Source organism: Narcine bancroftii, chromosome 14, assembly GCF_036971445.1.
Source record: "Narcine bancroftii isolate sNarBan1 chromosome 14, sNarBan1.hap1, whole genome shotgun sequence".
In the NCBI taxonomy this organism is placed as follows: Eukaryota; Metazoa; Chordata; class Chondrichthyes; order Torpediniformes; family Narcinidae; genus Narcine; species Narcine bancroftii.
The window spans coordinates 68244385-68359384 of record NC_091482.1 but is presented as its reverse complement, the minus strand read 5'-3'; the positions used below and the strand labels follow the sequence as shown (position 1 = coordinate 68359384).

The 115000-nt window shown below is 43.3% G+C and overlaps 1 protein-coding gene across 6 annotated transcripts; it reads right to left on the bottom strand.

Annotated features, from left to right (window-relative positions):
- Positions 1 to 4870: 4870 nt before the first annotated feature.
- Positions 4871 to 109550, bottom strand: LOC138749484 (ammonium transporter Rh type C 1-like). Of its 6 annotated transcripts, XM_069910881.1 has the most exons (12): positions 109427 to 109550; positions 67938 to 68061; positions 40602 to 40794; positions 38193 to 38343; positions 36794 to 36935; positions 33614 to 33780; positions 32448 to 32585; positions 31758 to 31894; positions 30336 to 30460; positions 26529 to 26602; positions 23334 to 23426; positions 18059 to 22198 (listed from the first exon to the last, which is right to left on the bottom strand). In XM_069910881.1, the coding sequence occupies exons 3-11, from the start codon at positions 40772 to 40774 to the stop codon at positions 23343 to 23345; spliced, it is 1191 nt and encodes a 396-aa protein (XP_069766982.1). In that variant the 5' UTR covers positions 40775 to 40794; positions 67938 to 68061; positions 109427 to 109550; the 3' UTR covers positions 18059 to 22198; positions 23334 to 23342. The 6 variants fall into 6 exon arrangements, with proteins under 6 accessions (XP_069766980.1, XP_069766982.1, XP_069766979.1 ...); XM_069910879.1 differs by lacking the exons at positions 18059 to 22198; positions 67938 to 68061; positions 109427 to 109550 and adding exons at positions 4871 to 4999; positions 46467 to 46841; XM_069910878.1 differs by lacking the exons at positions 67938 to 68061; positions 109427 to 109550 and adding an exon at positions 46467 to 46841 and having other exon boundaries at positions 18059 to 18914.
- Between the last annotated feature and the right edge of the window lie 5450 nt (positions 109551 to 115000).

Here is a 115000-nt window from a genome sequence, read left to right as displayed (position 1 = left end):
GTAAGGCAAAAGATTTGTCATCAGGCAGAAATTGCCTGGTGCCCTTTACAGTCAGAGAAAGAGCAGGAAAAGAGAATTCATTCAGAGACACTGAGTGTCCATGGTTTCACCTCCAGCGCTCTCGCAGCCTCTGCAGCCACACAGACTTCAATCTAACCATTGGCAACCTGATCCCTGATCCAAACCTTCAACACGATCAGGAAACTTCAATGCTCAAGGTCCCTCGGAAGCCTCTCCAGCCCTTGGCACCTTCTTGCATCCTGGTTCTGATACCTGTCACCCCTTCATCCAGTCTCGACCCAGTCTGCACCCTGGTGTGAGTTCTTTGACTGGAAATTCCTAGCAGCCCCAATCCTGCATAGGCTCCTTGCATCGAGTCAACAAACTTCCACCACTCTTCTGTCATCACTTATATTCACAAATCGTGCAATGTACACTCAAGATTCATTATGGTTTCCCTCCAAGGTCCTTGATAGTTCCTGCAGGATCTTCCCCATGTCTCCTTCCCCCCGCCACCCCACCCCCCCTCCCTGTCTCATCTTCTTCCCTTTTACCTCTTTCTCCTTTCACAGAGCCAAAATCAATTCTCACCTTTCCTCTTATCTAATTAGCACCTTATGGCTGTTGGTCTGTCCTCCCACTGCTCATTCTTTCCTTCTCTCCAGCCTTTTAATTTAGACACCTGCCTGCTTTTTACTCACACCTTGAAGAAGGGCTCAGGCCTGAAATGTCGGTGATATGTCTTTACCTCCAATAGACGCTGAAAGATCAGCTGAGTTCATGAGGGGAGGGGAAATCTGGAGGGAGGAGGGGATGAGGATTGGGTACCAAAGGGAGGTGGGAGGAGAGGGGCCTGGTATGAGGGGAGGAGATGGGATGGGAGGGGAGAGGGGCCTGGTGGGAGGGGAGAGGGGCCTGGTGGGAGGGGAGGAGAGAACACAACTTGTGCACTGAATGAGGGCAAAGGTGTTGACAAGTTAATTCCTGCATGAAGATCTTAAAATATGGCTTGGTTGTGTTTTTTAAATTTTGAATAATCACAAGCTGGTTTCATTGGTTCAAACTGATGGTTGAGAAGGCTTTGCTGTATAATTATTTAAAGCAAAGAGACCATGGTGACTGCTTATCGGTCCTGATATTTCATCTGATGAAAGGGGTTTTTTCTTTTTATAGGCCCAACTCCTGATAGTTCAGTAGATTTACCTGCACAACAGTTGATCCACACAGATCAGAAAGGAGTATGTACCCTGGGATAAATATGTTTGTGGTAAGTGAATGGAAAAATCTTGCCCACTTGATATCCCCTGCATGAAGGTACAACTTATCCCTGACTCTTTCAGCTTGCCCAATATTATGTTTATAATCTTTACCGGAATTAACAAGTAAATAAAAATCACTCCTCCCAAGCTGAGGTCCGCTGTTTCAGTCGTGACCAATCGATTCATCCCTGATGGAAAGTTTGAACTTCACATCCTAAATAAGGGGTGGCACGGTGTAGCGGTTGGAGCGATCGGGACCAGGTTTCAAATCCCACACTGTCTGTAAGGAGTTTGTATATTCTCCCCACGTCTGCATGGGTTTTCCCCAAGGGCTCCAGTTTCCTCCCACCATCCAAAACATACCAGGGGTGTATGTTAATTGGGGTAAATTGGGCGGCATGGGCTCAAGGGCTGAAATGGCCTGTTACTGTGCTCTGTCTAGATTTAAATTTCTTTACTCAATCATTTATCCTCTCATTGGCAAGTCCTTCACCACAGTTCACGACTTAGCGACATCAATTTTGTCAATCCTCTACAATCCTCTTGCAAATTCTCACCTAGAACTTCTTTTAAATAATTCTGAATAATAATAAAGGGAATAAATTTCCTCTTTCTCATCAGTGAGTAGAATTTTTTTTGATCTCTCTATTTCTTTCTTCCTGTCTTATTCTTGCCAAAAATTCTGTTCAAAGATGTCTCAAAGGCCCAAACTCTTTAATTAATATGAGCAGTTCTCCAAATTTTAATCCTGAAAGATGACAATTATGGAAGCGTATACATTGAATCAGTTGGGGAACACAATTATTTTACCAATTAAAGATGGTGCTTCACAGTCCCCGAGAACCAGTTTTGATCGTAACATTGCAGAGTTTGTATGTTCTATATCTGAGTGGTGTGGTCTCCTCTCCTGTATTAAGGGCAAGTAGATGTAGATTAACCGGTGACTATGTCACCCCTAGTGGAGCCATGAGGCAGGAAAATCAGTTGGGTTGGAGGAGTTGATGAGAAGGCAAGAAGATAAGATGGAATGGTGTATAGAGGGTGAGGTAGATGCAATTTGCTTCATGATGGGCAGTGCGGTTAGCGCAATGCTGTTACAGCGCCAGTGACTGGGATTTGAAACCGGCACTGTCACTAAGGCGCTTGCAGGCTTTTCCCATGTCTGCATGGGTTTCCTCTGGGGGCCCCTCTTTCCTCCCACCCTTCAAAAACATAACGGGGTTGGAGGTCAATTGGGTGCAATTGGGTGGCAAGGGCTCATGGGCCGAAAGGGCCTGTGTGTCTAAATTTTAAAAATATTAAAGTTGAATCATTTTTTATACCTCCCTTCCTGTGCTCTAGTATCATCCAGTAAACTCATATTTATAGAGAATTTTGTACTGCAGCAAAACACCTGAGGTGGCTAAGAGGAGCGTCAAGAAACAATTTAATATGAAGCAGTTGTTAGGGGTAATTATCAAGCAAGAAATAATGAAAGCTCAGTCAAGGAGATAAGTTGTCAGGTGCAATTTAAAGGCAGAAAAGGACAGAGAGAGACAGGCAAGCAGATACAAAGGATGTGCCTGCGGTGTCTGTGCTGACCAAGAATATACAACTTACACCAACCCTGCACTCATCCTGTTTTATTCTCCTCACATTCCCATCAACTTCCCCACCCCAGATTCTAACATCCAGTGATGCATGAGGGCAATTTTCATTGGTCAATGAACCTGCCAACATGTGGATCTTTGGAATGTGGGAGGATTGAAGGCAGGTCTCTGATGATGCGATGCAACAACACGACCTGCTGCTCCACACTTCATGTCAAACACAAGACCTGAGCCAACTCCTTTTGTGTGAGGGTAAAGATGGGACATTTCAATGCCTTTTGACTGTGGAGCACATTGTGATTAACCTCAGTCCCAACTCTATTTTAGCATAGACTTTACAGCAGAGTCATTTGGGCTGACCTTCCTCTCTCACTGCTCAGAGGCACAGTATTAAACTAATATGTAATGTTTCAGTTTTATTGGATAGTTATAACAATTCACTCCATGAACAATTAATTCTCTATAACCTTCCTATTTTGTTGTTAAGATCCCCAAAGTTGCTAACAATATTCTGACCTCTCCAATTCAAGACAATTTAACCATTCAAAAATAACTAAACTTAACAGAGGAAACAGACAGCATTTACTCATTGAATTTCTTGTGCACATAAACCTTGGTAAATTAATAAGGTAGTGATCGTCTCCACAATGGTGCATCTATTGTGTGTTAAGACTTTTAAAGAGGTGTCACTCACTGACAGCTCTTCCTCTGGACACTATTGAACAAATAATTATCCTATATTAAGCAGGACTGTGTAATTCTAATATGGTCTTACCATTTGAACATGTACCCTAGGGATTTTCATTGGATAGTTTACTGCAGGGGGAACTCCTTTACATTCAATCACATCAATGTCTAACAACTCTTCATACTCTTGGAGAGTCACAGTCTATTATTCAACGTCCCTGGAGAATTCTGGCCTACTGACCTCTTTTGACCGAAAGGCAAAAAGCCTCGTGTCCCTACATTAACAAGCATCTGGTGGCTTCAAGATCTCGCAATGAATATTTATTGTGTCTTTTAAAGAGCATCCAGGGAGTGGGGAAGAGGGAGCTCGTGGTGGTGGTGTTGAGGGAGGGGATTGATGGAAGGGAGAGGGGAGGAGGAGGGAAGGTGAGCAAAAGAGGAGTGAATGGGGGGGGGGGCGCGCGGGAGGGGAAGAAACCAGCAAACAGCACATGTGACAAATAGTTTTTTTTTAAAAAGACCTTTATAAGAATTTATAAGGATTAAAACATAACCTGTAATGGATGTCAGGGGTTATGGGGTATTGGGGGAGGGTTGGGGGGTGGGGGGGGTGGAGAGGGTGGTGGTGACACTGGTAAAGTGTACAGATGGCCAGTCATCCTTTTACAGACAACTGGATATGAGTGTGGTTGAGAACTGATGAAATCAAAATCAATGAAGATGGAAACTTCTCATGTTGTAAATTTGAAATAAGAACAGAAAATGAGGGAAATATAACTTTTAGCTCTTTTAGCGAAAACATTTCAGATTACAATTAGAAGTGTAATGTCAAAATTTCCATTATAAGTATTGGTTTCATAAAATGCCACATATATTTGTACATTTTACCTAAAATTAAAAATAGCTGACCTTTCTCATTATTTCCATTTGTTTAAATCATTTTCTTCCATTGAACATTCTTATACATTATCCCCAGATCTTTAGATGGGTTAGAGTCAGAGCATCATAGAGCTGTACAGCACACCCAAGAGGATCTTCAGCCCATCATGTCGATGCTGACCTCTCTCCCAGCTATATAATCCATTAAGACTTTTTCCTTCTAAGCCTTTTCTGTTTAAATGTGTCAAAAAGCTCCTTAAAAGTAGCGACTGTGTCCGATCCCATCATCTCCTCTGACAACGCATTCCAGATATCCCCCATTCCCCGTGTGGAAAAAAATCTTACTCCTCAGAGGTGATTCTCACTTTGAAACTATGACCTTTTGTTTTGGATATGGCTAACACAGGAAATAACTTAAAATGATGCTGCTCATAGTTTTATATACCTCTAATAGGTCACCTTCTCAGCCTCCTCTCCAGAGAATATGTCTCAACTCTCCTCATCATCCGGCTGAATCTCCTCACCCTTCTACAGGAGCTCTATCGAGAGTGTCCTGGCCGGCTGCATCACAGTGCGGTACGGTTGCTGCAGAGAAATGGATCAGAGGTCAGTCCATAGGACCATAAGAGTGGCAGAGGGCATCCCTGGGGTCTCCGTCCCAGCCCATTGATATGATCTATCAGGATCGTTGTCCGAAGAGGGCGCACAAAATCACTGAGGTCCCTTCTACCCCAGACAGAGCGTCTTTCAACTGCTTCCATAGGGAAAGCAATACAGGAGTATTAAAGCTAGCACCACCAGGCTGAGGAACAGCTTCTTCCCACGGGCAGTGAGAATGCTGAATGATCAAAGTAACTGCTCACACTGACCATCTGAGACTCTCATATTTACAAAACAATATCTATTTATTTAATTGAGCGGCACGGACTCGTGGGGTGAAATGGTCTGTTACCGTACTATATGTTTAAATATATATTTGTATATATGAATTCTTGTCCTGCATATGTATTGCGTGTCTGTATGTGTGTTATGTCTGGTTATGTGTCTGAGTGTTTTGCACCGAGGACCGGAGAACGCTATTTCATCGGGTTGTACAGTGCAATCAGATGACAATAGCTAGACTTGACTTGCATTCTCTCCTGTGTAATCACATCGTTCCCTACAGTGTGGTGACTGGAACTGCACTTCCACACTCTCATGGAACACAAGTGTAGCTGACCAATGTTTCATAAAATAGTCTTTATTATTCACACTTCTAACAATACCAATGCATAATGCGGTCCCAGATTCCAGTGAGCTCCTCTGAGAATCTCGTACATTTTGTTAACTTTGTACACATGGTTTATACCAGTGGTTTTCAAAATTTCTCCCCAAGACTCACATCCCACTTTAAGTAATCCCAAGGCCATTGGTGCTCTGTGATTAGTAAGGGATTGCTTAAGGTGGATTGTGAGTGGAAAGGGAAGGTTGAGAATCGTTGCTCCAGACCCAATTATTACTGAAGTATTTTGCTTGAGAAAAATTGTCATTAGCCCATTTCCTTTGGAGTTCTGAAACCCTGCACATAATGAGTCAATTAGGTATGATTAAAACAGTGATTCACAAACTTTTTCTTTCCACCCACATCCCACATAAAGCAATCCCTTACTAACCACAGAGCACCCATGGCCTAAGGATGTCTGAATGTGGAAGGTGAGTTTCAGGGAGCAATTTAAAAACCATTGGTTTCCACCAACAGTCAGCTCAGTTCAATTTTTTTTAGTTAACCTTTATTTTCATATACAGTCATCATGTGAGAAAATACATAAATTACATTCCTGATGTAATTAGTGCATCAATCTGTCTTATTTGAATTTCATTCCGAGAAGCATCACAGGTTTGGGCACCCAATTAACCTCATTCTAACCAATATGCAGTCACCTATATACTTCACCATATGCCCATTGTGACACTCGAGGTGAACTAGGAGAGGGTCAGAGTAAACCTTATTGAATTTATCACTGTGTCATCACCAAATGTGCACTTGTATACAGCCACTATCTCATCTGCATAGATTATGTAAAAAAAAATCAAGCTTTTCTTTGTCTGCTATACCAAGGTACAGCTCTGTATGCTGTTAAACTCAACAATGTGCTGGAGAAACTCAGCAGGTCCCACAGCATGCTATCCAGCGAGTCAACCCATACATTTGTACCGCAAATATAACAACAATGAGTTCATCAAATAAAAATGTAGCTCGCAAAACGTCGCCTTGCTCTGGCCCTATTGGATATTTTTAGCGTGATGCTGGAGATCTCATGCTCTGTTTTGGGACTGTATTATCTCGTCTGCCCTGCTACAGCTAAGATCGCCTGATAAAGCCATGTCAGGAGTATTTAATCTATGCTATCCCTAATGGATGTACTTGATGGAATTGTGCAGACCAAGCTTCACTCTGTCTAAATAGTACTCAGCAGGTCAAACAGTGTCCTTTATACAGCAAAGGTAAAAATACAGAACCGACATTTCGGGCCGATACCTCCATCACAGGTGTGGAAAAATGTCGGTAGGTGTCAAGCAGCTCAAATGTTCCTATATCCCACTGTCATAATTTGCCCAGAAAGGAGCTTTTTTTTATCCTTGTAAAGGTGGGCTTTTCACAACAATCCAGTAACTTTGTTGTTACAATTTCTAATAGAATAACATATTTTTAATAGATATGGTTAAAATAAATCCCAGTATCCAGCATGTATGGGAATTGGTAGATGCTGGATAAGTGAATTTTCCGGTGACTTGAGCCGGCGTGTTGCATGGATTGGCGAACTAACCACGGGAGGGGGGGGGGCGGGGGGGAATATGCCCATTTTAAACTTCCCTGTTTTTTAGCTATTTATTTTCCGCAAATTTCTTTGCCGGTTGTTGAGGCTGCATGTTGCTTAAAATCTGGACAACAGGGGTGGGGAGGTTCCTGTAATTTAATTTAACCTTCGAGTCCGGCTCTCACTATGCAGCTAACTCCAAATGGCCCCTGGACAGGCAAATCTCATGCTTCATTCAGGTTAAGAATTGCTGCCTTGCAGGGGCGGTTAGCGTAACGTTATTACAGCGCCAGCAGCGGGTTCAAATCCGACACTGACTGTAAGGAGTTTATTTGTTCTCCCTAAGACCTGCATGAGATTCCGCTGGGTGCTCCCTTCTAACGCTACAGGGCTGGTAGATTAACCAGATGTAATTGGGCAGCACAGATTTCATGGGCTGGAAGGACCTTCTACCGTGCTGTACTGTTAAAAAAAATTAATATATTTTTGAAAATTGCATTAGTATAAGATTCAAAGTTAAAATTGAGCAATAGTGTTTCCATCCAAGTCTGACCTATTACATCGTTTGATTTCACTTTAAATCGCGCAGCGTTGACCTGTGCGACATCGATAAAAACAGTTTGGTGTAACTGGCCTTCTGGGATTGTGTGAAGGATGGGGTGGCGCTAAAGACTGGGGCCATTGAAACACTGCCCTTCCAGTTTGACAAGTGATGCAAAATAACCAGGAAATGATCATGGATCCCTCCAGAAAATAAAAACATTTAAATTGCAAAAGAGCAGCACGGTTAGCACAGCGGTTAATGCCACGCTGTTACAGCACCAGTGAGGTTCGAATCTCGTGCTGTCGGAAAGGAGGTGGTACGTTTTTCCCTTGTCTGTGTAGGTTTCCTATGGGGGCTCTAGTTTCCTCCCACCCTCCAAAATGTACCAGGGGTTGTAGGTCAGTTCACTCACATCACTGGGGGGGGGGGGGGGGGGGGGTACAAGGGGTGACACCAGAATGACTGTCTATAAAATTTTTGTGCAGACTTTCATCAGAAATTTATTATTCTTTATATAAATATCCCTGTAGTTACAAAAACAAAAATATTTTCCGTAAGCAAAGCTTACATGTATCAATAGACCTACAATTCTAAAACTCGATGCTCATTTACTTTTTGAGCCTTCTAATGCGCTCCGGTCAGATCTTCCATTATTACCCAATTACAACGACGCTTCGAATCACGTGGTTTCATCTGCATGTGCTACAATTTTGCTGGTTGTTTATCTCACTACTATTGCCGTTACATTCAGTGATATACGGGGATTACGATTTACCAGTAACATTAGTACAAAAACCATTATTAAGGATTCTGTCTGGTCTGGTAATGGGACAAGGTCCATGGGAAGGGTTGGGGGGAACACCATGAGTTACCTCACTGGATGACACCAACCTTAGAGATGCCACTGGTCAATTGGGTGTAGTTTCTTGTATCCATGTGCCAGTCTAAGATGACATAGGTGCTCTATGGCTAGTAAGGGATTACTTCAGGTGGTTTTTTGAGTGGAAAGAAAAAGGTCGATTATGCCATCAAATTTCTAAGTTGTTTCCTGCTGTGAATGCAGATAGTGAATCGTCAAGTTGCCCAATCAAATGTGTGTATTTCCATTCTGATACGTGGCCAAGGGATGACAGTTTTGCTTTTTTCAGTGTGCAGTATTTTAAGGTGTTCTGGGCCCAACTTTGCTGCTCTTGGCTCTGCTTGTCCTGCCAGTCTGCGCTGATGTTTTCTTCCCGAATTAGCACATGAATAGAGGAGGTGTCCTTTTCAAAGCAAGGCCCATGTCGGAGTCCCCATCTGAACAGCTCTACTGTCCACTCAAGCAAACAATTTGGCCACCAAATTGACATAATTATAGAGAACAGTGGAAGAAAAGAACCTCCCCTCAGTGGAACAATTTGCTGTGTGAGCTGAGGTAGACCCCTGCCGTGAGATTTGAGGCCTTTATTCAATTCAGCACCACGTAGTCATTAAAACTCTGGTGTACTCTCAATAGCTATAAGCATGAGGACCGAGGCCTCTAATCTGATTATAATTTAGCAAAATCTTCAGAGGGTCTGATGGTTTCACACACCAGAGGTTTGTTTTAACTGCACGGGTATATGATCTAAGTAGTCTGTCTCAATTTAAAGAGCACTGTGACAGGCCATTCACGACGAGTCAGATTCCAGCCCAGCTGCTCTATCCATTAACTGAAGGATTAAGTGGTACAGCCCTCGGTGGTTTTAATACCAGCCTCAAAACTGATGTCTTTCCGTGAGAATCCATTGACCTATTTTCCTGCTTTTTTTTGAAAGCTAAAGATCAGATGGATTAGCCTGAAGGGCAGGGCCCAGGATACTTGAACATCATTTTCCCCTCCCCTCCATTTTCCATCCCCACACTTGCCCCACCCTTCCCCCCAACTCCATGGGAACTTGCTCATTCAGGGTTATCTCAGTCAGTCAATTTCACCTTCTCCTCCCATCCAATTTGTCAGCCTAATCCACACAGCCTGTTGTAGGCCGCTCCTCTTGTTGGCACCACAATGGGCAATGCTCCCCTTCTTTTGTCATTCACAGACGCTGCCGCTCTTTGTCTCAATCCCTGCGGCCACGTTGTATAGGAATGAGCAAGGCAAAAAAGCTAATGAAATATGTGAGGTGTCTCCCACTGGCCTTGTCCCGCCAATAAAAAAGTGGTTTGCGACCTTGTTAAACCAGTGAGAGTCATTTGACCTCTTGACCTTTGACCACAGGGGACACTGCAGGGATCTGCAGCCAAGTAAATGTGAAGTAAAGTGAATGCAGCTTGTCTCGCGACTCTCCCGGACAACCAGAGGTAATTAATTATTGCTGAAAATCCAGGAAGGGTAATAACATTGGACAAAAAAATGTGGAAGAAATGAATCAGATCCTAACACTGAGGGGATTTTAACAGATTTGTAAAAGTTGATATGGGGAGGAAATTGAAGGGCAAATCAAGCAGGCTAAAAGAAACCAAACCCCAACGATTTGTGACTATTTAAATGATCAGGAAGGATATCAGTAAGGTTAAAGTGTGCAGAGGTTTACTAGGATGTTGCCAGGTCTTCAGGAGTTGAGTTACAGGGAAAGATTAAACAGGTTAGACTTCATTCCTTGAAGCGAAGAATGAGGGGAGATTTTATCAAGGTTTACAAAAACATGAGGGGTGTAGACAGAGTAAATGTGAGAAGGCTTTTTAACTTAGATTAGGAAAGATAAATACAAGAGGACATGGCTTTAGGGTGAAAGGAAACATTAGGGGGACTATGGACAGAGTGCAGGTCAATGGGGCGAGTGGAATGATATTTCAGCATGGACTAGAAGGGCCAAATGACCTGTTTTCTGTGCTGTCGTGTTCTATGATCAGTTTACTTAATGCTGTATCAACAGAACATGGAAACACAAAGCAATTTTCTGGAGAACTCAGCGAGTCTAGTAGCATCAATGGGAGAAAGAGAATGGTCAATGTTTCGGCTGGAACCCTTCCTCAAGGCTGGCCAATGGGGACACTGGAAATATGGCTGTATAAATTATCTGATCATACAACACAATCCCATCTTATGTGATTATATCACATTTTCCTATCAACAATTTCCAGTTACAAAGTTCCTTAATCTCAAGTTGCTTCAAACAAAAGCCACTGTCATTGAGCTGTTTACATCGTCAAGATTTTTTCTCTTTGGCTTGGCTTCGCGGACGAAGATTTATGGAGGGGTCCGCGAAGTTTACTGTCATCTGATTGTACAAGTGCAACCCGACGGAACAGCCTTCTCCGGTCCTCAGTGCAAAACGCACAGACACACAACCAGACAGCACACATACAGACAAACAATACATATACAGGACAAGTATTCATACAAACAAATAAATAAATGCATATTGTTTTGTAAATATGGTTAGTGGGAGCAGTTCCTTTGGCACATTCCTCAGCCTGGTGGTGCAGGCTCTAATACTCCTGTATCTCTTCCCCAATGGGAGAACCTGAAAGATGCTGTGCATGGGGTGGAAGGGATCCTCAATGATTTTGCGCTCCCTCTTCAAGCAATGATCCTAGTGGATCACGTGGATGAGCGGTGGTTGGGGGGGGGGCGGGTGGGAAGTGATCTATCGGCACTTTAGAACAAGTGATCAAAAGCTTGGTGAATGAAGTAGATTTTGAGGAGTCATGGTTCAGGGAACCAAGTTTAAACATCAGAGCCGTGGCAGCTGAAGGCTTGGCTAACGATGGAGACAGAAGTGCATCAGGTATCATCAGATTGACTGAATTGGAGGAAAGCCGAATATTAGAACAAAGAACAAAGCCCTTCAGCCCTGATATTGTTCTGATCTATAAACCTACTCAACAACCTAAACCTTCCCTACCTCACACCCATGACCCTTTATTTTTCTTGCATCCATGTGCCAGTTTAAGAGTTTTAAATGTCTGTTTTGTACTAGCCTCCATCACCACCTCTGGCAATGTATTGCAAACACCACTACTCTGTAAAAAACTTAACTCTTATATCTCTCTTAAACTTTCCTCCCCTCACCTTAAAAAGATGTTCTCTGGTATTTGCTCCTGTTGTGCCGGGAGAAAAGCATTGGCTGGGCACCCAGGCTCTGCCTGTTATAACCTTGTACATCTCTGTTAATCAATTCTCATCCTTCTTCGCTGTTAACCTTGCTGATAGATCTCTCGACACATTTCCACCCAGTGAAAGCAGTTTTTCCTAAGATCATCCTGAAATCAAGGAAGAATCTCCAGCTTATGTTCTGCAAACTTTCATCCTGAACCCCACGCTTTTTTCTCATTTCCACTGATGTAATTTAATGCAGACTTGATCATCTCCCTTTCCTCTTGTCTCCTTACATTGAAAGTCTCCACCTCCTCAAAATCCTGGTCTATGTTTCAATGTCATTTGTCTTCTCATGACTTCCTGCTCCTTCTATCCATCTGACACTCCTCTTTCTTCCACCCGTCATCATCCTGATTTCCAAATATCTCCCTGGCTTCCAGTTGTTTTTAAATGGAGAGAGATTGGGAAATGCTAATGGTCAATGGGATCTGGGTGTCCTTGCAAACAAATCAATGAAACCAAATAGTGATCAAAGAGAAGTAAGACACAAAAGTCTGTGGACACCGTGGTTGAAGTAAAAACACAATGCTGGACAAACTCAGCATAAACTGTGGGGCCTGCTGAGTTTCTCCAGCATTGTGTTTTTACAGTGAACAAAGAGAAGCTGGAGGAACTTAGTAGGTCAGGCAGCATCTGTGAAGGAAATGGTCAGTCAACACTTTGGGTTGGAACCCTGTATCGAGATTCACATTAAACCTTTACAACACTGGTTGATGAAAGGAAGATGCTACCCTTAATGTGGAGTCAAAATCTAAAAGTCACAATTACCAAACAAAGAGGACTGAAGGAAATGTCAGTGAATCTTTGGAATGCACAACCCTTTAAGCCTTGGTCATTAATTGCATCCAACAGTGATTGATATTAAAATATTCTGGGCATATGGCAAGAAAATGGTACTTGAGGTAACAGGCCAACCATGGTCTTTTTGAATGGGAAGCTGTCTCAAGGCTGAATGGTCAATCCCAGCTCCTATTTCACAGAAGATTGGAGGTCAATCAACAGGACCATAAGTGTGGCAGAGAGGATCACTGGAATCTCTCCCCACCCCCCCCCCCCCCCAACCATCAACGTGATCTACTGGGATCGTTGTCTGAAGAGGGCGCACAAAATCATTGAGGACCCCTTCCTCCCTGCACACATCTTTCAGCTGCTCCTGTTGGGGAAGAGATACAGGAGGATCAGAGCCAGCACCACCAGGCTGAGGAACAGCTTCTTCCCATGGGCAGTGAGAATGGTGAACATCCAAAGGAACTGTCCAAAGGACTCTCATGTTCATGAAAAATATTTATTTATTGGTATATCTGAATACTTGTATTGCTTCTGTATGTCTTATGTCTGGTTGTGTGTCTGTGTGTTTTGCACCGAGGACTGGAGAACACTGCTTTATCGGGTTGTACTTGTGTAATCAGTTGACAATAAACTTGACTTGAAATGAGGTCAGGAACAAGGCAGCAAGAGAATCAATAGTGATGTTAGTAGAAGTTTCTTCACACAATGCCCTCACCATAACTGCATATGTCCTATTTTTGTCATTTTTTTCAGAAATGTAGCACCTCGCACTTGTCTACATTAAATTCCATCTGTCATCTTTCAGTCCACTCTTCTAAACCAAATCCTCTGTAATCCAAGAAAATATTCCTCTCAATCCACCACTCCCTCTATTTTCGTATCATACACATATTTGCTTTCCCAGTTAACCACACCCTCCTCTAAATCATTAATATAAATGATAAACAACAAGGGACCCAGCACTGATCCATGAGGCACCCCGCTTGTCACAGGCTTTCAACCTGACATACAGTTGACCACCATGACTCTCTGCTGTCTATCTCCCAGCCATCTTTGAACCCATGTCACATTCTCTCTACTAATCCCTAGTAACTGAACCTTCCTTATTAACCTTCCATGCGGAACCTTATCAAAAGCCTTACTAAAATCCAAATAGATCACTTCCACTGCTCTACCTTCATCCACTTTTTTTGTCACCTCAAAAACTCAACAAGGTTCATCAAAATGCTGAGTGCCCCAATCAATCCTTGCCTATCCAGATATGCGTATATACTATCTCGAAGAATACCTTCCATAATGTAAGAAGTCAAGTTTATTGTCATCTGATTATACAAGTACAACCCAACGAAATAGGGTTCCCTGGTCCTCGTTGCAAAACACTCAAACATACAACTAGACATAACACACATGCATATACAGGATAAAATAAATAAATATATTGTTTGGTGCATATGAAAGTCTCGGAGGGTCAGTGTGAGCCGTTCCTCTGGTTGTTCAGCATTCTCCCTGCCCGTGGGAAGAAGCTGTTCCTCAGCCTGGTGGTGCTGGCTCTCATTCTTGTATCTCTTCCCCAACAAGAGCAGCTGAAAATGCTGTGAGTGGGGTGGAAGGGGTCCTCAATGATTTTGCACGTCCTCTTCAGACAACGATCCTGGTAGATCGTGTCAATAGGTGGGGATGGGGTGGTGGAGGGGGAGGGGGTGATTCTCTCTGCCACTCTTAAGAGTTCTGTTGATTGACCTCCGATTCATTTCTCTGAAGCACACATACAACAGCACCACCAGAGTGACAATTTCTCTTTAAAATCTGTCAACGTCCTTAACATTGTAAGGACTTTTATCGGAATTCCTCACAACCTCCTCCATTCCAAGAACACCCAAACTTCTACCTATCCACATAACTGAAGTTCTTCACCCAGTCCTTTCCTCATTCTGACCCACTTTAATAACAAATTCTTTCCTACTTAATGCCTCCTTTGGATTAGAAATGACAACACCTTAGGAGTGGTAGTGGAATTTTAACATTAACTCGAAATGAAATAAAGAAAAAAAATGAAAGTTACAATGAAATAGAATTTTTATAAAATCATTTCTCGGAAAGAAACTTCTTCAGGAATATCCTTACAGCATATAGAACCCAAAAATCTTTGAAAAGTTGTAACAAAGTAATTTTAATTCAGAAGTAAATTATTCTAAGTGGTAAAATCTAAACACCATCCCATTAATGTAACCTTTTTTACTTTGGAGTCACAGGGAACAACTTCAGTTTGAGATTATTTATCACAAACTTGTTAATGAAGGAAGGAAAAAAAGAACAATTAGTCCATTGCAGATTCTGCCTCCACCCTGGATGCCTCCACCCTGGACACCCCCCCCCCCCCACTTCCTCCCCACCACCTTGGCTAAGCAGATCCCTGCAACATTCTGGGTAAACTGACTTTAACTTAGCTGGGGATAAGTAATTGGAAGCTCTCAACAGCATGGCTAAGATGTTCGCAATCATCTGCCAGGGCTCCCAAAGCCCCACAGATGGCTCCTGCTGGAAAATCTACCACAGTAAAGAGGGGTAAAACCCACATACACCCATGTACACACACACACACATCGAAGAGACTGGGCGCAGACTGGGAGATCACTTTGTTGAGCACCTTGGCTCTGTCCACTGCAATAGTGTGGATCTCCCAGTGGCCACCCATTTCATTTACCCACCCCATTCCCTTGCTGACATGTCTGCCCATGCACTGTTTTAAAAAGACCACCCATAACTTAGAGGTTCAACACCTCATCTTCCATTTGGGAAACCAGATGGCATTAACATCGAATTTTCCAGTCTTCTTTAAACTCCACTCCCCCTTTTTCCGTCGGCGTTTCCCCAGCTCTCTTCCCCCCTTTTCCCTTCGACTCCTTTTACAGATCTAAATTCAATCCTCACCTCTTTTTATCATATCCAATTACCATCTTTTGTCCCTTTGGTCTGGACTCCTTCTCCTTCTATTTTTCCCCCTTTGTTTCTCCAGTCTTTATCTAGATACCTTCCTGGTTTTTTTTTTTGCTTATACCTTGAAGAAGGGCTCAGGCCTGTTATGCCAGCAATGTTACCTTTACCTCCTACGGACACTGTGAGACCGGCTGAGTTCCTCCAGTTTTTCTGTGTGTTCTTACTAAACTCACAGCATCTTCAGATTTTTGTGTGCAATCTTCCCAACCTATCAATGAGCAGCTCAAGATGCCATGGAAGCTTATCTTCAGCACATCTTCGCCTGACTTAAAAGCCTCTCTAATTTGCTACAAAACAGTCTGCATTGTGGTGGTCCACCACCGGCCTACTGCAGTGGGCAACCTCTGTACCTTCAGGAGTGTAAGGGGACAGGACAACACCTGGCCGGCTGCCAATCAGTTGGCCTGAAGGGATCAAGCCCCACCCAGTCGGGTGTCAATCACCCTCTGGGATATAAGCCTGCGCCAGCCTCCCGAGGCCTCACTCCGAGTTGCTGCAGCTACAGCCAGCCTGGCTCTGTGTGGATTAAAACCTGTTGTATATATTAAAAAAGCTGCTGAACAATAAAACGCCTGGAGAGGATGGATTCCCAATAGAATTCTATAAAACAGTTAAAGAGTTATTAATTCCTCCTGTCCTGGAAATAATGAACCAGATAGAAGAAACACAAAACTTGCCAGATTCATGTAAGACAGCAATAATTACAGTAATACCAATGACGGGGAAGGATCCATTAACACCAGCATCATAAAGACCAATATCCCTACTTAATTCAGATTATAAAATAGCAAAATTATTAGCAAACAGATTGGCCGACTGTGTACCAAAAATTAAACAAGATCAAACTGGATTTATTTTAAAAAAAGACGAACAGCAGATAATGTCTGTAAATTTATTAATCTAATTCATGCACTTCAAGGAAATAAGAAGCCAACAGTGACTGTAGCTTTAGACGCAGAAAAAGCCTTTAACAGGGTAGAATGGAATTATTTATTCAAAGTATTACAGAGGTTCAGTCTACCAGAAAAATATATTAATTGCATTAAAGCATTATATAATGGACCATTGGCGAAGGTAACAGTAAATGGATATGTATTGAACCAATTTAAATTAAGTAGGTCAACTAGGCAGGGATGTCCATTATCCCCCTCACTGTTCGCTTTAGCAATAGAACCATTGGCAGAACTGATAAGAACAGAAAATAAAATAAAAGGGATAAAAATAAAGGAGAAGGAGTATAATATCAATTTATTTGCAGATGACATCAAAGTATACTTCTTCTTTTGGCTTGGCTTCGCGGACGAAGATTTATGGAGGGGGTAAAATGTCCACGTCAGCTGCAGGCTCGTTTGTGGCTGACAAGTCCGATGCGGGACAGGCAGACACGGTTGCAGCGGTTGCAGGGGAAAATTGGTGGGTTGGGGTTGGGTTTTTCCTCCTTTGCCTTTTGTCAATGAGGTGGGCTCTGCGGTCTTCTTCAAAGGAGGTTGCTGCCCGCCGAACTGTGAGGCGCCAAGATGCACGGTTTGAGGCGATATCAGCCCACTGGCGGTGATCAATTACTTAATTAATTACTTAATAGAACCAGAAATATCAATAAAAGAACTACATAAGAAATTGAAGGAATATGGAGAAACATCGGGGTACAAGATCAACGCAAATAAAAGTGAAGTGATGCCAATGAGTAATGCAGATTATACAGAATTTAAAAATGAATCACCATTTAAATGGCAAACACAAGCAATCTGATACCTAGGTATTAGATTAGATAATAATTTAAGACACTTGTACGAATTAAATTATCAGCCACTAATAAAAAAATTGCAGGAAGACTTAGAACATTGGAAAGAATTACCACTAACGTCGATAGGGAGGATAAATTGCATTAAATGAATGTCTTCCCAAGAATACAATACTTATTTCAATTGTTACCAATTCCTTTAATATAGAAATTCTTTAATGAACTAAAGAGAATAATAAGGAAATTTTTATGGAAAGGGGGGGAAACCGAGGATAGCGTTAGATAAATTAACAGGGAGGTACAACCAAGGTGGTTTGCAGTTACCAAACTTTAAAAATTATTATAGAGCAGCACAATTAAGGTATTTATCAGATTTTTATCAGACAAGGGAAAAACCAGATTGGACTAAGATAGAGCTAGATAAAATAGGGGAGAAGGTACCGGAACATATACTTTATAAGTGGGATGAAAAGCTGATACAATATAAAAGCTCACCAGTATTGCATCATTTACTCAAAGAAGATTCACTTAGAAAGGAAAAAATAAATGACCAAATACCAAAATGATTATTGACGCAAAATCAGCTAATTCCTTTTACAATAGATAACCTTTCCTTTAGAGAATGGGAGAGAAAAGGAATTAAAAGAATAGAGAATTGTTTTTTGGGAAATAATTTATTAACATTAGAACAAATGAAGTACAAATATGGAATAACTCTTGGTACAATGTTTGCATACCATCAACTGAAAGCCTACTTAAAGGATAAATTGGGAAACAGACTGAGATTACCAGAAGGAAGCAGCTTTGAATAAGTGATTACAGACACAATGATAATTAAAAGATTTAAAACGAACATGTACATCAAGCTGCAAGAGAAGGAAAATGATGAAATAAGCTATAAACCTAAACAAAAGTGGGATAAAGATTTAAACATAAAGATAAAAAATGAAACATGGGAAAAGTTATGTTCTGGAACTATGAAGAATATAATAAACACAAGGTTACGCAAGATACAGTATAATTGGTTACACAGGTTATACATCACGCCCCAAAAGTTTTAAAAAAAATAGGATCCAACAGTATCAGACAGATGTTTTCGCTGTAAGAAGGAAACGGGAACAACAGTACATGCAATTTGGGCATGTGAGAAAGTGAAAAAGTTTTGGGAAGATCTAAACCAGGTATTAAATAAAATCACAAAAAGCAACATACCAAAAAATCCAGAGATCTTTCTTCTAAGTAATATAAGAAGTAAGGAATTAGGCCTCAAACTGGATGAAGCACAAAAAAAGATTTATTATGATAGCCTTAGCAGTAGCAAAAAAATATATAATGTCAACTTGGAAATCAGAAGAGAGCCTGAGAGTACAGCAATGGTACATAGAAATGAATAAATGTATTCCATTGGAAAAAATAACATATAATTTAAAAAATAAAGTCACATTATTTGAACAAATTTGGGAACCGTACATGGAACATAACAGAGAGGGCTCGCCTTGGACCTCCAACCCCTAAAATGATAAGAAGACAAAATGACTTGTGTGTAAAAGTAGATGACACATTTTTCTTGTTTATTTTTCATTGTGTGATGACATTGTTTAATGGTTTTATTGTATTGTATATGTTGAATGTTTATTGGTTTTGGAGGGGGGTGGAAAGAGGGGAGGGAAGGTAGGGGGGAAAAAAGGGGAGAAAATGCCACTGTGTATATTTAAGAGGGAAATGTTTGTATATATTTTGATTTATATGGTTCAGTGTGAAAATAAAAGTTTTTAAAAAAGCCTGTTGTACAGTCTTTACCTTTGTGTGTGTCTGATTCTGGCTAACAGCACACAAGCATCCAATACAGTGAGACAAAGAGACGAGACATTGGCAGGAAGAGACATTGCAGGGTCCCTGCAAGCCTGGAACTTTTCTACGTAACAGTAACACAAGCCGAAGGGTGACCTGTTGGGCTCAGGAACTTTTGCATTAAAACTTGGTGTAAATTTCCTCAGTAATTTTCCCAGCACCCTCTGCAGTTGACTTTTCAACTTAGCAGTGTTTCAATTCCCTCCAAAATGCTGGTGAATGTTTAGGCAGTTCCTGGGTTTAATTTGAAGAATAATTTGCAGTTATTGGGCTTTTTTGTTTTGAAAGTGCATTTTCCAGGTTTGAAGATACCAATTTTCTCTTCTACTATAGGCAGTAGTTACCATAGAGGTTAGCACACTGTATAGCGCCAGTACCGGGGTTCAAAGCCAGTGTTGTCCGTACGTTATCCCCATGTCTGTGGAGGTTTTCCCTGGATGTTCCAGTTTCCTCCCACCCTCCAAAAACATACAGAGGGTTGTAAGTTAATGCGGTTTTTGGTCAAAGTGGGCTTGCGGACAGAAAGGGCCTGATACCATGCTATATGTCTACGTTTAAACAAAAAAATTAAAGTACTTTTAGCAGTTAAAAGAATCTGTAGTGTCATCTACAAATACTGCTTCCAATTCTTTTTAAGTGTATTGTTCAGTCAAATGGTACCCTTAAAAACTCTTTCATGAACATCTGCCAACTCTTTAAAAAAAAAAGCAAAATCAGTTTTTTTACTACAGATTTTTAGTTAACTTTAATGCTTTTTAGTACCCTCTTGTAATCGGAGTTGGTTGAAAAAATTAGAGGACACTCAACCCCTCAATGAAGCCATCTCTCAGAGCGGGATTCTGACCTCCAGTGTTTGAGGTTGTGAATGAGTCGGATTGACCAGGGATTCTCCAACAGCCCTTGATGGGTTGTGTCGCTCGCTGGCCTGGGACGAAGTCGAAGAATTGAGGGCAGTTTCTGACATGAGGTGGATTTGGGAGCGGAGATACCCCATTCACATCGAATAGGGGGTGGCAGAACCCTTTTCTTGAATAAATGCTGGAATGGGATTGATGGGCTTAACCTTGGAGCAGGGATGGATGATCGGCACATTGAATGGTCTCCGTCAATGTCACAACATAATAGTAAACATTTGATTAAGCCTGTTTCATTTTCTATTGCATGTTATCAATATAATGAACAAAATAAAAACTGGCCTAATTTGTCAATTGAAATCAAATCTGATTGTTAAAAAAAACATGATTTTGTTGAGCTGTTGTTTCAAAGTCTCAGGTTTACTTGCCGAATACTGCCAGCAAAGATCTATACTTATTAACAAATTGGATGTTAGGAGAAAAAAAATGCAAGGAAATAGACCTTACCCTACAAGGTCTGCGGATTCTGTGACCATTACACAGAAGTGCTGGAGAAACTCAGCAGGTCACACAGTGCTCTTTATGGACAACACACATCACCAACGTTCCAGGCCTGAGCCTTTTGTCAAGGTTATTTATTACCTAACAGGTGTCTACTTTTGATCAGGATTTTCAGGACTTGTTGCAGTCATTGGTGAGGGAAGGGAGCAGAGGTGAGAGGCTGTTTATTTTGCACACATTCAAGGTGGCTTCCAAGTACCCAAATATAAGTGGGTCAGTGAGTTAATTGACTACTGTACACTTCCTCCAGTGTGGTAAAATCTGGGAGGAGTTAATGAGATCAGGGAGTAATGTGTGGTTGGTGGATGGTCAGCATAGACTCACTGGATTGAAGGACTTTACATGTTGTGGGATTCCACCATTAACAGAATATAATCAAAGTGAAAAGCTGAATGTTTGGTGAACTTTAGATGTGTTAAATCTTATAGTCCTTAACAAGGCTGAGAAAATAAAACTTAGTATTCAAAAAACAACCCCTTGAAGTGTTTATGTGTAACAAAGGATATTGATGGAGTGACTGGACACATCCTCATAATATTGAAGTGAGTTCTAGAAATGCAAGTTGAAACTGACGTCGTACTCTACACCAGGCCGCCTGGGGACCACAGCAAATTTAAGTAAAAGCCTTGATTTCTTTTCACCTCACGTAACATAAACGTTTTTGTACGTAGTCAATAGGTGAGATGTGCGGAAGAAACCAAAACTCGACTGATTCACAGGGAAAGGGCCACAAACCTTGAGCAGAGACCTGGGGGGATAAAGATTGGGAACGGCTGCTCTGATCACGATCCAAACCCAGTTGGTTGGTTTTATTCAGGGTCGTCTACCCAACCCATTTCCTTGCACATGTAGTCCTCAGGAGCCTGAACCAGGATTGATCACTGATCTCGGACTTCTTCCTTTCTGTCCCCCACCTCAATGACCCCACCCCTCCCTAACACTGAAACATGCCACAGGTGACTTGAATGTGGAACAGGAGTCAGACAGGATCACCATTGAGCATCCCAGTCCTCAATGAGGCATTGGGGGGATGAGTTGGTCCCCGTGTCAAACTGGCCAGGTGTATTTTTACAACTTCTGACTGCAAGACATACCGGGCATTCCTGGAGGTGCTGAAAGATGCTTTATAAGCCCATAACACTCGCGTGCCTTTTGTGTCAACATTCGGCCGTCGGGAGCTTGAGATGCAGAGAGCAAGGGGAGAAAGTGAGGACTTGGAAGGGCAAAAGCGGCAGGAGACCTGCTGGTGGCAGTGAGGGTCCCACACAGGAACGGGGCAGTCACTAAAAAAAGCAAACCACTCAAAACAGCCCTTAAGTAAAAGGCAGTATTCTAGTAACTGAGTGCGAAGAGATGGAGAGGATCCTGTCCCCGATGGAGAAGGGACTCATTCCAGCCCCATGAGCCTTAAAAATTGGTTCAGGTCAAGGGGGAGTTCACAGAAGGTGCTTATTTCACTTGTGCAGGAGTGTTGGACAAGGTGGCCTCTTGCCAAAGGCTTGGTCACGTTCATCACAACTCCCAGTCATCTGCAAAGATTTTAAAAAATGGAATAACTTTGTGAGCATCATGGTCCTCAATTGATGACCCTCTTGTTTCACCCGATTGCTATCTTTTCTTCACAGAAGTTCAAGTGTCCTGCTCTTCATTGCTCCCCCTTGGTGTCGTGTGCTCGCCTGTGCCCCCATGTGGCCAGCTAGTGGAGCTGCAACAGCTTTACCAACCACAGAAAACACCACAGGAAGACAGGCTTGCCATTGTTTGAGGGTCCAACATTGATATTATTAATCATTATTATTATTTTTCATAAGTCATCTCGTTCAATCAAGATGCTAGTTAAATAAATTAATGAGTTTAAAATTCCATCTGTTTCACTGGAGGATCGACGACCCCCAGAATTTCCACCTAATCTCTAGGTGTTGAGCTATAATCACTGCATAAAACTGCACTGTCAGGCACTTCCCGCTGACCAGTGGAGTGATGCTGTCACAATATTTTAAAAGCAAAATACCAGTAAAGGTGTAAACTTTATTAGCATATTGCAAAATAAACCACCACCGTCAGCTCCTTCAACAGGCTGTTTAAAGTTTGTGCAGAGCCGACAGGAGTCAGACCGGGCGGATGGACCCTGCGGGGGAGCCCTGAGACTTCACTGAACCTCAGCTGTTGCAAATGGCGACTGGGGTACATTGCTGTTTTTGTTCACTGTGCTGTTATTTTAAGGAATGTCAGACAGGTTTATAATTGTTATTTTTGTTTATTTGTTTTCAGTAGAATTCGTTGTCTCCCACCGATGCTGGCCGTTCTATTGAGTTTCTCCAGCAGATTCGAGTTTCTTGTTTCTTTTCTCTCTGTCAACCAGGAGGGCAGCAAGTCCTGGGTCACACTGCCAGCAAAGCAGTTTATCAAGTTTGAAGACAATCAGATTGGTGCATTCCACATTGGACTAAAAAGAATGGAAAATGGCCTCTCCTTACTGGACAAGTTGGGTTTAGGGCACTTTTAAAAAAAATGATTTCCAATAATGATTTCAGATTCTGAAACTGCTCAAGTTGGATTTTTATGTTCTGGATTATCTGTTAAAATTTACAGCCAATCGCATGACCATCCGACCCTCAGTCGTGCACCTGCAATGCTTCACCACAAAAGCCAGGGCTCACTCACCTGGTGTCATTACTGACTGTCGCCATTATTGTTGGGTTTCAAGGGTGGGGCTGTAGCATGGACACTGTACAGCACGTCCCCTTCTTGTGGCACCTGCAGGTCAAGGAAGCAACACAGATGTTACTGGTCTCTCAATCACTTTCGAGACTGCAAACTCAATGAATAACAACCAGCTCCAATAAATGTCAGACCCCTCAGACTGTAGCAGGAAATAAAATGTCCATGGAATGTCCTTGTCCAGGGAGCCAGAAAACACTTGTTGGCCTGAAGGGTCTTCCTTTATTCAAGGGTTTCCTATTTTCCCCCATAATAGACTCTATACACAATAAATACCCCTGGTATCCAATACCTACAGGGATTGGTACATTGATGGGAATATATAGACGTGACACTAAGGATGTGAAGAGACTTTGAATTATTTTTTGGTTAATACAGTAAAATCCCTGTTGTCCAGCAGCGACCTTAAGGACTGGCAAAAAAATGCAGAAAATAATGAGGTAAAAAAATACAGAAATTTAAAATTGGCTGTGAGTTCGCCAATCTGTGGAATAGACTATCTCAAGCAACCGTAAAATTCACTTATCTGGCATCTACCAATTCCGTACAGGTTCCGTAAATCAGGCCTCTTGTCCCATTGCTGCTGTGACAAGGACCCTACATCCTTCTCCACACGCTCTCAGTGGATCTGCACTCTTCAAAGGAATTCTATATTATTGAATGGGTTTAGTTGCAGTGATGGTAGCTTCATTACACCATTCATTGGGGTCCCCTCATGGGAGGAGTTATTCACATTTGGAAAAGCATGGTTGGCCTAGTGGTTAGTGCAATGCTGATATAGCACCAGTGACCAGCCAGGGTTCATATCCGATGCCGTCTGTAAGGAGCTTGAACTGCGTGGGTTTCCTCCAGGGGCTCCAGTTTCCTCCCACTGTTCAAAACGGACTGCGGGGTGTAGGTCAATTGGGTGTAATTGGGCAGCGCGGACTTGTGGCCAGTTACCATGCTGTATGCCTAAATTCAAATTTACATTTATTTGGCATAGTCACCATGGCTTTGTGTGGGCGGAGAGGTCATGTCTTAGGGACATGACTGAGTTTTTTGAGGAGGTAATGAAAATGATAGTTAAAGGCAGGGCTGTGGGTCTGGTGGACTTCAGTAAAACATTCAACAAGCTCCCCAGAGATTAACACACATGGGATCCATGGAGATTTGGAAAATTGAATTCAAAATGAGCTTAGCCATGGACATCACAAGGTTGCGGTGGAAGAGTATATCTCTGACCGGAGGCCTGTGGCTATTCGTGCTCTGTGGGGATCACTGCTGGGAGCACTGTTGTGTGTGAATATATAAATGGGGAAAATGTAGCTGGGCTGATTAGTAAGTCTTCATGTGACATAAAAGGTGGTGGAAGGTGAGGATCATGAAGTTGTCACAGAATAGAGATCGGTTGGAGATGTGGACAGAGAAATGGGACTTTAATCCAGGTGAGGTGTTTCACTCTGAAAGATGAGGGAAGTTTTCAGCAAAAGGCAGGAGCATTGATGTACAGATGGAACTTGGGGTACACTTCCATACATCCTGAAAGTTGCCACACTGGTAGCTATGACAGGAAAGAAGGCAGGATGGATAGAGATTCAACTGTAGAGTTACAAGGAGAGGTTTTCTCTGGAATGATGTCAAAGCCAAGAGTACTTACCTTTAAGGTGAGAGAGGGAAAGTTACCAGGCAGGTTTTAGTTTTAAAAATGCTAGAGGAACTCAACCGGTCTCGTGGCGTCCATAGGATGTAAAAATATATTACCGACGTTTCTTCAAACAAACAACAGGAAGGCACTGAATAAAGATTGAAGAATGGGAGGGGGGGGGGGGGGAATCCAGATCAACAGCCAAAAGGTGTTAATTGGATCTGATCAGAGGAAAGGTGAGAAATGACCTGCCTGTGGACTGTGCTCCTTCCCTACCCCCCACCATTTTATTCTGATGCCTGCCCACATTTTGCCTGTGCCTTGATAAAGGGCTAATGTGTCTTTATCTTTGCTACATAAAGGACATGGTTTGACCTGCTGAGTTTCTCCAGCTTTGTGTTTTTACTTCAACCATGGTGTCTGCAGACTTTATCCCAAGGTAAATTGAAATGGGTAGCCATTGGCCTCTGGGAGATCCACACTATTGTGGCAGTCAGAACTAAGGTGCTCAACAAAGCGTTTTTTGTTTTACCCAGAAAGTACAGAAAGTGCTCAAAATCACTGAGGACCCTGCATGCAGCATCTTTCAGCTGCTCCCATCAGGGAAGAGATACAGGAGGATCAGAGCCAGCCCCACCAGGTTAAAGGAACTGCTCACACTAACAATTAAGACTCTCATTTGTACAGAACAATATTTATTTATTCATTTTTATAGATAAAGTACTTATCCTGCATATGTATTATTTGTCTGTATGTGTTCTATCTGGTTGTATGTCTGCAAGCTTATGCACCGTTTCGTTAGGTTGTATTTCTACAATCAGGTGACAATAAACTTGACTTGTCTTGGTATGAATAGATATTCCAATAAATTGGCAAGGCTCAAGCTAACGTGTCACTTTGAATTGTTTGGTATTTGGAGTAACAGCATCTCAGGGTGAAGGAAAACATGTTGGTAGCAGGAATCTCAGCTATTTCGTATCCTGAGAAAGTGGAACCAAGGTAGAAGTAATCACTTATGTTGCCACCAAGGCAGGTCCACCAGAAAAAAAACTGACACCCAAAGATAATCATCTGGTGGTGCTTATCAACAAAAGGATTCATTGCCTTATTCTGCTTAGTTACTGAACTAAGATGAGGACCCACACTCCTTGTAGTGAAGATGTCAATATCAATTTGTTAACTCTTACATATACAGTAAAACCTTGGTATCCGGAATTCAAGCAACTAGCAAACAATTCACGGAAAATAAATAGATAAAAATATACGGAAGTTTAAAATTGGTGCACCTCGCTGTTAGTTCACCAATCAAGCCACCAGAAAATACACTTATCTGGCATCTGCAAATTCCCATAGGTACCAGATACCAGGGGTTTTACGGTATATATCCAAGAGTGAATTCTCCTGTGTGTTCTGAATGTGCGTCCAGTTTTGACCGCATGGAAATTGCCCCTCGGCAGCTCAACAAGAGGCAGCTCTTGGAGTCTGCTGCTTTATTCAGCTTCTTGACTTACCTCCCAGTAAACCTCGTCGTCGTAGCAGTTTTCATCAGATGGGTCTCCCCAGATGGGCAATTTCAGAATAAAACCTTTGAAAAGAAGCGGGTACATTTTAAAGTGATATCACCTTATAGGAAGCAAGACTGTTGATTGAGTAAAAGGACCCAAAGAGGGTCTTTCTGAATATTACATTTTCACCAGAATATTCTGGGTGAAATTATTACCAGGCTTCCAACTGGGCAGCATGGTACCACAACGCTGTAAGAGCACCAGCGACATGGATTCAAATCCGACGCTGTCTATGTGGAGTTTGTACATTCGCCCCGTGTCGGCGAAGGTTTCCTCTGGGTGCTCTGGTTTTCTCCCACCCTTCAAAATGTACCGGTTGTTGTAGGTCAATGGGGTCTAATTGGGGGGCATGGGCTCATGGGCCGAAAGGGCCTTTTACTGTGGCTGAATGTATGAATTTAATTTTTTTAAAATCTCAAGGATCTCAGAGCGTTCTGGAAATGAATTAAAGCAACTGCACCATCTCCCCACTGCACATACTCACTGCTAACCAGCCAAGAGATCAGGGTTGTCGTGAACATGTTCTGGGGAGAACCCAGAATATTTTTTCTTGTTACACAGAAGAAATGGCTGAAACTTGTGCACAGAAAGTAAACAAAAGCAGCAGGCAGTAATGGAAAAGCTTTCAAATACTTTTTCCAATGCTTTCCCACATTTCTGACAGCTTCTCTCAAACAAAAGTTATTTTAAATTGTCATTTTAACACACCATTCCCCGTGTTATGAGGTGTTTGTTGCAGTGAACTGTAATAACACACTAATACCACCAGATGGCAGCCAATGCCCAGTATATTTAACCTGGGCAAGAAAGAGCTCTGAAAGCCTCGACAGCACACATGTCAAACTCTTATAATTATAACTCAAATAATTATATTTGGCCCGCAAGATCATTTCAAAAATGTATTAGAGGTGGCCCGCCCTGCAGCGAGAGCCGATGCTGTTTTTTGGTAATGTCACCCCCACCATCCTCCCCCTTCATTGCACATCTTTCCCCATTGTAACACGAGAAATTGTAACACGAGAAGTCTGTCGATGTCATCAGCCGGCAAGCCAGTTGGAAGGCTCCCCGCACAACCAGTCACTTCTCCCACCTGTCGAGCGGTGCGGCGGATGGGCGAGCGCCTGTGATTTCCTGTCGGCGCGACGGACATGGCAGGCTGCGCACGGCCCCCGGGCAGCGCGAGCCCCGCTCGACTGGCACCGGATGGCCCTTCCACAGCGCGAGCGCACTTCTCCCGGTCGCCACGGCCTTCAGCGCTTGCACCCGCGCGGACCCCAGGGACGGCTGGTTCGGCCCTGCACGTGAAGAGAGAGATGGTGGCTGTCCGCAAAGACTGATCGGCAGTGCACTGGGCCTGAGTGGGTGGGTAAGCAGGGGTGGGCAGAGGGTGTAGGTGAGGAGTAATGGGCAGGGGAAGTTATGGTGGTGCGAGGGGCAGTTAGAGGGAGGGATGAGTAGAAGGAGGGGTGGATAGGGAAGAGGTAAAAGGGGAGGGGCAGGGCGAGTAGGGGAGGGGTGATTAGAGGGTGAGAGATGGGTAGAGGGAGGAACAGGTTGAGGGGAGAGAGAGTAGAGGGGCGTGTATAGGATGGGGTGGGTAGAGGCAGAGCGAGTGGAGTGAGGGGTGAGTAGAGGTTGGGTAAAGGACTGGTCAGGTAGAGGGATGGTGGGTCGAGGGTGAATAGAGGCCTAGGAGTGAGCAGGAAATGCTGAGTCCTGATTCAGGCCAAAATGGACACAGCCTGTGAATGCTGACTACATCTCCACAGGGACCAAATAGGTTTCCCTCAGGTCAAGCAAAGGGTGAACTTGAGCTACCTACTCCTGACCTGTAACATTATCCTCCTAAAGTTATATCCTAAAGTTTAACATTACATATGTTGAAAGAAGAGAAAACATGCAGACGTTGTTGAAAGTTTTCAATAACTATTTAGTTCGGCCCTCGACTTAGTCCAAGTTTTTAATTTTGGCCCTCCGTGAATTTGAGTTTGACACCCCTGCTCTACAGACCTCCAAGGCTTTGTCCAACCTTTCTCAACAGGGTCTCTGCGGCTCCAATGGGGGCCACAGCACATTTAAGTAAAAGCCTTGTTTTCTTTTGACCTCTCGTAATATGCATTTTTCTTTATGTTTAGTTATTTAGTCTGAAGGAGAGAAGCATAGAAAAAAACAAAAAATTGCCTGCTTCACAGGGAAGGGGGCTCATAAACTTTATGGGCCTGGGGGGACCCATGAGTCCTGGTGGGGAGGGAGCAGGGGAGGGGGTGGTAATCAAAAACAAGTTTGAGAATAGGTGATTCAGACCACAAGTGGACCAGAGGTGGAGAGGGTGAGCAAATTTAAATTCTTGGGAGTCACTATCTCGGAGGATCTCTCCTGGACCCTAATGGCGTCGTGAAGAAAGCATGTCCACTTCCTCAGGCATTAGCGGAGATTTGGTGCATCATCGGAAACCTTGGCAAATGTAGAGGGCTGTGTTGTGAAAAGTGCGCTGACCAGCTGCCATCACGGCCTGGTCTGGGGACATCAATATCCCCAAGTGCAAAGCCTTGCAAAAGTTAGTGGACACAGCCCAGGACACGACAGGCAAAACCCTCCCCTCCATCAAGAATATCTACAGGGAACGCTGCTATCGAGAGCAGCAGCGACCACCACCCAGCACATGCTCTGTTCTCGCTGCTGCCATCAGGAAAGAGGTGTCGGTGCCACTAGACTCGCACCCCCAGGGTCAGGAACAGCTGCTCCCCCTCCACCATCAGACTCCTCAACAACAAACTCAATCAGTGATCTATTCAAATGCACTTACCTTTTGCATTTTATTGATTTTTCTTTCCTCTCTCTATTGCCCAGTCACTGTTTACATGTGTACATTAAGTACGGATTTGTTTTTGTACTACAAATAAGTGGTAATTCTGCCATGTCCACAGGAAAAGGGATCTCAGGGTTGTATGTGATGTCATGTATGTTCTCTGACAATAAATCTGAAATCTGAAAGTTGCAATAATGAACAATTGGTAGAAAGATTGGAGGAGGATTGAATGAAAAGGTTCGACAAATGGTCAGTAGAGGGTCTTGAACTCACTCCTTGAAAGACCCAGACTTAGGGAATAATGGGTCATTCAGAGCTAAGAAGCAAGAGCAGGGGCTGATGACTTCAGAAACCGTGGATGTTATGAGCAGTACGTCTTCGTGTTGTGACTTAACATCAAAGCACACAACAGGCTGTTCGGCCCATCTATTTCATGCCAGCCATTACCACATTCTTCACTAAATGAATTACATTTTAGAAAGTGTTAAGCAAAGGAAAAACTCAACATGAGGGAACAAAGAGAAACATTCAGAGCATCAGCCAGAATCCATGGAGAGAAATGGTCAGTCAATGCTTCACCCTTTCCCAAGAGTGGAGGGACCCAATTCGAAATATTGGCTAACTTTCCCTCTCCAAGGACGCTGCCTGTCCTGCTGATCACCAGATTCTCTCCAGATTCCAGCATCAGCCGTTCATCTGCCTCTCTAAAAATGAAACATTCCCAATTCAACTCGTATGAATATCTTAGTTCACACTAAGTGGCTGCAGTACTTCTAAGCAGTTATCAGTGGACTTCCTACGTTTCATCAAACTGCCGGCTACTCAAAGTTGAACGTTCAGATTTATTGTGAGAACATACAACCCCACGATTCTTTTCCCCATGGGCCAGGCAGATTTTCGACCAAACAATAGATTTAGTGAACAGGACGGCCTCTCCTACTTACCAACTACGATTCCTCCTGCAATGCTAATGAGCAGAGTCACGCAGAGCGCTGCAGCTTGAAAGCCGCCCTGGACACTCGGGGTTCGCCCTTCAAATTGACCCTCAAAACCAAACGCAGCCACCAGCCTGAGAACAATGAAAGAACCATCAGCAGGTGCCAAAGATCAGCAGAAAGCATGGCCTGCGAGCACTTCCTGTCAGACGTCAAGGAGCCACATGGCACAGAGGCCACCCACAAATCCGTAAGACCTTAAGTCACAGGAGCAGAAATAGACCATTCAGCCCCTCAAATCTGCCCCACCATTCAATCATGAGCTGATCCATTTCCCCACTCACCTCCACTGCCCGGCCCTCTCCCCATAACCTTTGATGCTCTGGCTAATCAAGGACCTGTCAATCTCTGCCTTAAACACCCGATGATACGGCCTCCACAACCACTCATGGCAACACAATTTTGAGAGAAAACAGTGCACCTGGTACTTAAATAATTCCTGCATTATCCCAAAACATGTATAGTACCTATGACCCGTGAAAGTCTTTATCATGAGGGGGGGGGGGGGGGGGGAGAGAGAGAGGGAGGGAGAGAGGAGGGAGGGAGAGGGAAGAGAAAGAGACAGAGAGGGAGAGAGAGGGATGAGGGAGAGGGAAGGAGGGAGAGGGAAGCTGGAGAGACAGACAGAGAGGGAGAGAGAGGAAGAGGGAGAGACAGATAGAGGGAGAGACATAGACAGAGGGAGAGAGAGGGAGGAGGGAGGGAGAGGAAGAGGGAGAGACAGACAGAGAGGGAGAGAGAGGAAGAGGGAGAGACAGATAGAGGGAGAGACATAGACAGAGGGAGAGACATAGACAGAGGGAGAGAGAGGGAGGAGGGAGGGAGAGGAAGAGGGAGAGACAGACAGACAGAGGGGGAGAGAGGGAGGAGGGAGAGAGAGGCAAAATATAAAAAGGTGAACAGACACAAAAGGAGAGAGTGGGGGAGTTGATTGCAGTTTGGAGGTTTGAGTGAGAAGTTGAAGTCACAGGCAGAGCAGAAGGAAGAACGGAGGGCGGAGGAAGGAATAGAACGACAGTGATAGAGGCCATGCATAAAAAGGCAGCAGGACAAGTGAAGAAGTAAACAAAACACCGCTGCAGCACCAGTGATGGGGGCTCGAATCCCACGCTGTCTGCAAGGAGTTTGTACATTCTCCTCGTGTCTGGGTGGGTTTCCTCCCACCGTTTGAAATGTACTGGGGTTGGTAGGTCAATTGGGTGTAAATTGGGAAGCACGAGATTGTGGGCCGAAAGGGCCTGTAATCGTCCTGTGGGATTGTATGAATCTACAGTGATATTTCGACAAGAAGTGAAGCTTCCCTGGTGTAACGAGGAGTGAACTCTGCCCCACTCTCTGTGCCACCCCAGTTCTGCTGGCAGCGCCACATACCCCTCCCTGGTGTAAACTTCCTCCGTAGCAGCGGCAGCTGTGACAGCTCCCACAATGGCCCCCATCAGGCCCGGCACCGCGTGGAGGTTGTGGATCCCACAGGTGTCTTGGATGTGAAGGTACTTCTCCAGGAATGGCTGCAAACAGAAATCAGACCACGGATCACAAAGAGCATTTATTAATTTCATAATTACTGGTGGGTGCGTGCGTGTGTGCGTGCGTGCGAGCGAGCGACTGAGTGTGTGTGTGTGTGTGTGTGTGTGTGTGTGTGTGTGTGAGTGGGTGTGTGTGAATGGGTGTGCGTGTGCGCGCGAGCGCGCTCTAACCTCTCTCTAGGATGGTTAAAGCCTGTTATTACTCTGTGTGTGTGAGACGCCGATTGTGGTCTAGTTAACATCCAAGCTAGTTCCCTGATCACAGCCAATCCTGGCTCAGAGTTGCTAGGTTTTGGCAGAGAAACCTTGCACTTATTCCCTGCTAGTGTTTGGGTCCTGGGTAGCAGTTATTCTGTGCCAGGGGTACAGAGAGCTTCAAACTCCTTCCCCCACCAACACACAGACACACATCCACCCACCTACACAGACATAACACACACCCTCCCACACACACATATACCCACACACAAATACACACACAACCCCAGCCACCCACAGCTTCATCGAGCGTGCGCAACATTGAATGTGAGCTCACGGTGGCGAAGATGAAACCCAACGTCGACACAGTTCCAGCCAGGGCTCCGACGATCAATGATCCGTAGGGACTGAGCATCATTTCGGCAGCAGTGCCCAGCGCCACTCCCCCAGCAAGCGTGGCATTCTGTATATGAACCTGGCCAGAGGAGCAAGATCAACATCATTCTGGAGATCCACCACCCCCACATGCTGTCCCGTCACCCCCACCCCCTCCCACTGCCCCCAGTCACCCCCACCCACTGCCCCGGTCATCCCCATCCACTGCCCCATTCACCACCACCCACTGCCCCCAGTCACCCCACCCACTGCTCTGTCGCCCCCACCCACTGCCACCAGTTGCCCCCCCACCCACTGCTCAAGTCACCCCCACCCACTGCTCAAGTCACCCCCACCCACTGCCCAAGTCACCCCCACCCAATGCCCCGTCACCCCCACCCACTGCCCGAGTCGCCCCCACCCACTGCCCTAGTCATCTCCACCCACTGCCCCCAGCCACCCCCACCCACTGCCCCGTTAAGTCCTCTCCTCCAGCCGTGTGGGGTTCAAGAGCTCACAACAAATTGGAAGGCATTTAGCCCCTTGAGAACAAATGCCCTCAATTCCTCTCTAAACATTTTTGTGCTTCCGACACTTGAGGTGCTCTTATTACAGACAACATTAACACCAATTTCGTACCAAGTTAGCAAGGAGATTCTGCTTTGGAGTTAAAGTCAAATACTGCCTGTTGGGGGAACTTAGTGGGTCGGGTGCCATCAGAGGACAAAATGATTCAAACCAAAACTCTTTATTGGGTCCTGATGCAGAGTTTCAGCTCTAAATGTTGGCCATGAGGGCAATTGTCGGGTGCAGGTCAATGGGACAGGGCAGAATAACAATGACAGAGACTAGATGGGCTGAAAGGCCTGCTTCTGTACTGTAGTCTCCTATGGTTTTCTCCAACTGATGCTGCTCAACCCGTTGAGTCCTCCAGTAGATTAGGTCTGGCTTCAAATTCCATTCTGCTGCCTTGTAATCAAGCCAAGGCTTCACAGCAGACGTTTACCATCCAATCCACATCGGAACTTGGTGGCCGTGCTATATTTTAGCCACACCTGGCAGTTAGCTGCCTTGGAGATAACCCAGAGCGTTAAACCCCTGGGAGGCAAGGTGACCCTGGCAACCTACCATCTGGATCTTCCCTTTCTTCTCAAAGATGGTGGAGATGGCAATGGTAGTGAGGACACTGGAACTGAGTGAGATGTAAGTGTTGATTGCGCCACGGTGTTGTCCATCCCCATGGTTAGAAATTGCAGAGTTGAAGCTGGGCCAAAACATCCAGAGGTAAAGGGTGCCTGAGGGGAAGAGCAAGGCGCCCCAGGTTACTGAATCATTGGACACACAGTGATATCTGCTGGCTCCCTCAACCCACTCTGACTCAAGTCCCATTCAAAGCCTTTCTCCAACCGCTGAGGACAAGACGAAACTCCAGAGGGTTTAACTCGGCCTGCAACATCACAGGCACCAGACTTCACTCCATTCAGGACGTCGACATGAGGTGGTGTCTTTAAAAAAGCACCCTCTATCCTCAAAGACCCCCACCACCCAGGCCACGGCCTCTTCAATCTGCTACCATCAGGGAAAAGGTACCGAAGCCTAAAGACGAGCACAGGGACAGCTTCTTCCCCGCTGCCATCAAATTCCTGAATGATCGATGAACCAAAGACTGACTTTGTATACTTTTTATGCATTTTGCAAGGTGCTTCATAGAAATGTTTGTGTCGCAAAACATGTTCATGACAATAAATTCTGGTTCTCCTTGTTTATCCTCTGCCTTCTACTCTTCTGAATAATCGCTCCTCTCCTCGGCTAAATGGCCTCAGGTTGGGGAGGGCAGTGGTGCACTCAGAGACGCAGGCTCAGTTGCCGACCTCATCTTGTCGTTGAGTCTGCATGTTCTCCCCGTGCCTGGGATTTCTCCAGATGCTCCATTTTCCAAAGCTGTCCTGGAAGAAAGCTCCCTGTGGGTTCTTTTATCTTTATCTTTCCTCTGTAAAGGACCCTGTTTGACCTGCTGAGTTTCTCCAGCGTTGTGTTTTACTTCAGTCACGGAGCCGGCAGACTTTTGTGTTTAACTCCTCTCGACAAACTTTCATGTGTATTTTTGCATGCTCAACAACAAGTGGAATCTATCATAATGAAAGGAGGCTTAAAGATACCATCCTCATGGGGGGGGAACTCCTGTGCAAATGGCAACCTTCACGTATTCCCCCTGAAGGATGCTCAGACCTGCTCAGAGGCTGTTGTGGATGGATGGCAGCCACAGGACTACCCAGACATGGGTGAGGGTTACCATGGCAGGTTTGAATGATAGCCGTCAGGGGCCGGGGTCAGACTGGAAACCAACAGATGTCAGATAAAGAGAAGGTGGTGGGGGGAGGGGGTGAGGAGGAGGGTGCAGATTAGCAGAGTTGGAAGTGGTGATTGGTGGAGATTGGGCATGAAGAAAGAAGGCTAGTGATTGGCTTGCCTGGCAGACATCTCAGCCCAGTACTGGGGTGGCAAGACTAGGTTGCCCTGGGAGTCCACATTGTTGTTTACTCCCGAAAATTTACAGCCAGAGAGGAACTTTGAACAGTGAGTATTGTGACCTGATGGAGAAATGGTGGCAGGGTTCATCGCTGGAATGGTCAGTCAAATTGTGCTGGGAAAAATCCAGAAACTTCTATTGTTGTAGGTAGAGGAAAATTTGTTTTCATTGTTGCCACAATTAAAGAAAAGTGTTACACAGCTAGATTTCTGAGCAATTTTGTTTAAGCTTATTTCTTTGAATCTCGTCCCATGTTTGCTGGCCCTGTAACAGCGTTGCACTAACTGCTACGTTATCCGAGCTGCCCCAATGAGAAGTACTAGAGAAACTCAGCAAGCCCCACAGTGTCCAAAAATGTATAACCAACTTTTCGGGCCTGATCCCTCCTATGGACGTTGCTTGACCTATTGAATTTCTCCAGTCTTTGGCTTGGCTTCGCGGACGAAGATTTATGGAGGGGGTAAAAAAAGTCCACGTCAGCTGCAGGCTCGTTTGTGGCTGACCAGTCCGATGCGGGACAGGCAGACACGATTGCAGCGGTTGCAAGGGAAAATTGGTTGGTTGGGGTTGGGTGTTGGGTTTTTCCTCCTTTGCCTTTTGTCAGTGAGGTGGGCTCTGCGGTCTTCTTCAAAGGAGGCTGCTGCCCGCCAAACTGTGAGGCGCCAAGATGCACGGTTTGAGGCGTTATCAGTCCACTGGCGGTGGTCAATGTGGCAGGCACCAAGAGATTTCTTTAGGCAGTCCTTGTACCTTTTCTTTGGTGCACCTCTGTCACGGTGGCCAGTGGAGAGCTCGCCATATAATACGATCTTGGGAAGGCGATGGTCCTCCATTCTGGAGACGTGACCCATCCAGCGCAGCTGGATCTTCAGCAGCGTGGACTCGATGCTGTCGTCCTCTGCCATCTCGAGTACCTCGACGTTAGGGGTGTGAGCGCTCCAATGGATGTTGAGGATGGAGCGGAGACAACGCTGGTGGAAGCGTTCTAGGAGCCGTAGGTGGTGCCGGTAGAGGACCCATGATTCGGAGCCGAACAGGAGTGTGGGTATGACAACGGCTCTGTATACGCTTATCTTTGTGAGGTTTTTCAGTTGGTTGTTTTTCCAGACTCTTTTGTGTAGTCTTCCAAAGGCGCTATTTGCCTTGGCGAGTCTGTTGTCCAGTTCTCCAGTACTTTTGTGTATTTACTACAACCGCAAGGTCTGCAGACTTTCCTGTTGCACTTCATTAATGAGAGATTGTGGTAAAGTATGTTTCATTGTTCTAGTTATCTTCCCTCTCTCCTTTGCTCTCTGAAGGAGAGAAAATCACAGGCGGTTGCTGTTCCAGCAATAGAAGGCGTTCCCTCACATCTCATTGAAACAAGATTCCACATTCCATCCCTATTCTTCAACCAGATTTTGGAACCAGAAGTCACCTGGTCTACATGGATCCAGCTTGACCCTTTTCTAAACAAGAGCTAACAGAGTGTGGTGATACAATCAATCCTACCAGCCAATGTTACCCTAAATATTGGTCTACAACATTTGACTATTACTCCGAGATATACGGTAGTGTTTGACCTGCTGAGTTCCTCCACCATTGTGTGTTTATTTCAGTCATGGTGTCTGCAGACTTCAGTGTTTTACGGGCCTTAGAGAGAGAACATTCTCATTAAATAAGCATTTTGAAACGCAGTCAGTTAAAAGCTCCCTGTTATATGTACTGGCTGGTGGGATCAGAGAATGGAATAGGTCCCTGCCCTGGAATTCACAGGAGATAAAGTAATAAACTCTCACCGATCATGGAGAAGAGATCGGAGTGGTAGACAGACTCATTCTTGCTTTGATCCAACTTTGCTCTGTACAGAATACGAGTCACGGCAAGTCCAAAATAGCCACCAAACATGTGGATAACCATTGCACCACCAGCATCCCGGGCCTTTGAGAGAGAACATTCTAATTAAATAAGTATTTTTGTTTTCTAATGAAGAATCCCTTCATTCCCTCCTTTACTCCCCAACCTGCCTTCAGTTTGGCCATTCTGTTGAATAGGAGGATCTCCTGTTGGACGCTTCAACAGCAGCCAGGGGTAAGGTAAATGGAAGCCAATCCCAGTGAGGAGATCTCGGAAGGCATGAAGTCCATAAGGTGAAGCAGCTGACGAGAACTTGGAGCAGCTGAAGAAGAAAGTGATGCGAGTGCGCGGAGCTTCAAGAGGTGGGGCGGAGCGATTTTGATGGAAGACTGCAAATGGACATAGATCTCAAATGAAAACAGAAAATGCTGGAACTCCTCAACAGGTCAGGCAGCAACCATGGAAAAGAAATTATTTACCATTTCAGGTCTGGGACCATTCATTGGAATGTTTCCCCTGACAAAGGGTCTTGGACCAGAAACATTAACTCTGTTTCTCTCCCCCAGATGATGTCTGATCTGCACCATTTTTCTCTTATTTTTGGTTTCTTTTTCGGATATCTGGCGTCTGCAATTTCCTGGATTTTGGCATTGAGCATGAAGAAGTTCGAGCTAAACCTTTGAGGGTCAGGCTACACATCGTGTCCATCTCAGATGTGTAAACACAGTCAGTACAGAACTTCTGATGTAGAAAGCCCTGACTCGTTTGTAGGAGGGTGTTGGAAGTTTACCTCTGGGAGTCTCCGCCATTGATGAAAGGGAGGGGGAGAGGAACCAGAAATGAAGGAGAATCAGTGCGGAATTCAGGAGCCAACTAATGTTTAAGAGGAATTTGAAAGAGGAGACCATTTATCTTCTCATTTCCATGCTGGTTGAAGAAAACAAGAGTTGCTTTCTCTTGGAAACAGGTGACCTCGATCTGGTACAATTGAAGACTGTGAATTCAGGGAAGTGAACCTGGTCCCTGATCATGAAGGCCTCAAGTTTAGGAAACTTATGTTAAAAATTAGCTTCCAGGGACTTAAAAAGGCATCCATCCACTCAACATTTAATGCACCTTACAATAAACCTGAAGCAGGCAGTATCAACACATAGAATAGATTGAGATGGGTTTCTGGAGAGTATACAAGACAGATCCACCAGAAAGGTTTCATATTGCTAGCTTGAGAGAACGTCAGCGACACCTAAAATTTGTATTCCATGGTTAAAACTTTGTTTGGTAAGAGTAGTTATATTGGGGTAGGACAAGGAAAATGGAACAGAGCAGTCTTGGTCAACTCACCCCAAGAACATTCAGTAAGATGTATTCATTGACTGCATAGAGAGTCACTTCGAACAGCGACATGATCAGTAGCTGCACAGGGCTGACTTTTCCAAGGATCGCTCCAAATGAGATCAGTACAGAAGCAGCACAAAAATCGGCATTTATCAGACTAGGAAAAGAGAAAAAACAAAACAGTGTGAATCAAACAGCATTTCCAGAAGAATCTTGTAATCATTTGAACGCAGCTATCTATAGATGGGTGACAATATTGTCCCTATTGATCTTCATGGTTCTACATCCTTGTAGATTACTGAACCAGTTCTGAGCAATGTTTAACATTAGGTTCTATTTTCAGTAATTACAAGAAATTGCACAATATAGCCAACAATTATTTCTACACCAACCCTTATCTCTCTCTTTCTCTCTCTGCAACCCATCACATAAATTTAAAAGAAAAATTATTTCCTAGATGTTGCCTGTCATTGACACTCAACACCTCCTCCCTTGTCAGGAAGGCACAACGGTGACTGCACTTCCTGGGAAGACTGAAGCGGGCATGGCTACTGGTCACCATTATGTCAACCTTCTACAGGAGCTCTATCGAGAGCGTCCTGGTCAATTGGATCACAGTGTGAGACGGTTGCTGCAGAGAAATGGATTGGAGGTCAATCCACAGATAGGCAGAGAGGATCACTGGTCTCTTTACCCCCCCCCCCCCCCCCCCACATCAACCGGGATCGTTGTCTGAAGAGGGTGTGCAAAATCATGGAGGACCCCTTCCACCCCACACACAGCATCTTTCAGCTGCTCCCATCGGGAAAGAGATGCAGGAGGATCAGAGCCAGCACCACCAGGCTGAGGAACAGCTGCACGTTCAAAGGAACGGATCACTCTCACCAGCCGAGACTCTCGTATGTACAAATCAATTTTTATTTATTTGTATGTCTGCATGTTTTTGCACCGAGGACTGGAGAACGCCGTTTTGTCAGGTTTTACTTGTACAATCAGAAGACAATAAACTTGACTTGCCTACCACCTAATTATTTTGATTTTTAATTTAGATTTCCAACACCTGTGTCTTCCTCTCTGCCTTTCACTGACTTTTCAATCTCTCACGCATGTACAGTCCTCCTGCCATCCTGCTTTGTTCCTTTTTATTATACCATCATTGTCTCCTCACTCCCCTGCAACTCATGATGTCAGGTGCCATGGAGAACAGGGAAGAGAAACAGTACAGCCTAATCCATGCTGATAAACTGAGAGGGTGTCCTGTGCTAAATTGTACCTAGTGCAGGTACAGCTTAATTTCAGGGAGTTTCTTCTCACGGTATGAAAAAAAAATGAAAATTATAATAGAGAGAGAGAGAGAAAATAACCCCAAAAGTGGTAGTTGCCAAAATAAAAACAGTAAATTATTTCCTTTTAGATCCGAAGCATTTCAATTCCTTCTGGACCATGAGCCTCCCAATTACATCCAATTGACCTACAAATCTAGTACATTTTGAAAGGAGGGAGGAAACGGGAGCGCCCGGAGGAAACCCACGCAGACATGGGGAAGAATGGAGAATGTGCAAACTCCTTACAGACAGCGCAAGATTCGAACCCAGGTACCACTGTTGTTACGCTAACTGCCACTCTAACCGTCCCTGCCCATTTTAGAGTTGGACGTCTATTGTTTCCTCAGCCAGAAAAGAGTGAAGCGCAGACCGCTAAAGGCCACTTTTTGAATTGGTGCCCATGTTGTCCACACGTGTGTCCTACTGCTTAGCTCGACTCTGCTTGGATCTGAGAAGAAACCCAAGCTCCAGGTTCATTCCTTCCTTTGAACCTGAAAATTATTCTTATTGCTTCTGTGATATCTTTTCAGCTTTGCTTCCCTCCCATTACCACACCCTGACCTGCTATTTGCAACATAAATCACTTCACCTTTCTCTAACTAATGCGATAAAAACTCATCCACAAGGCAATCCCAACCACCCAACTTCTTGGCAACTTAAAATTAACTTGTTTCACTCTTTCCCTGTTCTGATGAAGTGCTTTTGACCTATAACATTAACACTGTTTCACTTTCCGCAGATGCTGTCTGACCTGCTTCATGGTTCTCGTATTTCCTGTTTTAGTTTCAGGTAGCACGGTTGGTGTAGTGGTTAGCGCCACGCCATTACAGCACCAGCGAACGGGACCGGGGTTTAAAACCCCGTCCATAAGGAGCTGGCACGTTCTTTCAGTGTCTGCGTGGGTTTTCACCATGGGCCCCGGTTTCCTCCCACCATTCAAAATGTACTGGGGTTTTAGGCTAATTGGGTATAATTGGATGGCACGGGCTCGTGGGCTGAAATGGTCTGTTATTGTGTTTTTCATTTAAATTTAATTTTTTTAAAATTCCAGTGACAGGTTTTGATTTGATTTTCAGCTTTTATGGCTTACCTTTCCAAGCCGATTTTAATTTTACCATCGCTGAAATCTAAGGAATGAAACCATCCTTGCATCAGCAGAGCCCATTGGAGACTGAAGGCTGCAATGAGGAAGTTGAATCCAACACCTCCAAATCCATATCTCTTCAGGAACGTCATCAGAAACCCAAATCCCACAAAAACCATCACATGAACATCTTGAAAACCTGTAATCAGGGGGACAGAAATGACCTGAATTAGATTTTAGGTTCAGGGAAGGTAACATCAGAAGCTTGAGATCCATGTCTATTTCTTTCTTCTTTGATATAGTTTTCAGTGATTAATAATTTAAAATTCTGCCTGATCCACAGGAAAATGTATCTCAGGGTTGCATGTGATGGGATCTGACAATAAATTTGAATTTTGAACAATGAACTATTTGTAGCTAGATATCAGAGAAAGAAAGTTATGTCCTTTTTATGCAGAAAACCCAATAAATTTGCATGTGAACAACCTGTCTTTAAAGGCAGCTGGGATTGATCACACTGAACCAAGAAATACCGGGTCAGCACGACCTTTTAGACAAGTAAAGCAGCATCTCCGGAGCAAAAGGAGGTGGGACCTGTAGCATTACAGCGTTGGGGTTTTGGGTAATGCATAACATGCGTGACCTCATTGCTGCCGTTTCAAGTTTGAATCTCCTGCTGTTAAGTCGCACACATTCAATGTCATCAATGCGTCACAGACTTCGACCATCCTGGATCCAGCAAGCCCTCTGATACTACCTTCTTTGGTAGTATCAAACATGGGATAAAAATGACCCCCCCCCCCAATCCCACCTTCGATGCATTTATACAGGTAGCAGTTAAAAGGTAGTTCATTCTTGTTTTTTAACAGCTGTATAAAAGGGGTAATAGATACTCAGAGACCCAGAGTGTATTTGCAACCAGTGAGGTATTTTTGTAGTCGTCAATTTATATGGTCACTTCCATATACATCCTTTTAGCACATAATCAACAGTGACCACTTATTATCTGATCTTTATTTGAAAGGCAGAACATCTGTTGATACAATACTTTCACAGCGCTCTACTGAGGCATCTGTTTAACATTTTTGCTTCTACAACTGTAATTAGTCTTGAACCACTAAATTATTTTTCAGACTAACCGTGCAGCCCCTTTCAGTCACTCTCATAATGCAGCTTGTTGTCACATTCCAGAAATTTCCCAGTGTTTAGATTTTCCTGTGCCTGTATTGCCTGAAACTTGTTGTTCATCCAGTTGCTCTCTCATTACCTCTCCTTAAGTTTGTAGTAAAATACAGAATTCTGTGGACTGGAGAGACTCAGCAAATCAAACTGTGTCCTTTATGTAGCAAAGGTGGTGCCTGTCTTCAAAATATGTCAAGCCCAAAATGTCAGTTATGTATCTCTGCCTTCGACCTGTTTGACCTGCTGAGTTTCTCCAGTGTTGTGTTTTTAACCTCTTTGTTTGTTATTTCTCACTTTCTTTTCATTCTGTAATTATCTCTTTACCTCTCTCTCTCTATCTGTGCCCTTTTTTATGTCATTCCTCTCTATCTGTCCATTATACCCTCTCCCTGTCACTCTGTTGAGGATTTAATCATGAAGAAGGCTTGCCAGTGGCTAGACATCGTTTGAGGAAATTTGGTACCAAAGACTCTTGCAAATTTCTACAGGTGTATGTACCATGGAGGACATCTCTGTCTGACATGGAAGTGCCAATTCACAGGACAGGAAGAGGGTTGCGAACTCGGCCAGCGCCATCATGGGCATTAGTCTACTCCATTTTGGACATTTACAAGAAGTGGTGTCTCAAAAAAGCAGCCTCTATTATCAAGGGCCTCTGCAACCCAGGCCAAGCTACCATTGGGAAAAAGGTACAGGAGCCTGAAGACGAACATTCAGCGGCACAAGGACAGCTTCTTCCCCTCCGCCATCAGATTTCTTAATGATCAATGAACCACAGGCACGTCCTCAGTTTTTCTCTTACTTTGCACTAATTTTCTTTTAATGTAATTTATAGCAATTTTTGCACCTATAACACTGTCACAATTTTTTCTTTATTCCCTGTGTCGTACTTGCTCTGTATGCAAAACATATCATAGCATCTTCAGCCTATTGTGCTTCTCTCAAAACATATATACTGTCTGTTATCTTTTAATATCTTGCTATCTGTCTCACCACCCACCATCATGCATTGGGAAGGGTTGTGGCTGTCATGTGACAGCACTGCCCCCTACCTAGTCAGAGGACACACCAGCTGCCAATCAAGGTTTGGTTCCACCCCACTCATTAGTGCACACCTTGCCCTTGGACCCATGTAAACTACCTGGACTGGACTCTCCAGCCCTGCCTGTACTTGGCCTTGGGCCATTGGCTGTTGTAATTGGATTAACCCTCCTGGCACCAAGCCATTGTTTCCCGGCTAATGACCTAGGCTGGACTCTCCAGCACTATAAAGGTCCCAAGTGTTCTTTGTTCTTTCTCTTTGCCAGCTTAGGTCCACCCTGTTTCACTTGTGGAAGGGTGCTGGAGAAACCGTTGGTAAGATGTGCACTGTTAAAAGGGTTGGGAGCATTTAATAGTGGCCCTTGTAACATAGAGCTGTATCTGTACTGAGTTGGGGTGGGGGATTGTAGTGATTTTTCCTTGATCATTGTATGTCCCAGTTCATTGTTTGCGTGTGTGTGTATTTTGTTCCCATGCTATTTTCCCCATGTTCGTTATTAATTATCCGCTATTACTTTCCATTGGCTGCTGTAAACTCTATGTGTGTGTGTGTGTGTGTGTGTGTGTTGGGGGGAAGGGGGCACCTGTTACCATTTCCCACACTCCTCTACCAAAACTATGTGTCCAGAGTCCTTGCCTTTGAGACCTATGAAACCTGTTTCCTCACTCACAACACATCATCATAATCCTTTCATACACTTCAATTTGTACTTGTCTCTATCTTGTTCCAATATTCTCCTGGCCAGGCTCCCATACTTCATGCTGCCTCAAGGTGAGTCACTCAAAATGTTGCTGTCCATATTCCGAAACACACTGGTTCAGTCCACTGCACACACACTGATGCCCAAATTATCCACGTTGAACAAACTACTCCCATTTGCCTTGTTCAGCTCAGATTACACTAAACCATTCCTATTCAACATCCTCCAGCAGCGTCTTCCATAAACCCACCACCCTCTCTCTGTGTGAAGAAAGTTGCTTTTAAATCTTTTCCTTCTCACCTTGAATGCATGTCCTCTACTTTAAGATTCTCCTACCCTGGGAATAAGCCTCCAACTATTTACCTTTCTAAGCCCCTCATGGTTTTATAAACCTCCACAAGTTCCCCCCTTACAATTCAAGGAGAAAAGACCCAACTATCCAGCCTTATAAATCCAAGCCTACCAGTCGCAGCAACATTCTCATGAATCTTTTCCATCATAATGATTTCCTTCCAGTAGATTGCTGATGCATTATATTCCTTGTAGTTTTACCAGTATCTTGTACAGTGATTCCCATTTGTACAAGACAGAAATTTCAAATTCTCGTTATTGTGTTTAGTCTTGTCTATTTAAGAAGTATTTTTAATATATCAAAATCATTCGATAAATGCATTATCGAATAAAAACTTATTCCAATCCTACAGATGCAATGGTTGCACCACAGCCTGGTTTGGTAATTGAAGGGCTGAGGAATGCAGATGGCCAAGTCAATTACTCCACCTTCCCCTCCATCGAAGACGTTGATGTGCGGCACTGACTCAAGAAGGCAGCCAACATTATAAAGGTCTCCCACCACCCTGGTCATAATCTCTTCTCGCTGATCCTTTCAGGCAGAAGACTGAAGAAACAGCACGTCTGGGTTCAAAACCAGTTCCTTTCCAAAGACCCTCACTTTACTATTGAAAGCTGCTCTGACACCAAAAAGGGTCTTTTTTCTGCCACTTATATTTTGCACCATGGTATCTGTGAGTATTTATCATCTATCTATCATTTATATTCATTTTTTTTTTAAATTTACTTTCATGTATTCGATTGCACTTTTTATTGTTCTGGAAGTATCTGATGGCAGCAAGTAAGAATTTTCGTGCATATGTCCATTGGGCAATGTATTTGGCAATAAATTAATGATCATAAAACAAGGAAATATTTGGGTCAATTTAAGAAATGCCTGAAAGAAGGAAAGAATAATTTAAGAAGGGAATTTCTGTAGTTAGGAGCTTGAAAGCGAGAGACATGCCAGACAAAGGCACTGAGGTTAAATTCGGCTTCAAATGAGATGATAAAACTGAAGAGCCATTTCAGAGGGTAATTAAACTGCCAGCACATGAGAACATTAGAAAAAAAGATAAGAAATAGGAGCAGGCAGGCCCGTCGAGCCTGTACCGCCTTTTAATGATCATGGCTGATCTGATCATTGAGACTCCACTTACCTGCCTTTTCCCCATATCCACGAATTCCTTTCTCATGTAAAAATCTATCTAAATGCATCTTAAATATGTTTAATGAAGTCGCCTCAACTGCTTCCCTGGGCAGAGAATTCCACACCTTCACCACTTTCTGGGAAAAACAGTTTTTCCTCACCTCCTCATTAGGATCTAAAAGCAAGGAACTTGAAAAGTTTTCCCAGTCGAATTGCATTATTCAATCAGAACCCAGATTTTTTTTGGCAAGAATATGGGAAAGTTGGGTAATGGCAATGCATGTTAAGACAGCATCAAGAGGTTTGGATGAGGAGATTCCAGAAGGCAAAGGATCCGTCCAATGTGAAACACTCCACTACTGCACCAACAGACAATGTAAACGAATCGCAGTATTACCATGGTAGAATTCACCATGTAAAGAAGTTACTCTTTAAAAAGTCTGCAAAAAGAAATAGGATTTCAACCATAATAAAAACATGACTGGTGTAATAGGTTGACTTTTTAAATCAAAACTGTATCTCAAAATGAAACAAAGGTTTTTAGAGAAATCGTCCATATTAACTATCTCCACAGTTTTACAAAATGCAAAAAAAAAATCAGATTCTGGAAAGATTAAATAATAAATCAGATTCTGGAAAGATTAAATAAAAAAATCAGATTCTGGAAAGATTAAATAAAATTGAAAATTCATGTCAGGTAGCATCTGCGGAACGAGAATCTGTAGTAACTGGGAACGAAGAAGGACCTTCTACCTTCAATCTTTTTACCTGGATTTTTTTTTCAAAAGACTCTTGCCTGAGGCTAAATATAGTTTCAATATTATGATTTGGTCGAAAATAATCAATAACACCACACCCTTCCCCTGTTGTTTTCTCTTCAACAGGAGTCAGGGTGAGTTTGACCTAACTATTGGAAAAGCACCTGAGATCCAAGAGAATCTTAGGTAGTGGATGGGGGAATGGAGGTTTTTTACGTTTGAGGCAGGGAAAGATTAGATTGTTGTGGAGTTCAGCCCCACATCGAGGTCTGAAGGGACTAGTGCTATGTTCTATGATTTAACTCTTGATTTCTCTCAACATATCTGATAAATGCAGAGATGCCGTTTTGGATAACCAAAAATCTAACTTTTTCTCTCTCTCCCCCCCAAGTGCTGGCCTGTCCTGCAAAACATTTCTGGCCAATTTTTTTTCTGATCGTTTTCACAGCCTAATTGCACAGATGCTGGGGATTTGGGGTTGGGCTGGGACAGGGCGTGAAACTATTTAATCAAGAGCAAAATAGTGCAATTGCTGGACATTTGAAGTGAAACCAGAAACCGCGTTTCGGATCAATAAGCTTTGATCCACTGAACTAAAAGACTCTATCCCCTCTGTCCTCGGGTGGCACCCAAATCAACAGGGTTTCCAACAGTTTCTGGAGACTATTTAAGCAAAGCAGGGGACAAAGTGGGGAATTTCTTTACTTACTGGGGTACCTAAAGTAGAAATCGTTCTCCAAATCGCTGACGTTGCGGAGCACCTTGGTTTTGATCCAGTGAGCGTCCGATTCTTCATCGTACCTAATGAAAACGCCGAAGAGAATGATCATGGCCAACTGCCACAGAAAACAAACCAGCGGCAGTTTCCAGCGCATCAAGGTGTTCTTCATTCTTCTGCCTAACTGGACGGGGTTTTGTTCTCTCCCAAAGAACTAGTTCGAAGCAGCAAGCAAAAGTTTCTGGAGACAACGGAGAAATTTGAGTCTGAATCAGTGACTGAGCCGCGAGTGAAACTCCCCTGCAGGAGTTCGGGTGATTTAAAGCTTTGGAAAGGGTTGGGACATTCATCAAGGCGTAAATGGACTCCACCCTTCTTAGAGAAGGTGAAGTCAAAAATACTTGCTGATGGAGAGCACAAATTTCCCCAGAGGGGGAAAAAAGCCCATTTGTTATGCAAATACAATCCTTCATTCCCATTTGGTTTTTCTCCGAGTTTCCCTACAGGGCAAATCCTGTCGGATCCGAGAGGATCGCAATTGCACAGCCTTTTGCATCTCTTGTTATCCCCTGCGACGCATGAAAATACTTTAGAACCAGTTAAGGATTTTTTTTTAAATCAAGAAACATCTCCACAGCGGCTGCCTGAAGTTTTCCATTGTATTTCAGGCGTCCAGTTCTTGCTACATGACTATGTTTTAGGAAGTGGCTGTTGTGGAGGGGGTAGGGCAGGTCAGGAATCTGCTTTCTGATGTTGGTAAATAAATGGGAGATAAGGAGAGATCGGCCCAGAACTTCTGATTCTATTTGTTGCATTGTCTTGAAACTTCCTGTGATCCTCTTTGGCTTGGCTTTGCGGACGAAGATTTATGGAGGGGTATGTCCACGTCTTTGGTGACGGACAAGTCCGATGCGGGCCAGGATTGCAAGGGAAAATTGGTGGGTTGGGGTTGCGTGTTGGGTTTTTCCTCCTTTGTCTTTTGTCAGTGAGGTGGGCTCTGAGGTCTTCTTCAAAGGAGGTTGCTGCCCGCCGAACTGTGAGGCGCCAAGATGCGCAGTTGGAGGTGAGATCAGCCCACTGGCGGTGGTCAATGGGGCAGGCACCAAGACATTTCTTTAAGCAGTCCTTGTCCCTCTTCTTTGGTGCACCTCTGTCTCGGTGGCCAATGGAGAGCTCGCCATAGAACAAGATCTTGGGAAGGCGATGGTCCTCCATTCTGGAGATGTGACCAACCCAGCGCTGTTGGGTCTTCAGCAGCTTGCGGACTCTGCCAGCTCGAGTACTTCGATGTTGGTGATGAAGTCACTCCAATGAATGTTGAGGATGGAGCGGAGACAGCGCTGATGGAAGCATTCTAGGAGCCGTAGGTGATGCCAGTAGAGGACCCATGATTCGGAGCCAAACAGGAGCGTGGGTATGACAACAGCTCTGTACACGCTGATCTTTGTTTGTTTCTTCAGGTGGTTGTTTTTCCAGACTCTTTTGTGTAGTCTTCCAAAGGCGCTATTTGCCTTGGCGAGTCTGTTGTCTATCTCGTTGTTGATCCTTGCATCAGATGAAATGGTGCAGCCGAGGTAGGTAAACTGGTTGACCGTTTTGAGTTCTGTGTGCCTGATGGAGATGTGGGGGGGCTGGTAGTCATGGTGGGGAGCTGGCTGATGGAGGAGCTCAGTTTTCTTCAGGCTGACTTCCAGGCCAAACATTTTGGCAGTTTCCGCAAAACAGGACGTCATGCGCTGGAGAGCTGGCTCTGAATGGGTAACTAAAGCGGCATCGTCTGCAAAGAGTATTTCACAGTTAGAGGTTAGATCCTCTAACCTACTGAAAAATCTATTAATCTATTGTGTAACATCTGGAAAAATGCAAATTAAGAGGGGTTGGACATTTGATGTATTAACATTCAATATTCAGAAAATCTACTTCTCTGGCACCACCAAAGTGCTAGAGTGACGTTGTTTAACTGTGAAGGAACAACAGCAATTTACCTCTTTTCCTCTCCAAAGTAGAGCACAGAAGTCTCACCTTCATATAGCATCTAGAAGATGACACCATCTTGTGTAGTCCTTTCTCAATCCTGCTCTAGAGTTTGCAACTTGGTCTCAAGTGCCCAGAGTTCTATTTGAGGCCACAACTTTGAGTCAGTCACAAGAGTGTTTTAAACAAAAGTAGAATTGACACTAAAGTGAAATGAGAAGAATTTGTGGGGAGGTGTTGATATCAGGGGAGTCAACCAGTTGATTGAGAAAATAACAATTCATAAAAGAGGACCAGTGAAAGGAAGAAGTGGAAAGAGAAGATAGCCATTGGCATTCAGATGGGGATCACAGCAGATAAGAAAGTGGTGTCACAGATAGATAGGTTGTAAAGAGAGCTTTTGGCATATTGGCTTTCGTGAATCAAAATATTGAGTATAGGAGTAAAAACACACAATGCTGGAGAAACTCAGCAGGTCAAACAGAGTCCTTCATACAGCAAAGGTAAAGATTCAGAACTGATGTTTCAGGCTTGACCCCTTCATGAAAGTTTGAAAGAAGGTCGGCGGGAATCGAGCAAAAGAGTAAGGGTGGTTGCAAAGGCTAAAGGTAATAGAGAAGGGAGGGAGGGGACAGCAGCGCTCAAGGGGAGAAGAGATGGCTGGGTGAAGGGAGGGAGGAGAACTGATAAGGGGAAGGGAAGGGGGCAGAGGGAAGAGGAGAGCAGGTTAGCAGAAACCAGAAAAGTCGATGTAATGTCACCTGGCTGGAGAGGGCCCAGACAGAAATTCAGGTGTTGTTCGTCAATGTGCAGGTGGTCTTGAGTACAAGAGTTGGGATGTTATAATAAAGTTGTACAAGGCATTGGTGAGGCCAAATTTGGAATACTGTCTTGCAGTTTTGGTCACCTAACTACAGGAAACATATCAATAAGATTGAGAAGAGTGCAGAGAGGATTTACTAAGATGTTGCCAGGACTTCAGGAATTAATCACAGGGAAAGATTAAACAGGTAAGGACTTTATTTCCCAGAGTGTAGTAAAAGGAGGGGAGATTTGATAAAGGTATTTAAAATTATGAGGGTGTAGACAGAGAGACAGAGTGAATGCAAGTAGACTTGCACTGAGGGTAGATGAGATAAAAACCAAAGGATATGGGTTAAGAGTGAAAGTGAAAATGTTTTGGGGGAACTTCTTCATATAGAAGGTGGTGGGAGTGTGGAACAGGAAGCCATCTGAAGTGGTGAATGTGGGCTCAATTTTAACATTTAAAAAAATTGGACAGTACATGGATGGGAGGGGTATGGAGGTGATGGGCTGGGTGTTAGATGCAGAATAATAGTTTGTCACAGAAGGGACTGCTTTCTATTCTGTAATGTTCTATGGTCCGAGATATCTGCAACTTTTCATGCCATGGTGATCTCTTGGAATGCATGAAGAAAATGAGATTAAAACCTCAATGGATTGAGAACATAAATCTATAATATTTTCATAATTATGCCACTTTCATTAATTTAGAAGATCAGAAAGTCAGAATTATAAAAATAGATAGAAATTAATGTGTTGGGTAATCTCCATAGCAGGCAGGGATTTCGCAGAGGCCATCCAATTCAATTCTGCAACCCACTCCCGCACTGACATGTCTGCCCATGGTCTCGTACTGTCAAACCCAAATTACCCGTAAAATGGAGAAGCAACACCTAATTTTCCATCTGGGCGTTCTCCAACTAATGATGGCATTAACATTGACTTCTTCAGTTCCTGCTAGCACACTCCCCTTTCTCCCTCTCTTTCCCATCTCTCTGCCTTATCTCCTCCAGCTCTCCAGCCCCTTCCCTCTCCATCCACAGACCCATCCCCCCCTCCCCACTTGCTGGTGTGCCCGGCCTACTTTATCCACCTATTACCTCCTGACTGTGGACTGTGCTCCTCCTCCTACCCCTCCCCCCCTCCACATTTTATTCATACCTTGATGAAGGGCTCAAGCCCAAAGTGTTGGCATGTATCTTTATTTTTGCTACATAAAGTATCCTGTTTAACCTGCTGAGTTTCTCCAGCATCGTGGTTTTACCTATATTAACTGCATTGTCAGCTAAATTACTAACATAGATTTTAAACAGGCAAACCAGCATTGACCCCTTAGTTATACCACAGGTAAACCAGCACTAACCCCTTAATTATACCACAGACAAACCAGCACTGACCCCTTAGTTATACCACAGGTAAACCAGCTCTGACCCTTTAATTATACCACAGGTAAACCAGCACTGACCCCTTAGTTATACCAAAGGTAAACCAGCACTGACCCCTTAGTTATACCACAGGCAAACCAGCACTGACCCCTTAGTTATACCACAGGTAAACCAGCACTGACCCCTTAGTTATACCACAGGTAAACCAGCACTGACCCCTTAGTTATACCACAGGTAAACCAGCACTGACCCCTTAGTTATACCACAGGTAAACCAGCACTGACCCCTTAGTTATACCACAGGTAAACCAGCACTGACCCCTTAGTTATACCACAGGTAAACCAGCACTGACCCCTTAGTTATACCACAGGTAAACCAGCAATGACCCCTTAGTTATACCACAGGTAAACCAGCACTGACCCCTTAGTTATACCACAGGTAAACCAGCACTGACCCCTTAGTTATACCACAGGTAACAGGTCTCCAATCATCAAAGCTGCATCAATGAACACTTCTCAGCTTTTTTCTCTTCTACGCTCCAACCTGTGACCTCTTACCAGTTACCCTGAGCTCCTCCTCGCTCCCCTTCCTCTCCCTTCTCCTATCCTCCCCTATCTTTTTTATTCAGATCGTGAAATGACAAAAAGCTCAAGCCCATAATGGTTACCCCTCCTTCCCATAGATGCTGCATAATCCTGCTGAGTTTCTCCAGCAAAACCCCAATTTTACGCACCCTGATTTAACGTGAATTTGGATATAACGCGATGAGTCATTGGACTTGGGCGTCAAACTCCCAACAGGACCGGGGACATCGGGCTCCCAGCAGGGTCAGGTAAGCGTGTCCTCACATCGCAGAGAGATTTGAAACACTACAACGCAGAAGATTCTCAACCCAGCGAGGGTTGAGTTCACCCATCTGCCATTTGTTACTCTGACTGACTACGGGGCAGTGTCGCAAGTGCTCTCTCCACCAATGTAGTTCTTGCTACTTCAAAACGTGTTCATATTTGTTTCCTGCCAGCAAAATTGCCATTTCTGCATTACTAGAAATTAATTTGTGTTTTAATTTCATCCTGTAACAATGATTTATTGAAACTCCAATTTAGCGTGACCCTGCTTTTTTTTTATTTGTTCAAAAAACAAATAATATATGACACATACAACAATTAACCATAAACATGAACGTTATTTTTTATATATTAAAAAAGAAAAAAAAAGTAAAGACCCCCCCCCCCACCCTTCAGCCAACTCTTAGGAGAGCCATAAAGAAAGAAAAAAAAATTAAAGAAAAATTAAATATACATATTAAGATCTAATCAATATAAATTGAAATGTAAATATTCTGAATATAGCAACCACATTAATAAAAAAATTATAATTATCATGTGAAACATACATAATTTTTTCCATTATTAAACAATATTTCACCTCATTATACCATCTATTAATGTCAATCATATTTGTATCTTTCCACGTACTAGCAATACATTTTTTCGCTACGGATAAAGCTAAATATACAAAGCAAGCTGAAACTTATCTAATCCCAAGCCTTTCAAAGGTTGCAAACTACCCAATAAAAATACTGTTGGATCTAAAACTATTTTAATTTTATACAGATATTCTAAAAACGATTGAATTTTCTTCCAAAAAGATTGTATATGTATACATGACCAAACGGCATGAAAAAAAGTTCCAACCGTATCACCACATCTAAAACACAAATCTGATTCATGAAAACTATACTTTTTAAATTTTTAAGGTGTTAAGTATAATTGATGTAAAAAATTATAGTTAATCATTGCATAACGAGCATTTATCAATCGAGTTACCCGATCATAACAGATATCTAACCAATCATCTTTGGAAAAAATAAAACCAGTATCCACTTCCCATTTACTTTTAGATCTATCCCAACCCTTTTTATCCAGACCATCCTGTAATATTTGATACATAAATGAAATATAACCCTTCTCTGGTACCTTCATAAGAAAAGTCTAAAATTTAGTCATTTCAGGTCAAATCATCTCTCTACCAAACAGACATCTTACCAAAGATCGAATTTGATAATAAAGAAACAAAGAGTTCTTATCAATACCAAAACCTTCCCTCATCTGATTAAAAGATAAAAATTTACCCTCTTTAAAACAATCTCCCAAATTTTTCACCCTGCTTTTATCGCAATGAGATTTTATGGACCCCCAACGATTGCATTATAATGGGGGTTTCACTGTATTGCACTACTAACGACCAAGCCAGTTTTGAATCTAATTCGCCTGATCACCTGGATCCCTTGTGGTCTAACCTTCCAGACTAGCTTGTCAAGTGGACCTCGTCTAAGGCTTTGCTAAAAGTCATATAGAAAACATGCACCGCTCTACTCTCATCAAAGTTTAAGTCTGCAACTACAGCAAAAGAATCTGTGTACACAAGTTTAAGTACTGTTGACAATATTGCTTTAGGTCATGCATAAGAGACTGCCATCAATTGCTAAAATAACTGCTGAAACATACTTTTGTTTTATGAAGATTCAAGATTCTTTTATTGTCATTTAATAGTACAGAACAAGTAATATTACATGAAATTGCCTTTTACATTCCATAAGGCAGACAGAGTCACCATTTCTGTTTCTTGGTGTCCTTTAACAGCACGAGAGAAAGCAAAGCCATGAGTGTCCATGGATTCGCCTCCAGCGTCCTACACCCTAACAGGTACTCAGAGCTTTGTTTGATTCATAAGAAATCAGAGCTCCAGATTCAAACCTTCAACACGATCAGAAAGTCTACAGCACCCAATGCCCTTCGAGAGCCCTTCTTGTCTTCAGCGCCCTCTCAAATCCTGGTTTCCACAAACCAGTCTCCAGCAGTCCACAGCTTGTGCGGGTCCTTCAACGTTAAGTCCCCAGCAGCCTGTGTGGGTCCCTCAGCCACTGAGCCCCTCACTGGTCTGACACCGTGGTCAACGCCCTGTCAGGTCATCTCCTATGCTTCTCCTTCTCAATAGAGGGTGTTCTTCCCATTTCTGGTGCTCCCCTGAGTCTGCGACTCGTCATGACTGCTGCCAAGCATCTTGGGCACAGACCTCCGTGGTTTCAAGATTTAAAAAAAAACATCATTTAACACCTGTATGGAGCCACCAGCATTAGGATCAGGCAGTTGAACCATTTGGAGCAGCACCATGTCTCCACTCTCCCAGATCCACACCAGCTGCACAGCAGATCCAGCAACGCCACTATTTCTTTTGTGGTAAAATGTATAGAAAATATCTGATTTGCTTATCAGAAACTGTGTTGGGTGTCTCAGATAAGGGTGTGTTGTGGTTAATTTCGAAAGGTCAATTTCTCACGGTCATTGCTATAGATTTATTTCAGCATCTCACCATTACGGATAGTAAACCCATGGGCCCAGAGTCATCATACATCCATGTGCAATTTGAAGTGTCTATTGGGAAACAGCAGCAATTGTTGCAAAAGCATTTTAGTTCACAATTGGAAACCTCACTAGCCTGCATGTTCTAGGCACATACAAATGGAAAGCCTCACCATTCATATTGCCTCACTATTCCTCTCAGAATGTTCCAGATTGATTGAATTATGTAACAACTTGTCTTTCATTTGGCTCTGGACTCTAGATTGTTCTGGTGATATAACTAAGCATGAGGCTGAACAGTTGTCATGGGTGTATTTTTGGAATTTCACCGCAAAGGTTTTTTGAACTATGCTCTAAATAGCATGTAACTAAATTTCAGAAGCTATGAAAAAATGTACGGAATGCAGTTCAAACCATTCTGTTAACATTTAGCAATAAATTACATTCCATTTTTTCAGTTTATCAAATTCATTGAGAAGCACATTGTAAACTGCTGGTCTTAATGTCCTGTGTAAAATCAAGATAATATTTTGCCATTGCATAGAACCATAGATTACTACAGCACAGAAAAAAGCCCTTTGGCCCTTCTTGACTGTGCTGAACCATTATTCTTCCTGGTTCCACTGACCTGCACCTGGACCATATCCCTCCAATACCCTTCTCATCCGTGAACCCATCCACATCTTTCAGATTTGGAATCAGAGTTTATTGTCATAAACATGCCATGAAATTCACTGTTTTGTGGCAGCGTCACAACTTTTCAATAAATCACATTTCAAAATGAATTAAAATAGTGCAAGAAGAATAAAGGTAAGTGAGGTAGTGTCTTTGGTTCATTAATTATTCAAGAATCAGACGGCAGCAGAAAGAAGCTGTCTTTGTGCCGCTGAGTGCTAATCTTCAGGCTCCTGCACCTTTTTCCCCGTTGGTAGCAGAGTGAAGAGGCCACGGCCTGGGTGTGGGGGTGCTTTTTTGAGATGCCACCTCTTGTAGATGTACCCGATGGAATGAAGACTGGTACCTTGATATCGCAGGCTGTTAGCAACCCATTGGAGTTTTTTTCTTGTCTTAAGCATTGGCCACCTCCGTTCCAGACAGAGATGTCTGTAGATTGGCCTCTAATCAGATGAAGGTCAAGATATCCAGCAAAAATTAAAGAGTGGGTTAGAAGATCCAGGCAGGTTGGTTTGAAATCCAGACTTGAGAATTAGGACCCTGGAGAGGAGGTAACTCAACCCTAATGTTGCCATTGTTCACTATTTCTACATGCAATCAAGTAGGAATCATGATTTTTTTTCCTCTTCCCAATCAATGGATTTTTTTTCCAATTCAGCATTTTGCAACAAAGATGCAACATCTATAAAAGCACACAGATCAGTGGTATAAATCACTCACCTAGCAAGGTCACACACCTTAATTTAATTAATAATTCACAATGTATTGCATCAACATTTATAGAGGAGCGTAAGATCCAGTGTAACCTAAAGAGGGGTAGCTACAATCTGAATAATACATCGTGAATACATGTGAACTCAGACTGAGTTGACCTGTAAATAAAGAGAGGCCGAAGAGACTCAGCACATCTCTCCAGTTTGATCATTCACAAAGGGTTCCAGCATCTGCAGTTTGTGCGTTTTTCCGCAGTTGATGCGTAACTTGATTTGAAGCTTCATTTTAATTGATAATAATGTGAAATTACTAAGCAACAGAAACGTTAAGATTCAAGATTGTTCTGTGTGCACAATTTATCTTCAGAGTGAAACAAAACTAAGAGCATTTAATGACCTTACATTTACTTGTATCGTGTTCATGGCTTGTGTTTCAAACCTCAAGTATCTGATGTCCAGCATGCACTGTAATCCCATGCCACCCTACAGATGCACTGAAGTCTAGGAATTGGAGGTTCTTGATGGAATCACTTGCTGAAAGTTAGATGAATCAGGACTGCTTATTGCCGCCATAAATTTTACATTAAAACAAAATTTAGACTTACAGCATGTTAACGAGTCCATGCCATCCAATTAACCTATACCCCTAAAACATTTTGAAGGGTGGGTGGAAACCGGAGCCCCTGCGGAAAACCCACGCAGACATGGGTAGAACACACAAACTCCTTACAAACAATGTGGAATTCGAACCCCAGTCTGGTCCCGATCGCTGGCTACTCCAACCGTGCTGCTCTTTTTTTTTGTTCAATTGTTCAAGAGAATTGGAGAAATTCTTTACTTTTAGACATACAGCACAGTTACGGGCGCCCTCTGGGCCTGTGCTGCCAAATCACCCCAATTAACAGCAACCCCATATGTTTTGAAAGGTCAGAGGAAACCAGAGCATGCATTTATAGTTAGTTCAAAGGGAAGGTCATTGATCTGAAATGTTCACTGACGTCAGATGCTGCCAGAGCATCTCCAAGTTATAGATTGAAATAATCAGCGTAAAGGAAGTCAAAAGATTGAGAAGTGGGCTGATCACCAAGCGTAGATGCAGCCTTCCATTTGCTCCAGTGGGACAAGCTGTCTCATCGCAATCCATCAACTGAGCGAAGCACATTCCACTTTCTGTCGCTCAGTGGGCCAGCAACAGTGCCTTTCCTCAGCTTGTCCACTGGAGGGACCCATCGTAAAATTTAGTAAACTTCCAGTGTCACAAGAAATAGGTTGGGGGAAGCTGTTCATCATGAGATGATCCATTTTCTCACTCAGCCCCACTGCCCGCTCTTCTCGTGAGCTATGATGCCCTGGCTAATCAAGTCTCTGCCTTAAATACACCCAATGACTTGTCCTCCACAACTGCCTGTGGCAAGAAATTCCACAGATTCCCCACCTTCTTGGCTGAAGAAACTCCTATGCATTTCTGTTCTAAGCAGACACCCTTCAATCCCCGAAGTTGTGCTCTCTTGTCCTAGACCCTCCCACCATGGGAAGTAGCTTCTACATTAACTCTGTCCACGTCTTTCAACATTCAAAATGTTTCACTGAGTTCCCCCCTCATTCTGCAAAATTACAATGAATACAGGCCAAGAGCTGTCAAATGCCCCTCAGATGAGAATCCTTTCATTTCCCGAATCATCCTAGTGAACCACCTCTGAACTCTCTCCAATTTCAGCACATTTTTTCTTAAAGAGCCCAAAATTGCTCACAATATTCCGTGAGGCCTCACCAGTGCCTTATAAAGCCTCAAATCACATCCCTACTCATGTATTCGATTCCTCTTGAAATGAACACCAGCATTGTATTTTCATTCTTCACCACCGACTCAACCTGCATGTTTCCCTTCAGGCTCTCCTGCACGAGGACTCCCAGGTCCCTTCGCATCTGGGGATTTAAATTTTTCTCCCCATTTACAAAAATAGTCTGCCCATTTATTTTTTTCTATCAAAGTGCACAACTGTACACTTTCCGACATTGTATTTCGTTCAGGTAGGGTAGGAGACCACTGAGGGCAGCGAAAGAGTTTTGAGAAATATCGGGAACAGGAGCAGGTAAAGTTCGAATTTATCATTGGAACTATATTAGGGTGGGGGGTGGGGGAAGGGTTACCTGCCATTGAATGTTCATGTTTTAAATTTTTTTAAATTTAAATTTAGATTTGCAGCACGGTACAGGCTATTTTGCCTCACGAGTCCGTGCTACCCAATTTACACCCCATTAATCTACACCTTCGGTAAACCAGAGCCCTCGGAGAAAACCCACGCAGACATGGGGAGAATGTATAAACTCCTTCTAGACAGAACGGGATTCGAACACCGGTCTGGTCCCGATCGCTGGTGCTGTAAAGGTGTGGCGCTAACCGCTAGGCCAACCAGACCACCCTATCTTTGGGATTCAGATTATTCTGGAGGAATATACGTTCTTCTTGTTTGGCCTCAACCTGGCTATCGATGAGTCTGTGGCAATGGAGAGGGGAATTCAAATAAGGCCAGGACTAACAGCTTGCATGCAGGGGCCCAGCACAGGTACTCAGCAAGCAGTCACCTAATCTCCATTGGGTCTCATCAATGGAAAGGAAGCCACACTAAATCCACCAAACGAAGGTTCACCTGAAAAGTCTGTTTATGACCGAAGGCGGAAGTGAGCATCCTTCTTCACTCCAAAGAGAAAATCCCTAGCTCTGTTAACCTTGCCTCATAAGAATCATTCTACAATCCAGGCAATATCCAGTTAAATCTCTTCTGCACCCTCTCTGAAGTTTCCACAGCCTTCCTGTATTGAATATACAATATTCTAAGTGTGGTCTAACCAGAGTCTTATAGACTACAACATTACCTCTCAACTCTTGAATTCAATCCCCCATACCACAAGCTTCCTTAACTACACTATCAACCTGCATGCCAACCTTAAGACATCTATGGATTTGGACCCCAAGTTCTTCCACATTATTCCTGCCATTAACCAAATACTTCACCTTTATGTTTGACCTTATAAAATTCGTCACTTCACACTAATTTGGATTGAATTCAATGTGCCAACTCTGCATCCTGTCCATATCCTGTTGTAACTGACAGCAAACCTTCCAATCTCCAACCTTCAAGTTAGGTTCAAAACATACTGATTCATCCTTCTAATTCTTTGTCCAGGGCATTTATAAAAAATCTCTAAGAGCAGGGGTCCCAGAACAGATCCTCGTGGAACTCCACTTGTAACTTGAATATGTTCCATCTACTATTACCCTCTGCTTTCTGCAGATAAGCCAATTCTGAATCCGCATGCCTCAGGACTTTCTGAATGAGCCTTACTAAAATTCATATGCACCACCTCTACCACTCTTCCTTCATCAACTTCTTTTGTTTTCCTCACAAAATTCAATTAGGCTTGTGATGCTGGACGTTCCCTTCACAAAGCCATGTTGACTATTCATAAGCAGAATGTGCTTCTCTAAATGCTTGTAAATCCTGTCCCTAAGAAACCTCTTCATAGGTTTGCCCAGCACTGATGTAAGACTCCCTGGTCCATAATTCCCAGGAATCACCCTATTATGTTTTTATCAAACAAGGGGATTACATTGGTCATTCTCCAAACCTCCAGTACCACCCCTGTGTCCATGGAGGAAGCAAAGATTATTGCCAAGGCCCTAGCAATCTCTTCCCTCACTTATCTTGTATATCTTGTATGAGCCTTGAGTACCCACTCACTCTATTTCACCATTTCCCACTACCCCCCCCCCCTCCACCAAACCATTCCACTTTCACTAAGTCTTGCTATTTAGCCTTCCTCTTTTACAGTATTCCTTCTTTCTACTCTTGTCTGATTATTTCTCTGCAAAATACCTCAGGATATTTTCTTTGAAAAAAAGCCATTTGTGACTCAGGACATGAAAAGTGCTTTTTAAGCAATAATTCCTGAAAGCTAAATGGCTGTTTCTGCATTTAAAAAATAAATAAAACTGCCTGCTTTAAAATACCTTGCCTGCATCTGGATTCATTTGTTTTGCAACAGCTTTCAACATGCAAAGCCAGGTAAAGTGCTGACTGAACATGTCTTGTCAGCATAACAATTAATCCTGAGATTTTTTTTGTGACTTGTGCTGCAAATGAAGAACAAATTTCCAATTATTTATTCCAGAAAGACATTGTTAAAACTAATTTCATTTTGCCAGGCAAGGAAAAAGATTAGGTACAGCAGAATTGTATAATGGTCATAATGTACTTAGAAGTTACTGAATTGTGGAACAGCAAAGAAGGGAATTAGGCCCACCAAGTGTATACTAGCTCAGTGGAAAAGCAATAATTTCAACCATGTCTTTTCCAACTTTGTGAATGATTTTCTACAATTCTTTATTTAGATTATTAGTGAGTTTGCATCCACCACCTTTTCAAATCCAAACTATTTTTTGCTTCTATTTCAGATTTATTGTCAGAGTACATACAACCTTCCATTCATTCTGGAGACGTGACCCATCCAGCGCAGCTGGATCTTCAGCAGCGTGGACTCGATGCTGTCGACCTCTGCCATCTCGAGTACTTCGACGTTAGGGATGAAAGCGCTCCAATGGATGTTGAGGATGGAGCGGAGACAACGCTGGTGGAAGCGTTCTAGGAGCCGTAGGTGGTGCCGGTAGAGGACCCATGATTCGGAGCCGAACAGGAGTGTGGGTATGACAACGGCTCTGTATACGCTTATCTTTGTGAGGTTTTTCAGTTGGTTGTTTTTCCAGACTCTTTTGTGTAGTCTTCCAAAGGTGCTATTTGCCTTGGCGAGTCTGTTGTCTATCTCATTGTCGATCCTTGCATCTGATGAAATGGTGCAGCCGAGATAGGTAAACTGGTTGACCGTTTTGAGTTTTGTGTGCCCGATGGAGATGTGGGGGGGCTGGTAGTCATGGTGGGGAGCTGGCTGAAGGAGGACCTCAGTTTTCTTCAGGCTGACTTCCAGGCCAAACATTTTGGCAGTTTCCGCAAAGCAGGACGTCAAGCGCTGAAGGACCATCGCCTTCCCAAGATCGTGTTATATGGCGAGCTCTCCACTGGCCACCGTGACAGAGGTGCACCAAAGAAAAGGTACAAGGACTGCCTAAAGAAATCTCTTGGTGCCTGCCACATTGACCACCGCCAGTGGGCTGATAACGCCTCAAACCGTGCATCTTGGCGCCTCACAGTTTGGCAGGCAGCAACCTCCTTTGAAGAAGACCGCAGAGCACACCTCACTGACAAAAGGCAAAGGAGGAAAAACCCAACACCCAACCCCAACCAACCAATTTTCCCCTGCAACCGCTGCAACCGTGTCTGCCTGTCCCGCATCGGACTTGTCAGCCACAAACGAGCCTGCAGCTGACGTGGACTTTTTACCCCCTCCATAAATCTTCATCCGCGAAGCCAAGCCAAAGAAAAAAAGAAAAAGAACATACAACCTGAAATTCTTTTTTTTGCAGGCGAGACAGAATTACCACTTATGATAGTACAAAAAGCTGTACTCAAATAGATACACATGTAAAAAAATGATATGTAAACAAACTAACTGTGCAATTCAGAGAAAATAAAAGAAACAATAAAGTGCAAAAAAAAAATCCTTAAATGAGTCCTTGATTGAATTTGTTGTTGAGGAGTCTGACGGTGGAGGGGTAGAAAAAAAAAATCCAACTTAGATGGAAAGATCCTGTTCCTCCCACTAGGACTCAGTGGTTATGTCATGAATTGGAACAAGATACATAAATGTATATCATTCTGCTAACTTAAGGTAAAGAAAAAGTGCTAAGTCTGAAAAAGGATAAAACAGAAAACTTCTAAGATGACCTGAATTCCAGAGACCCAAACCGGGCGGTCCAATCGATTAAAATATTGAATTGAAACAAGATAAAACATATATTGATTTCTCAGTAATAGTATCTAAAATTCGGAAATGCCAAGCCTCCATTCCTTTTAGATCCTTGCAAAAGAAGCTTATTCAGCCAAGGTCGTTTGTTTTTCAAATACAGGAAGATAGAATAGAGTCAAGGGAATCAAAGAAATGACTTGGGGATGAAGACTGGAAATGCATAAAAAAGGTGTAAAAGTTTGGGGAAAGTAATAATTTTAATAGAGTTAATACAACCAACTAATGAAATAGAGAAAGGGGACCATTTGGATAACATTTTTTAAAATTGTTTTAATAAATTAAGAAAATATTTTATTAAATAAATGTTTATGGTTTTTGGTAACTAAAATTCCTAAGTAAACTGCTTCTTAACAATGTAAAAAGGGAGATTGGCACAGATAGGCACCACAGTATTGAGGGGGAAAAGTTCACTTGTGTAAGTTTAGCTTATACCCTGAAAAGTGACTGAATTGTGATGGCAATGACAAAATAAAAAGGAAATAGATACTTCCAGATTTTAGGCAAATAACAGGAGGTTGTCCGCATTAAGGGAGACCTTGTGAACTATACCCCCTCTTGAAATCCAGGAGATGTCCTCGGAATCACGAAAAGCAATACCTAACAGTTCTAATGCTAAATCAAACATGAGTGAACTGAGAGGATATTCGTGCCTAGTTCCACGATGTAAGTGAAATAGAGTAGATTCTTGATTATTTGTAACAACAGATGAGGAAGGTGAATGGTATAATAATTTAATCTATGATATGAAACCAGGAGCAAAATTGAATCTTCATAGGATTTGAAAAAGGTATTGCCATTCAACCCTGTCGAAGGCCTTCTCTGCATCCAGAGAGATAACACACTCTGGAATTTTAGAAGAAGGAGAATATATTATTTATAATCATTAATGAATGTGAAAATATGAATGATGATTTTTAGTGAAACCAGTCTGATCTTGAGAAACAATCAAGGTGAAATCACATCAGGTTTTCCTCAATAAGATTAAAAGACCAAGGGAGCATGATCTACAGTTTTCTATCTCAGACAAAAATATCAAAAATTGATATTTGATTCTTAAATTAGTTAATACTTCTTCACTACGTGCTTGACATTCTCTAGTTCAGTTCAAGGTTGTACATTGGACTTGCATGTCTAAAGACAAATTATCCTTTTTATTTCCTGATCTAAATCCCCAAGGTGACAGATGTAACGATAGGGAAGCAATCTTGATACATATGTTCTGGTCTTGTTGAGCTCTTGAACCTTATTGGAGGGAGATTTCCATGTTTTTGAACCTGATCTTTTAACGGCTTTGTTTGGAGTGTTAGATGATATTAATGAGAAATTTTCTTCATCTGGTCGTCAAATCATTCCATTTACAACTCTTAGGGCATGAAGAGCGATCCAACTTAGATGGAAAGATCCTGTTCCTCCCACTAGGACTCAGTGGTCATGTCATGTCTTGCCTTAACTTAGAAATGATCAGGTGTTCTGCGTTGTAGACTAACACTAATTTTCATAAAATTTGGAGTCCTTTTATGGACTATTTTTGTGTTCATTAAATCTGTTTGACTTGATCACTGTCTATATTTATGTATATACATGGATTTTCCTTCAGTTAGTATTGTTTTTTATAGATTCAGCAGAACTAAACGACTTTTAATTTTATGTCAAAACATCCCAGATTTTTCGGTTGGGGGTTAGAGTTCTTTTCTTTGTTTTTTTCTTCTTTTTTGTCATTTTGACAACAGTGAATGGGGGAAGGGGGAAATCGCTATTTTTTATTTTTGGAAATGTACTTGTATTCTTCATATTTGATAACCTTGTGTTCTCTATACAACGTGTGCTTGCTATATAAAACTCAATAAAAAGGTTGAAAGGTATAATCAATCAGAACTAGTATGTTCACAGAATTCTGCCTAGGCAACTCCCCTGTCTTGTCACTAAACCTCCAAGCTCAATCCTACAACATGTAGTCCTGCATCTTGGAATGTGCCTGTGGCAGCATTCCCTCACTGCCTCCTCCGTGTGCTGAAAGACAAACAGGTTTTGGGCAGACCAAAGTGCATCTTTGATGGTCTTCCAGCTGCAGGGGATGAAATCTGCATTCCCCAAGATGGTGGGCGACTGTCTCCACTGCAGCACAGTAATCTCGAGGACAACTTGCGTTATGGGTGATGTTCTGGTTGCACAGGAAGGATCTGACTGGGAGGGTTCCTCTCACCACCAGCCTGCTTGTTTGTGAGCCCCAGTGAGGCATTCTGCCAGATGACCTGGACAATCTGCTCAGGGAACCATCCCACTGGATCCATCAAGTCCTCCTCTCTCAGTTTCTGTAGGACATTCTGTGCTGACCACTGCATGATGGCCTCATGGTCAAAGATATAGTTCTGGAAAATCTTTTCCATGAAGGATAGCTGGTGTGGCAAAATACAGCTGACTAGGACATGGCAATGGGGCAAGGTCCATCCTTTGCCATACCTGGGACAGGTAGAACCTCAGCATGTAGCAGGACTTGTGGCCTCATACTTTGGTTCCATGCACAGCCTGATTCAGCCACACATGAAGGTGGTCATCAGGATGAGGGCCTTGTTGGGTACGCCCTTATCCCCATGGTCTGGTGACTTATACATGGTGACCTTTTGGATCCTTTTCATTTTGGATGATCTTTTTTTTTCCCCAAAATAGACTTTACTCACCATAAATTATTTATAAAGAAGAAAACCATTAAATTTTTTTTCACACCCATGGTGTCATTCATATCTATACATTCCCATCCATGTACATTGTTACATTTGTTCTCTAAACTCACCATTACCATCCCTTTGGTACATTTTTACTTCTCCCCCCTCTGTTTGAGGGAATTCCCCTTGGTCTCAGCCCCATTCATGCAGTAATGGGAGGACTATACATCCACCACCCACGTTGTTCTCAAGATGACTGCGGTGGAGTGGAGACAGTCGCCATCCTCTTTGCTGCATGCACATTTGCAAAGTGCGTGTGGAGAAGGATTCAAGGGACCTTGTCATGGTTCACCCCTAACAGCAGCATGACAGAGGTCTCTGATATATGGGCTGTTCCCAGGGACGCCCACGGAGTTAGATGTCCAGAACTGCTGTAAGACCATCAACTCAGTGAAAAACGCACTTTGGTCAGCCCGAAACCTGTTGGTCTTTGAGCACATGGAGATTTAGGTCTGTGAATGTTGCTGACTGGCATATTCCAGGCTGCAGGAGCATGTGCTGAGGCTTAGTGCAGCCAACGCGAAGGGGTTGTGGGAAAGGACCACAGTCTAGAATCCTCCCATCATTGGGCATTCAGGGGCTGAGACCAAGGGGAAGTCCATCAACCAATAGAGGGAGGGAGAAACAAGGTACCACAGGGGTGGTAATGGGGTATTTAGAGAATGTATAGGCATAACTGATATTATATAGACGTAAAAAGACTGAACAGTTTTCTTATTTGGAAATAATTTATTGTGAGTATATTTTTGGTTAAAAAAATCTCTTCTAGAATCCTTTAGCCTTGATAAATTTTTTCTTATTTTTGGATATTCAAAAGCTTTCTCATGGCTATCTCTAATTAGACAATCGTTAACAAATAAGAACTTACTGCAGAAACCAAAGGGGGCAACCATTAGAGTTTGAGTCACAAAATGAGTATCCACACTGTCCACCGAATTCAGCAAACCCTGACAAGGGCTCCAATTTTATTTCTGCAAGTTATGTAATCGGTACAATATAAATGCAACGCAATTCAGCTCAATACCATGCTAGCCGACACTGCCGAGAGATAAGTGAATAAATTTGATTTGGATTTAAGTTGTCTACTGTGAATCACAACTATTTAGATATTTTGAGTAACATTTTAAATGTATAGAATGACATTTCTAAATGTATTTTCCTTAATTTCCCCATTGGAAATTACACCAAAATGCTGCACAATGACCTTCTATTTTAGTTTAGTATGGCAGTTTAATTTACAGTCTTTCATGCTGACGTCATCCATCTCAATATTGACTTTCAATATGTGACAGAATAATTGCTCAATTTGGGAAAGACAATAATGTAAATGTACTCACATGCTTTTGCAAAACCTGCTCAACAATTTCTTGGCACAGGTATGAGTATGCAAGAGACTCCAACTGTTGGGTTCTTGAGCAGAACACAAACAGCTGGAAGAATTCAGTGCATTAGTCGACATCCATGGAGGAAAATGGCAATCGACATTGTGGTTCAACATAGAAAAGTGCTGGAGAAATTCAGCAGGTGATGCAGCGTCCTTAGGAAGTATCGAGTAGCCAATGTTTTGGGATGGGACCCACCACAGGAGATTTCTTGTCTAATGACATTTCAGTTTGAAAACTTGCTTCAGGAATTCAACATGGTCTACTTATTTAGTTACTGTTGAATGCATAGGATGCATTTTTTTAAATAAAAAAATCATAGGATTAATAAGGTTGTCAAAGTTTGTTCTGCTAAAGTCATTTTGACAGGGTTCATGAATTGACAATATCTTGTTAAAGTGTTTTGTCTTTCTGTCACAAATTCTTAATATATTTGTTGGTATGTGTGAGACAGAATGAGTATAAAGGGCAAAAGATTGTTGGCAAGGTGTGTAGCAGGCCCCACCAATTTCCAATAAGTTGCCACATTAATATTCTTACTTTAACTCAGGATGTTGACACGTTGAATTCCACCCCCTGCATGCTTCTAATAAAGATTTCCTTTATCTAGCTTCTTCCTGACCCTGGATTGGTTTTCCCCAGAACATTATAGTATAATTGACAAGATCCACTGACAGTTCCAGCTAAAGGAACATTTCTGTGGGACTACAGCAGACATAGCCACCCAACCACAGTTTTTTTTTATTACGCCGCCATCAAAATTCAGTTAGGTCTGACTCAGCCTTGGGCACCTCGTAGATAAGGAATATTCAGAGCATGGGAGATTTTATAGCCATCCCCCCATTCCCAAATCCATGTCTTGATGAAACAGTTCTCCCAAAGATATTAAAAGAGAACCATATAGGGGCTAATAAAACAATTCTTTAAACTAAAAATAGACTTTATTCACAATAAATTATTTACAAAAGGAAAACCATTCAAAGTCTGTCCCACTCTTACCTTAATTTCCATGCATTTCCATGACTGCACGTCTCAGCCCCTCAATGCCCGGTAATGGGAGGACTCTAGACTGTGGTCCTTCCCCACATCCCCCTCGCGTTAGCTGCGCCAAGCCTCAGTGTGTCCCTCAGCACGTACTCCTGAAGTCTGGAATGTACCAGTCAGCAGCATTCCTGCACCAACATTTGCTTGTGCTAAAGACCAACAGGTTTTGGGGAGACCAAAGTGCGCCTTTTACCGAGTTGATGGTGTCTTCCAGCAGTTCTGGATGTCTGACTCTGTGTGAGTCCTGTAGATCGGAGTGTTTGCTGTCCCGCTGCTGCTGGGGATGAACCGTAACAAGGACCCCTGCATCCTTTTCCACATACTCTACACAATAAAACAATTCTGGGAATGGTCATTCACACCACTATGGAATAGATTGGAAGAGAGGAAGAAATCCACCAAGCACCAGGCAATCTCTGTAATAACATTACAATGACAGTAATAAAACTGACTCCAGGGGATGTAGGTGATCTCATTCAGAAGCTGGGACAGGAGCCTTATTTGAATTTGTTTGCACCTCAGTTACATAAATGATACTTAAAAATGTCACTGAGAAGTACAGGGAATTTGAATCACATTTATGTGAAAGAACATTAGAAATATAAAGCTGGAGCGTAGAACATAGGAAGTAGGAACAGGAGTAGGCCAAAAATGGCCCATCGAGCCTGCTCCGCCATTCAATATGATCATGGCTGATCTAATTTATGACCTAACTCCACCTACCTGCCTTCTCCCCATATCCCCTCATTCCTCTATCATGTAAAAATTTATCTAACCGAATTTTAAATATGTTTAACAAAACAGCCTCAACCACTTCCCTGGTTAGAGAATTCCAAACATTCACTACTCTCTGGGAAAAACTATTTTTCCTCATCTCTGTCCTAAATCTACTCCCCCGAATCTTGAGACTGTGTCCTCTGGTTTTAGTTTCCCCGGCCAGCTCAAAAAACCTTCCTGCATCTATCCTATCCATACCCTTCATAATCCTATATGTTTCTATAAGAATGAGGGGAAATTTGAAAGAGGTATACAAAATTGTGAGGGTTTAGACAGAGTAAATGCAAGTAGGCTTTTTCCACTGAGGTTCGGTAAGATATAAACCAGAGGATGTTTGGTTCAGAGAGAAAGGGGAAAAATATGGGGAAAACATTACAGGGAACTTTTTCACACAGAGTGTAGAACGAGCTGCCAGCTGAAGTGATGAATGTGGGCTTAATTTTCACATTTAAGAAAAATTTTGACAAGTATATGAATGTGAGGGGTATGGAGGGATATGGAATGGGTGCAGGTCAGTGGAACTAGGCAGAATAATAGTTTGGCACAGACTAGAAGGGCTGAAGGGCCTGTTTTCTGTCTGTCACTATGTGGTGCTGTCCTGTCCTATGGTTCTAAACAGGAGCAGGCCATCCACTTCCTTGTGTATGCTGTAACATTCAATAAATTCATGGCTGTTATTTTACTGTGGTACCACTCACCTCTCTCTGATAGCAACGAGATACCTCTCGATTCGCTTCCTCTGTAAAAACCTCTTTTGAATATTCTCGATGTCTGTGAATCCACGGCTCTCTTGGATAGAGAATTCCAAAATGTCACTAATCTCTGGTTGAAGAAACAAAAGCAAAGATATTGCATGAACTCAGCCAGTCAAACAGAAAGAGAAATCGACAGTGTTTCTATTCACTGATCCTTCCTGACAACTGGAGAAAGAGTGGAAGGTTTACAGTCTTCACAGCAATGCTGTCATCTTTTGTCTTGCACCAGGACATTGTGACCATGGAAAAGTGGTAAAAGGGCAACTGGAATCATAGACCCTTAAAACATTATAGCACAGAAACCGACCCTTCTAGTCGGCACTGAACCATTTTCTTTCCCACTTCAGCTGGCAGCTTGTTCCACACTCCCACCATTCTGTGTGAAGTTCCCCCATATGTTTCCCCTAACCTTTTCCCCTTTCACTTTAACCCACGTCCTCTGGTTTGTGTCTCACCTACCCTCAGTGGAAAAAGCCTGTCTACATTTTCTCTATCTATCCCCCTCATAATTTTAAATACCTCTATCAAATCTCCCCTCATCCTTCTATGCTCCAGGAAATAAAGTCCTAACCTGTTTAATCTTTCCCTATAACTCAGTTCCTGAAGTCCGAGCAACATCCTAGTAAATCTTCTCTGCCTCTTTCCATCTTATTGATATCTTTCCTGTAGTTCGGTGACCAAAACTTCACACAATACTCCAAATTTGGCCTCACCTCCGTCTTAAACAACTTTACCACAACATCCCAACACCTATACTCAATACTTTGAATTATGAAGGTCAATATGCCAAAATCTCTCTTTACAACCCTATCTACCTGCGACATCACCTTCAGGGAATTATGTATCTGTATTTCTAGATCCCAACTCCTCAGTACCCTACCATTCACTGTGTACATCTTTTGGTTTGTCCTTCCAAAATGCAACACCTCATACTTGTCCGCATTAAATTCCATCAGCCATTTCTGCAGCCCGTCTTTTCAGCTGGTCCAGATCTCTGCAAGCTTTGAAAACCTTCCGCACTGCCAAAACTCTTCCAATCTTAGTGTCATCTGCAAACTTGCTGAGTTGTTGGAGGCTGACATGAGAGGCATCAGATGCTGAGCATAAACGTAAATCAACGGCAAAACCTTTTTAGGTCAGTTGAACAAACGCAATGTTTCAGCATCATTATGTGATTCAACTAAAGTGAATATAACGTTTCTCCAACTTCCTATGTGATTCAGCAAATCTGAAATTTGCATTCAGCAGGAAGATGTCTATCATAATCCATAATTTTTACTCAGGAAGCAAACCTTTTTACAAAAGAATTGTGGCACAGTTAGTGTAGCAGTTGATGCAATGCCATGACAGGAATCTGGCTTCTAATCCAGCACTGTCTGCAAGAAGTTCGTATTTTCTCCCCATGGGTTTCCTCCAGGAGCTCCAATTTCATCCCACCTTCCAAAATCATACAGGGTTCATGGGTTAATTAGTGCATTTGGGGCAGCACAGGGCCTGTGGGCTGGAATTGCTTGTATCTCTAACAAAATTTTAAATCAAAATTTAAATAATTAGACTCCAATTATCCCTATAATAAGAATATTTATCCCCTTGCAATATACTAATCTCTTTGCACAATCTCTGCAATTTCTGCCACAAGTTATTTCAGGACACAGTGAATCAAAGGGGCTACTGTCATCTTGTTCCAGAGCAAAAGGAAAGAGGATGGAGAAAGCCACCTTCCTTTTATTTTCACCCCCCTGTGAACATTGAGCAAGGAGTACAATACTGTCACAGATAGTCACTGACAATGCATTTTATTCAATTGCTCACTGCTTCTGTGTCATTGGGATTTATACATCAGGAAGACAACAAGAATTACAAAATTCTTCTCAGCAATGGTATTTTGAATTTCACAATGTCAAGATCAAACCAATTTCTTCCTGAATTCAGCCTATTATTAGCTTGATGGAAGGATTTTGTTCCAGTCTTCGAATTAGCCAGCTTCTTCCTGGAGCTTGAATGTCAACAATTCATTAAATATATTTTATCCATTTTCAAAACTTTGTCCGCACGTCAAAGTTTTTGGCTTTGAAAAGTTGTGCAATTGGAGGCCAATGAGCAATGGTAAGGGTCAGTGCTGGGTCCACTGCCAACTGTTCTTTACATTTTTAAATGTAGACATACAGACATACATCATGGTAACAGGCCGTTTCAGCCCACTCATCCGTTCTGCAAAATTTATGCCACATTAACCTACACCCCTGGTACGTTTCAAATGGTGGTAGGAAATGGAGTCTCCAGAGAAAACACATGCAGACATGGAGAGAACGTACAAACTCCATACAGACAGCGTGGGATTTGAACCTTGGTTGGGTTCCAATCGTTGGTGCTGTAAAGGCACTAACCACTACGTTAAATATGCTGCCCATAGAGATTTGGATGACCAGGTTGCTGACACAGTAATTTGCAAATTTGGAAGGATAGTGGACAGTCAGAAAGGATGTCTCAGGTTATGATACGGTCAATTTAATGAGGTCAAGGAATGGAAAACAGAATTTATCTCTGATAAGTTTGAGATGTTACAACTTGGGAAGCAAAACCAGGAAAGGACTCACACAGTAGATGGAGAGCCCCGAAGAGAGTTGTTGAATGGAGTGTTCCCTGAAAGGGGCAACAGGTGGACAGAATGGTGAAGGAGTTTGGCATGTTTGCTTTTATGAAAAAGGTACACAGTACAAAGGGTGGGTTATCATAATAAAAGGCATTGATGAGACCACACTGAGTACTGAGTGTAATTCTGGATGCCTCGCTCCAGGTTGGACGTCATGAAATTGGAAAGAGAGCAGAAAACTTTCATCAAAATGCAAAAAAAACGTTTCAAATATATAAAGAATGAAAGAGAAGTGAGAGTAGCCCATTAGAAAATGATGCTGGAGAAATGATAATGGGTGACAAGAAATGGCAAAATGAGTATTTTGCATCAGTTGTCATTATGGAACACACTAGCAGTGTGCCAGATGTCAAAGGGTATCAGGGAAGGGAACTGAGAGCACTTACTATTTTAAGGGAGAAGGTGCTCAGAAAGTTGAATGGTCTAAAGGTGGATAAGTCTCCAGATGGATTGTACCCTCAGGTTCTGAAAGAGGTAGCGGTAGAGGTTATGGAGTCGTTGGTAATGATCTTTCAGGAATCAATAGATTCTGGCATGGTTCCGGAGGACTTTAAAATTGTAAATGTCACTGCACCATTCAAGAAGGGCGTGAGGCAGCGGATAGGAAATTATAGGCCGATTAGCCTGACATGAGTGGTTGCAAAAGGTTACGGAGACTTGGAGGCACAAGACGTGATGACATGGTTTCCCCAAGGGAAAATCTTGCTTGACAAGCCTATTGGAATTGTTTGAGGAAGTGACAAGCAGGCTGGATAAGGGAGATTCAGTGGATGTTGTGTATTTGGATTTTCAGAAGGCATTTAACAAGGTGCCGCCCATGAGCCTAATTAACATGGTAAAAGCCCATGGGTAGAGCACACAGGAAGCAGAGTTGGAATACAGGGATCAGTGTTGGGGGACTATTCTTTTTGTGTTGTATATTAATTATTTGAATTATGGAATGAGAGACTTCTTAGCCAAGTTTGCAGATAATACAAAAATAGTAGGACCAGGTTGTGTTGAGGAAACACAAAGGCTGCAGAAGGACTTAGACAGATTAGGAGAATAGTAGACATGGCAAATGATATACAATGCTGGTACATGTCTGAAAAAAATAAATGGGCAGACTATTTTCCAAATGGGAAGAAAATTGAAAATCCACAGATGCAAAGGGACCTGGGAGTCCTCGTGCAGGATTGCTTGAAGGTAAGCTTGCAGGTTGAGTCGGTGGGTGAATAAGGCATAGGTAATGCTGGCGTTCATTTCAAGAGGAATAGAATATAAGAGCAGGGATGTGATGTTAACATTTTATAAGGCATTAGTGAAAGTTCACTTGGAGTTTTGGTATTTTCATTTCAGAAAGGATGTGCTGACATTAGAAAGGGTTCAAAGGAGGTTCACTAGGATGATGGGATAGGCCAAAGGAGTATTTAACAGAAGAAATGGGGGAGGGGGGGTAGGGTGTTCTATTGAAACATTTTGAATGTTGAAAGGCATGGACAGAGGAAATGTAGAATGTTTGTTTCCCTTGGTGGGAGAATCTAGGACAAGAGGGCACAACTTCACAATTGAAGGGTGCGCACTTAGAACAGAAATGCTTAGGAATTTCTTCTGCTAGAGGGTAGCAAATCTGGAATTTGTTGCCACAGGAACTTATGGAGGCCAGGTCTTTGGGTGTATTTAAGACAGAGATTGATATGTTCTTTATTATTCAGTGCATCAAAGGTTATGGGAGAAGGCTGTGCAGTGGGGCTGAGTGGGAAGATGAATCAGCTTTATGATTGAATGGTGGGGCTGAATAGTCTATTTCTGCTCCTATGTATTATGGACTTATGGTTTTAAGTTATTGGGACTCGAGGGCAACATTGGAAAGGCTGGGTTTTTATTTACTGGAGTGAACAAGAATTTCTCTTGCTGATCTGCCGGAGAGGTCAACATGCTGTAGGTTTGTCTTCCATGTTTCCATTACCACTTATTGGTGGTTTTAAAAACAGTATTCAGTATGATATATACACATGCAAACCAAGAAAGAAATGTAAACAAACTGACAGTGCAATACAGAGAGAAAATAAAACCAATAAAGTGCAAAAGTGAGAGTCCTTAAACAAGTCCCTGATTGAGTTTGTCGCTGAGGAGTCTGATGGTGGAGGGGTAGCAGCTGTTCCTGAACCTCTTTCCTGATGGTAGCAGTGAGAACAGAGCATGTGCTGTGTGGTGCAGATTCTTGATAACTGCTGCTGCTCTCCAATGGCAGTGTTCCCTGTTGATGTTCTCAATGTGGGGAGAGTTTTGCCTGTGATGTCCTGGGCTGTATCCACTACCTTTTGCAGGATTTTACACTCAGGAGTATTGGTGTTCCCATACCAAACTGTGATGCAGCCAGTCAGCCTTTATGGTGCCCTGCACCAGTCCACTGCTGCCCAGATTCTGTAAGCTCCTTGTGCCCACTGCCCAGCACAGGAATCGAGGCACTGACACAGGTCTTGGGCACAGTTCCCAAGGTTGCAGTATTTTAATTAAGAACACCATCAGCTCCTTCAGCAGACTGTTTAAATGTCTGTGGACTGGGTGGTTGGTTCCAGAGTATGCCACACAAGTTAATGATCAGACTGCATAAGGTCATTGTTGATGTTCTGATAATCTAATCCATATCTTAACTTCAGAGATCAAATAAAATCAACTGATTTTAATCAGAACTAGACTGATTTGCTTCATTTCCTTGTTGTTGAACTTGGAAGTGTTCAGGCACATGGCTGGATGGTTCAATGGAATGGGGTTCATGAAGTGAAGCTAAAGAGCAATAATTTCAATGGTTATTTTACTCAGCTCTTGCATTTGTGCACCACCAGCGAGACAAGGATTTTCATGCCCACCTCCAGTTGACCTTACTAAGGTGAGATGAAGTGAGTTGAACAATTATAGAACAAGAATGCCTGTAGTGGACAAATGGACAGCTGCACTTTGTGAATTTAAAAGGAACAACTCTTCAAAAGTATTTAATTGGCTATAAAAGTTTTAATTGAATTGATTATTGTCAACAGGACAAGATAGAGTGAAAAACTATTGTGTGCAATCCAGGCAAATCAACAAATTTAAGATAGAAAAGCTCAATAAAGTGCACAACTAAGAGTTCTTCAATGAATCTCTGATTGTCATTGATGTTTCTGATGGTAGTAGGGTAGAAGCTGTTCCTGAACCTGATGGTGTGAGTCTTTCCTGGTGGCAGCAATGAGAACAGAGGATGTGCTGGGTGGTGTTCTCTTCATCAGCAGCGTTCCCTGTAGATGTTCTTAATGGTGGAGTGGGTTTTGCCTGTGATGTCCTGGGCTGTATCCACTACCTTTTTCAGGGCTTTACCCTCAGGGGTATTGGTGTACCCGTACCAGACCATGATGCAGCCAGTCAGCACATTTTCCACCACATCTTTGTAGAAATTTGCCAGAGTTTCTGGTGTCATACCAAACCTCTGCAAACTCCTGAGGAACTAGAGGTACCGACGTGATGTCATTAGTGTGTGATCCTCCGAGAAAGTGACTCCCAAGAACCTAAGTTTGCTCACCCTCTCTACCTCTGATCCCCTGATAATCTCTGGATTGTATACCTTTGGCTTTCCTTTCCTGAAGTCAACAATTAGCTCCTTAGTTTTGGTGACATTAACTGCAGAACATTTACTGTCTTATCCTGACCCAGCCCCTTCTCCAGGGTCATTGAATTTTAATTAAAACAAGTAATCATTTTGATTTGCCAACATATCCAGAGGGCAAGAATACTTACAGCAGGCACACATATGATCAACAAGCTTGTAGAGATTTTAGTGGGCAGTTAAAATCACTCTTTTACTTGCACAGCATTTAATACCCAACAATTGTCTGCACCATTGGCCAGCTTACAAGGACCCCTGACAAAGTCTCTCAGTTAAATTTATAATTGATGATTTTGGGGCACAACTCCAAAGTGATGGTAAATGTTCCTTACAACAATGCCTCTCTCCTCTCCACATGTGCTCTTTGGAACACCAGGTGGAAAGGGAGCCGATGATTGCCAACTTGTCCAACCAAGCTCTTGACTGGCGGTTTCCAATGCTCTTTACCCACAGCCTATTGAAGAAAAAGACTCCAAAGCTGGAACAAGAGGTATTCCCCAACTCACTTTACTTTCCCATTGTTGAAACCAGATCATGAATTCCTCACAGTCTGATTGATATGGTTCTTCATTGTGGTTGGATGTTTTTCCATGATATAATTGACATGACAGGGTCAATGAGAGGTAACTCTACCATTGGTATTTTATCAAATATTATGACAGGAATGTTAAGTTATTGCATAATGTACTTTCCAGCACTCTCAATGAACCATGTTAAAGACTGAGAGCTGTTTTATTCCTGATTATCTCATTATGATAGGAAACATATCTGTTCTCAGATCAGGTAACAATGGAACTACCAGCATTTTTGTCATGTGTTTATAAATAGCATAACGATTGTTGCAGGTTGGGGAAAAAAATGACTTAATTTGTCTTCAATCATGGTTTTCATGTCATAGTTATTGAATAACATCAGCAGCTAGTACCATATGCAACAGGATTTAAGGTGAGGGATACCAGATGTCCATGGGTGAAGAAGCCTGAGAACCATAAGAGAAAGTTATACTGTTCATCCAAAGCCTACAACACCTGTATGCCCTATTTCGGCACAAAACTTGAGGGCCTGTATTTTATTGACCTCATCCCATTAATTGGACAGTCTTTGGCGTGGTCTGAGAAGGCTCTGGTCACTCACAGCAATTTTGACAATATTATTGTGGGGCAGCACAGTAGTATAGAGCTTATTATATCTGGTGATGGTTATGCCCACCCTGTGAAAAAAAAGTACTGGTTGTTCACCTTATCTATGCCTCTCAGAACCTTGTAAATCTCTATTGAAAGTTACCTCTCATCCTTCTTTGCTCCAAAGAGTGATGTCCCAGCTCTACTAACCTTGCATCATAAGATTTATTTTCCAATCTTGGAAAAATCCTGGTAAATCTCCTCTGCACCCTCTCCAAAAGCTTCCATATCCTTCCTATAATGAAGTGACCAGAACTGAACACAATACTGCAAGTGTGGTCTCACCAGCTATTTTTGAAGTTGCAAAATTAACTCTCGATTCAATCCCCCTATTAATGAAGCCTGGCATCCCATAGACCATATGAAATATCCTATCAACCTGCAGGCCAAACTTGAGAGATGTATGGATTTGGACCCCAAGGTCACTTTGTTCTTCCACATTGTTAAGTATCTAACCATTTTCCCTGTACTCAGCTTTCTGGTTTGTCCTTCCAAAATGCATCACCTCACACTTATTTGGTTTGAACTCCATCTGCCACTTTTCCGCCCAAATCTGCAACCCGTCTATATCTTTTTGTAACCTACAACAACCTTCGGCACCATCCACAACTCCTCCAACCTTCATTTCACCGCAAATTTACTGACCCATCCTGCTACTTCTTTAGGTCATTTTAAAAAATCACAAAGAGCAGGGGTCCCAGAACAGATCTCTACAGAACTCCTCTAGTCACTGACTTCCAGGTAGAATACTTTCCATCCACTACTACTCCCTGCTTTCTACAGGCAAGCCAATTTTTAATCTACACTGCCAAAGTTCCCTGGATCCCATGCCTCATGAATATCTGAATGAGTTTTTCATGGGGGTCCTTGTCAAATGTCTTACTGAAATCCATATATACCACATCTACCATCTTACCTTCATCAATTTCTTTTGTTACCTCCTTTATCTACATCCTTTTAAAACTGTAGTGTTATATTTACTGTCTTGCAATCTACTACGACCTCCCCAAACCAGAGAATTTTGGTACATTTCCACAAATGCACCTGCTAAAACTTCCGCTATTTATTTCAGTACTCTGGAATGCCTTACATCAGAAGCAGGGGCCCACTAGTTTCCCAAAACTTCCATGCCAGAGATAGCAAATATATCCTTATGAACATTAAACATTAAATCCCTTTTATTGTTTAGACTCTAACTGTATTGCCTTCACAAAGATCTTCCCTTTTGTTTTTCCTTGAGTTCACCCTTTCACTAAGTTTTAGCTTTCATCAGGGTCAACAACCTACAATGTAAACAATGGCTAGAGAAACTCAGGGGATTCTGCAGCGTCCTTAGGAGACAAAGGACCCTGATGAAGGGCTGAGGTCCAAAAAAGTTAGCTAAGTATCTTTTCCTCCTATGGACTCCTTGGAACCTGCTGAGTTTCACCAACAATTTTTTGTATTTACTGGAATCACAGGGTCTGCAGACACTCTTGTTTCACATCAGCCTGCAACATTATCAGTTTCCTTTTCACTGATGCCATCTAACCCGCTGAGCATATTTTGCATTTTTATTCCACTTCTGAATTCTGCAGTAATTTGATTTCAAGCCATTTCCAGATGCTTTGATAACATATTTTGCAAAGTTAATGCTTCAGACGATCTAAAATCTGGAACAAAAATGGAACATTTGAAACAAAAAAGTTGTTTATTGTTTTCCAATATAAGAGGGAATAGGTTACCATGAGATGATAGCTCGAGCTTGGAAAAATTACAACCCTCAGCAACCCAAAATAATATATTCCGGAGTAAAACACGGAAGTCAGCAGACACCGTGGTTGATGTAAAAACAAAATGTTGGAGAAAAAACATACCAAAATGCTGGAGGAACTCAATCAGTGTCCATAGGAGACAAAGATATACAGGTGGTCCTCAATGTACGATGGGGTTACCCATTATAATTTAAAAAAAATAGTACGTTGAAAAAGAAAACCATACCTAATATTTTTTATAATTAAATTTTGAATACCTTTATTCCACACTGAAAAAAAATTAACATACAGAGCTGAAGGCACACTGGGCATGAAGAATCCAGAGTATTTACTTTCCTTTGTTTTCCTTACCAGAAACAAGAGGCAAACATGGGCATTTAGTAGACACACTTGCTTGTGTGATGGTTACTGAAACTTCAAGCATGATTGAGTCAGCATCGTGAGAGAATATGCTGTAAGATACTCTCGTGAGAGAGTAATGAACCATATTCATAAGTACGGGAACAGATCGGAATTTGAAATTGAAAATGCGGATTCGAACTATCGTATCTTCGAAAAATCGTTAAGTCGGACCATCATAAGTAGGAGAGCACCTGTATGGCTGACGTTCCGGGCCTGAGTCCTCTTTTAAGGAAAAAGCGGAATCAAAATGTTGGCAATATATTTGAATGGAGGAAGATTGGCTGAGTTCCTCCAGCATTTTGGTGTGTTTTTACTGCAATCACAGCATCTGCAGACTTTTGTGTTTCATACAGTGTTGGTGAAACTCATCAGGTCAAACAGTGCACTTTATATAACAAAAATAAAGATACAGAACCAACATTTCAGGCTTGAGCCCTTCGTCAAGGTATGGAAAAATATTGGCAGGCACCTGAACGAAATGGTATTAAATTGGTAAAATTACAAAATAGTAAAAAATTGAACAGAGAATATTAATTTACATTGCTTTGATATAGATACAAGCCACAAGTGCTCTTCCAGCTATACAGACAAACCAAAAACCTGCTGTTCCACATTTTTAACTCAGCCAATCACATTGAAGAACCAAGAGGTGTGGAATTAGCCTGAGAGACAATCAAAGGAAAACAAACATCTTAGTTTGAAGTAGGATTTAACATTGAAAATGAGATGAGACGATAAGATTATTGCTACCTCTATAACCTCTAGCACTATTTAGCACAGGGTTCTTTCACTGTGTCCGTGTGCTGGGCTCGAGACTCTTGCCAACTTTTTGACTTATTGTTGCTGCCAAGATTTATTATGTAATAGCTTGCAACATCATGTTTACACTGGGGTTCTGCAAGGTCTCAGCATGAAACAACTCCACTTTTCTAGCCTTATATTAATGACTGGACTGTGGTGAGGAAGCAAGGTGCAGCCAACATATTAAAGTACAAATCCCACCCTGGTCCAATCTCTTCTTACCCCTCCCTTCAGGCAGAGGTTACATGAGTTTTAAAACACCAATACCAGATTCAAGGCCAATTCTTTTCTTCTGTGATCAGACTTCTGAATGGAAAAGATGGTACATTCCACTGTTTAAATGTGCAGTGGTGTACCCTGCAATTTTGTCTTATGTGGCACGGCTGTCTTTATCGTAACACGATTTATTTTTTTATTCCTCTACCAATTGTTCAAAACACAGGGTGACTTGCTTGGATAACACACACCACTGTACCTCGATACACACCACAATAAATAATTCAATTCAAATTCCAACAGGAAAAACTGATCATAATCACCTCTATTGTCCCATGAGGCCCCAAACCACTGGGAGATGATTAGCCTGACAAATTTCTGTGGTAGGTAAAACAAGGATCTTGCATTCATTGAGAGAATTTACAATGATGTAAGAATTAAACATAGAAAGAGTTTTAGACTGGTGTGTATGAAACCTTGGAGTTGCTTCCTTGCAGATTAGCTCCAGGGTTTTTTTTCTCAGCCACAGAGGAAGACGTAAATTTAATTATTTTTTAAAAATTTAGACATACAGCACAGTAACGGGCCATTTTGGCCCATGAGGCCACGCCGCCCAATTTACACCACATTAACCTACACCCCTGATACGTTTTGAATGGTGGGAGGAAACTGGAGCCCCCGGAGAAAGCCCACGCACACACGGGGAGAATGTACAAACACCTTAAAGACAGCAAGGGATTTGAACCCCTCTGTCTCTTTTCCTCTAGTTCTGTCTCTCTGCCTTCCCATCTCCTTAACTCTAGCTCTACTTCCACAAAGCCACAAACTCCCTCCCCATCAATCCTCGCATTTCCTCTCTCCTTCAACCTATTCAAATCCAATTAACACCTTTTGCATGTTGGTCTGTACTCCTACCCCTGCCCATTCTTCCTTCCCCAGCCTTTTAGTTCAGGTGCCTGGTTGTTTTTCACTCGTACCTTGAAGAAGGGCTTAGGCCCAAGACTTTGGTTTTACATCTTCACTTCCTATAGGTGTTGCGAGACGTGCTGAGTTTTTCCAGCCTTTCTGTGTTTTGGTTAACTTTATAAGTTAAGACCCAGTGCTACCTTCATGTGCGGAATGCAGAGATACTACACCTACTGAATGCACCCAGGCTTCACGTTTCAGGCTTGAGCCCTTCATCATACCTTGATACCTGAAACGTTGGTTATGTATCTTTGTCTTTGCTGTATAGAGTGTCCTGTTTGGCCTGCTGAGTTTCTCCAGCGTTGTGTTTTTACTAAAGTCAATGTCAATGTGAGTTTATTATGTTATGCAATAAGCTCAAGGCACAGATTTTCTTTCTTGTTGCAGCTAAATAGTAATGTAAGATACACCAATTACAAATAGTAAAAGTTACATTAACACAATATGACAAGACAGAAAAGGAGATGAAGAAGGGCTCAGGCCCGAAACATCAGTTAAAGGTTCCATTATTGTCACGTAACACTACATTTAGAATGAAACATACATGAAATTCTTTAACTTTTGTGTACTGTAAGGCAGTCAGAGAGTTGCCACTTTGTCCAGCGCCCCTCATAGAAACCTCCAGCATCTGGTGTTCCTAAGAGGCCTCCCATCCAAGTATTGACCAGACCTGAGCCTTCTTAGCTTCCGAGATCAGACAATCCCAGGTATATTCAGGCTATTAAATGCTGTTATATATCTTAACTCCTATAGACTTGCTAAGTTCCTCCAACATTTCTGTGTTTTCACTCATCATAATAAATCTCAAATATTAGATAAATATTGCAGTTAGTGCAAGAAATGACGTTTCAGTAATGCTGACAGATTTCAAAGTTCAGATATACTGTCAGAGTACATAGATGACATCACATACAACCCTGAGATTCTTGTTTCCTGTGAGCAAGGAAGAATTTCTACTTACCGGTAGTGGAAAAAAACTGTACTCAAGAAAGCTATGTATATAAAAGGGAGAAATGTAAACTAAGAAATAAATGTAAGCAAACTGACTGTGGAATACAGAAAAAAACATATTCCATAATAATGTTAACATAACATTATGTTATGTTATCATAATAAATAATGTACCGGCATCACCTACGGCTCCTAGAACGCTTCCACCAGCATTGTCTCCGTTCCATCCTCAACATCCATTGGAGCGCTTTCATCCCTAACATCGAAGTACTCGAGATGGCAGAGGTCGACAGCATCGAGTCCACGCTGCTGAAGATCCAGCTGCGCTGGGTGGGTCACGTCTCCAGAATGGAGGACCATCGCCTTCCCAAGATCGTGTTATATGGCGAGCTCTCCACTGGCCACCGTGACAGAGGTGCACCAAAGAAAAGGTACAAGGACTGCCTAAAGAAATCTCTTGGTGCCTGCCCCATTGACCACCGCCAGTGGGCTGTTATCGCCTCAAACCGTGCATCTTGGCGCCTCACAGTTTGGCGGGCAGCAACCTCCTTTGAAGAAGACCGCAGAGCCCACCTCACTGACAAAAGGCAAAGGAGGAAAAATCCAACACCCAACCCCAACCAACCATTTTTCCCCTGCAGCCGTTGCAACCGTGTCTGCCTGTCCCGCATCGGACTTGTCAGCCACAAACGGGCCTGCAGCTGACGTGGACTTTTTACCCCCTCCATAAATCTTCGTCCGCGAAGCCAAGCCAAAGAGAAGAAGACTGAGCAAAGTAATAGTCTTTAAATGAATCTCTGAGTTTTTGGTGATTGATTCTTTAGTGGACCCAAAGTAGTTTATGTTGAGGGTGCGGGTAGGATAGGGAAGTTCAAGAGCCTGATAGCTATTGGATAAAAATTGGGTTTGAACCTGGAGGGGCCAAACCTCAGGCTTCTGAACCTTCTGCCTGAAGGCAACAGTGAGAACTGATTATGACCAGGGTGATGTGGGTCCTTTATGATGCTGGTGTAGTATGGATGGTCACGTGACTCCCTCTGGCGGGAATCTGGTCAGAAGCCACCACATCTATCAATCAAGGTCAAGACTACACACAGAGTGCACTCCTTGCCACTGGACCCCCTGAAAAAATACACACCTTGCTCTTCTCTTTGGCTTGGCTTCGCGGACGAAGATTTATGGAGGGGGTAAAAAGTCCACGTCAGCTGCAGGCTCGTTTGTGGCTGACCAGTCCGATGCGGGACAGGCAGACATGATTGCAGCGGTTGCAAGGGAAAATTGGTTGGTTGGGGTTGGGTGTTGGGTTTTTCCTCCTTTGCCTTTTGTCAGTGAGGTGGGCTCTGCGGTCTTCTTCAAAGGAGGCTGCTGCCCGCCAAACTGTGAGGCGCCAAGATGCACGGTTTGAGGCGTTATCAGCCCACTGGCGGTGGTCAATGTGGCAGGCACCAAGAGATTTCTTTAGGCAGTCCTTGTACCTTTTCTTTGGTGCACCTCTGTCACGGTGGCCAGTGGAGAGCTCGCCATATAATACGATCTTGGGAAGGCGATGGTCCTCCATTCTGGAGACGTGACCCATCCAGCGCAGCTGGATCTTCAGCAGCGTGGACTCGATGCTGTCGACCTCTGCCATCTCGAGTACCTCGACGTTAGGGGTGTGAGCGCTCCAATGGATGTTGAGGATGGAGCGGAGACAACGCTGGTGGAAGCGTTCTAGGAGCCGTAGGTGGTGCCGGTAGAGGACCCATGATTCGGAGCCGAACAGGAGTGTGGGTATGACAACGGCTCTGTATACGCTTATCTTTGTGAGGTTTTTCAGTTGGTTGTTTTTCCAGACTCTTTTGTGTAGTCTTCCAAAGGCGCTATTTGCCTTGGCGAGTCTGTTGTCTATCTCATTGTCGATCCTTGCATCTGATGAAATGGTGCAGCCGAGATAGGTAAACTGGTTGACCGTTTTGAGTTTTGTGTGCCCGATGGAGATGTGGGGGGGCTGGTAGTCATGGTGGGGAGCTGGCTGATGGAGGACCTCAGTTTTCTTCAGGCTGACTTCCAGGCCAAACATTTTGGCCTGCTCCTACACCTTGCTACTGGCTCTTTTAATCACCTGCCCTATTTTGGGCATACTTGAGTCGGCCCCCTCTGGCTGGCTGGGGGCCTAAAGCCCAACACGTGGAGCAACTGGGTCTCTTATCCCCTGAGAATGAACCCAAGCTTCACTCCAGGTCACAAGCCAGATGAAGCTGGAGAGTGAATTACAAGGTGTGTGCTAGTCATGGGTTGGGAGCCTTATTGTGGTGCATAGATACAGAACAATAGCTGTAAATTCTTTCTTTCTTTCTTCACTAATCGGGATGCCACACCTGCACTGGATTTAGAGGTGCCAGGTACTGTTATTATGATGGGTTAAATGTTTGGCCTGGAAGTCAGCCTGAAGAAAACTGAGGTCCTCCATCAGCCAGCTCCCCACCATGACTACCAGCCCCCCCACATCTCCATCGGGCACACAAAACTCAAAACGGTCAACCAGTTTACCTATCTCGGCTGCACCATTTCATCAGATGCAAGGATCGACAATGAGATAGACAACAGACTCGCCAAGGCAAATAGCGCCTTTGGAAGACTACACAAAAGAGTCTGGAAAAACAACCAACTGAAAAACCTCACAAAGATAAGCGTATACAGAGCCGTTGTCATACCCACACTCCTGTTCGGCTCCGAATCATGGGTCCTCTACCGGCACCACCTACGGCTCCTAGAACGCTTCCACCAGCGTTGTCTCCGCTCCATCCTCAACATCCATTGGAGCGCTCACACCCCTAACGTCGAGGTACTCGAGATGGCAGAGGTCGACAGCATCGAGTCCACGCTGCTGAAGATCCAGCTGCGCTGGATGGGTCACGTCTCCAGAATGGAGGACCATCGCCTTCCCAAGATCGTATTATATGGCGAGCTCTCCACTGGCCACCGTGACAGAGGTGCACCAAAGAAAAGGTACAAGGACTGCCTAAAGAAATCTCTTGGTGCCTGCCACATTGACCACCGCCAATGGGCTGATAACGCCTCAAACCGTGCATCTTGGCGCCTCACAGTTTGGCGGGCAGCAGCCTCCTTTGAAGAAGACCGCAGAGCCCACCTCACTGACAAAAGGCAAAGGAGGAAAAACCCAACACCCAACCCCAACCAACCAATTTTCCCTTGCAACCGCTGCAATCGTGTCTGCCTGTCCCGCATCGGACTGGTCAGCCACAAACGAGCCTGCAGCTGACGTGGACTTTTTACCCCCTCCATAAATCTTCGTCCGCGAAGCCAAGCCAAAGAGATTAATATGGTAGGCATTCAATACTTAAGTCAATATAACAAGCTCTGGAGCAGAAGATAATTCATTCATTTCCATTCAGCGCATCTAAATGATTTGGAGGGGAGACTAGCCACATGGAAAACACTAAGTTGAGTGAAAAAGCAAATCTTACTGAGGGCACAGAGATTCTTCAGAGAAATATATAGGTTGTAAGTAGGCAAGGGTATGGCAAATGAAGGGCAACATCGGTAAACTTTGGAAGGAAAAATAAGAAACCAGACTATTACCTAAATGGTGAAAAATTGCTGAATGCTTCAGTGCAGAGAGATCTGTGATTTTTTGCACATGAACTGCAAAACATTAATTTCCTGGTGCAGCAGGTAATCAAGAAGGCAAATGGAATGTAGGCCCACACTGCTATAGAGCTGAGGAGGCACCTTCCTTTGATTTAACAGGCACAATTAAAGACAGCCCATTTTATGAAAGGATTGTCACCAGGCTCAGAGACACGGGGTTTGTCAGGGTGATCAATGAAATGAAGACTCTTCAGAGGAAGTTTCTTCAGATTGTTGATCACAATGGCAGGAGTGGGAGGGACTGGCATATTACAACATGGCCTACAATATCTGGGTACCAGCTGGTCAGCAAACCCCATGTCCCTGATTGCGAACATTCAGCCTAGTGAGAGGGTTCCTGTACACTCATCAGTGACTGCATTCAGTTTGGGTCCAGAGGAGGAGGAGACCAATGACCCCAGTACCTCATTTGCCCCTGGTACCTTATCTGCCCTCTGTGCCTCATCTGCCCCCAGTCCCTCAAATTCCCCCTCCCCCCACCCCTGGTCATTAAATCCAGTTTTTTTTGGACAGGAAAACCTATCTTTTAATCTTGTCATGTGAATTGGGATGAGGGAAAATGTGAAGATTTGCTTCAATCTCAGTATTGTCATTCATGTAAATTTCAAACACAATCTTCACGAGGCCAAGGACACGTGGCCAGCCTGCCACATTTCCACCATTACAACTGTGCCTACAATTCAGAAGTGCAGCACTGGTTGCATAACATTTTGGCTTAACCTGAAAGTTATTGCAAAAATTTAAATAATCAGTGCAAACTAGAAACTGAATATAGGGTTAACATGGCATGGGGCGCAATATCTTTAACTTTTGGCCAATTAGTAAGTCCTGAGCAATGTTGACAGATCTTGGGAGTGTAAGGGAATGCCACATCAATTTTTAATCTATTTGCTATATCTGGATATTACATGTGAAATAAGAACATTGTTTTAGTTTTCTAGACTGGTTACTGATAATTGATAACTGATACCCGCATTTGTTTCATATCAGTCCCAGAATTACATGTAATTTAAAAAGTCACTAGAAAATGAAAGAATTTTCTTTAGATAAGGTCACAGATGCCTTGTGATGGTTGCATTGGGTTAGGTATTAATTTCTCCATGTGCTGAGGGCAGTTGGGGAGTGTTAGAAACAGGATAGACAGCATGGTTGTAATTTAATTTCGAGATACAAAAATGATAACAAGCCCTTCCAGTCCACGAGCCCATGTGTTTAAATGGACACCTGTTTGTACATAGCCATACCTGCCCAAACTCAACAGTCAGGAAAACCATTTCTAATTCAACCAGGATTGAAGGGGATCATCGCATTTAAACTAGCTTACCTAATGAAGTACAGCCTATAAAAAGGCTCTGTGGGGAAGGATCATATGCTAGAGACCTGCCGCTACTGGAGATTGAAGGCCTGGTTTGTGTCTTACATCCTCTCAAACACTTCAAGGTGTCTTGTTTAAGCATAAGACTTGAGTGATATTGATGAATTATAAGAGAATGCATTGATTTTATGGTACAATTAATGTAAAGAAAGTTGTGCTGATTGAATTTGTGTATATTGATATGAATAAAGTATATTTTTAAATTTAAAAAACTCTCCATTGCAGTCTCCACATGTGTCCATCTACAACTCATTTTACTGTTGAATTAAGACTCTCCCACACCATTGATCACTTACTCCATCCAGCTTGAACCCAAGATAATTCCCATAGCCACATCTTTGAAGTGGAGAAAGTGCCTGGAGGTGAAATGGAGGTCTTTCAATTTGTGAACAAGTTCAACAAGGAAAATGAGTGTGTTGATGAAGGAGAACTGGTTAGGTCTCAGTTCAAAGAAGACAGAAACTCTCAGGCCATCCTAATGTTGGATGGATGCGTCGTGAGATTATATATGATTGATAAATCTGAGCTGGTTGGAACCAGGAAATTAGAAACTGCCAAAGTGGCAATGAGCACCAGAACTGTCAAGTAAGGGAGGGGAGAGATACAGGTTTGGTTAGGCAAGACCAGGTTAAGAGAGTTTGTTCAGACAGTTGTGGTTGTGGATTTTGAGCTCGAGATAGAAGGAGAGAGTGCATGGCTGGGAGACTACACGAGAAGATGAAATGAGAAACTTGAGTCTGCAACTGTTTGGGTAACAATGGTCTAAGGTTCAGCATTGGGGTCCAGATGAAGATATGAGGAAGTATCTAAAAACGAATGTTTGGCCTCTATGAGGTACCAAATCACAAACCTGTCATTGGGGCTGGTGACAATATCAGAGTTCATTTTTAGTGAATGGCCTGCTGAAAGTTTAGGATGAGTGCATTACAGTGAGTGAGTCAGTGGAAAATTTGAGATTGTCAATGTCGTTAACTCATCAGTGGTTTATGATACATATAAATTGTGAATGTACATCCATAGAGGTACTGATGAAAACGTTTGAATGCAAAAACAATGGCCAGACCTTCTTTGTCTAGCCATGAATATCCCTTCTCAGCAGCTGTTAGGGTATGTGAAGCAAAACCAATAGGCTTCTCTGAATGATCATCCATTACATGTGAGAGAACCACCCCTACTCTATTGGACAAGGCATCACATGAAAATGAAAGGGTGATCTCTTTATCTGGGTCACAGTGAACCAGCAGCTTCGCTGAGTGGAGGAATGCTTTCATGTCCTTGAAAGCGTCCTAGAAGATAGGAGATAGGAGCAGGAGTAGGTCATTCGACCCTTCGAGCCTGCTCCGCCATTCAACGAGATCATGGCTGATCTTAAAGTTCAGTACACCGTCCCCGCCTTCTCTCCGTAACCTTTAATACCCTTATACTGAAGAAATAGATCTAATTCCCTCTTAAATATAGTTAATGAACCTGCCTCCACTGCCCTCTGTGGCAATGAATTCCACAGATTCACCACCCTCTGGGTATAGAAATTCCTCCTCATCTCGGTCCTAAATGGTTTGCCTATTATCCTCAAACCATGGCCCCGGGTTCTGGATTTTCCCATCATTGGAAACATCCCATGCATCCTCCTTCTCTTCACTCCACTGCCTCTTGGTGCTATTGTACAACAGCTTGTACAGTGGGGCCAAAACCCTTGAGAGGAAACTTGCCATAATAATTCACCATGCCCAAAAGTTATCTGTTTTGTGATGCCCATTGGGCTTGGGGCCTCCTTGATAGCTGTCACTTTGTCTTCCACCAGGTAGAGCCCCTCAGCTGTGATCTTGTGTCCCAGGTAGGTCACACGGTGCCAGGAACACACATTTTCTACGTTTCAATCACAGCCCTGCATCTGAGAACCTTTTCAATATCTGTTCCATGTTAGATAGATGCTCCACCCCCGTGAACCCCATGATCAAAATATCATAGGAACATAGAAAAATAGGTGCAGGAGTTGACCATTTGGCCCTTCAAGCCTACCCCACCATTCAATATGATCATGGCTGATCCGTACCCGGTTCCTGCCTGCTCTCCATATTCCTTGATCCCCTTAGCCGCAAGGGCCAAATCTAACCTACTCTTAAATATTGACAAGGAACCAGCCTCAACTACTTCCTGTGGCAAAGAATTCCACAGATCCACCACCCTCTGAGGGAAGAATTTTTTCCTCATTTCAGTCCTAAAAAACTTCCCCCTTATCCTTAAACTGTGACCCCTTGTTCTGGATTCTGTACATAGCGGTGTATCTGGATGAACAGGAAAGAGGACTATTATCTAAATGGTATCTGTTTAGGAAAAGGGGAGATGCAGAGAGACTTGGGTGTTGCTGTGCATCAGTCATTAAAAGTGGGTGTGCAGATGGTGAGGAAGGTGAATGCTATGTTGGCATTCATAGCAAGAGGATTTGAGTACAGGAGTACAGAGATCCTGCTACAGCTGGACAGGGCCTTGGTGACACCACATCTGGAGTACTGCATGCAGTTTTGGTCTCCTTATCTGAGGAAGGAATCCACGCCATTGGGCTATCACAGAAGGTTTCAGATTGTGGTGGTTCCCCATGAGCTTGACCAGTCGTCAAATGGAATTTCCCATTTCCACAGTGTGGCTAAGTTTCTCATCAACTTATAAGTCCTTGGCCCACACACGCCGAGGAGAATAGAGCACTTCTTAGCCTCCTCCGTCATTCCATTAGCACATAAGAAGTGTCCCAACCTTTCTTCATACTCTGGCCAATCCTCATTTCCTTCCACAAATTCACTGGTAATCTTGAATATCGCCATCCAAATGCACAGCTCTAGTTCAAAACAAATCAACACTTTCGCAAAACCAGTTCACTTTGTCACCAAAATTATGTGGTTACTGCTACTTTGAGAAAGAATCAGTCAACAATTTCAAGCTCGAAAGAACAACTTTACTGGAGAAGCAAAACCATAAAAATACATATGAGGCTTATCTTATTCCTCGGTTGTTTTTCCTCTCCAATACACAACATGGCCTCCAAGCTGTATACAAGGCACATAGGAAATAAAGAAGACTGACAGGAAAATAAACCCCTCCCAGTCTCACTTTATAAGCAGCTCACATTACAACAAGGTGCAAACCAATCAGTCAGAACAGGTCGCACCTTCCCTGGAAGACAACTCAATGATCTATAAGCATGAAGTCCTCCCTCCTGCACCATCTCTTTAGTTGCATGTTAAGTAAGCTGCATTATCCTCCTATTTCTAATTTCACTAGCATGGGTAGCAATCCTGAGATCACAACTCCGGAGGTCCTGTCCTTCAACTTAGCACCAATTTCCCTGAATTCACTTTGCAGGATCTCATCACCCTTCCTACCCACGTCAATGGTCCCTACATGGACCACGACATATGGCTGCTCACCTTCCTTTTTTTTAAAAATTTTTTATTTTTCACACCATAAATCACATTAGCCATGATATACACTATTTTTTTTTCACACATATACAGTGACTTTTTCTCCCCCCCACCTTTCCTCCCAAACCACCCCCCCACCCCCCCCCTCTCATCCATTTTAGGTATACAATCTAGGTTGCATTAAGCCAGTCAGACAATGTTGTCATTCAACAAAATTACACCAGAAATTCTACTGAGTCCATTCTTTTCTTTCCTTCTCCTTCCATCAACTTAGGTAATGTTTGTCCCCGGTAGGTTTTCGCTATTGTATTTAATGTAAGGCTCCTATACTTGTTCGAATATTTCAATATTATTTCTTAACCTATATGTTATTTTTTCTAATGGAATACATTTATTCATTTAAATTTAGTAGTTTCTTCCTTTTAATTTGGTTATGTAGTCCATTAATATTTAAAGACATATAGTTCAGCGTAGCCCTTTTATATTTTGTTTATCTTCTCTTTCCGTTTTTCCATCATTACCTTTCCTCCTTTTCCATTTCTGTTTTCTTATTTTCAACTCTTTATAAGACAACATTCCTACAACATCCAACATTTTCCTTATTCTCCTATTTCTATCTTATTTATCCCCAATCTCCCCTTCACCTCCTGAGTTGTCCTTTATCCCTTGTCGGACAACCACATCTCCCCTCTCCATTTGGATTTGCGAATCCACTCGCAAGCGTCAACTGATTTTGCAGTGACCGCTATTTCCCCCCACCCCGCCTCCCCCAGAAAAGATTTCACTTTTCATATGTCACAAAGGTCACTCTTTTAATTCCCTCCTTATTCTCTCTATTCCATTACCTTCCCTTATTAATTCTTGTCTATACTATCTATATTTTCCTCTAAGTACAGATACATTCATGTATGCTCATTGTCTCTATTCACTCTTATACCTCTTTACCCGCATACATATCAATCGTGATCATTTTTACTCTCATTACCCGTCTTCATCCCTCAGTCTATTTTTGTCTTTACCCACATACATATCAATCGTGATCATTTTAACTCTCATTACCCGTCTTCCTCCCTCAGTCTATTTTTGTAATTGTTCTGCAAATTTTCGTGCTTCTTCTGGATCCGAGAATAGTCTGTTTTGTTGTCCTGGAATAAATATTTTCAATACCGCTGGATGCTTTAGTATAAATTTATACCCTTTCTTCCATAAAATCGCCTTTGCTGTATTGAACTCTTTTCTCTTCTTTAGGAGTTCAAAACTTATATCTGGATAAATGAAGATTTTTTGCCCTTTATACTCCAGTGGTTTGTTGCCCTCTCTTACTTTTTCCATTGTCTTCTCCAGTACCTTTTCTCTTGTAGTATATCTTAGGAATTTTACTACAATAGATCTTGGTTTTTGTTGTGGTTGTGGTTTAGAGGCCAATACTCTATGTGCCCTTTCTATTTCCATTTCTTGCTGTAGTTCTGGACATCCTAGGGTCTTAGGGATCCACTCTTTTATAAACTCCCTCATATTCTTGCCTTCTTCATCTTCCTTAAGGCCCACTATCTTTATGTTATTTCTTCTGTTATGGTTTTCCATTATATCTATTTTTTGAGCTAGTAGTTCTTGTGTCTCTTTAGTTTTTTTATTAGATTTCTCCAATTTCTTTTTTAAGTCTTCTACCTCCATTTCTGCTGCTACTGCCCGCTCTTCCATCTTGTCCATTTTCTTTCCCATTTCTGTTAAGGTCATCTCCATTTTATTTATTTTCTCTTCTGTGTTGTTTATTCTTTTTCTTAAATCCTTAAATTCCTGTGTTTGCCATTCTTTAAATGACTCCATGTATCCTTTAATAAGAGCAAGTATATCCTTTATCTTGCCTTTCTTTTCTTCTTCTATTTCACTGTACTCTTCCTCTTCTTCTTCCTCTGGGTTGACCATCTGTTGTTTCTTTGTTGCCCTTTCCTCCTCTTCTTTCTTGTTTCTATTGTCTTCTGTGGTCTTTTCTTGCAGCAGGTGTTCTGCAGCTGTCGTTGCCGGCTGTGGAGATCGACTCCCCAGCTGGTCCCCCCTCCCGTCCCGTCGGTGTGTTTTTTTTCATTCGCATCGCGCATGCGCGAAGTATCGCGCATGCGCGGTTGCGCACTTTTACTCGGCTCTGCGAGCCATTTTTGTAGTCCATTATTTACCGACCTGAGGGAGCGGGTTTCTCTCTCCGCAGCGGGCCTCTTCGGACAGGTAAGGCCTTCACCTTTTTCCTCCTTTGTCTTCTCTTCCTCTCTTCTTACCGTTGCTTTCGATTTTTCTTTTTTTGTCACCATCTTCTTTCCACCTTTATACTCACTTTTCTGTAACTTTTAATTCTGTGCCTTTGTGTTTTCCTTTGTTTTTCCATTTTCTGGAGAGGGCTGGAGTTCACCGTCCGGCCACTACTCCATCACGTGACTCCTTCCGGCTGCTCACCTTCCTCATGAGCATGCTGTGAACTTGATCTCATACCAGGGAGGCAATATACTATACAGGATTCTTGATCTCTTCCACAGAATCACTTATCTGTTTCCCTATCTATGGAATCCCCTATCACTGCAGCTCGGCTCTTCTCCTCCCTTCCCTCCTTAGCCAGAGGATCAGACTCTGTGCCAGAGACCTGAAACAAGGAAGCAGGATGTCCTGTTGGAAAAGAACATCCATTTCTCACAGTACTGCATTGAATGGTGACAGATTATTTGCTTGTGTTTGAACCTTTGCAGGCAAGTGTTGTCAGAAATTTGCCATTGGGAAATACAGTACACCTGGACTTAGTCCAAAAATATTTGGAATGCATTTCCTTGAACTTCATTAATATCCACAAGGATTATTAGGGATAATATTTCTTATTTTACAGTTTAAATGCTTTCTTTTTTAATATAGTTGGGTAATCTTTAGTGATGTTAAATCTCTTGACTCTGCAATGTCCTTGTTATTTCCTCATTTGTTGGGTTCAAATATCTTTCTGAATCCAGCTTTTTGATCATCTTCCTGATCCTCCCAAATGCAAGTACAGCCAGCTCAATTACCAGAGTTCAAAGTTCAGATGTATCATCAAAGTGCATACCTGACATCAAATACCACCCCGAGATCCTTTTTCCTGCAGGTGAGGCAGAATTACCACTAAAAGGTAGAGCAAAAAAACCTGTACTCACGTAGAGACATCCACATATAAAGAAATAAAGAAATATAAACAAACTGACTGTAAAATACAGAGAGAAAATAAAATCAAGTGCAGAAATAAAGTCCTTAAATGAGTCTCTGATTGAGTTTGTGTAACAAATCTGCGTTAATATTAATCCTTAGGTTAATGTTAAGCTATATTTCTTATAAATATGTCTTAGGTTAATTATGGGTTGGTTACAGTGTTACACACACAGGCCAGAGTACATTTACAGAGAACCATTGTACTCATATAGATTCATTCTTGGAGATGCAATGTCGAGAAAGTCAAAGCCATAATGGAACAGAAATGTTCTTAATTGAAACTCAAGTATCAAGTGTAGTTTTTAAAAGAAATTAGGGCCTCTTGAAAGAGATAAATGAAACTCAGAGCCATTTGAGTTATATATTTAAGTCTCTTGAAACAGAAGTGAAGTCATCTTTCAGAGTCATGACATCTGCAAGCCAGAATTAGAAGATCACATGGTTTACAAGAAACAGGGATTGGCAACTGTTTGAAATTCCAATAAATAAATAATTTCAGGAATTAAGGCTGACCTCATTGATGACGTAATGTCACGTGATTTTGAGAAATATATTATCAAATTCAGATATTTTTGAATCGGAGTACATACAGGAATTGGAACCTTGTGGAAGACAGGGTTGAATTAAAGAAACCAGAATAGTTGCTGTTATGTGTTACTTCTAAACAAAATGCAGGACACAGAATAAGTAGATTTCAAAAGAGGCACCTACTTCTAACTGTCTCTCTAAGATAAAGAGGGCATTTTCATTTGGAAAACAGATTCCAAAGTCTTCATTCAAAAGAAGAAAGATTGATCATGGGAAAACAGGACTTGTATTCTCCTTTTCACAGGAGATACATTGGTGGTTCAAAAGATGGTCACTTCTGCTTGAAGAATATCTCAAGGACAACTCATCAAAGAATTGTGAATTTAAAGAGGCCTGAAGATATGATGTTTAAAAGCACTTTATAATTATTTTTGAACCAAAAATTTAATACCTTCAAACAAGACTAAAATTGTGCTGAAGTTTTAAAAATTAACTTTTCAGAGTTGGACTTTATCTCACTCTCACACACACACACACACACACACTTACATTTGCACATAGTGGGGTTAAATTTAGAGTTAAGTTTAGAGATAAGGAAGAGATGTTATTTTATTAATAGTTTAATAAAAACTATTATTTTTCTTTTACCATTGTCTGGTGAATTTTCCATTTCTGTTCCTTTGTTAGTGCTTTAGTCCCAAACAAAATTAAAGGGTTGTTGGTTCGTAACATACGTGGAGGATTGACACAATAAAAACCAAAGATTTGAGCTTAATGAGAGCTTATTTGATCAGTAAATATTTGATTTGTTTGGTAAAAAAATAGTTTTTAAAGTTAATTAAAAGATTTATTGTGTGTGTGTGTGTGGATACATAACAACAGCAATGGGTTTTGGTAAATGTTTGGCAATGCCAATCTGTGTAGATTTGAAAGTGGACACTTGGTCAAAGAGTCCAAAGAAGCTAATCATGTTTTAAATCCCACAACTAAGTATGAGCTAAGTGAAATTGTCCAAATGGATACTGTATTAAAAAAAATTTGGTATCACAAACTTTTCAGATATGGAAAAGGTGAAAAAGGAAGAGTTGTTGCTTATTGTTAAAGAGTTGGAACTTACAGAGTTAAAACGGTTGATGTAAAAGATAGTGATTCAGAAAATTGTGCAACAGAAAAGATTTTTGGAGAGGAGGAGGAGTTAAAACAATTTCTTGAGAGTAGATCTCTTGACCAGCAGGTACAACTGAGAAAGATGGAATTAGAAAAATTATAAAATTGATAAACAGCATGAGCTAGAGAGAGAGAGAGAGAGAAAGCAGATGAAACGAGAGATAGAAAAACTTGAGGAAATTGAAAAGCAAAATAGATTTGAGGTGGAAGAAGCCCAAAAATTAAAAGGGTTGTCAGTTCATAACAGTTTGCTGTTGAGGAGTCTAATGGTGGAGAGGTAGAAAATGTTCCTGAAGCTGGTGGTGCAAGTCTTGTGGCACCTATACCTTTTTCCTCATGACAGCAGCAAGAACAGAGCATGTGCTGGGTGGTGTGGATCCTTGATGATTGCTACTGCTCTCTGATGGCAGTGCCCCCTGCAGGACTCTCCACTGAGGGGTATTAGGGTTGCCATGCCAGCCCGTGATGTATCCAGTCAGCACACTTTCCATCACACATCTGTAAAAATTTGCTTGGGTTTCTAATGTCATACCAAACCTCTGCAAACTCGTGATATGGGAGAGGTACTTTTTCACTATGTACACTGAGTGTGATGTACACATTGAGTTTGAGGTTGTTGTTGGTGCACCATTCAACCAAGTTTTCTATCCCCCTCCTGTATACTAACTCATCACCCCTTTTTATACAGCCTCTCACTGAATTTGTAAATGGTGTTGTCATACTGAGTCACATTTATAGGTGTATAGTGCGTAGAGCAGGGGATAAGTATGCAGTCCTGTGATTCTCTGGTACTAGTGGAGACTGTGGAGATGTTCTTACCAATCCTCACTGATTGTGCTCTGGAGGTGAGGAATCCAAGATCCAGTTACACTATGGGATATTAAGGCCTGGGTCTTGAAGTTTGCTGATCAATTTTGAGGCCATGATGGTGTTGAATGCCAAACTGTAGTTGATAAAGAGCATCCTGATGTATGCATCTTTGCTGTTCAAGTGTTCCAGGGCTTTGTGAAGAGCCAGTGAGATGGCATCCATTTGTTGCTACGGGAGACAAATTGGAATGGATTCATGTCGCTGCTTAGACAGGATTCTTCAACACCAGCCTTTCAGAACACCATCACTGTTGATGTGAGTGCCACTGGTTGATAATCATTTAGGCAGGTTACCACACTCTTCTTAGGCATCTGTACGATTGAGGCCTGTTTGAAACAGGTGGGTACCTCGCCCTGCCAGAGTGAGATGTTGAGGATATCCATGAATACCTTGGTAAGTTGGTCAGTACAGATTTTTAATACTCGGCTGGGTAATCCATCTGGACCAGAAGCTTTCCTCAGATTCACTCTTCTGAAGATATCCTTGAATACGGACAGGAGAGGATCATCAGGGGACATATTGGTTTGCAGTGGTGGTTCTTTCTTGATCTTATAGTCAAATTGGATGTAGAAGGCATCGAGTTTGGTCAGGTTTAAACCTGTGTGGTTCTTCTCCACCTTATATGTTTGTAGTATTTCATATTTTATTTTTTTGTCCGCCAATTCTCTTTTTGTTGCATCTTCCCTTGTTGCTAGTTCCTTTTCTGTACTTATTATTTCCCTTTCCAGCTGTTCTACTTCCCGATTGTAGTCTTTTTTCATTTTAGTTACATAACTTATTATCTGCCCTCTGATGAAGTCTTTCATTGCATCCCATAATATAAATTTGTCTTTCACTGATTCCGTATTTATTTCAAAGTACATTTTAATTTGGCGCTCAATAAATTCTCTAAAATCCTGTCTTTTAAGTAGCATGGGGTTTAATCTCCATCTATATGTTCTTGGTGGGATGTCCTCCAGTTCTATTGCTAATAACAGGGGTGAGTGATCAGATAACAATCTAGCTTTATATTTTGTTTTCCTAACTCTCCCTTGGATATGGGCTGACAACAGGAACAGGTCAATCCTTGAGTATGTTTTATGTCTACTCGAATAATATGAGTATTCCTTCTCCTTTGGGTGTTGTCTTCTCCATATATCCAAAAGTTGCATTTCCTGAATTGATTTAGCCATAAATTTGTCTAATTTGTTCTTTCTGCTCGTCTTTTGTCCAGATTTATCCATCTTTGAATCCAAATTAAGGTTAAAGTCCCCTCCTATCAATATATTCTCCTGCGTACCTACAATCTTCAAAAAAATATCTTGCATAAACTTTTGATCCTCTTCATTATATACATATATATTGACCAAATTCCAGAGTTCTGAATATATCTGACATTTTACCATTACGTATCACCCTGCTGGATCTATTATTTCCTCCTCTTTTTTGATTGGTACATTTTTATTGATTAATATAGCTACACCTCTGGCTTTGAGTTATATGACGCTGCCGCTACGTGCCCTATATAGTCTCTCCTTAATTTATTGTGTCCCACTTCATTTATATGTGTTTCCTGCACGAATGCCATATCTATTTTTTTTTTCAGTAAATTTCTTTTGATTTGGTTATGTATTCCGTTAATATTTATAGTCATATAGTTCAACGTGGCCATTTCACACTTTGTTTACATCTCATTTCTGCTTCCTCGCCACCACCTTTCCCCTTTTCCCCATTTTCATTTCTCAGTTTTCTGTATGGAGCACGTTGAATGTCAAATTAGGCATTGCACCCACTGCTCAACCTGGTCTGCAACATTTCCCCCCCTCTCTCCCCCCCCCCACCCCCACACCACCACTACACTGCACTCAGCCCATTCTAGGGCACAAAAAAGTCTAGCACTGATCCTGGGTGAAGAGAGTGGATCTTCTCATAAATTACCCATCTGCTTTCACCTTTCGGGCACCTCCAATCCCAGGAATGATGTGGATGCTACAGACAGGGTGCAGAGGAGACTTACAAGGATGCTGTCTGGATTGGAGAGCATGCCTCATGAAGATAGGTTGTGAACTTTTCACCTTGGAGCCTGATAGTGGTTTACAAGATGATGAGAGGGCTTTGATCAAGTGGATGGCCAGAAGCTTTATCTCAGGGGCAAAATGATAAATGATGGGTGATACATTAAATATGAGTGGTCAGATTTTCCACATAGAGTGGTGGGTGCATGAAGTATACTGCCAGCAACAGTGGTGGAGGCAGGTACAAAAGGATCCTTTAAGAGACTTATTAGGTTGGTATATGACACAGTGAAAAATGAAGGGTTATGGGATAGGGAAATTCCTGGCAGTTGTGAAAGTAGGTTTTTATAGTTGGCACCAAACTCTGAGTCAAAGGGCTGGTACTGAGCTGTGGATTTCCATGATAATTGTAATAAATCTTCAATTTTGCAACACACTTCAGAAACTGACCACACCATTGTGGATATAACACAAGCAGGCTTTGATTTTCCTCTGCAATAGTTTCCATCCTGTGGAAATGCACATTACAAGAGATGGATATTCTGACAGAAAGCAGGACCATTAAATTCTTGTATGGAGATGGTTATTTTTATATATGTGGAGAGAGAAAAAAAAAATAGGGGAAATTGAAAATTTATCTCTGACTTCAAGTGACACTCAGTGCTTTCCTAGCCTGGTCTCATTCGGTATGTCACTGAAGACTCTCAAGCACCTACAGGTGTACCGTAGAGAGCGTTCTGGCTGGTTGCATCATTGTCTGCTATGGAGGCGCCAATGCACAGGACAAGAAAAAACTGCAGAGGATTGTTATCTTGGCCTGTGACATCACGGGCACCAGACTTCACTCCATCGAGGACATCTACAAGAGGTGTCTTAAGAAAGCAGTCTCTATCCTCAAGGACCCCCACCACCCAGGCCATGCTACCACCAGGAAAAAGGTACAGGAGACTAAAGACGAGCACTCAATGACACAAGGACAGCTTCTTTCTGCTGCCATCCCATTCCTAAATCAATGAACCAAAGACACTGCCTTAGTTTGACTTTTCACGCACTGTTTTTATTTATTGTTGTAAGGTGGTTTATATCAATGTTTGCCCTGTGACGACGCTGCTGCTTCTGCGAGACAACAAATTTTGTGACTTGTTCCTGACAATAAATTCTGATTCCGGTTCTAGGTCAAACAAGTGTCTGTTTGCCTCCATCTAGTGGTTGCTTAGTTTCACAAACTCATGGGGAAACGGAAGAACAACATCATCCATAACCCCTCTGCACTCATCCCATTCGTTCAGTAGTTCTAATGAAACTCAATAGACCTGAAAAAGTAACTAATTTTGATTGTGAGGAACTCTGAGGTCAAGCAGCATCAGTGGGAGAAAAATCTGGATTGATGTTTTGAATTGTAACCTTTTGTCGAGACTGGCTCAACTCTTGTTTACTTTTAACCAATAAAAGTATGTGTTTACCATCTTTTGCTCTTCTAATGCTGTTTGACCTACTGAGTTCTCTCCAGCAGATTGTGTCTGGTTTCAGATTCCTGCTTTTATGTTTGCAGCAAGTCTCCAGATGGAGAACAATGTTGGTAACTGTGAGGTTATCCATCTTGAAGAAATAGATCAGATTTATTATTAAAATTATGAAAAAAATTCCTCATGAAGAGGGACTTGTGAGTGCTTGTCCATGAATCACAAAAGGTTGGTTTGCAGCTAATACAGGTGATCAAGAAGATAAATAGAGGTAAAATACAGGATTCTGTTGACACCATGGTTAAGTGAAAAAACACACAAACGTTAGAGAAACTCGGCAGGTCAAACAGGGCCTTTATGTAGCAAAGGTGAAGATACAGAACTAACATTTCAGGCTTAAGCCCTTCAGCAAGGTGTGGAGGAACATGAGAGATGTCCAAACAAAAGGGGGGAGGGGGTGGTGAGGGTGGGAGATGATAGGTGGAGAGGTGGGGGGGAGTGGGGAAGGAGGAGGATTCTAGGCTAGGTGGTGAGAGAAAGGGTGTAGGAACTGGAAAAACTAGGTAGAGGAGGAGAGGGGGTAAAGACAAGCTGATTAGTGGAATGGAGTGAACTCAATGTTCATGTCCTGGGGTTAGAGGGTGCTCAGATGAAAAATGAGGTGTTGTTCCTCCAATCTGCAGGTAGTCAGGGTGGGGTCGTGTGAAAGGCCATGGACAGACATGTGAGTTTGAGAGTGTGACTCAGAATTGATATGGTTGGCTAGGGGCAGGTCGCTTTTGTTGCGGATGGAGAGGAAGTGCTGGGCAAAGCTATCTCCTAATCTACGGCCAGTGTCTCTGATGTAGAGGCCACAGAGGGTGCACCAGATGCAGTAAATGAGTTCTTTGGAGATACAGGTGCTTCACCTGAAAGGTCTGTTTAGGACCTCAGACCATGGTGAAGGAGGTGTGGGTGCAGGTATTACACCTCCTACGACCACAGTGGAAGGTGCCGGGTGGGGGGGGGCGATGGGTGGGAAGAGTGCACAAGGGAATCACAGAGGAAGCGGTCCCTTCGGAAGGCTGAGAAGGGAGGAGAAGGAAAAATATGTCTGGTGATGGGGTCCTGTAATAAGTGCAGGAATTTCTGGTGGATAAATGGGATGTTGCCCTTTCATTGCTAGAGGGATTAAATATAAAAGCAGGAAAGTTCTGCTGCATCGGTTCAGGGTATTGGTGTGGCTACACCCGAGTACTGCATGCAGTTCTGGTCTCCTTAATTCAGAAAGAATATACAGTAAAATCCCTGTTATCCAGAATTCAAGCAACTGGAAAAAAAAATCACAAAAATAAATTGATAAAAAATACAGGTTTAAAATTGGTGCACCTCGTCATTAGTTCACCAATCATGCAACCTCAAGCAACCAGAAAATTCTCCTATCAGGCATCTACCAATCCCCATAGGTCCTGGATACCATGGGTTTTACTGTACTGCATTTTGAGTCGGTGCAGAGGAGGTTCATTCCAGAGATGGGGAGAGATTGAGCTGCCTGGGGTTGTACACACTGTAATTCAAAAGAATGAGAGGGAATCTTACAGAAACTCGAGAAACTATAAGATAGAGGCAGGAAAATTTGTTCCCTCTGACAGACAAAACTAGAACTAGGTACAGCCTCCTTCTTACCTTCTGCCATTGTTAGTTCTTTATACGAACTAAAATTGGCAACATGAACCAATCAGCCTTCTGCTTTGCTAGAAGTTTCCGCAGCTTTTATTCTTGAAGATGTAAGGACGATAACTGGACAATCACTTTTTTGTGACTCCTGTTTTTTCTGGAGATCCTCCAGTATTTTTGTGTTTTTACAAAATCACAGCATCTGTAGACTTTCGTGTTTCACATGATTTAAGTAATTCTCACCCGATTTCAAATCTTTTCAAGGGTTCAAACTTCAAGTTCATCTATCATCTGATTGCACAAGTACAACCTGACGAAACAACATTCTCTGGTCCTCGGTGCAAAACACGCAGACACATGGCCAGAGATAACACACAACAGACAAACAATATATATGCAGGACAAATAAATAAATATTATTTAATTAAAAAAACAGAGTTTTGGACTGTTTATACGAGGAGTTCGTTTAAGTGTTTAGCATTCTCACTGCCCATGGGAAGAAGCTGTTTCTCAGCCTGGTAGTGCTGGCTCCGATATTCCATCTTCTCCTTATCTATAAATTTTCCATGATGTCTACATTCATGTCATTGTGCTTCTGAATTTAAAGCCCAACATCACTGTAGCCTTCAGCTACATATATCTCATGACTGGAATTCCATCACTAAACTGCCCTGCATTCTCTCCCTATCTTTTCTGCTTTTAAATCAGATTTTAATCATGGACCAATGTCTCCCTGAGGCTCAATGTCAAATTTTGTTTGGCAACTGTCATTTAAATGGCTATATCTGTACATATTTTTGATGTTGTTAAGGAATTAATTCTCTGGTGGGTTATGCACTAGCTACACAGACACCTCTCACAAAGACTTTTAAATCAAGTCTACTCTGAAGGAGCGAAGGTTTTCTTTGTTCAAAATAGGATGAGATCCTGTAATCTCTTGTGAGGATGGGGTCAACAATGAAGCTGCCCCAATTCAATACTAACATGGCATCCAAGAACAGGATGGATACGAGACTTCCTAAGAACAAGTATTTGCTGAATTCTCAACCCAGCCCTACTGGAGCATGAATCAGCTTCAAAAAATGGATCTAAAGTCTGGATCCAGCAATCGTGAGCACCATTTGTGGTTGTTCAACCTTCAGAAATGCATCTGATCAGATGCCAGCTGTTCCTCCACTTTGCTTCTGTGCTGCATTGTTCAATGTGGGACAGCCATCCAGACATCAATGGGAAACTCGGGAACAGATGGCACCCTGCGGCCAACTGAGCTTTTTATGCAGACTCTCTGAGCCGCAGAATGCAAATCGGACTAAAATATTAATAGAAACTTTTGTTTGTTCCCCAATATGAGATGCATCGCCATTAGTGGATGGTTTGAATTTTTCATGCTCTTCAATTAACAGAGCTACAAAGTTTACAGTTCTGAAGTGTTCATGTCAAAAATTAATGAAATCAAAATAATTACAGTAGGTTTGTGTAATACAAGGTCTTTTCGAATGCAGCAATTAATATAACAAGGTGCCCTTATTTACATCATCTGTGCCCACTGCTAATTGCGCCTGATGGTTATCTGCTACTCAAGCAAATGCATTATCTTTGAGAGGAAGCCCCTCATCACTAATTACTTCCAGCATATCAACACCAGGCCATTTCCTCAAACAAGTACATCAATATTAAAGAGACCCTGAAATTCTCATTTGTGTTGTTTTGTGACTTATATTTTTCTACATGTTTCAGCAAGGTGCAAAATGTTAGGCAGGAGAGGGAAATCCTTCTTATTTCAGGCATCTGAAGCAGTTTCAGTCCAGTATTGCTCTAAGTATACATATCCTGAAGCTTGTCCTGCTCTTTCTAAAAAAGGTACACTGGGGTCAGGTGTGGTTATAAGTGTGATTCAGATTAAAATTCCTTCTACACTGTCCATCAAATACTCTATTGTAAGGGCTAATGCAGATTACATGGCAATGGGAAAAAAAAACTATCTGCACTACGCCATCAAGCATTCCCAACTTTCGAACACAAACAAAAACTCTCCTGTTCATGTCTGAAGAAAAGAGAAGTAAAGATCAAATGCTGAATAAAGCTTTACTGTATAATGAGTGATCAACCAGATTTGAATGGGTGCAGAACAGGGTATGTAATTGCTGAATAAAGCTACACTGACCCACAATCACATCTTAAGATTCTGATTTGACACTAAATAAATCTACATCTACGCTGACTCATCAAGTACCCTTTGCTCAGTCTTCTTCTTTGGCTTGGCTTCGCGGACAAAGATTTATGGAGGGGTAATATCCACGTCAGCTGCAGGCTCGTTTGTGGCTGACGTCCGATGCTGGACAGGCAGGCACGGTTGCAAGGGAAAATTGGTGGGTTGAGGTTGGGTTTTTCCTCCTTTGTCTTTTGTCAGTGAGGTGGGCTCTGCGGTCTTCTTCAAAGGAGGTTGCTGCCTGCCGAACTGTGAGGTGCCAAGATGCATGGTTTGAGGCGATATCAGCCCACTGGCGGTGGTCAATGTGGCAGGCACCAAGAGATTTCTTTAGGCGGTCCTTGTACCTCTTCTTTGGTGCACCTCTGTCACGGTGGCCAGTGGAGAGCTCACCATATAACATGATCTTGGGAAGATCAGTGCAGTAAAACACACAAATGCTGGAGAAACTCAGACAGTTTTTCACCGTCCATAGGAGACAAAGATATATTGCCGATGTTTTGGACCTGAGCCCTTCTTCAAGGAATAAGAACAAGGAATTTTGTTTATTCCTCGAAGAAGGGCTCAGGCCAAAAATGTCAGCAATATATCTTTGTCTTCTACGGATGCTGCGAGACTGGCCGAGTTCCTCTAGCAATTACTGTGCATTTTTATACAATCACAGCGTCTGCAGACTTTCATGTTTCACTCAGTACTGTACAGGTTGGACCCTGAATTATCCTGCCTCCATACCAACATATTAAGCATAGCCCAAGCAGGAAATAAATAAACAGAAGGGAAAGATTCCATTACACCTCTGTGATATTTCCCATGTTCACAATCTTGTGACCTTTCTTAGTGACTCCACAGGCTTGAGCTCAGCAGGAAACTGAAGTGAGACCATTAAGGAGGTGCATTAAAAAGCACTAATTAAATGATGACCTAGCTTGGCTGCTAATTTGTGATAGATGTGTGAGGGAACTGAGGGGGCCCCAGAATCTTAAGACATGGGGGTGGGGGTACAAAATAAAAAGTTGAGGAGGAGCTGGTTTCAATGCTACATGGAAAGAAGATTGATCAGGCCATGTAGCTAAATTTGGATGCAAATTCCAAAGGTTTGATTATTTTCCTTGGAATGATTAAGTACAGTGTAAATGAAATTAGATTGCTTCCAGAAGTTCCAGTTAAAGACTGTTTACAAAATTGTACACATATTGTTGCTGCTCCATAATTTTGAAGCAATTCAGCTATGTTCATCAATTCAGAAAAAAAAGCTCCTTGTCTATTTAATTAAGGAAGAAAATGCACATGATACCACATTGAAATTTGTCTGACGTCTAGTAGAAAACCTGACTACTATATCTCGGCCATACAGATAGTGCACTTGTCAAAACCTATTTGCTCTAAGCGTGTAGATGAACCTAGGCCAAATTATCAAAGGGGCTTTAATTCCAATGAGCATTTCCTTTCATGTCCAGGTAAGATCTCTCCTTGGGGGCACTGACATATGGGGTTCCCTCATCCCTCTCTGAGCTGTCATTCTCTGCATGTCAAGTGGGGCTGTAATCCAATTATCCATTAATGAGACAAATGCCCTGTAGCACCAGACCAATTTACCATTGTTCCATTCAGATTAAATTAATGGAGACTTTAAACACCTTTGTGGCAGGTACAGCACAGAAAAGGTTAAGTCCATTATGGCTTTCAAGAAGTAGCTTTTCAACTAGAGTTTGGATTGTTGAATGTACTCAGAAGGTACTTTCCAAGATAATTCCATTCCTTGATGAAGGGTTCAAGCCTGAAACATTGGTTATGCTTCTTTATCTATGCTATATAAAGTACACGGTTTGACTTACTGAGTTTTAAAAAAAATTTAGACATACAGCACGGTTACAGGCCATTTTGGCTCACGAGTCTGTGCCACCTAACTAACACCCCATTAACTCACACCCCCAGTACATTTTAAGAGGAAAGCGGAGCCCCCGGAGAAAACCCACATGGACACAGAGGGAATGTATTACTCCTTATAGACAGCGCGAGATTCGAACCCTGGTCCAGTCCTGATTGCTGGCGCTGTAAAGGCATTGCACCACCCAATTCTCCAGCACTGTGTTTTTACTTCATCCACAGTGTCTGCAGACTTTTGTGTTTTACTTCTTAATTTCCAGGATAAATTCAGTCATTTCTGGGGTTCCATGCTTCGACATCTACGAGCTGACATGAAAGAAATGTAAAAGACCGGTAGCCCTGCCGTAAAATGCGCTGGTACACTGCTTTATGATCTTCATGTGTTGCTACCATTGAAACACAATGGAGACAAGTCTGGAAGGAACTAGGGAGCCGGCTGGCGATTACAACCATTCCACAGATTACTCACAAACACTTCCCATGTCTGGCTCCTGCATTTAATGGGCTGAATGATCATTCAGCCTGAGGATGAATACAATCATTTGCATTACTAAATTACTGTGACAGCCAGAACTGGAATTAATACCTGAGAACTCTTGGAAGGCTGGTGAGGAATAATTACCAGAAGCAATGCAATGGCATGTTTTTAGATAACATTTTAGATTAAGGTGGAATTGTTTTATTACAGTTGCAGGTTAAGCATGCAAAAGTTCAAATGTAATACTTATCAATAATAGCATGCTTTTCCAAAAATTTGGCAGATTTTAAAATATTTTTGCAATAGGAAAAAGATGACTGAAATCCAGTCTTGATTTTACTATTTCCTTTCAGTGGAGGCATTTTTGCTCATCTCTAATGACCATTTATTGTATGGTGAGGGGTCTTTATATTAAAACTTTTGGTCTTTATGATGGCCATTCCCTACTGTGCTGTGAGAAAGGTGCCTCAGTATTTTGACCAAGTGATAAAGATAAAGGTTCTGTCATTGTCATGTAATACAGTACATTTAGAAAGTAACATACATGAAATTCTATGTCTGATGACAATGAGGCATCAATATTTTTCCAAGACAGCAACACGTGTGATTTGGAGAGGACACATGATGGCCTTCTCAGAGCTGCCCTTCTTCTACCATATAGTGAAGGATATAATACAGTGGAACCCCCTGGTATCCGCCACCTACAGGGATTGGTAGATGCTGGACATGCTTGAGGCTCACTCTGACAACGTCTAACTAATACAGCAGTATTAAGAATGAACAGTTTAAAAGGCAAAAGACAGTGCAAAATGTAAAGTTCACTTTACACTTTAATTATGTAAAGTTCACTTTACTCCACACTGTAAAGATTGTGTCTTCTCCGGGGCTCCAGTTTCCTCCCACAGTTCAAAATGTAACGGGGCTGTAAGTTAATGGGGTGTAAATTGGGCGGCACGGACCAGTGGGCCAAAATGGCCTGTTACTGTGCTGTATGTCTAAATGAAAAAAAATTCCCAAAACTTACAAAATTTATATTTAAATTTGAACTCCATTCACCAGCGCTGTAACAGTGTTGCACTAACCGCTACGCTAACTGTCCAACCATCATAATGAACCCTCCCCCAAGTTTACAGACAAAGCCTTACAAATATATTTAATAATATACTAATAAAGATAAAGCCTCTTACTAAGCAGGGGTAAGGAGTCATCCCAATGGCGAGCGGCATCAACCAGTTCTTCATCCTGGACGACCCCATTGCTGTTTCACACAACTTTAGTCCAACAGTGGCTACAAACAAAGCCCAACCAAGGCCCTCCCTCCAGTGGCTGAACTTTTGCTCCCATCTTCACCAAGGGTTTGGGAGTTACTTCAGGGAACTTTTACTTTTACAATTTTAAACTTTTTATTTCTATTTTTATTTACTGGTATTCTTATCTATTTACATTTCTAAAAATGTATTTATTTTTTGATTTTATTTTTACTAGTTGCTTGAGGTTGCCGGTTGGCTCGAAAGTCCTCCCAACAGCCGTGCTAGATTTATCCTAGAGAAAACGGCAATTTAAACTAGTGAAAGGTGCATCAGTGCATTCGTTTTGGGTGGGTTTGAACTGCATGAATATTACTGATCTACACTCATTCAAGTAATTAGAGTCTGTAATCTTACTTCAAACTTGTTAAGGCTAGAAAGGTTTGGAACAAGCTACAGAGACAAGCATCAGGCCCTGGTGGCATACCTGGCAAGGTACTGAAAATCTGTGCCATCCAACAAGGCGGGATGTTCACAGACATTTTCCATCCCACACTGCTGCAGGCAGAGGTACCCACCTGCTTCAAAAGGGCATCAAGCATCCCTATGCCCAAGGTGATCTGCCTCAATGACTGTTGTCCAGTAGCACTTGCATCTACTGTGATGAAATGCTTTGAGAGGTTGGTGATGGTCAGAATTAGCTTGAATCTAAGTAAAAATCTGGACCCACTGCAATTTGCCTACCATCACAATCACCCCACTCAGCCGTGAATCAACTAGAATACAGCAAAGTGTACTGCAGGGTACTTTTATCAACTATAACTCAGCTTTCAATGCTATCATAGCCTCAATGCTGCTCCAAATCCTGGATCTCTGCACCTCCTCTGCATCTGGAATCAGAAGACCACTGTCAGTATGAATCAGAAACAACATTTTCTCTTCACTGACAATCAACATATGCTCACTTCAAGGATGTGTGTTTACCCACTGCTCTACTTGCTATCTTTGGCTTGGCTTCGCGGACGAAGATTTATGGAGGGGGTAAAAAGTCCACGTCAGCTGCAGGCTCGTTTGTGGCTGACCAGTCCGATGCGGGACAGGCAGACACGATTGCAGCGGTTGCAGGGGAAAATTGGTGGGTTGGGGTTGGGTGTTGGGTTTTTCCTCCTTTGCCTTTTGTCAGTGAGGTGGGCTCTGCGGTCTTCTTCAAAGGAGGTTGCTGCCCGCCAAACTGTGAGGCGCCAAGATGCACGGTTTGAGGCGTTATCAGCCCACTGGCAGTGGTCAATGTGGCAGGCACCAAGAGATTTCTACTCTCTTGCTTGCTATACGCCTACTCTACTTGCTATACGCCTATGACTGTGTGGCTCCTTGATACAATTTAAAAGTCTTTTACGAAAAGTCTTTTACGAATTTGCCAATGACACCATGGTTGATAGCAGATAGCCATGAGGAAACATGCAGGAGGGAGATAGATCAGTTAGTTGAATGGTGCACTCAACATTAGCAAAATCAAGGAGCTGATCGTGGAAGGGAAAATCAGGAGACTATGAACCAGTCCTCATCGAGGGGTCAACAGTGGAAAGGGTTAAGAGCTTCAACATCTCGGAGAATCTGTCCTGGGGCCTCCATGTCGATGGAATCACTAAGAAGGCTCGCCAGCAGCTATACTTCATGAGGAGATTTCATATGTCACCAAAGACCTTTGCAAATTTCTCCAGGTGTTCTGTGGAGAACATTCTATCTGGTTGCATCACGGTCTGGTATGGGGGTGCTGATGTCCAGGACAAGAAGAAAATCTACAGAAAGTTGTAAACTCAGCCAGCACTATCACAGGCATCAGTCTCCACTCCATTGAGGACATCTACAAGAGGTAATGTCTTAACAAAGCAGCCTCTATCCTCAAGGCCCCTCACCACCAGGCCATGCCCTCTTCACACTGCTACCATCGGGAAGAAGGTTCAGGAGACTGAAGATGTACACCCAGAGGCACAACGACAGCTACTTCCTTCCGCCATCAAATTTCTAAATGTCTAATGAACCCCACCCCCGACTCTAACTCACTTTCTTTTATTTTTAATGTAGTTTAATAGCAATATTTGCACTCAAAGCAACAAATTCCATGACATGTTCATAACAATAAATTCCAATAAATCAGCGTCAGATCTACTCCAGATGTTGTGCACTTATAAATCTGTTCCATATGTCACTTTCTCATCGAATCATAAAATAGTTTTTAACATAAAAGAAGACAATTCAGTCCATCAACTCCACGTTACATCATTGTAGAGTAACCTAGTTGATCTAATTTTCTTGTTCTTCCCTAGATTTCTCGCAAACGTTTTCCTTTGGGAATTTTAGATGTAAAATTACTCTTTTTTTTTTAAAAGGCTTGATTGACTGTGTTCTCACCATCCTTACAAATTGAGTTTAAGATCACCAACCACACTCTACGTACAATAAGTTTTCATCACAAAACTGTATCTGTTCCCTTTCACTTTAATTTTCTGTCTCTCATCCTGAACCCCCCTATGCGAATGGTCCTTCTCTATTTATCCTCAGTGGCATCTCTATGGTTGATGTCACCCAGTGCTGTAACTCATGTTGTCATCAATAGCCACCCCCCCCCCCAACATTATTAACATTGAATTACCACATTATTAGTAATTGAGCCTATTTTTGATTTTCTCCTTCTTTCCCATTCATTCTCAAAAAAAGCTATTGCTTTAGGTTCACAAATACTAACGACTGCAACATTGTGGCTGAAACACCAGAAAATTTGACAAAAGCAGTGAATATACAAACACCAGCAGCAATGACAATAAATCGGGCGTGCTTGTAGCGGATGCAGACGAAACCACGTGATTGTAATTGGGTATTAACGACAGCTTTCACTGGAGAACGTTAGAAGGTTCAAAAAGCAAATGAGCATCGAGTTTTAGCCTTGTAGGAATACTGACACATGTAAGCTGAGTTTACAAAAAATTGTTGTTATAGCTAACTACAGGGGTATTTTATTAAAAAAATACAATTCTACTGAAACACTGCCCAAAATTTTTATAGACAGTCATTTTGGTGTCATCTCCTCCGATGTGTCACCCCCTAGTGATGCCAGTGTTTATCCTGTCTAAACCCAAGACAACTTTGCACAGCTTGTCAATTGTGACCTGCAAAAAAATTGTTCATAGATAATGCTACAGATTTTGAATGTCAAGGAGATGTGTTGTCCTTTTTTTTTATTGGAGATAATTTATTGTCAAACACAAAAAGAGCTCAAATTTTACTTGCAACTTTTGGTACCTCTTGGTACCATAAGGTGTAGTCTTAGGATCTTAGCTATTCACAATCAAGGTGAACTATTTGGATAAAAGTTTAATACACCAAATGTCTAAATGACTGGAACTTAGGAGATGAAGGCATTGATACTACAAAAAGATATGGACCTAGATTACAAGATGGGCACATGAAAGACGCACTCTCAGATTTACTATCAGAATACATACATGACATCACATCCAGCCCTGAGATTGTTTTTCCTGCAGGCGAGGCAGAACACCACTAAATGGTACTGCAAAAATAAACTGTACTCAACGTACACATGTAAACAAATAAAGAAATGCAAACAAACTGACTGTGCAATAGAAAGAAAAAATATCAGTAAAGTGCAAAAGTAAGAATGAGTTGAGAAGTCTGAAGGTGGTGGTGTAAATCTTATGGCACTTGTACCTCTTTCCTGATGGCAACAGCGAGAACAGAGCATGTGCTGGGTGGTATGGATCCTTGATGATTGCTGTGGGTCTCCGACGGCAGTGTTCCCTGTAGATGCTCTTGAATGGGGGAGGATTTTGCCTGTGATGTCCTAGGCTGTGTCCATTACCTTTTCCAGGGCTTTCCATTCAGGGCTGCGGGAATAAAAGTGAAGTTCTGCACTTTCATATGACTAGAAAATAAATACTTCTTGAGCCAAACGAGAAACTAGAACATGTTGTTGCATAAAGGAATTTTACAAGCTGGGTACAGGACATGCAGAACATAAACCTGCATGTGGAATTGACAACTGTCCTCATTTTAAACTGGCTCAAGCACCAACCCAAAATGTCGACTATCCTCTTGCCACCACAGATATGGCCTGATCAACTGATTCCTTCAGATTCTGCAGTCTTTGTGTCTCTCTCTTAAATCTATCCACTTTAGAATGAACACATTGAATACATACACATTTCATGCATAGATATACTTTGACACATGAAATACAAGTCAAGGTCAGTGTTAGAACAAGTCTAATCGGGGGCATTAGGGAAACGCTGGAGGGGGAGTGGACACAATCTGATGGTCAAAACTCGCTCAGCGAGGGGGTGGGTGATGGTGCCTACCTGCCATGAACCTCCTCCATGTGCCCCCGTCACACTTTCCCCTCCCTCTGACGTAACAGACAAATGCCCTCCTTATATTGCATGGAGACTAGTGATGCTGTGGGGGGGGGGGTGGTGCAATGCCCTCAGATGCCCCCCCCCCTTGGTAACGGCTGTGATACAAGTGATGCTCTGTAACTTTAGGTCTAGACTCCTCAATGCTGGTAAAGGGAGGACTCTAGACTTGCCTTTGCTTTGGCTGCACCAAGCCTCAGGGCACCTCTCAGCATGTACTCCTGCAGCCTGGAATTTGGCAGGCAGCAGCATTCCTGTTCCAACAGGAATTGAAAGCCTAACAGGTTTCGGGCAGACCAAAGTGCTTCATTCACAGAATTGATGGTCTTCCAGCAGTTCTGGATGTCTGACTCTGTGCAACAACCCGTAGATCAGAGTCCTCTGTCACGCTGCTGTTGGGGATGAACGATGACAAGGACGGCTGCATCCTTCTCCAAACACTCTCTGCGAATGTGCAGTCAGTAAAAAGGTGGGTGACTGTCTCCACTCTACTGCAGGGATTTTGAAGACTATGTGTGTTGTGGATGATGCCCCAGTTGTCCAGGAAGGATCTAACTAGGAGGGGTCCTTTCATCACCAGACTGGCCAAGTCCTGGTATTTGTTTGTGAGCCCTGGAGATTAGTTATTTTGACAGATTACAAGGACAATCTGCTCAGGGAACCACCCCAATGGGGCCAGGCCCATCCTTCTCAAAACCTGAGACAGGTCGAACTTCAGCACTTGGTGCTCCTTACCTTGGTTCCACACACAACCTGATGCAGCCACACACAAAGGTGGTCATCACGATAAGGGCCACGTTGGGTACGCTCTTGTCCCCATTGGCTGGCAACTTCTACACCGTAACCCTTTGAATCCTTTCCAATTTGGATCCCCAAGTGAACAATCTACTCTGGTGACTGCCCTGCAAGAGGTGTGGGCCACACCTGCAACATAAACAGCAGTACCGAGAGCACCTCACACTTGATGACCAGATTCTCCCTGTTATGGAGATGGAGCACCGCACCCACAGACCCAATTTCTGATAGACCTTTGCGATCCATTCCAACCAATTCTTGTTGCAATCCTCAGACCCTTCAGGTAGTCAGATCCCACACTGCGAGGCGACTGGTACGGGCTGTCTGGCGCTCGCCAGCTGATTGTCATCCCCTTAGCAGCTGCTTTCAGATGGCTGCATTCATGTGCTGGGTGGGGGGGAAGGAACCTCAGTACTTTCCGTTGATTATCCTTCCCGGAGGTGGGTTACAAAGTACATCTCAAGTGGCCTCCCAACAGTCATATATGGGCATAATATGTGGCTTTACATCAGGGATTTTGACCACCTAAGGGAGGGGGAGGAGGGGGAGGGAGGGGGAGGGGGAGGGAGGGGGAGGGGAGGGGGAGGGAGGGGGAGGGAGGGGGAGGGAGGGGGAGGGAGGGGAGGGAGGGGGAGGGAGGGGGAGGGAGGGGGAGGGAGGGGGAGGGAGGGGGAGGGAGGGGGAGGGAGGGGGAGGGAGGGGGAGGGAGGGGAGGGAGGGGGAGGGAGGGGGAGGGAGGGGAGGAGGGGGAGGGAGGGGAGGGAGGGGGGAGGGGAGGGAGGGGAGGGAGGGGGAGGGAGGGGGAGGGAGGGGAGGGAGGGGGAGGGAGGGGGAGGGAGGGGGAGGGAGGGGGAGGGAGGGGAGGGAGGGGGAGGGAGGGGGAGGGAGGGGGAGGGAGGGGGGGGAGGGGGAGGGAGGGGAGGGAGGGGGAGGGAGGGGAGGGAGGGGGAGGGAGGGGGAGGGAGGGGGAGGGAGGGGGAGGGAGGGGGAGGGAGGGGGAGGGAGGGGGAGGGAGGGGGAGGGAGGGGAGGGAGGGGGAGGGAGGGGGAGGGGAGGGTAGGGAGGGAGGGGAGTGAGGGGGAGGGACGTGAGGGGGAGGGGAGTGAGGGGGAGGGAGTGAGGGGGAGGGAGTGAGGGGGAGGGAGTGAGGGGGAGGGAGTGAGGGGGAGGGAGTGAGGGGAGGGAGTGAGGGGGAGGGAGTGAGGGGGAGGGAGTGAGGGGGAGGGAGTGAGGGGGAGGGAGTGAGGGGGAGGGAGTGAGGGGGAGGGAGTGAGGGGAGGAGTGAGGGGAGGGAGTGAGGGGGAGGGAGTGTAGGGTGAGGGAGTGAGGGGAGGGAGTGAGGGGAGGGAGTGAGAGGGAGGGAGTGAGAGGGAGGGAGTGAGAGGGAGGGAGTGAGAGGGAGGGAGTGAGAGGGAGGGAGTGAGAGGAGGGAGTGAGAGGGAGGGAGTGAGAGGGAGGGAGTGAGAGGGAGGGAGTGAGAGGGAGGGAGTGAGAGGGAGGGATGTGAGAGGGAGGGAGTGAGAGGAGGGACTTTGTTGAGGAGTGAGAGGGAGGGATGTGAGAGGGAGGGAGTGAGAGGGAGGAGTGAGAGGGAGGGAGTGAGAGGGAGGAGTGAGAGGGAGGGAGTGAGAGGGAGGAGTGAGAGGGAGGGAGTGAGAGGGAGGGAGTGAGAGGGAGGGAGTGAGAGGGAGGGAGTGAGAGGGAGGGAGTGAGAGGGAGGGAGTGAGAGGGAGGGAGTGAGAGGGAGGGAGTGAGAGGGAGGGAGTGAGAGGGAGGGAGTGAGAGGGAGGGAGTGAGAGGGAGGGAGTGAGAGGGAGGGAGTGAGAGGGAGGGAGTGAGAGGGAGGGAGTGAGAGGGAGGGAAGTGAGAGGGAGGGAGTGAGAGGGAGGGAGTGAGAGGGAGGGAGTGAGAGGGAGGGAGTGAGAGGGAGGGAGTGAGAGGGAGGAGTGAGAGGGAGGGAGTGAGAGGGAGGGAGTGAGAGGGAGGGAGTGAGAGGGAGGGAGTGAGAGGGAGGGAGTGAGAGGGAGGGAGTGAGAGGGAGGGAGTGAGAGGGAGGGAGTGAGAGGGAGGGAGTGAGAGGGAGGGAGTGAGAGGGAGGGAGTGAGAGGGAGGGAGTGAGAGGGAGGAGTGAGAGGGAGGGAGTAATGAGAGGGAGGGAGTGAGAGGGAGGGAGTGAGAGGGAGGGAGTGAGAGGGAGGGAGTGAGAGGGAGGGAGTGAGAGGGAGGGAGTGAGAGGGAGGGAGTGAGAGGGAGGGAGTGAGAGGGAGGGAGTGAGAGGGAGGGCTGAGAGGAGGGGAGAGTGAGAGGGAGGAGTGAGAGGGAGGAGAGTGAGAGGGAGGGAGTGAGAGGTAGGGAGTGAGAGGGAGGGAGTGAGTAGGGAGGGAGTGAGAGGGAGGGAGAGTGAGAGGAGTGGAGTGAGTGGAGTGAGTGGGGAGTGAGTGGAGTGAGTTGGGACTTTGAGTGGGAGTGAGTGGGAAGTGAGTGGGACGTGAGTGGGAGTGAGTGGGAGTGAGTGGGAGTGAGTGGGAGTGAGTGGGAGTGATGGGAGTGAGTGGGAGTGAGTGGGAGTGAGAGGGAGTGAGAGGGATGGAGTGAGTGAGGAGATGAGAGGGAGTGACGAGGGAGTGACGTGATGTGAGTGAGTGACGTGGGAAGTGAGTGTGGTGAGTGGAGAGTGACGTGAGGAGGGGAGGGAGTGAAGGGAGGGGGAGGGAGTGAGGAGGGGGAGGGAGTGAGGGAGGGGGAGGGATGTGAGGGAGGGGGCGGACGTGAGGGAGGTGGAGGAGTGAGGGAGGGGGAGGGAGTGAGGGAGAGGCGGGAGGGATGTGAGGAGGGAGTGAGAGGGAGTAGGGCGAGGTGAGTGAGAGGGAGTGAGAGGGAGTGAGTGGGAGTGAGTGAGTGAGTGGGAGTGATAGGGAGTGAGTGAGTGAGTGAGTGGGAGTGAGTGAGTGCGTGGGAGTGACGTGATGAGTGAGTGGGAGGGAATGAGTGAGTGGGAGTGAGAGACAGCGCCTTCCTACCGCACTCACTGTGTCTCTCACTCGAATCACGGCGTCCGCAGAATCCTGCGCCTCCCTCGCTCTATTTGAAAGGTCAGATTCACCTCGGAGAAGCGACGAGACCAGGACCGCCTTCAACTCGCTGTCAATGGGAGCCGAGAGTATTTAAAAGGACCAGGTGGAATTTAAACGTCGCTCTCCCATTGGCTGCGCCTTGGAACTGACAGCTCCATTCCCAATTGGCTGGTTGACCAAGAAATTGGAGCAACCCCATTGGGATGCAATGAATGATGGGGGATCCAAACCACCAATCAGCAGTCGAGGCGGAGGTTTTTAACCAGTCCTATGATTCAATCAGCCCCAATTGTGGAGACGAAGGAACTTTCGGCCAATGGGATGAGTGGGAGGGTCCGTAATTCACCGAATGAGCGATTGGGTTGCCGCAGAGTTGACCAATCAGCGAGGACTGAGGAAAAAGGCGCCAAGAACAGTTCTTGCAAGGGGGAGGTGGCGGTGGGGCGATCGCGGCGGTGCCGGCCATGGGCTCCCAGAACCTGGCCCTCCTGCTGGATATCGCCGCTCCGGAGCCGGGCCTGAACTCGGGCCCAGTGAGGCGGGCCGCGCTCCGGCTGCTGCTCCACTCGGCCTGTCGCTCCGGCTTCCGCGACGTGCGCTGGCCTTTAAACTCTTCGACTCGGCGACTGCTGCGCGGGGACGCGCGTCCCGGGCCGCGCCTTCGGGGAGCTGCGGCTCGAGCTGCTGCAGGAGCTGGAGGAGGCCGTGAGCCAGGGGTCGGGGCCGGGCCGGGGACGGGCAGCAGCGGCCGCCGCCGCCACCCAGACGGCGCTCATCGAAGCCTTGTCCGACTACCCGTGGGACCGGCCGGACCTGACGTCCCCGGCCAAGTGGCGCCGCGGGTCGGTGGCCGAGGAGCCGCAGCCCCGGCCCCGCAACGTCCTCTACCTGTTCGCCCGCTGCCCCCTCTCCCAGGCCGACCTGTGCGGCTTCTTGCAGCCCTCGGGCCCCGACTGCGGCCTCCAGCTGGTGGCAGAGGATCGTCCCGCCGGCGGCCCGGCTTA

Excerpts from the sequence above, each read along its gene's own strand:
- LOC138749484 (XM_069910879.1), bottom strand. The coding sequence starts at position 46,647 with ATGAAGAACACCTTGATGCGCTGGAAACTGCCGCTGGTTTGTTTTCTG. Across the intron at positions 33,781-36,793 it reads CGATCTCTTCTCCATGATCG|GCACCCTTTACCTCTGGATG; the intron begins GTGAGAGTTTAT and ends TCTTCCCCTCAG. Across the intron at positions 31,895-32,447 it reads TGGGTTTCATCTTCGCCACC|CCATTCCTGGAGAAGTACCT; the intron begins GTGAGCTCACAT and ends TTCTGTTTGCAG.